The sequence below is a fragment of the Macaca thibetana genome, chromosome 12, assembly GCF_024542745.1.
Source record: "Macaca thibetana thibetana isolate TM-01 chromosome 12, ASM2454274v1, whole genome shotgun sequence".
NCBI classification, from domain to species: domain Eukaryota; kingdom Metazoa; phylum Chordata; class Mammalia; order Primates; family Cercopithecidae; genus Macaca; species Macaca thibetana.
Window position 1 is genome coordinate 123,782,552 of NC_065589.1, and position 144,179 is coordinate 123,926,730.

The 144,179-nt window shown below is 38.1% G+C and overlaps 1 protein-coding gene across 1 annotated transcript; it reads right to left on the reverse strand.

Moving 5' to 3' along the window:
* Positions 1-27,968: 27,968 nt before the first annotated feature.
* Positions 27,969-100,540, reverse strand: LOC126932408 (uncharacterized). Its single transcript, XM_050751206.1, has 4 exons — positions 100,412-100,540; positions 84,262-84,390; positions 67,147-67,497; positions 27,969-28,703 (listed from the first exon to the last, which is right to left on the reverse strand). The coding sequence occupies exons 1-4, from the start codon at positions 100,538-100,540 to the stop codon at positions 28,689-28,691; spliced, it is 624 nt and encodes a 207-aa protein (XP_050607163.1). The 3' UTR covers positions 27,969-28,688.
* Positions 100,541-144,179: the final 43,639 nt, after the last annotated feature.

Here is a 144,179-nt window from a genome sequence, read left to right on the forward strand (position 1 = left end):
ACGTTTTAGAAACAGTTTATAAGACTCTAAACTTAGAAACATATATTCTTTTTGATGCAGCAACTACAACTCTAGGAGCTGTCCTATAGAATTAAAAAGCATTCACAAAGGGACTGCCCATCAGTAGGGAATGTCTGGAATAAACTCTTGCATATCTATAGCATGGAATGCTAAAAAAAAAATCAACAAATGAATTGGAGTCATGTCAATGGACTTGGAAGATTTCTGCAAAATTTGTTTTCAGTCTGTATAAGATGTCTTTTGTGGAATAAACAAATTTTGAGCAGAATAAACATTTCTATGCATGTGTGTCTACAAAAGATAATATGAGTACAGAGAAAAATATAGACGAATATGGAGGTTATATGGAGACAAATATAGGTTCTATGGAGGCTATGAATTTGGGTTTACTAACAAGGAAGTGGTCTTTTAGTGGAGGAAAAAAAGGAGAATCGAATGAGGAGGCTGGTGTAAAGTATGGGGAAAAGATTAATCTTTTAATATAATAGAATATTGAATATAATAGAATATAATAGAATAAAATAATCTTTCCCATCTTAATATATGATCATGTTAATGTAGTCACATGAGGTGATATTTGTTACATAAAATATCATTATACCACAGTGTGTATAGTTACATAAAACTATATGCATGTGTATGTTCACACATACAGACATACATTTATTATGTAATTATATAGGATACATATATATGATTGCTCATGAATACAAACAAATGCCTCCAGCATGGGGGCCTTTCATGCATTCAGCAGGTCTGCATCTTCCATTGCCTTGTGGCTGATGTCATAGTGGCTTTTGCTGCACAGGTGGAGAGAGGTTAACCAGAAAGCCTACTTCTGCAGTCCACATGGCTTTTGTAAACTAGCTATGGGATTAATTAGAACAAGTGACACTGTTTATCTTTTCCATTTATTTTAGTTTGTGATTTTCCTAAGTGACTGCTCCAAGGCTGAGTCAATTACATTTCCCTTTCCCTTGGGTTTCCCCGAGAAAGAACCACTGCATCCATTTCGGAAATGCTAAGAAAGTAGAAATTATTTAGCTTGCCTGCCTTAGCGTTAGTTTTCTCATCTGTGAAATGAAGGTAATGATACCTATTTTGTCCCTGTCTCATAAGGCTAACATGGAAATTAATAAGATAATTAATTGGATACCAGCTCCTACTAAAGCTGTACCACGTATGTAAAGTTCCTTATTGTTCGTAAGTTTTCAACTCTGGACTGCATGTACCTTTCACTTTTGTAACGGTGGCTTCGAGGGTGTGCCTGATCTGTTGTAATTAAGCAGAAGGCAAAACACTGCAGTGACTAAGAGAAAATCAAAGTCCCTTTTATTCATAGATGGATAATCAACTATTTTGCAACAAAGCTTTTGGTACTTGGAAAATCAACTTAAATTCCAAGAATGACTTCGGTAGTCCCACCAAAAACAAAAAAATTCAGCTCCTCTCCTTCATCTTCACGGATGTAGGTTATAACTCCTAACCCTCATTTTCTGTTTCTTTTGTTGCTACCATCAACATTTCCCTCCCATCACCTCTGGATGCAGCCTGTTCACTGTGCTTGCATCAAAGCAATCCTGTTATAAACTCAGAAATACATTTCTGAAACACAAATCTAGTCCCTCAAAGAATTTTGCCCGGTTCTTCTTTGTTTTCCAGACAAAATCCACAGTCTTTTAAATGATGTCAAGTGATCCTCCATGCCCTGACTCCTCCCTACTTCTCAAAGCTCACACTGGCGTTCTGTTGACTGCTTCCTGGCCATTGTTCACTGACAACTGTAGAGAGGATGGGAAGGTGGCTTTCACTGCCGGGTCTGCATAGTATCCGCTGCCCAGTATGACCTCCACCTGCCCCACCCACAACAGTCGTCAGTGATGATGGAGCTGGGCCCCAGGCAGCAGCAGGAGCTGGGGTTTGGACCCCAGGGCTGCAGCAGTACTGGCACACCGCTGGGTGACTGGGAAGGAGGTTGGACTGAGCAAGGCTATGTGTAAATGGAAGAGCACTGTAGGGTTCTGGCCATTAAAATCCTGGAAAGGGAAGGATAAGCGTGGAGTCTAGTTGGAGGTAGGAAGAAAGAAAGTTTGTGATTTGGAAGAAAAGTGAGCCTGGAGGGATGCCCTCAGGATGACTGGGTAGAGTACATTTTAGCTGTCTCAAGTTTACCTTTTTTTTAAGACACAGTGTTGCTCCGTTACCCAGACTGGAGTGCAATGGGGCGATCTCAGCTCACTGCATCATCCACCTCCAGGGTTCAAGCGACTCTCCTGCCTCAGCCTCCTGAGTAGCTGGGATTACAGGCACGCCCCACCACGCCGGCTAATTTTTTTGTATTTTTACTAGAGACGGGGGTTTCACTATGTTGGTCAGGCCGGTCTCGAACTCCTGACCTGGTGAACTGCCCGCCTTGCCCTCCCAGAGTGTCAAGTTTACTTTTTGAAAGACACATCTTCCATTGTCCTTTTGTTTTCCTCAAAGCAAACAGCAGGCCTACCAGTCCCCTTCCCCTCCTCATCTCCCTAAAGGCTGTGCTTGGGCCTTAGAGTGTGCCTCACCTGGTGTTTATAGCCCATAAGTCTCAGCGGGGAGCAAAGCAACTCTTAACCCTGCATGCACCAGTGAGAATCAAAATGGAAATGGATGTTCATCTCACAAGGACGTGGATACATGTGTGGAAGTTAGAAAGCGTGGCTAAGCTGACATGGATAGAAGCTTCACAGCTGGCTCTTGGCCGGGACGGGTAGTAGAGCAGGCAGCCCCAATTGGTAGCTTCTGCAGATTTCTATGGTGTAGATATCCGTGGGCATACGGTAACATGGCCAATAACTATCAAGCCACCATTTTGTTTGTTTTTTAATGGCTTTCAGAAGTCACAATAACTTAAAATACAGCTCTCCTGACCCAGTACAAACCAGTAACAGCGCACCACCCAGCAAAAACAAGCAGCTTCTGGGACACACGCATGACTCTTCCAATAGTTAGGAACTTCCTCTTAGTTAGGAACTATGAGATTAAATGAACGGTTAAATAAGCACAGACCATAACTGGAGCCAACACTAACCCACATCTCTGGGAAGCATGCATGGAGTGTGTTCTAGAAGACAGCACACGTGACATTTTATGAGACTAAGTCCAGGCATACAAATCAATTTCCTACAGATGCTCAAAGGCACCCACGAACTTGCCGATGTCACTAGGCCTCCCTTCATCACTCCAGTTTTTTAAGGACTACTCGGCTGACTGGCCTTCTAATATAGAGGTAGCAACTACCTCATCTCTTGCAAACCTCATGACACTGAGATGTAGGAATCATTCTTCCCACTTTGTCAACAGGGAAACTGAAGCTCGAAGAGCTCAAGGAGCTTTCTGTGGCAACCTCGCTTACAGACAACTGGTGAGTAAATTAGGATATCCAGAAGCTCATATAGACTTCGTGGGAATGTTTCACTCTGTATGTCATATGCAATTTGATTAACTCTCAGATCTTGAAGTTAGCAACTGTTGTCCACTTTACAGTAATCTGTATGTAATCAATATTTTCTAAATAAATTAATTTTAGATAATTTTCCCAAGAGACCATTATAAATAACAGCCACTTGACAATAAAAATCGCCCCCCCACTGTCCTCCTGAGTGGATGGGAGGGACAGGTAGATTAGTTGACAATTGCTGCTCCTTTTAACACTGAAATCACTTGGAAAGCTTTGATTTTATTATATCTGCCACTTATTAAGCCCCTCCCCATGTACAAGCTGTTTTATATATCGAGCCTCACTTCATCTGCATCTTAAAAGTAACAAAGCCCTATTTCCACTGTACAGCTGAAAAAAAAATAAAAAAGAAGTTCTGGCAGTTAAGTGATTTGCCTAAATATGCACAAATTATAGGGGACAGAGTTGACACTCATGTCCAGTTCTGCCCAATGTCAATTTCCACACTTGTTCTCCTTGACGGCAGAACCTCCCTGCTCCCTTGTCCTCTATCACCCTACTCTCTGGCGCACCACTGGGGTCACCTCCTGTCTCACCCTGAGGGTAGCACATGTGGGCTGTTGTTAGAACTGAGGGAAAAACCCTTTCTTCCACCTGGGCTCTGGAGCTTTCGACATATTTAAATCGAAAATCCAAACATGTGCCACTCAGCACAACAGTCACCTCTACCAATCTGATTCCAAATGCAAAGCTGTTCAATAACGCTGATTAGAAAGTTCAGGGAGTTACGACATGCCATGACCCACTGGACCCGTGCTGCAGCCTTAATCATAATTGGAGCTTGTCTAGAATCCCTGCGTTCCTCGGTGCTAACATATAGGATTTTAATCACAAATTTGCAGCTCCATCTCATCATGAAGGGGAGAAATCCCTCACAATGTTGTTAATTGACCTTAATCTAATGTGATGTGTAATACACTCAGCTGGATCCTCAGGCACTCTAGAAATAGAACAGTAAAACACCTCTTAAATCTAAATTATATTTGAAATAGTAGATTAGATTATTCCCAGCATCTGCAAACAAACCATAGCCTGCTGAAATTTATCTTGCACTTTCCAAACAAGGCGAAGACTGCAGCCTGACATGCTGAATGCTTTATGAGTTCATCTGCGCTGAAAGTCAGGTGCTTGTCTTCCTAATCCACTAAATGGCTGCTGCCTGCAAGGGGATGAGTTCTCTGGTAGAAGAGTGCGGACCCCACACCTGTGCTGGCTCTGAGGTCAGGCTGACCTGTGAAGGACAAGGTTGTATGTCAGACAGACTGGGCTCATTACCACGTCAGTATTTACCAGCTCTGTGATCTTAGGCAAGTGATTTTAACATTTCTGAGCCACTGACTTCTCCTTGGTGGAGTTCTGAGGGACTGAGCATTGTAGAAAAATCTGCTTACAGCTGTAGGACATTCGTGGAAGTTGATGATATGACCGTGTAAAATCTACTCTTCTTCTATTTTTGTTTTTAATGAACACTTCATTTTAGATAATATAGATGAGCATACAGGTATGATAAATAATACAGAGACCTGTTTATTATAGATGAGCATACAGGTATGATAAATAATACAGACCTCTCATTTACCTGTTACCCAGTTTTCCTCAATAGTAGTATCTTACAAAATTGTATTACAGTATCACAACTAGGATATCATCAATGTTACAGTCAAGATAAAGAACAATTCTATTATCACCGGGATCCTCACATCGCTCTTTCAGAGAATCCCCTAGCCCCTCACTTCTGCCCTTCTTAATCACTGGCAGCTACTAATCTATTCTCAATTTCTGTAATTTCATCATTCAAAAGTTTTATAGAAACAGCACCATTCAGTATGCAAGCTTTGGGGATTGACTTTTTCACTCATCATAAGTCCCTGGAGATTGATCCACGTTGTTGCATGCACCCATTGCTTCACCGCTTTTCCTTGCTGAGTAGTATTTCACAGTCAGGATTTACTAGCTTGTTTAACCACTTACTGGCTTAAAGATAACTGGGCTGTTTCCAGTTTTTGACTTTTACAAGTGAAGTTGCTATGAACATTTGAGTACAGGTTTTTGTGAACAAATAGTTTAATTTTTACTGGATGAATGACCAAGAGCACAAGTGCTGGACCATTTGGTAGTTGCATGTTTGCTTGTATAAGAAACTGCCAAACTTTTCCCAAGTGACTGTGCCTTTTCATATACCTCACCGACAATATATCACTGATTCAGTCCTTCTACATGCACTCCACATGGCTGTTATCACTATTTAAAGAAAAAAAAGTAGCCATTCTGGTAAGTTTGTCATGATATCTCATTGTGGTTTTAGTATACATATCCCTAATGTCTAATGATGCTGTGCACCTTTCTATTTGCTTATCTACCATCTGTATATCCTCAAGTGAAATGTCTGTTCATGTCCTTTACTAATTTTCTAATTGAAATGTTTGTATTTTTCTTGTGGATTTTAAGACCTACATTCTATATTCTATACTGGTCCTTTGTTAGATATGTCATTTGCAAATCTTTTTCTCCAGTCTATAACTTGTCTTTGCATCTTCTTATTAGGGTTTTGCAGTGAGCTCAAGTTTTTAATTTGATGATTTCTAATTATAAATTTCCTTGAATGGGTTGTGAATTTAGTGTCAAACCTAAGAACTCTTTGCTCAACTCCATATTCTGAAAGTTTTCTCCTATGTGTTATCTATAAGTTATATAGCACTATATTTTGTATCTAAGTCCATGATTCATTTGGAGTTAACCTTTATATAATCTATGATATTTAGGTGAAGGTTCATTTGTAATCTAAGGATGTGTAATTGTTTTGGTACCATTTATTGAAAAAGCTACCCTTCTTCCATTGAATTGCTTTTGCACCTTTGTCAAAAATCAGTTGAGTGTATTTTTGTGGGTTTATATCTGGATCTTTATGTTGTTCCATTGATCTATGTCTATGTGAAACCAGCTCTATACAATTTGTAAAATTAATCAGGGAAGAAGGGAGCGGGGAAACAAAGGTAAACCAAGCTTGCAGCACACTCGGCATTGATCGCTAGGTCAGTTTGCTCCCCGATCTGCTTCCTATTGTCCTAGAACCACACAGACACGGCTGGGCATGGTGGCTCACACCTGTAATCCCAGCACTTTGGGAGGCTGAGGCGGGTCACCTGAAGTCAGGAGTTCAAGACCAGCCTGGCCAACATGGCGAAACCCTGTCTCTACTAAAAATAAAAAATAAAAAAAATAACTGAGCGTAAGGGTGGGCCCCTGTAATCCCAGCTACTCCAGAGGCTGAGGCAAGAGAATCGCTTGAACCTGGGAGCTGGGGGTTGCAGTGAGTGGAGATCGCGCCACTGCACTCCAGTCTGGGCAACAGAGCGGGACTCCATCTCAAAACAAAAAAGCAAACAAACAGAAAAAAAGAACCACCCAGACATGGTTAGATGATTATAGTTCCCCTTACCTGCTCTGTAGATAACAACTTGAACATTATGAAATGTTAAATTTTCCCTTTGAGCTATTCTTTCATCTTCTGCATACTAATGAAACTGCTGACTCAGTTGGTATGAAGAACCCCACTGTTATCAGCTGGTGTAAAGGACCCCACTTATACCAGCTGTCTGTGGGACCCTGTGAGAAGCTGACTCATCAAAGAAAGGGGTCATCACATCCTGATGATTTCATCCCCCTTATCCTGACCAATCAATGGTCTCAATTGTCCAGGCCCTCACCCTCCATGATCCCCTTGAAAACCCCAAGCCATAAGTCCTTGGGGAAGTGGATTTGAGAGTTTCAAATTCCAAAGGGCACCATCTCCTTGCTTGGTGCCCTGCACTCATTAAACTCTTCCTCTGCAGCAAACCCTGCTGTGTCAGGGTATTGGTCTGTTACTGCACAGTGGCATAAGAACATGATGCTCCTACAGTATATGTTTCCACCAGTAACACACCACTGATCACTGTGGCTTTGTGGCAGGCCTTAATACTGGGGAGAGTGATTCCTCCATTTAATTATTCTTTTACAAGAACTTTTTAGCTAAGAACTTTGCCTTTTCATACAAATTTTAGGATAAACTTATCTATGTCCACAAAAAACCTCCTTGGAATTCTAATACAAATTTAATAAAACATATGGATTAATTTAGAGAGAAGTGACAACTTTACTATGCTGTGTCTCCCAATCCATGAATATGTTATCTCTCTTTATCTACTTAGGTCTTCTTTTTTTAAATAACATCATAACAATTTTACATATATTAATTCTGTATAGGTTTTGTTAAGCACATATCTAAGTATGTCATTTTCACTGCAGCAATTGTAAATGGTTATCATGTGTTTAATTTTGGATTCTGCATGTTTATTTTTAGTTTAGTTTTATATGTAAGTAAAATTGATCATTTTGTGTTGATATATCCTGTAACTTTGCTGAAGTCACTTAATTAGTTCTAGTTGTTGTTTTGGAGGGTGGGGTTTTTATTATTATTATTATACTTTAAGTTCTAGGGTACATGTGCACAACGTGCAGGTTTGTTATATATGTATACATATGCCATGTTGGTAAGTGGTGGATTCTTTGGGGATTTTCTATATAGACAACCATGTCAACTGAAAATAGGAGCTGTTTCTTTTCTTGCTTTTCATTCTGTATCCCTATTATTTATTTTTCTTGCCCTATTCCAGTGGACAAAAGTTTTCACACTATGTTGAATAAGAGTGATGAGAACTAAGAATGATCCCCCCACCCCTCAATGATAGTCCCCCGTGGTGTGACGTTCCCCCCATGAGTCCGAGTGATCTCCTTGTTCAGGTTCCCACCTATGAGTGCGGTTTTCCAGCTGCATCCATGTCCCTACAAAGGACACAAACTCATCCTTTTTTATGGCTGCATAGTATTCCATGGTGTATATGTGCCACATTTTCTTAATCCAGTCTGTCACTGATGGACATTTGGGTTGATTCCAAGTCTTTGCTATTGTGAATAGTGCCGCAATGAACATACGTGTGCATATGTCTTTATAGCAGCATGATTTATAATCCTTTGGGTATATACCCAGTAATGGGATGGCTGGGTCATATGGTACATCTAGTTCTAGATCCTTGAGGAATCGCCATACTGTTTCCCATAATGGTTGAACTAGTTTACAATCCCACCAACAGTGTAAAAGTGTTCCTATTTCTCCACATCCTCTCCAGCACCTGTTGTTTCCTGACTTTTTAATGATCGCCATTCTAACTGGTGTGAGATGGTATCTCATTGTGGTTTTGATTTGCATTTCTCTGAAGGCCAGTGATGATGAGCATTTTTTCATGTGTCTGTTGGCTGTATGAATGTCTTCTTTTGAGAAATGTCTGTTCATATCCTTTGCCCACTTTTTGATGGGGTTGTTTGTTTTTTTCTTGTAAATTTGTTTGAGTTCTTTGTAGGTTCTGGATATTAGCCCTTTGTCAGATGAGTAGATTGCAAAAATTTTCTCCCATTCTGTAGGTTGCCTGTTCACTCTGATGGTAGTTTCTTTTGCTGTGCAGAAGCTCTTGAGTTTAATGAGATCCCATTTGTCAATTTTGACTTTTGCTGCCGTTGCTTTTTAAAGTATAATAAAAAAAAAAAGAATAAAAAATAGAATGTATAAAATTTAAATGTTTCATTAGAAAAGAAAAATAAGGTAAATATTAAGATACAAAAATTATTTTGCATATGATTTTAAACCAGATATTTTTCTTCTAAAATTTAAACATTTTCTATTAAAATGTAAATGTCAACATAAGTTGTAACTTAAAAAAAAAAAAAAAAGAGTGATGAGAACTGTCATCCTTTGATGGAGAAAGCATTCATTTTTTTCCATGTAAAGCTTGGTGCTCCTTCTTCATTTTGAATGGACCCGAAGCAATGCCCTAGCTAATCCAGGATACTGACTTGGTAAAATTCAGCTGTACCCACTCTCCTGCTGTTTCATTGAAATTTGTACATAGTAAATGTTTAAGGTTTCTCCCTCCATATACCACAGCTTTCAGATTACTAAAAGGAAAAGCTGAGTCTATTGGATCTTGTACTTAGATCATAAACAGAATCTCTTTTAAGGACTCCAGGAAATTGTATTAAATCTTCACAGTTGTTCTCTTCCCTGGTTAACATGGGAGGACCTCTCCTGGCTTGCCCAAGTATGAGGCTTTTTGTGGGTACTCTAAGACTTTGCTCTGATCTTATTGAGCCTTTGCTAGCTTTCGAAATGTGTTTGTCTTGCTTCTCTAGTGTATTTAATTGCGAAAAGTTTTAGATCTTTTCCTTTTCCTTGTGGGCATTTATATACATAATCCCTTCTGCAGGCTTTCTTTCTTCACATTCCCAGAGATTCATTTGGTATGTTGTATCTTTGTTCTCATTGGTTTCAAAGAACATCTTTATTTCTGCCTTCATTTTCGTTATGTACCCAGTAGTCATTCAGTAAGCAGGTTGTTCAGTCAGGAGTCTACTGAGGCGGTTTTGATTGTACTCCTAGATCACAAACAGAATCTCTTTTTAAGGACTCCAAAATTGTATATTAAATCTTCACAGTTGTTCTCTTCCCTGGTTAACATGAGAGGATGCCCAATATACTCTGAAAATATTGAAAAAATCATTTCATGTGTCTGTTGCTTATTTGTAAGTCTCTAAGGACTTGCTTTCAGGTTTATCCAAGTCTTCACTTATGAAACTTATGTTACTTAGCCCTTCTGGCTTGTAATTATGAGAAAAGTAAATTGCTATGAGTTCAATTGTGTTCCTTAAAATGATATGTTAAAGTCTCAGTCTCCAGTACCTCAAAATATGACCTTTATTTGGAAATACGGTCATTGCAAATTTACTAAGTAAAGATTAAGTCTTACTGGGGTAGGGTGAGCACTTAAACCAATATGATTGATGTGCTTATAAGAAGAAACACAGAGACACAGACTCACTGGGGACAATGTCGTGTGGCACTGGAGGCAAAAGCTGAAGTGCTGCAGCTGCAAGCCAAGGGATGCAAGGATTGCCCACAAACTGCCAGAGCCAAGAGGAGGCGCACAGTGAGTCCCCGCTCTAGGCATCACAGGGAGAATGGTGTCATGGAAACCTTTGTTTTGGGCTTCTGGCCTCCAGAACTGGGAAGCAATACATTTCTCTTGTTTTAATACACTCACTTTCTGGCACTTTTTCATGGCATCCCAAGCAAACTAGTGAAAAATTCTAACAAACTCATGGGAGGCCTCCATTGCACTTTACATACTGCTTCTAATGCCTACACTTTATCTCCTTAATCATCCTAAAAGCTTCTTGAGGAACATATAATGTGCTTCACAATATGCCTGTGGGTCCCAGAACATATAATGTGCTTCACATATGCCTGTGGGTCCTGGAAGAATGTGCGTTCAGCCAAGGACATGGGGTCTGGAGGAAAGAGAAGACAGCTCTGCCCATCTCCGCCCTGGAGAATGAGAGCCAGTCACCCAGGTGGAGCCTCCTTCCTCATCTCTGCAATCCACAGCCCACATCATTTCCTCAAGACCCTTCTTACCTTTTATTGATTTTCTTCTAGCTAAGAAAAATATTATTTTTAATCCTTTCTCACTTGCAGGTCTAATTTTGCATGCTCCAAACTAATTTGTGCTTTCTTTCCTGGATTCTTTTAAGCTGCATTAAAAAGAATTCTAATATTTTAAAAGTAGAAATACAAAAGAAGTCCACTTTGTTGATCTACTGTAAATACCAAATGACAAAAATCAAATGAGGTAGCTTTTTGAACATTATAAGTTGTTCAACAGCTGTTATCAATTATGGCCAGCCCAGAATACCTTCATCCCTTACATTCTCAACTGCAGGTCACAGGGCAGTGGGAATATGTCTTACATGATTAGAGATGCCAGAGTCTTAGAGACTCTCTAAATGCTAGCCAAACAAAAGTCTTCCTTTTTTTTTTTTTTAATTTTGAGACAGAGTCTTATTATGTCTCCCAGGCTGGAGAGCAGTGGCACAATGATAGCTCAGGCTCAAGCTATCCTCCTAACTCAATCTCCTGAGTACTGAGTAGATGAGACCACAGGCATGGGCCACCATGCTAGGCTAAGTTTTAATATTTGTAGAGCCGAGGTCTCAGTCCAGCATGGTCTCAAACTCCCAGGCTCAAGCAGTCCTCCGGCCTCAGCCTCCCAAAGTGCTAGGACTATAGGAGTGAGCCACTGGGCAAGCCAAAAGTATTTCTTAATATATAAGAATCTCCTGAGAAGGCTTTGTTCTCTTCAAATTTACATATGTATATGGTAACATTAAGAGAGTGGAGTAAGTTTATCCCCCTACTTAGGAACTTTCTAAGTAGACACTAAACTAAATGAAGACACTATAAAGCCTATACAGGAAGATTTCAGCGAAGATAACTTTCAGGTTTTTTTTTTTTTTTTTTCCCATTGAAATCCTGAAATTCAAAGACAAATTATATCAGCGTCAACTGGAAATTTTTTAAAAAGCAGTTTCTACAACCCTACCTGCCACCTTCTTCCATTCCATTCAGACTTGTTAAATAGGAATATTGTCATGGGATCTTCATTTTCAATGAATTCCCAGGTAACTCTACTACACAGGCATACTTAGGAGTGACTAACAAGGTCAATTTCAGATTCTCAAAGGTGGGAATCTTACATGTCAAGTGTTCTTATGGGTATTAAAGAAAAGCTTATTCAGGCTGGGTGCAGTGGTTCACACCTGTAATTCCAGCATTTGGGGAGGCCAAGGTGGGTGAATTACCTGAGGTCAGCAGTTCAGGACCAGCCTGGCTAACATGGTGAAACCTTGTCTCTACTAAAAAATACAAAAATTAGCTGGGCGTGGTGGCAGGTGCCTGTAGTCCCAGCTACTCAGGAGGCTAAGACAGGAGAATTGCTTGAACCTGGAAGGCAGAGGTTGCAGTGAGCCAAGATTGCACCATTGCACTCCAGCCTGGGTGACTAGAGTGAAACTCCATCTAAAAAAAAAGAAGAAGAAAAAGAAAGAAAAACTTATTCAGTGATCGTTGTTAAAGCACAGTAAGGAAGACTTTATTCAGGACCATTGGGACATATGGGGGCCACTGCAACGGGATCTTGCAATGACAGGGAAAGATCAGGTTCAATTCCAAATACAACACAGACAAGTGGAAATTTACAACCACTTGTCTATGTGTAGATAGACAGCAGTCAGATTGCAGTTCAGTGGATAGAAGATTACTAAAAGAGGTAAAGGGGATTTTGGCTAGACAGACATGAGAGCATTCTTGTTGAAAACAGGCCTGAGTGGTCATACATCACCTGGGGGATGGTGAACATTAGGAAATTGATCAAATATCAAGGATGGGAAGTCCTTGCTAAACTAACATAACACAGTTCTTTGCTGTTTTACAAGGAAGTGCACAGATGGGCATAGGAGAAGATTCAAGAGCCTGAGTCAAACTGGCCAAAAAATCTTTGTCGCGGGTAGGGACGAAATTCAGGGCGCATGGAAATCTGGGGTAGGTAGAAGGAGGACACTAGGATCTTAGTGAAGGGCCTCAAAACAGAATATTAAAAGAACCAAAAAAGTTTTTCCCTATTTTAGAGAATCATAATATCCAAAACACTCACCTGGTCTGACCATGCATTAGAGGAGGACCCTGTGCAGTGACTTCTGCCTTTTTTTGCTTTCTTTTCCAAAACTACCTCTAAAGGCAAAGCTGTAAAATTAGGGGTTTGAGGTCTGACCCTCTGCTGGAACTAATTTTCCTGGGCAAATATTCCCCAATAAATCACAAATAATTTATTAAGCCCAGAAGGAAGATAACTTAAGGAGATGAAAGTGTAAAGTTGAATTTATTATTGTAACAACAAAAAAAAATCTCATCTCTTTTTTTGTGAACACCATATTTTCTGTGTAAGAAAAAGACATATCGCATATGCATGGAAATCAATGCATCCATATTGTATTCAAACAGTGCCGATGGAACTAACAAATGCATAATCAGTCTAGCCCATTCTTTTGAAAATAAATTGATTTTTCAGCACTTTTCCCCAAACTCCAGTTGCTTTGAAAACAAAAATCATTTTCTTTCTTTCTGACACCAGTGCATTTTAAATGTGAGCATTTTCTCATCTAATGATTGTTTGTGTGGGTTTCTCCCACCGACTGGACATATCTAATTATCCAAATCGCTATTTAAATAGAATGCATTCTCGGTTATGTCTTTAAAGTGCAGCTTGAGGAGATGTAGTTTTCTGTGACCTTTAAACCACAGCCACCTTCCTCTGCTCGGCTCTGAATGAAATATGGCACCACAAGCAATCTCGGTTCCAGCACTTAGGGATTGTTATTGAAATCTGCATGTTTTAATTTTTTAATTGCCAAATGCGGCAGCTACATGGCCATAAAAGGTGATTGAAAGTGTTTGTACAAGATGTAAAACTGGTTGTTTTCCTCCTGTAATAGGATATGAACCCACATTTATCACTGCTGCTTCTTTTCTGTTGACATTTTTATGACAATGAATGGAGTTTGGGAGATTTTGCCCCACTTTGTTCAGCCTTGACTGGAGACCTTACTGGAGTGTTTGTCACTGATGTGTTACCCACTTTTTGAAAATCATCCTAGATGGAAGCATGATATAAAATCCTCTAGTGTGACTGTATGGTGAGGATCTGACTCAGTTGGCTATTCAGATATATTATATTTGTTAATGAATTTTGGACATATAGTTTTGCCAAAACCCACTATTTTGCTAAAGACTTGAATTACAATCATTTTTCTCTTCCTTGATGTGTAATTGGTCTAATAATTGCCCTTAAAAGTACTGCATTTGACATACTCTACATAAATAAGAGAATATGGGACTATCTAAGTATTGCTTTATGATACTGTAATTGGGATATTACTACATCGTCTTCATTTTGAACCAAAGGATCTGAATTGAATTTCGGTTTTGGGGTTGTGTAATTTTAAGGACTGAAATGTATAGCAATAATAACAACCTTCTGATTTTTTAAGCAGCTTCATCTGATGGCTTTCTTTTCCTTTCACTTTGATGCCAGCCTCACCAGCCTTCTTTTAGTTCTTTGCAAAAGTCAAATTACTCTGGCCATAGAAAAACCCTATGCAAATGTTGTTTCTTTTACTCTGAATGCCTACCCTACTCCTACAAACCACCTTCTACACTTAATTAATTTCTACTCAGCTATAGATTTAAATCACATGTGATTTTCTCAGGAAATCTTTCTCTTGTGTCCATAACCACATCGCTAAGTCTTCTCCATAAATAGCACTTGTCACAATTGCACATAGTCTGCATCAGGGTGAAAATTTGAGGCCAGGGTGAAAATAGAATGGCTGGAGCTAACCAGGAGGGACTTAAATGCATAAACTTTATTTGCCATTGGTGATTTTCAACAGAGATACGGCATGATCAGATTTATCTTTCAGAGGAATCACTTTGGCAGCAATAAATAGTATGAGATTTATTTAAGAAACACTAGAGTAAACTTGGGGATTAAGATTTGCTGTTGGACTTGATATGGCCAAAAAGGACAAGAAGTGTGAGGCAACCTGTGGTTTTCTGGCTGGGCGACTGGGTAAATGGTGAGGTGCTCAGACAAGAAGAAATGCAGATGAGGATGTATAGAAACAGGGAAATGACAGTTCTGTCTAAAGTAGGATGAGTCTGAGGTCTCTGCAAATTAGCCAAATGGATGTAAAGATCAGGTATAGACATGTAAAAGTCATCAACACAATTAATTGGTAGTCTAAATTGTGAGAGCTTTTGCACTTGACCAGAAAAAAGAAAAAAAAAGATGAACATTAAGACAGGCATGAATAGAGAGTAGAGAATCCATAAATAACAGAGGTAAAGAGAGAAAAGGGACTGTGGGATATAGGCTGAGACCTCCAGAAGGCATGTTGCCAAAGCTGTTAGATTAATGGATTTCCCAGAAAGATCAAGATCAAGGGAAAAACAGTAGTTCAGGGAGAAGACAGGTTCAGTGAAATAAATGATGCAACATATTTATTGGGCAAGGTCTAGTGTCAGTAGCAATGTAAGGTAAATATGGTTAACAATAATTTAGTGAATAGTTTTTAAAAGCTAGAAGAGAGGACTTTGAATGTTCATATCACAAAGAAATAGCAAATGTTCAAGGTAATGGCTATGCTAAATACCCTGATTTGATCATTACACATTGTGTATATAGATTGACATATCACTCTATATCTCATAAATATATGTAATTACTATGTGTCTCTTAAAAATAAAAGAAAAATATACACTTCTAAGAGTAGTGTTTGTGGATCGCTGAGAGGGAGAAGTCCAATGATGCAGAGATCAAGTTTCTTTGCTCTGGGTGTCCCAAGCACCAGTACGGTGGGTAGTGTAAGTTGTCCCATGATATGAGAAGCTCTGATGGGCATTTTTATTATTTTTTTAATTTTGGATATATGGGACAGATAGTTATTGTGCAAATCAAGAAACTGAGGCATAGGATATATGGGACAGATAGTTATTGTGCAAATCAAGAAATTGAGGCATAAAAACATGTAAGGAGTTTCTCCAGGATCACATGACAAGTAACTAGCAGAGGCCTCAACTTGGCTCTGTCATGGAACTCCAATGAGCAGCACATTCCCCCTTCTCCCTCAGTGACATGGCCATTCTAGTAACCACATGGAGCCCTGGAGACAGCCAATTGCCTTTCCACTCTCAGCAGATTTCACTGTCCTCTTGACTATGTTGGTACTTGGAAGTTGACTTGACACAGAATCAAGCCATAAATAAAGAGAAAACCTTCCAGTGAGATTTCGTGAATATCATTACAATGTCTTTCTAAGAATATTCTCCACATTGACAAATCCTTATCACCACTGCAGCTCCTCTCCTGCTGTAAATAGCTGATATTATTAGCATAAAAGTCAGGGAATGAAGATTTCCATAACTGCATTTCAAGGGATCTGTTAGAAACTTAACATCTTCATTAAGAGATCTGCCTTTTCAAGACGATCTCAACCACCAGTTCTTCAGCCCCTCTTAGAGTTTTAAATGTCCAGAGTGGTATTAGTTCCACGCTGCTACTTCGCTCACATCTAACATTTTACACAAAAAGACTGGATTTCACATAAATTCCTACAGCAGGGATACGGAAGACAAAGGAAAGCAAATGCAGGATGCAGATGGCATAATCTGTACAACAAACATCCATGACACATGTTTATCTATGTAACTAGCCTTCACATGTACCCCTGCACTTAAAATAAAAATATAAAAAAAAGAAAAATTGGCCGGGTGGGGTGGTTGCCGGCTGTAATCCCAGCACTTTGGGAGGCCAAGGCGGGTGGATCACCTGAGGTTGGGATTTTGAGATCAGCCTGACCAACATGGAGAAATCCATCTCCACTAAAAAAATACAATTAGCTGGGCGAGGTGGCTCATACGTGTAACCCCAGCTACTCAGGAGGCTGAGGCAGGAGAATCGCTTAAACCTGGGAGGTGGAGGTTGCAATGAGCCAAGATCACACCATAGCACTCCAGCCTGGGCAACAAGAGCAAAACTATCAAAAAGCAAAACAGAAAAGGAAAGAAAAAAGAAAAATTTACCGAAACTTTACTCATCATGACAAAACTCTGGAGATAATTTAAATGTCTTTTAATAACAGACTGATTGCATAAATTAAGCCACACACATAACAGTGTGCATATACTCACATCTGTCACATACACACAAGCATACACACTGGAATACAAAGAAACCATTAAAAATACCTATATCTTGTTAAGTTTTTAAAATGCAAATTGTAAAGCTCATGTAGAACTAATATTATTTTGTAAAATTATATACATATGTATATATGTAGCTCAAGATGTTTCTAAATAGAATCTCATGAAAATGTGAACTTTGATGAGCTCTGCATGATACAATTTGAGGCAATTTTTAGTTTTTTCACGGTATTTTTTGGTATAGTTTGAATTGTTTAGAAAAGTATATGCCATGTTTACAGAAACAATAAGATGATTTTTACCTAAAACATATTTTTAAAACAGACTTTGTGAGTGAGAAGCACTTTCAGAATGTTAGAGTAAGGACCGCCAAACATCTGATCATCCATGAAAGCAATAAAGACAGTGGCAACAATTGTCAATTAAAAAATCAACTTAAAAAATTATTGATTTATGTTGTTAACTTTGCAAGTAAAAAATTATATATATTATATATATAGTTATATATAGTATATAACTATATATAACTATATTCTATAGCTATATATATGGTATACAATATGCTTTCTTGACATATGTATACATTGTAGAATGGCAATACCAAGCTATTTTATAAATAAATCCTTCACATACTTCTCATTTTTTGTGTATAGTAACAACACTTAAAATCTACTGTCTTAGAAATTTTCAGATATACTCTATTTTGTTATGAACTGCGGTCACCATGATGTACAATAGATCTCTTGAAGTTAATCCCACTGTCTAAGTGAAATTTTGTACCCTTTGACCAACATCTACCTAGTTCCACTACCCCAGCCTATGGTAACTACTACTTTACTCTGTGCCTGAGTTTGAGTTTTTTTTTATTTTTTATTATTATTATACTTTAAGTTCTAGGGTGCATGTGCATAACATGCAGGTTTGTTACATATGTATACTTGTGCAATGTTGCTGTGCAGCACCCATCAACTCGTCAGCACCCATCAACTCGTCATTTACATCAGGTATATCTCCCAATGCAATCGCTCACCCCTCTACCCACTCCCCATGATAGGCCCCAGTGTGTGATGTTCCCCTTCCCGAGTCCAGGTGATCTCATTGTTCAGTTCCCACCTATGAGTGAGAACATGCGGTGTTTGGTTTTCTGTTCTTGTGATAGTTTGCTAAGAATGATGGTTTCCAGCTGCATCCATGTCCCTATAAAGGACACAAACTCATCCTTTTTTATGGCTGCATAGTATTCCATGGTATATATGTGCCACATTTTCTTAATCCAGTCTGTCACTGATGGACATTTGGGTTGATTCCAAGTCTTTGCTATTGTGAATAGTGCCGCAATAAACATACGTGTGCATGTGTCTTTATAACAGCATGATTTATAATCCTTTGGGTATATACCCAGTAATGGGATGGCTGGGTCATATGGTACATCTAGTTCTAGATCCTTGAGGAATCGCCATACTGTTTTCCATAATGGTTGAACTAGTTTACAATCCCACCAACAGTGTAAAAGTGTTCCTATTTCTCCACATCCTCTCCAGCACCTGTTGTTTCCTGACTTTTTAATGATCGCCATTCTAACTGGTGTGAGATGGTATCTCATTGTGGTTTTGATTTGCATTTCTCTGATGGCCAGTGATGATGAGCATTTTTTCATGTGTCTGTTGGCTGTATGAATGTCTTCTTTTGAGAAATGTCTGTTCATATCCTTTGCCCACTTTTTGATGGGGTTGTTTGTTTTTTTCTTGTAAATTTGTTTGAGTTCTTTGTAGGTTCTGGATATTAGCCCTTTGTCAGATGAGTAGATTGCAAAAATTTTCTCCCATTCTGTAGGTTGCCTGTTCACTCTGATGGTAGTTTCTTTTGCTGTGCAGAAGCTCTTGAGTTTAATGAGATCCCATTTGTCAATTTTGGCTTTTGCTGCCGTTGCTTTTGGTGTTTTAGACATGAAATCTTTGCCCATGCCTATGTCCTGAATGGTACTACCTAGGTTTTCTTCTAGGGTTTTTATGGTATTAGGTGTAACATTTAAGTCTCTAATCCATCTTGAATTGATTTTCGTATAAGGAGTAAGGAAAGGATCAAGTTTCAGCTTTCTACTTACGGTTGGCCAATTTTCTCAGCACCATTTATTAAATAGGGAATCCTTTCCCCATTTCTTGTTTCTCTCAGGTTTGTCAAAGATCAGATGGCTGTAGATGTGTGGTATTATTTCTGAGGACTCTGTTCTGTTCCATTGGTCTATACCTCTGTTTTGGTACCAGTACCATGCTGTTTTGGTTACTGTAGCCTTGTAGTATAGTTTGAAGTCAGGTAGCGTGATGCCTCCAGCTTTGTTCTTTTGACTTAGGATTGTCTTGGAGATGCGGGCTCTTCTTTGGTTCCATATGAACTTTAAAGCAGTTTTTTTTTTTTCCAATTCTGTGAAGAAACTCATTGGTAGCTTGATGGGGATGGCATTGAATTTATAAATTACCTTGGGCAGTATGGTCATTTTCACGATATTGATTCTTCCTATCCATGAGCATGGTATGTTCTTCCATTTGTTTGTGTCCACTTTTATTTCACTGAGCAGTGGTTTGTAGTTCTCCTTGAAGAGGTCCTTTACATCCCTTGTAAGTTGGATTCCTAGGTATTTGATTCTCTTTGAAGCAATTGTGAATGGAAGTTCATTCTGATTTGGCTCTCTGTTTGTCTGTTACTGGTGTATAAGAATGCTTGTGATTTTTGCACATTAATTTTGTATCCTGAGACTTTGCTGAAGTTGCTTATCAGCTTAAGGAGATTTTGGGCTGAGACAATGGGATTTTCTAAATATACAATCATGTCATCTGCAAAGAGGGACAATTCGACTTTTTCTTTTCCTAACTGAATACCCTTGATTTCTTTCTCTTGCCTGATTGCCCTAGCCAGAACTTCCAACACTATGTTGAATAGGAGTGGTGAGAGAGGGCGTCCCTGTCTTGTGCCAGTTTTCAAAGGGAATTTTCCAGTTTTTGCCCATTCAGTATGATATTGGCTGTGGGTTTGTCATAAATAGCTTTTATTATTTTGAGGTACGTTCCATCAATACCGAATTTATTAAGCGTTTTTAGCATGAAGGGCTGTTGAATATTGTCAAAAGCCTTTTCTGCATCTATTGAGATAATCATGTGGTTCTTGTCTTTGGTTCTGTTTAATATGCTGGATTATGTTTATTGATTTGCGAATGTTGAACCAGCCTTGCATCCTAGGGATGAAGCCCACTTGATCATGGTGGATAAGCTTTTGGATGTGCTGCTGAATCCGGTTTGCCAGTATTTTATTGAGGATTTTTGCATCGATGTTCATCAGGGATATTGGTCTAAAATTCTCTTTTTTGTGTGTGTCTCTGCCAGGCTTTGGTATCAGGATGATGTTGGCCTCATAAAATGAGCTAGGGAGGGTTCCCTCTTTTTCTATTGATTGGAATAGTTTCAGAAGGAATGGTACCAGCTCCTCCTTGTACCTCTGGTAGAATTCAGCTGTGAATCCATCTGGTCTTGGACTTTTTTTGGTTGGTAGGCTGTTAATTATTGCCTCAATTTCAGAGCCTGCTATTGGTCTATTCAGGGATTCAACTTCTTCCTGGTTTAGTCTTGGAAGAGTGTAAGTGTCCAGGAAATTATCCATTTCTTCTAGATTTTCCAGTTTATTTGCGTAGAGGTGTTTATAGTATTCTCTGATGGTAGTTTGTATTTCTGTGGGGTCGTTGGTGATATCCCCTTTATCATTTTTTATTGCATCTATTTGATTCTTCTCTCTTTTCTTCTTTATTACTCTTGCTAGCGGTCTGTCAATTTTGTTAATCTTTTCAAAAAACCAACTCCTGGATTCATTGATTTTTTGGAGGGTTTTTTGTGTCTCTATCTCCTTCAGTTCTGCTCTGATTTTAGTTATTTCTTGCTTTCTGCTAGCTTTCAAATGTGTTTGCTCTTGCTTCTCTAGTTCTTTTAATTGCGATGTTAGAGTGTCAATTTTAGATCTTTCCTGCTTTCTCTTGTGGGCATTTAGTGCTATAAATTTCCCTCTACACACTGCTTTAAATGTGTCCCAGAGATTCTGGTATGTTGTATCTTTGTTCTCATTGGTTTCAAAGAACATCTTTATTTCTGCCTTCATTTCGTTATGTACCCAGTAGTCATTCAGGAGCAGGTTGTTCAGTTTCCATGTAGTTGAGCGGTTTTGATTGAGTTTCTTAGTCCTGAGTTCTAGTTTGATTGCACTGTGGTCTGAGAGACAGTTTGTTATAATTTCTGTTCTTGTACATTTGCTGAGGAGTGCTTTACTTCCAATTATGTGGTCAATTTTGGAGTAAGTACGATGTGGTGCTGAGAAGAATGTATATTCTGTTGATTTGGGGTGGAGAGTTCTATAGATGTCTATTAGGTCTGCTTGCTGCAGAGATGAGTTCAATTCCTGGATATCCTTGTTAACTTTCTGTCTCGTTGATCTGTCTAATGTTGACAGTGGAGTGTTGAAGTCTCCCATTATTATTGTATGGGAGTCTAAGTCTCTTTGTAAGTCTCTAAGGACTTGCTTTATGAATCTGGGTGCTCCTGTATTGGGTGCATATATATTTAGGATAGTTAGCTCTTCCTGTTGAATTGATCCCTTGACCATTATGTAATGGCCTTCTTTGTCTCTTTTGATCTTTGATGGTTTAAAGTCTGTTTTATCAGAGACAAGTATTGCAACCCCTGATTTTTTTTGTTCTCCATTTGCTTGGTAAATCTTCCTCCATCCTTTTATTTTGAGCCTATGTAGGTCTCTGCATGTGAGATGGGTCTCCTGAATACAGCAGACTGATGGGTCTTGACTCTTTATCCAGTTAGCCAGTCTGTGTCTATTAATTGGAGGGTTTAGTCCATTTACATTTAACATTAATATTGTTATGTGTGAACTTGATCCTGCCATTATGATATTAACTAGTTATTTTGCTCGTTAGTTGATGCAGTTTCTTCCTATCCTCGATGGTCTTTACATTTTGGCATGTTTTTGCAATGGCTGGTACCGGTTGTTCCTTTCCATGTTGAGTGCTTCCTTCAGGGTCTCTTGTAAGGCAGGCCTAGTGGTGACAAAATCTCTAAGCATTTGCTTATCTGTAAAGGATTTTATTTCTCCTTCACTTATGAAACTTAGTTTGGCTGGATATGAAATTCTGGGTTTAAAATTATTTTCTTTAAGAATGTTGAATATTGGCCCCCACTCTCTTCTGGCTTGGAGAGTTTCTGCTGAGAGATCTGCTGTTAGTCTGATGGGCTTCCCTTTGTGGGTAACCCGACCTTTCTCTCTGGCTGCCCTTAAGATTTTTTCCTTCATTTCAACTTTGGTGAATCTGGTAATTATGTGTCTTGGAGTTGCTCTTCTCGAGGAGTATCTTTGTGGCATTCTCTGTATTTCCTGGATTTGAATGTTGGCCTGCCCTACTAGGTTGGGGAAGTTCTCCTGGATGATATCCTGAAGAGTGTTTTCCGACTTGGTTCCATTTTCCCCCTCACTTTCAGGCACCCCAATCAGACATAGATTTGGTCTTTTTATATAATCCCATACTTCTTGCAGGCTTTGTTCATTTCTTTTTCTTCTTTTTTCTTTTGGTTTCTCTTCTCACTTCATTTCGTTCATTTGATCCTCAATCGCTGATACTCTTTCTTCCAGTTGATCGAGTCGGTTACTGAAGCTTGTGCATTTGTCACGTATTTCTCGTGTCATGGTTTTCATCTCTTTCATTTCATTTATGACCTTCTCTGCATTAATTACTCTAGCCATCAATTCTTCCACTTTTTTTTCAAGATTTTTAGTTTCTTTGCGCTGGGTACGTAATTCCTCCTTTAACTCTGAGAAGTTTGATGTACTGAAGCCTTCTTCTCTCATCTCGTCAAAGTCATTCTCCGTCAAGCTTTGATCCGTTGCTGGCGATGAGCTGCGCTCCTTTGCCGGGGGAGATGCGCTCTTATTTTTTGAATTTCCAGCTTTTCTGCCCTGCTTTTTCCCCATCTTTGTGGTTTTATCTGCCTCTAGTCTTTGATGATGATGGTGACGTACTGATGGGGTTTTGGTGTAGGTGTCCTTCCTGTTTGATAGTTTTCCTTCTAACAGTCAGGACCCTCAGCTGTAGGTCTGTTGGAGATTGCTTGAGGTCCACTCCAGACCCTGTTGGCCTGTGTGTCAGCAGCAGAGGCTGCAGAAGATAGAATATTTCTGAACAGCAAGTGTACCTGTCTGATTCTTGCTTTGGAGGCTTCCTCTCAGGGGTGTACTCCACCCTGTGAGGTGTGGGGTGTCAGACTGCCCCTAGTGGGGGATGTCTCCCAGTTAGGCTACTCAGAGGTCAGGGACCCACTTGAGCAGGGAGTCTGTCCCTTCTCAGATCTCAACCTCCGTGTTGGGAGATCCACTGCTCTCTTCAAAGCTGTCAGACAGAGTTGTTTACATCTGCAGAGGTTTCTGCTGCTTTTGTTGTTGTTTACTGTGCCCTGTCCCCAGAGGTGGAGTCTACAGAGACAGGCAGGTTTCCTTGAGCTGCTGTGAGCTCCACCCAGTTCGAGCTTCCCAGCAGCTTTGTTTACCTACTTAAGCCTCAGCAATGGCGGGCGCCCCTCCTCCAGCCTCGCTGCTGCCTTGCCACGAGATCGCAGACTGCTGTGCTAGCAATGAGGAAGGCTCCGTGGTCGTGGGACCCTCCCGGCCAGGTGTGGGATATACTCTCCTGGTGTGCCTGTTTTATTAAAGTGCAGTATTGGGGTGGGAGTTACCCGATTTTCCAGGTGGTGTGTGTCTCAGTTCCCCTGGCTAGGAAAAGGGATTCCCTTCCCCCTTGCGCTTCCCTGGTGAGGCGATGCCTCGCCCTGCTTCAGCTCTGGCTAGTCGGGCTGCAGCAGCTGACCAGCACTGATTGTCTGGCACTCCCTAGTGAGATGAACCCCGTACCTCAGTTGAAAATGCTGAAATCACCGGTCTTCTGTGTCACTCGCGCTGGGAGTTGGAGACTGGAGCTGTTCCTATTTGGCCGTCTTGCTCCTCGAGTTTGAGTTTTTGACACTCCATATATAAATGAGATGGTGCAGTATTTGTCTTTCTGTGCTTGGCCTATTTCACTTAGTGTAATGTCCTCCCGTTTCATCCATGCTGTAGAAAATGTCAGGATTTCCTTCTTTTAAAAAGCTGAATTGCATTCCATTGTGTACATTTACCACATTTTCATTATCCATTCATCCGTTGACACTCAGGTTGGTTCCATACCTTGATTATTTTGAATGCTGCTGCAATGAATATGGGAGTGCAGATATCTCTTTAAAATACTGATTTCATATCTTTTCAAAATAAATCCCGTAGTGAGATTGCTGATTCATATAATAGTCCTATTTTTAATTCTTTGAGGAACCTCCATACTGCTTTCCAGAATGTCTGTGCTTGTTTGCCTTCCAACCAACGGTGTACAAAGCTTCCCTTTTTTCTACACCCTCTCAAACATTTGTTATCTTTTGTTTTATTTGTAACAGCCATTCTAAGACAAGTAAGATGAAATCTCATTATCTCATTATAATGTTAATTTTCATTTCCCTAGTTATTAGTAAGAAACATTTTTTTAGGCCGGGCATGGTGGCTCAAGCCTGTAATCCCAGCACTTTGGGAGGCCGAGACAGGCGGATCACGAGGTCAGGAGATCGAGACTATCCTGGCTAACATGGTGAAACCCCGTCTCTACTAAAAATACAAAAAACTAGCCGGGCGAGGTGGCGGCGCCTGTAGTCCCAGCTACTCGGGAGGCTGAGGCAGGAGAATGGCGTAAACCCGGGAGGCGGAGCTTGCAGTGAGCTGAGATCCGGCCACTGCACTCCAGCCTTGGTGACACAGCGAGACTCCGTCTCAAAAAAAAAAAAAAAAAAGAAACATTTTTTTTCACATACCTTTTGTCCATTGGTGTGCCTGTTTTAGAGAAATGTCTACACAGATCTTTTGTCCACTTTTTTAAACTGGGTTATTTGTTTTCCTACTATTGAGTTGTCAAAATTAACTTTTCAGAACTCTGCAAATTAACAAAAGACTTGAAACAACCTAAAGCGTGTTTATTCAAAACAAGTGGCTGAGTCTCAGTGAGCTTTATCATCTTTAAACTCATCTCATTCCCATCCTCCTCTGCTCAGCTCCCCAGTCACCTTGAAAACCAACAGCCTCTCAATTATGGTGAAAACTAGCAACCTGGTGGCCACTGTCATGGACAGAGGGAGGTGGAGCTCCAAAAAAGTTGTATTATTGGAAAATTGTCATTATTTGACCTATCTGGCAGCTCCTTGGAACCACCCAACACACACACATGCACAAGGTCGTGTTTATTTCATTTTACTTAGAACTGACTGTTGCTCAGTGACAACAGCTATTTCTCCACTGTGTGTGTGTGTATATATATATGTGTGTGTGTGTGTATATATACATATACACACACACACATATATGCAATAAGAGGCAATTATTTGACATGAGAGCTGCCTGAGTTGATGACAAAAATTGGATCAAACAAAAGCATGACTAAAAACTTAAAAGGCGAGCCAGAGAATGAGATATTCATAGGAAACTTTGGAAAGCTCCAACATATTTCTGAAGATCTAGGAGGCCGGGCACATGCATAGGTTGTTTGCGTGCCTGGGAGAAGGCCCTAAGTCTCACCAGAATGACTTTAAAGTTCTTTGCAAGTAGGAAGTGAATTCTAAGGCAGGGTTCTAAACCACCAGGGTGTTGCAGTTTGCCCCAATAGGTGCAAAAGGCTCTAAGCAAACGATGTGAGATTTATTGAGTCAAGCGAGACTTCTAACAAAATCTCTGTCCGGTAATTTGCTGTCCCCTAAGTTAACTGAGTAGAGACTAGAGTGGCCACCTATGAAAAAGAATACAGGCTTCACAGAATTGACTCAAAGGTCACTTTTTGAAAAAGCCAACAATAACAAAGCCTGGAGATAAGGAGGAAATCTGATTTCCAGGCTTGCCAAATTATATTATTTAAATGTCTATTTTTCAACAAAAATGATGAGACAGGCAAGAAACAGGAAATGCTGCTTTAAACACTAATATTGATATCAGGAGCAAGACAAGATTATCCACTCTCATCATTTCTATTCAACAAAAGACAATAAAATAAATACATGTTGGAAATGAGAATCAAAACTGTGTTTACTTGCAGAGAGGTCCATATATAAGACATGATCTTATATATACAGAAAATGTTACTGAGCACAAAACAACTTGTTAGAACTTAATAAATGAGTTCAGTAAGGTTGCAGGATAAAAGATCAATATACAAAAAACAATTGTATTTCCATACACAAGCAATAAACAACCAAAAATGAATTTTTAAAAATAGTTACATTTGCAATATATCTAAAAGGATGAAACAGTTGATAATACATTTCACAAGTACAAGACTTGTACAATGAAGACTACAAAATAGTGTTGAAATAAATAAGACCTAAATAACTGGAGACATCCCGTATTTATGGATCATAAGAATATTGTTAAGATGTCAATTATCCAAAACAAATCTACAGAGTCAACACGATCCTTATCAAAATCTCAGCTGATCTTCTTGTACAGAGTAACATATCTATATAGAAAAAAAATATGAAAATGCAATGGATCCAAAATAGCCAGAACAATCTTGAAAAAGAAGAATATATTTAGACAACCCACACAACCTGATTTTAAAAGTTAAAAAGCTGAAAAGCTACAGTAACTGAGAAAGTGTGGTGCTTGTATAAGGCTGTATAAATATAGTCAAATATAATTTGGAAGCCAGAAATAAACTATTATATAATGGTCAATGGATTTTAAACAAGGATATCAAGGCAATTAAATGGGGAAAAATAGTCTTTTTAAGAAATAGTGTTGAGACAAGTAGATATTTACTTAGAAATGAATGAAGCTGAACCCCCACTTAAGTCATATGCAGAAATAACTCAAAATGGCTCATAGATATAAATGTCAATGCAAATTTAAAGTTCAATCTTAGAAAAAACAAAAACATAGCTGTAAATCGTTATGACCTTGGATTGGGCAATAATTTCTTAATGAATGATAGATACCAAATGTCCAAGTGACCCAAAAGAAGTAGATCAATTAGGCTTTATGAAAATGTTTTTAAAAACTGTGCTGCACAATCAGGAAAGTAAAAAACAACCTACAAAAGGAGTGGAAATATATGCAAATCATACACTTGGTAAGGAAAAAGTATCAAGAAAAAAACAGGTTGCATTTCTATCTAGATGGATACTCCCAGCTGATGAACTCTTTAGCCAAAAGATAATTGCAAGTAACCCAGTTAAGTAATGAGTAAAGAATTTGAACAGACAAGCTCTTCAAAGAAGATATACAAGTGATCAGTGATTATAAAAATACATTGTCAATATCATTTTATTAGTCAGTAGGGATGTGCAAATCAAAATCACAGTGAGCTATCTCTTCACAATCACCACAGTAACTAAAACAAAAAAGATGACATTATATGACATGAAAGATGTGGAGAGATTGGAAGCCTCAAATATTGCTGTTGGAGTTGTAAAACTGTGCAGCCATTTTAGAAAGCAGATTAGTAATTTCTGAAAATGTCTAGAACAGGGTGTTATCATATGACCTACCAATTTCACTCCTAGACTTACACCTAAGAGAATTGAAAGTATATGTTTATACAAACTCTGTACACGAATATTCCTAACAGCATTATTCTTAACAGTTAAAAATAGAAAAACCCAAATGTCTATCAACTAATAAGTACTTAAATAAAATATGATCTATCCATACCATAGAATGTTATTTAGTAATAAAAAGGAATGAAGCACCTGATACATGCTGCAACATGAGCCAACATTGAAAATATTATGCTAAAGGACAGAAGCCACGTATTGGACATTAAATGTATGATCCCATTTATATTAAATGACCAGAATAGGCAAGTCTCTAGATACAGAATGTAGATCACTGGTTTCCAGGAGATGGAGGAAGGGGTAAGTTAGGAGTGACTGCCAACGTATACAGGTTTCTTTCTGGAATGATGAGAATGTTCTGAAATTTGATAGTGGTGATGGTTGTCCACTTCTGTGAATATACCAAAAACCATTGAATCACATATTTTAAAGGGGTGAACTTCAGGGTATATGATTTATATTTCAATAAAACTGTTATTGAGGAAAAAAAGATAGTGCGATGGGCACTCTCTGGATCAAGGAACAGAAGAGAGACACTGCAATCCTTGTTACAACAGAGTGACATGGAAACGGGCTGGTGATGGGAGTTTCCTTCAGAAGCTTTACCTCAAATCTGTCTGACATTAGGCAAGAATGATCCTTATCAGCTCAGAAATAGATTTTCCGTGATACATGTCTTACCTTTACCCTTTAGGTTTTTCTGGATGATAACATTTTACAGTAATCCACATGGTCCTCTTTTGCTGTCTGATCTCTCACATTCTTTCCTAAGTTATTGTTGGGGGGCCTGCAAAACACAAGCATTGAACGTGAAAGTTGTTCTTAAGCACAATCTTGATATTATACTTTTTTATCTGTAATTGCAAATTCAGCATAAATCTCTGTTTTATCACACTAATGATTATTATAATTTGCTCATTTTAAACCCCATTATTTTTCAATTAGAAACTCAAATGATTTTTCAAGTTCTCACATTCACCCTTAAATGGCAGAGGCACTCCACATAGATGATTTCAGTTACAATTTAAAGTATTGTGTAATGAGGATTTTTAAATGTTAATTAAAATATTGTGATAAGAGAACCAAACTTATTAACGATAAGATGATAAATATCCAATTATTTCTTGACAAAAATCTCTACCGGCTGCTTTTAGTATTTCACTAATGTGTGAAACAGAATAGAGGAGACATTTTTAAGACTATTTTAGAACTTTTGGTAATCTCCCTCTCTCCACCAAAAACTGACAGTTCATTCACAATCTGCTTGGTCCTGTTATTAGCAGGTTAAGCAGGGAAAGGACTTTGAGGCTGCAGGAACAATATATGTAAGGGGACTGAGCACAAGGATGAAAACAACTCCGGAGAATTCAGATTTATTCAGTATAATTGGGATCCAAGTTATATTTAAAAAGCACCATGTACCTTATTATTTATCTCATTTAACCCTTTAATAAAATTGTAAGCTTGACATTATACATGCACATTATACATTATACATGGCTCAACCTGAGAGATGGCTTGCACCAACTCACAAAGCCCTGAATGAGTAGAGCTGAGTCTCGAACTCATTCTCATCATTCCATGTCTTCTGTGCCATAAAGGAGAGTCTGTCTCTACCACGGCTTCCTCGCAATGTCATTGCTGTGAAGAAAAGGTCCTGAGCAGAGGGCATTGTAAAATGAACAGAGGATTGAAAAACAAGGAACACCAGATTGGATGAAGGATCTGTGTCTCACTCTTTCCTCATAGCTTCGTGGCTGATGCTGCTTTCCTGGGCTCACAGATCCCATCCTTATGGGAACCTGCTGAACTAAAGGGGTATTTCAGGTTGTGTTTCTGAATAGATGGACACCCCAGCAGGTGAACTCTTTGGCTAAAAGATAATTCAATGCAATGATTGATTACTACGCCATGACTGACTTGCTATTTGATGAATGATCAGACTGTCTTGTCGACCAGAGTTGAAATAGATGTTCACACAGAGGCAGCCCCAAACTTTCAAACTAAACCATCTCTTAGTTATAGTTTAGTATATGTCAAAATTTTTTAAACCAAAACTGAGGGACAGGAAAGAAGTATTTGTATGTGAGGATAAGACACCATTTATGTCACTGATCAGTCTTTCAAAGTAGAAATTAAAATATTCATGAGTACACTCTATGAGACTTTCCTAAAGGCTGCATACCCAGCAGTGAATTAGTGTTCTGTTAAATAAATAAAACATAAAAGGCCCAGTTCACCTGCACTATAGCCAGTTAGTAAAATTCAGAACATATGAGGGGGACAAAAAGAAGTAACAGACCAATACAAGTGAACAATTAAAGAAGTCGGGAAGTGTTAAGAATGGTGGACCAAGGTTCCACTATTTATGGCTTGTGAGACTTCAAACATGCTACTTAGCGTCTCTAACTCAGTTTTCCTGTCTACAAAATGGGGATGATACACTCAATTGCTTATTTTTTTATTACTATAAATGCTATAATGTATACAAAGCATCTCACACAGCTTTTGATAAATATTAAATGCTCGATAAAAGCTAATCATTATTTAGCAATTGAGAAATTATTTGTAATTACAGCTAAAATGTTTGTGATCTCAAATAAGTCGCTCATCCTTGGTTAGAATCTGGTTGATATAAATGTAAAAATCAATCTAGACAGAGCATCCTAAAATCTTCTGGCCTCAATTGAAAGAATCCAAAAGTTTGTGTTATTGCATATGTCACTTTGCCCGCCTGATTATCCATACCCTCATCAGGGCTTTGAACACATTTTCCCTTCTCAGTTCTTTTGGTATACTAGATTAGTCAAACATCTGCCCTTGTGTGCTGACGAGAGTAACTCGAGCTAGGACACAAATTACCTTGACACCCTGTTCCAGAGGTTGGAAATGCTCTTTTCATATATCTGCTAATAGCTGTCCTCCCCAGTAGCGCCCATGTGACCTTTAAATATCACAGAAGCTAAGTGGCAAAGGAGAATAATAATGCCATTTTAATTGATTGGTAAATTATTGAGCAGCGTTAGCTAATACTCCGTAACAACCTCTTTCCTCTCCCTTTCCCACTCCAACTTACTGGAACAAATCATTATGCTCTCTGGAGGTTCCTGCTTTTCTTACATGTAAATCTATGATCCATTTGACCCTGTCTGCTATGATGTAACATATAAGTTAGCTGAAAGAATGTGGAGATAAATGTAATGCAAAATAACTGTGGAAACTGTAAGCTAAAAATGTCCTTGTAGACTACATTTCACTGCAGTTCTAACCAGTCAGAGCAAAATGGAATCATACTTTGAATTTTTTATTGCTATTTTTTAAACAATGAGTTGAAACTTTCTTTGATCAGGATTCTTTGGAGTTTTGGAATGTCTAATGCTGGGAATGGTAACAAAACTTTGATACAGATCACAAGTGAGTGACTGTACAACCCTTGTCCCATTACATAGCAGTAGTAGTTTTGGAAACATTTGTTTATAGAAATCCAAATATCCATCCAGCCCCATCGATCTCTGCATTATCCTGTTTCTCCTCTGATGAGATCCTTCAAGGTAACATCTCTGCAAAATGCCCAAACCTGATAGTTCTGCCTTCCGTGAACACTCACATCCATCACCCCCAATAACACATGCATGGAACGGCTTAGCATGCCCCCAAATCCTCTCAGATTCCTTTGCCCTGTGTAGTGTGTTGTCTTCTCTTAAGATGCGATAATATATATGTTTTACTTCCTTACAAATTTAATTCTACCTTCATGTCTTCTGAAAAAAATTCTTGGGCCCCTTACTTTGTGTTTGGTCTTCCATGACACTCTGGGCTTCCCTCCTCATGTAACCATGGAGCTGTGACACTCATTTTTGTGTTTCCCTCTCCCATTTGTCTGTAGACTCATTTTGGGGATGGGAAGGATGAAAAGCACACTCATCCCTGTAGCCTCAGTTCCTTGCTCAGAGCCTTTGGTGTGTTAAGCATTCAGAATCATTTGTGGAAAGACTAGATGAATGAGCAAGTGAATTAATGAACAAATGATCCTTTTTCAGACTGTCAGGCTGTTCATCTTCCTAGATTTTCTTTACTTACTGCTACCATTAGATAGTATTTTAGAATTAAAAACCCTTCAACATCATCTGAAGAGGAAAGAAACTATGTTTCTTTACATCTGTCTGTCTAAAAGTCAAGCAAGAAAGTCCATGCAAAAAAGATGCGAGGAAAGCAGTGACCATGTGATAGCTTAGCCTGCAGAGTGTTAAAAATATATGTCCTCATAGACACACTTCCGGTGCTGATGTGTCTGTGTGACCTTCTTCCTGGCTTATGAAATTAGCTCATTTAACAAATAATTCAACCCCTACATCTTATACAAGCTCAGCATTAAGATGTTGTTGGGATTTAGAGCACGCTGGGAGCAACACCCAGGAGATGAGGTCTTTGGTAGGTTCAGAGGGTGCGCACATGCTCAGAAGTGAATTAAAATGCAAAACACCAGAGCAGCATCAATGCCATGGGGTCGAGATGGCAAAGCAGGAACAGAAGCAGAATAAAGAGTCTGGTAATGACTCGCTGTATAACACTGGACAAATTAGTCCCTCTGAGGCTCATCTGAAAATGGGAATAATGATACCTAATTCACAGCAAGCTGATGAGGATTCTTTAATCTGTGTGGCAGAATTGAAAATATGTTTGAAATTATTAGTGCAAGCAATATGACAGTTATTGAATGCTTTCTATCTGTCTGATGACAAGATAATCAAGAACCACTTAACTTCCCAATTCAGCTCAGGAACAGTTCTGCTATGTGACCACCATGTTTGGTCCAGTGTTTCTGACCTTGAGAAGTTGAAAGCCTTGCGAGGCAGGTATTGTCAACAAGATCGTACTTCTTCCTACAAAATGGGCAGGAGATTTGTGGAGGACTTTCTCCAACTGGTCACTCACACTTAAGAAATGGTGTTCTCGGCCGGGCGCGGTGGCTCAAGCCTGTAATCCCAGCACTTTGGGAGGCCGAGACGGGCGGATCACGAGGTCAGGAGATCGAGAGACCATCCCGGCTAACACGGTGAAACCCCGTCTCTACTAAAAAATACAAAAAAACTAGCCGGGCGAGGTGGCGGGCGCCTATAGTCCCAGCTACTCGGGAGGCTGAGGCAGGAGAATGGCGTAAACCCGGGAGGCGGAGCTTGCAGTGAGCTGAGATCCGGCCACTGCACTCCAGCCTGGGCGGCAGAGCGAGACTCCGTCTCAAAAAAAAAAAAAAAAAAAAAAAAGAAATGGTGTTCTCTCCTTGAAAGCAGACTGACTGACTTGTCTTGAATCTTTGAGATTTCCCTCTGAGTGTTTATCTGTGGGTGTGAAGAGGATTCCAGAAACAGCTCAGAAGTCCATCGCTGATCTCTAAGCTTCCAGAGAGTTAAGGCTTATTCTTCACTACTGAGCCCCAAGGGATAAGAGATCTGGGCTCTGATAGCCCCCATGGGCCATGTGTAAAGTGTAGAAAATCTTTTCAGCATATCTGTAAGAAACACAAATGGAAGAGAGACAAGTTCACCCTCTCATGGCCCAGTTACCAGGAAGCAATCAGAAGACCAAAATAAATAAATAATAAATACATAAAAATAAAAATAGAGTAAAGGAATAAAAAGTATCTCATCTAGCACTTGATTCTCCTTTTCAGCCCATATCCACCAGTGAGAACGATGACAGTCAACTCAGATAACCTGCAAGCTGCAGAGTCACCTGTCTGCTCTGCCTCTGTCAATTGCTTGCAGGCTGGCAATCTAGATGGCAGTTGATTATGTCTCCATTCCATATTTACAGCATCGAATGGGGAGGGAGAGTTGTGCAGAGAGATTTGACATGGGCTTGAGCAGTTAACAAAACTTCCAGCTTCACAGAACCTAAACCGTGGATCCCTCTAACGTCAGATGCAACAACTGACCCTGAATATTTGCGAAATGCCAGATACCAGTTCTGGCATTGGGATGCAGAGAGGCAGCACCATGGTTTGGTTAAAGGCTGAGACTCTGAAGCCAGTTTGCCTGGAAAGAGCCCTGTCTTGCCCATAGGCATGCTGTACGGGTTGGGCAACCCACTTCCACTCTATGCCTCAAATTCCTCATCTGTAAAATGAAGATAAGAAAAGTGCCGCCCACAGGTTTGTTGCAAGGATAAATGAATTCATACAAATTAGGGGCTTAGAGCAATGTTTCATAACTTCTCAGGAAGTCATAGCTGTTACAAAAATCAATGAAGAGAAAGATAGCCACAGTCCTTCTGCTTCCTCTAACCTCCACTGAGCTCCAGATACTGACTTGCCCATGGACCATCCCTCTTCTCCTCCCCTGATGTGCCATTTGGTGCCCCTCTGCCTATGTTTGCCTTCATTGGTGGCCTTGAATTCTGTGTGCTGGTGTAGCTGTCTCCACATCCTGCATCACCATCCTCCTCAACACCTGGTCCTGCAGTTGTCCTCCCAAACTCAGCTCCTTCCTCTCAGTCTACTCAGGTGTGATATTTCCAGGCTCTGATTCTGATGGCCTCTGTCTTCTTTTCTAGGACCTCAGATATATCACTTAACATAATATGACCTCCATTCTTTATCAATAATAGAGGATCTAGAAAAAAATTATATCTCAGATCATTTTCAACTTTAATTTCTTGTGTTTTATGACTATAATCTGTGAATCACAGAAAAATTACAGTTTCACCTAATGAATCTAAGATAAACACAGTAGACATTCCCTGAACATGGAAGTGAGGTTTGATATTATCAAGCTAAAGAGCTCTGGACCCAGGTCATGATGAAAGAGGTGTTTCTCCATGGCAAATCAAGGCTTCACTATGATGGGGTGAGCCCAACTCAGGGTCAAAGGAAAGCCAAGGCTGAAAAAAAGTGGCCTGGCCAGGTGGTCTTGACTTGGCCAAGAAAATGTAGGTTAACAATGAGTCAGATGCTTAGACAGTAAGCAACACAAGAGGCAACCTGTGAGCAAGTGCTCTAAGAAAAAAACCAGGGAACACTAGGGGAAAAAAAGGAAAATGAGAGGAGAGGAAAGGAGGGGAAAGGAGGGGAGGGGAGGGGAGGGCAGAGGAGGGGAAGGGAGGAAGGTGGGACAGAGGGAAGGAGGGAGGGAAGAAAGGAGGGACGGAGGGAAGAAAGGAGAGATGGAGGGAAGGAGGGATGGAGGAAGGAAGGAGAAAAGGAAGGAAGAAGGAAAATAAAAGAAAAGAAATAAGAAAAACACACCTGAGTACCTCTTTGAGTCAGTGGTTATTCATAGGCAAAGACTTTATTTTCAAAGAGATGAACAGAGTTAGGAAGTGCTGGTTTCATTCCCAGGATAAGAAAAATCACAATTCAGTTAGAAATCTGAAACACAAAGGTACTGAAAGACAAAATCTCCTTCCGGGTTTCACAGTATCCAGGTCCTGGTGCATGTGTGTGTTGGGATGGGAGCAGGGCACAGGCACAAACTCTTAAGCGGAGTCAAAGGAGATATAACTATATGTATTTATATATATATATTATTTACTAATAAAAGTACAGCTTCATCTGCCATGCAGTGCTACCTGTCTGTCACATACTTTCTCTCTGTCTCTCTGTCTCTGTCTCTGTCTCTCTCTCTCTATATATATATTTTTTTTTAAGATGAAATAATTTAGAAAACATTAAATAGAGTTGAGCCTGAATCAAGAACCCTGATGTTTTTTGATTCTTTCCCCTTTTAGCCTCAATACGATCATTTTATAAATCTCCACAGTGTTCGATGTTTTAATTTTCTTCCCTGTGTACAAGATAATTTGTTTTCAGTTGAAGTAACATCTGTTTCTGCAGATAATTAAGTTATTAGATGCCGATCAATTTAATAAAGCCACAAGGCTTTCCTGACCTCTTTATGCATAATCAATGAATTTAGATGCAAAATGTGAAAACCTTCCTTTTTAAAAAATGAACAAAGTCTTCCATTAACATAGTCATTTTGTAATTACGTGATGCTTGCAATCAGATGGCTATGCAAACACTACATTCTGGAAACAGAGATTATTCAATCCTTTCAGGGTAGCAAGAGAAAGGCCTGGGAAATGGTTGATCTTCCTTTTGTCCTTGAACCAACAGTTTCCACCTTTTATTACCTGAAGTATGTTTATTTTATACCTACTACAGTTAATGTTTCTATTCCACCTGGTATCATTTCTAGAGTGTTCTAGGCATTTTGCATACATTTTCTTCACTTAATCTTTTCAGTAATCTTGCAAGTAATTATTAATATTCCTATACTTTACAGATGGCTGAGAGAGGAGGTGACTCATGGGGTCTTCCAAGGTGGTGTCAGAATTTAAACTTCAACCCCTGGGCTCTGGCCTCCATCCTCAAACAATCTCATTCAATTATTTATTGCACCACTAATTGGACAAGTTTCTTCAGGGATATTACTTCTGTACTCAGCTTCTTATACGCTGGTCTGTGATAGGATTTGAAGAAGGAAGCAGCATTGATTCCCGTAGATTTCGAGACATTATTCAAGGTCCAGAATTCTCTGTTTCCGGAGTTTGGGCAGTTAGCAGATAGATCATCTTTAGTACATTTAGTGGGAGTAGATTCTCAAGATGACAGGGATGCCAGTGAAATAATTAATTAGGAATTAGATTAAACAGTGCGGGTAAGACTTGCACATGATCATCTTCTTGTCATTTGAGAAATTAGAAAATTTCTATTTTAAAGCCGAAATACAGTTTGCAACTTTAAACATAACTTGGGTGCCAAACATGGGAATGAACATACATTAGCACAAAAGCATATTTGTATTTTTGCTGTCAGATTGAAGATGTTTCTGTTTCATTTAAGATATTCTTTTTAAATTTATGGCATTAACAATGGTAATAGCAATAAAAGCCACAAAACACAGGATAATTGACAAGACAGAAGACACCTGGATGTGAGGTTACTTCACTTAATGTCCTTTGAGCTGCTTTCATCAAATGTGAAAATCAAAGTGCTGCCTGTCTCTCACATACAATTATTTTGTGGATCAATGAGAGCGTGTGTAATGCAGATACTCTGAAGAGTATAAACAGCCTGATCAGTATGAAGTATTATTCAGTAATAAATTGTTTTGTTAATTTTCATGTGATTTTAGATCTCCATCTAATGTGACTCATCACTTTCATGTGCTCATCCAAAATCAATCAATAATGATTTCCTTCGGTGAAGTTCATGGTAGATGAAGCTGTACTTTTATTAGGAAATATATTTTTTTGTCAAAACAGCAATGTAAATGAAACACTAACTCCTAACTTTGCTAGTTGCTCTTCCACACTCTACCACCACACCACATCTTTCAGAGGCAATATGACAGAGTGTGGCCACAGTACCATATTACCTTCTTTTTTATTTTATTCAACTATAGTATTAGAATATATGAGTCTTTGGAATCATAAGTAGTGCCTGGAATTTGACATGCAAATACATCTTACTTTAGGCATTTAATATAATGAAAATTTAACATATAATTTTAATACTAAATATTAGATACTGTTTTAAAGACTAATAATCTTCGCAGCGAATTCCTATGACCATGTAGTACTAAAGGTAAGTCCCCAATTAGCCCTGACATTTTTGTCTTATAAATTTGTAATTTTATTTTTGGTATTTCTAGGTTCCATAATATGACAGACATCTGTCTATATAAAGTTTATTTATTGTGTTTTGTTATAATGACTTTCATTTCTTTTGCATGTGAGATGACAAATTCCTTTTTGTGTTGGGTAGGGTACTGAAAAATTGGAATGAATCGTTAAGAAAAAAACATAAAACTTTTTTGGAGCTCTGTGACTCTTCTTGATAAACAGGAAGGATGGGTATAATTCCTGGATAAGTCTTCACTTAAAACCATCTGGATTTTAGCAATAAAACTTTGTGTCCCTTGCCCTGGTTCTCCATCTGGTTTAGCACTATTCTACTAACTCTTCAATCCTTTCATTATATTTTTAAACTCAGATATAACTTACATACAGAAAGCTCAAAATTCTTAAATGTGCAGCTGAATATGCTTGTACATATACACACATTTGTGTAACTGCTGCCCAAGTAACGGCATAGAAAACTGTCCCAGCCGCATTAAAAACTCCTTGAGCCTCTTCCAGTTGATGGTCCCCCAACAGGAAGTCAACATTCTGCCTCAAACACGATAGATTAGTTTTGCCTGATTTTGAACTTGATGTAAGTGGAACCATAACCGAGTCATATTGCTAAAGTTACACTAAAATAGGTCAGGATGCATTTGTCAGACCTCCAGTTGGTACTTCCAGCTTCTTCCATGGTCTGCTCATGTATAAGACATGTGCAGAAAATAGTTCTCACTTTATGCATGATTACATTTGAAAGATGATCAGACATACGCACTTTTCGACTCCACATCCCTTCCAGACACAGGTTAACTATTAACCGCCTTTCAAGGAGACTATGTAGAGGACACACATCAAAACAAAGTGCCCATAGGCAGGGGCCACTGGCCACATCGAATTCCCTCAGCAATCAGGATGTGGGATGCAGAAGTATTCATTGCTGTTGTCCCTGATGGTCACTTGTCCCTGATGGCCCCTGTTGCAGTCAGCAAGACGAACAGAGCCACTAGTCCTGTAGTAAGAGTGTCAGTGGGAAATAGGGGAACTTTCTCTTCAAGTATACATGAACTGTGGTGAGGTAAAAAAGAAGTGCTGAACAAACCTGCTGTAGAGATGTATAGAGATTAATCTGAGCAGTCCTGATCATGTATTATATGCATATAATTACAACTATTCTAGACAGAAATAGGCTGTGTGTCCCGACAAGGGCTCTGTCACTTAACATGCCTCAGCTCATCTTGACTCAGCTTGGATAGTTTCTGGCTCTACCAATGAACAGTCACTCAGGCCATATTTTTGGTAATTTTGGCTTCTGTTTAATCATGTCTTCTCTACTCATTGCCCATCATTATTTATTAGTGTGTAAGAACCCTAAAACCCACTGACATAAAACAATCATTTATGATTTTGTTTTATGATTTGGGGGGAGGGGTATCTTGGCTGTGATGCGTGGTTCTTCTGCGCCATGCAGCATTGACTTGGCTGCATTCGGCTACCCTAGGTTGTGAGGTCTAAGCAGTTTTGTCTCACACATCCAGTATCTCAGTACTTCTCCATATGTCCTCTTCTCCCTCACTCTCTTGGGCTTTCTCACATTATGGTGGTTACTGAGTACTTAGACCTTTTACTTGGCAGATTGCAACAAGAGCAGAAGCAGAAGATTCCAGGATTCCTCTTATTGTATTCATCAAAGTATGTGATAAGGCAAAGATAGTTACACGGGACAATGAGGAATAGATTCTATTTCTTTATGTGTCACACAAGCATTCACATACAAAGAAGGAAGAGTTGATGCATCTCTGGAGAACAAGGCACACTTCATTTTATTGCACTTCCTTTATTTCACTTCAAAGATATTGCATTTTATTTTTACAAATTGAGGGTTTGTGGCAACCCGGCATTGAGCAAGTCTACTGGCACCATTTTTCCAACAGCATGTGCTCATTTCCTGTCTCTGTGTCACATTTTGGTAGTTATCACACTATTTCAAACATTTTCATTATAATTATATCTGTTAGGGTGATCTGTGATCGGTGATCTTTAATGTTACTATTGTACTTGTTTTCGGGGACCGCAAACCACATCCATATGAGATGGCAAACCTAATCAATAACAGTTGTGTGTGTTCTGAGTGCTCCACCAACAGGCTCTTCTCTACCTATTCCCTGAGGCCTCCCTATTCCCTGAGACACAATAGTGTTGAAATTAGGCCAATAAATAACAACACAATGGCCTCTAAGTGTTCAAATGAAAGGAAGAGTCACATGTCTCTCACTTAAAATCAAAAGCTAGAAATGATTAAGCTTAGTCAGGGAGGCCTGTCAAAATCTGAGATAGGCTGAAATCTAAGTCTCTTGTGCCAAACAGTTTGATAAGCTGTGAATGCAAAGGAAAAGTTATTGAAGAAAAGTAAAAATGCTACTCTAGCGAACGTAAAAATAAGAAAGCAAAACAACCTCACTGGTGATATGGAGAAAGTTTTAATAGTCTGGAGAGATCAAAACAGCTACAGTCCCTTAAACCAAAACCTAATGTAGAACAAGGCCTTAACTCTTTTCTGTTCCATGAAGGTTGAGAGAGGTGAGGAAGCTGCAGAAGAAAAGTTTGAACCTAGTACAGGTTGGTTCATGAGGTTTAAGGGAAGAAACTGTCTTCAAAACACAAAAGTGCAACCGAAGCAGCAAGTACTGGTTCAGAAGCTGTAGCAAGTTATATAAGATCATTGATGAAAATGGCTACAGTAACAACAGATTTTCAATGTAGACAAAAGAGGCTTATCTTAGAAGAAGATGTCATCTTGTACTTTCATAGCCAGAGAGGAAAAGTCAATGTCTGGCTTCACACCTTCAAAGGACAGGCTGACTCTTTTGTTAGAGACTAAGGCAACTTAGTCATTTATCATTCTGAAAATCCTACATCCCTTAAGAATTATGTTAAAGCTACTCCATCTGTGCTCTAGAAATGAAACAACAGAGCCAGAGTCACAGCACATCTGTTTATAGGACTGTTTACTGTAATATTATAAGCTCTTTATTAAGACCTGCTACTCAGAAAAAAGTGATTCCTTTCAAAGATTACTGCTCATTGACAATGTCTCTGGTCACTCAAGAGTTCTGATGAAGATGTACAAAGAGATTAGTCTTGCTTTAATGCCTGCCAGCACAACATTCATTTTGCAGACTATGGATCAAGGAGTAACTTTGACTTTCAAGTCTTATTATTTAAAAAATAAATCTTCTAATGCCCTAGCTCTCATAGATAGTGATTTCTCTGTGGATCTGAGCAAAGCAAATTGAAAACCTTCTGGAAACAATTCAATATTCTTGATGTCATATAGAATATTTGTGATCCATGGGAAGAAGTCAAAATATCAAACTTAACAGGGGTTAGAAGAAGTTGGTTCCAAACCTCATGAATGACTTTGGGTGATTCAAGACTTCAATGACAGAAATAGCTCCAGATGTGGTAGGAATAGCAAGAGAACTAGAATTAGAAGTGGAGCCTGAACATGTGACTGGATTGTTGCAACCTTGTGATGAAATATTAATGGAAGAAGAGTTGTTTCTTGAAGATAAGCAAATAAAGTGATTTATTGAGACAGAATGTACACCTGGTGAAGATGCCATGAACACTGTTGAAATGGCAAAAAAGCATTTAGAATATCCCATAAACTTAGTTTATAAGGCAATGACAGGGTTTTAAAAGATTGAGTTTAATTTCAAAAGAGGTTTTACTGTGGATAAAATGCTATCAAAGTGCATCACATGCTACAGAGAAATCTTTGATAATAGGAAGAGTCAATTGATGCAACAAACTTTATTGTATTATTTTAAGAAATTGCCAAAGCCACCCCAACCTTCAGCCACCCCACCTTAATTACTTAGCAGCCATCAACATCTAGTCAAGACCCTCCATTAGCAAAAGGATTAAGACTTCTTAAAGACTCTAATGATCATTAGCATTTTTTACCAATAAAGTATTTTTAGTTGAGGAATGTACATTGTTTTTATAGATATAATGCTATTGCACACTTAATAGTCTACAGTATAATGTAAACATAACTTTTAGATGCACTGAAACAACAAAATTGTGTAACTTGCATTTTCGCAATATTTGTTTATTGTAGTGGTCTGGAACCAAACTCACAATATCCTCAAGTTATGCCTATAATTTAATCTATTCCTGAGTTTTCTGTGATGGGTTGCTTTTATCCCATCTCATAAACAGAGAGACTTCAGTTTAGCAAAAGACACCTTTAAAGAGAGAAAATTAAAAACTGTGTAACTGTATAACGAATGCCTCATTTGGGTTCATTAGTCAAGAGACAGCACGCACAGAGTAGGCTATTCAAGCCGTGTGCCTTGATCATTGCATTTTGCTGAGGGAAAAGACCACTTCCACAAATGCTGCTCTAATGAAGCAACCCAAGCCTGCCCTGTTCTTACCTCTGGGGCTACAGATGGTTGGTTGATAAGCAGCATCAAGTTCAGGAATAATTAATTCATATAAACTGATCAATGGCATATAAGGTGCTTATTTTTTTTGAAAGCTGATCCCACATAGGGGAGAAAGTAATTAACTTAATTATTACTCTGAGGAATTTGAACCAAAGATGTTAGCCTGTTTAGCTGATTAGGGAAAAAGTAAAAGCTAAAGAACACACATAGAGAAGTTGGAAAGTGTGGACCATGAGTAAGCTGTAGTCAGGCAGAGCCATGAATGTGTGTGTTGGAATTCTGAATAATCCATCACAACTTTACAGGGGAATGTGGGAATATTGAGTGGTAAAAATATGAGGGGACATGTGAGCAATGATGTAATTTTATTAGATTGGTGATAATTAAAAAGGGTTTAGCATTCTGTGAATTTATTAAATAAAATAAAATTATGTTAATTTATTTTTGAAATGAAATATCTATTTTGTGTACTTTCCTATATATTTGATACACCAATTTATAAAAATTAAAAACATGATGTGCTGTTTTTACATACAGGAACATGAATGAGGACTCTACACAGAGAGAGAAACATAAACCAAGGAACAGATATAAGTAGCAAAACCCTCACAGGAAATTTCAAAGATTTCATCATGAACAGAAATGAGAAGATACAATACAGTAGAATTTCACTTTTTTTAAAGAATAGGAATCTTAAGCTCTATGAAGCTCAGTTGAGAACAAGCACAAGTAATGAATATCATTATTCTCCAGATTTTTAATATCACATACCTATCAGTAAATATTCTGTGCATGTGCCCTCTGTATATTGATTTTGTAATTCATAAATCTTATACATACTACTGCTAATACACAATATAATTTTGGGCATGTTTTATGTCCATCATAAAACATATATAAAAATAGAAAGTCATAAAGAAACACATGAGTAGAAATTTTACCATTTTCTTTTAGCACCTCCGATCACCTTGAGCATGCCTCTTTGTAGAGTGGACTATGAAGTCAGCCTGAACAGAGTTTCTCTATGGTTCTATAAATTAATTTAAGGGCAGAATCCTTGTTATAAGAACTAACCTTTGGAACCACTCAGAGGAAGATAGTGTGAGTCTTTGACAAGCATCCATCCCTCCATTTTAATTCAGAACACCTCTTCCTTAGATTTACTTTTTGGTAGAAAGTTCATGGAGGAAATAAATCTTGATTTGAGTCTTGAGAGCCTCATTAAATTGTTAAAGGGAACAATATCAAACCAGCGATGGTTTGGATGTTTGTCCTCTCCAAACCTCATGTTAAAATCTGATCCCTACTGTTAAAGGTGGGGCCTAGTGAGAAGTGTTTGGGTCACTGGGGGAGATACTTCATAAATAGATTAATGCCTTTTCTCCAGGGTGAGTTAGCTCTCACTCTTAGTTCCCTCAAGAGATGGTTGTTAAACATAGCCAAGCACCTCCCCCTCCCACTCCTCCTGCTTCCTCTCTCCCCATGTGATCTCTACACACACCTGCTCCCTTCACCTTCCACCATGAACAGATGCAGCCTGAGACCCTCACCAGATGCAGATGCCCAATCTTAAACTTTTATCCATCAGAATTGTGAGCCAAATCTTTTTTTTCAGTAAATCACTAGCTTCATATATTCTTTTACAGCAACACAAAATAGTTCAGGTATAATACCAATTTGGAATATGAGTGGTGATGTAATTAGATTTCTTAACCTTGGTGATAATTAAAAAGTGTTTAGCTAGGCACAGTGGCAAATATCTGCAGTCCTAGGGATTCTGGAGGCTGGAGCGGGAGGATCACCTGAGTCCAGGAGTTAAAAGCCAGCCTGGGCAACATAGTGAGACCTGGTCTCAAAAATAATTAAATTTAATTTAAAAATAAATAAACTAAAAATTCAAAAATGTTTAGCTTCCTGTTGATTCACTGAGTGGAACATCGATGTTTTGTGCACTTGTCTATATATCTGATACATCAAAAGTGAAAATTTGAGAATGGAGAAGTTTGGAACATCTCAAGTCACAGATTCCATGGGGAAATAATGTTGAGAACATTTGTTAAAAACTATCATATATGCTTTCCTGGAAAGACTAGCAGGACAGCAAAATTATCGGGATAGTTGAAGAGTTAGTAATATAACAAATAAGTGGGCTTGAACGTTAGGATTTTCATTTATATAAAACAAACAGGAGATACAACTCACGCTACTACCACGTAAGTGAGTCTCATAGAGAATGTTTTAGAAGCTAGATGAATCCTTTCAATTAGTTGCCATCTCTATATCAGCAATGGCTGAATTATGCATGAAGGTAATAGTAACTGAAATGAAGACTCCACAGCTTGCTCAAAGAAAATAAAAAACATAGAGTTTCATAAAGATACAAACATATCTGCTCTTACTTAAATAATGCTGATAACATGCACATTTTACTTCAGTAATTAAATAGTATTTTAAGTCAGCAACTTAAAAAAAAAAAAAACACTACTTCTGGTTTCAGCTCTGACACACAAAATGCTTAAAAATCATCATACTCAATCCCAGCACTTTGGGAGGCCGAGGCAGGCGGATCACGAGGCCAGGAGTTCAAGACCAGCCTGACCAACACGGTGAAATTCCATCTCTACTAAAAATACAAAACTTAGCAAGGCCTGGTGGCACACCCCTGCAATCCCACTTACTCAGGAGGCTGAGGCAGGAGAATCGCTTGAATCCGGGAGACAGAGATTATAGTGAGCCGAGATCGTGACACTGTACTCCAGCCTGTGCGACAGAGTGAGACTCCATCTCAAAAAAAAAAAAAAATCATACTCATTCTTACAACAAGAAAAAGCAGAATAAACTGAATGTCAGTAACTTCTTGGACTGATTAGAGAACTGAAGTTTTAATACAAACTGTTGCCCTGAAATCTTGAGAAACAGGTGACTCTAGAGAGCCACAGCTGAGTTCTTTTTACCTAGAGCAGAAGCCGCTGAATACATTATCTGGGAAGAACACTTAAATGCTAACTTTTACAAATTTCTGGAGGTGGAGTGTCAAAAGGGAAAACAGCTATTTTCTTCATTTGCACAAAACACATCTGACAGGAAATTGGTGAGAGTTTCCCTCACATTAAGCAATTCCCCAACTTTCAGGGAACCAACGGGTGTCTTATAATTCAATTATGACACTAAACACCCAGAGTTAGCACAGACTCCACAGTTTAAGGGTTTAATCCCACAATATTGCCCCTGCTTCAGATGCCAGGTGCAAGTCCTAGGTTGTGACCTGTGCTTCTGACCAACCAGCTATAAACTGGGAGTTACTCTTCCCAGTTTTGGTAATTTACTAGAATAGCTCAAATATCTGAGCATGGCACTCTACTCACTATTACCAATTTATTATAAGAGAAACCACTACTCGGGAATAGGCAAACTGAAGAGATGCATGGGACACCGTAGGTGGGAGGGGCATGGAGCTTCCGTGCTGTCTCTAAGCATGACACCTAGCATCTGAATGCGTGTATTTGCCAACACAGATACCCTCTGAATCACATTACATCGTTTTAATGAAGACCTCATTATTTAAACATGGTTGATTACATCATTGGTCATTGGTGATTGGACCTAATCTCCTGCCCCTCTCCCTTCCATGGAATTCTGGAGGTGGGCCTAATTGATTCCTCTGGTCACCATCCACCATCCACCAAGAGTCACATATTAGCATAAATTCAGGTATTGTTGAAAAGGGATTATAATAAATAATGAAAGACATTCCTCTCACTCTATTATTTAGGAAATTCCAAGGGTTTTAGGAGCTCTGTGCTAGACACTAGGGGTGAAGATCAAATATGTTCTTCTTATATCAAAATTATCACAACTGTAAACTAATGTGAGAGACAGGAAATACTGAGGGCCTCTGCCCTAGAGTATCCCCTAAACTTTTGGGTTTTTACCTCTAGGAATCCTACCAGGTTCTCACAATGAGGATCAGAAAAATATTTCCTTATAGCTTTCTCAGGGGAAGGGAAAGAGAAACCACTGTGAAATGCTCAGAGTGGTGTACATAACCAAAGCCTGCATGCCAGAGGAAAATACTTTTACCAGAGCTTTATCCCATCTGGGAAAAGGTCATTTCTCCCACTCCACCCTCCTCTAGCCTTCTTGCCTCATCCATGATGGAGATAAGGTACCACTGGTGGGAGGAAACAAACTTGCGAGGTTCACAACCCAGAGACACAGGCTTACTAAAAGATGGAGATTTACTTTTTAATATTGTAGAACATTTCTGCTTTGATTATTTCCTTTCACCCTCTTGGTAAAAGAAAGTTTACACCTTAGAGTTAGGAGAATGTTGGAACACGCAATATCCAACATGGGACAAATGAAATCAAAAGCAATTTACTAGTCACATATACCCTCAGCCTAAGGAGCAGGACATTGTAAGACATGCAAGGTCATGTGGAGTTTGTACTCAGTAATATATTGAATAAGCAGGGTCTGTGGGTACCAGGTTTTGTACTATCAAGGCGGTTAGGTGCCCTCTCGTTCCCATGGAAAATGTGATTGGCTTGTTCAAATTATTCTGCAGGCTGGCAGGGAACTGAAGCCCAGGCAGGGATAGGCAAGCATTGTTACAAGAAAAACGTCAAACTGTTACATCCTCCCCAAAATGGGAAGAAACTGAGAGACCAAAGAATGACCCAGAGAACTCCCCAATGAAGAGTAGAGGAACTTATTAGAACTTATATACAGGGCATTCCTGGACAGCAGTAGGACAGTCAAGAGGTCCACACCATCTTCTGACTAGAAACTGCTTTTAAGCTAATTTACTAGCTCTTTGCCTACTGTGTTTAAGTGATGACGTTATTTTTCTTGGTAGGTTCTCAGAAACTCTCTGGGATGTTTGGGTTCTCAGGGACACCTGCTTTTTGGCTAAGCACCATAGCCTTGGCTCATTACCCAGCCTTCAGACTTAAGGTAGCCAAAATACACCCTTAAGTAACCTGGTGGGGAACTCGTCATACTGCAAGTGTCATGCTGTGTCACTCTGGTGAGGAGGGTTATTTGACTAGTGGACTTTACCCATAGGAGCACAAATGGTAAGGGGACTGTGATTAAAACATTCACAACATATCCAGTTTCAGGTGTTAGGTAGTACATGGTGTTAATTTTAGGCCATGTACCACAACTTCCCTCCCCACACCTTACTACCACACCAACAGGGATTCAGTATAATAGCAGTGAATCACAAGCAAAAGAGCTGCAAGAGACACACTCTCTCTGATGCAGGTGAGTGCTCAGGGAAGCCCACAGTCAAAACTGGAGGAAAAAAAGACTCTAGAGAAACTTGAAGCCTTTGACACTCATAGCTACAACAAACATCAAACCCAGCACAACTCCTAATCGGATTAAAATAAATTCTCACATTTTTCCCCAGTTGCTATTACCTGATGAACCATACCTGGTCTTCAACAAAAAAAATTAATAAGAATGTCAAAATATAAGAAAAAAAATTGTGATGAAATGAAGTAAGCAGCAGAGCCAGGCTCAGAGATGCCACAGACAATGAAATTATCAGAAAATAAATGTAAAACAACTGTAGTCAATATAGTAAGGGCTCCAGTGAAAAAAGCAGCAACAATCAACAACAGATGAATAATGTAAGGAGAGACACGGAAATTTTAAGAAAGGAAATACTAGAAATTAAAAGCACTGTAAAAAGTGAAGTATAGCTTTGAAGAATGAGCTCATCAATAGACTGGACACAGCTGAGGACAAACAAATGAAAAAGTCAATGAACTTGAAGATAAGTCAGTAGAATCTTCCCAACTTGAAATACAAACAGAAAAATATAATTTTAAAAAAATATAATACATCCAAAAGTGGGGCACTAATTTCAAAAGGCTTAACATAAATGTTATGAGACTATCAGAAGGAAAAGAAGAAATAAACGGAGTAGAGAAAACGTTTGTGGTAATCTAGGCTGATAATTGTCCAAAATTAATGGCAGACACTAAATCATAGATCCAGGAAACTCAATGAACAAGAAGCAGGAGAAAGAACACAAAAAAGTTATACCTAGAGATGCCATATTCAAACTACAGAGTCAACACAAAACCTTAAGAGAAGGGGGGGGGGAATTAAACACGTTACCTAGAGAGGAAAAGGGACAAGTATTGATGTGAACTCATCAGAATTCATGAAGGTGGGAATAAAATAGAGTAAACTATTTTAAAGTTTGGCAGGAATACAACCAGCATGCTAGGATTTATGAATTTCTGGAGGCTCAGTGAGGGCAACTTAGAGAGTTAAAACCTCCAGAGGTCCCCAGTCATAGGGAGGCCCCTACACTTTTGTGAGTTTTACCTCCAGGAGCTCTACCAGGTCTGCACAGGGAATATCAGAGAAAACTCTTCTCATCCCTCTGGAAGACAGGAGGGGAAAAGGAATGATTCTGAAATATACCAGAGCATTCTGTTTTCTTAAAGTATCCCCTCAGAAAAGAACTATTTCACCAGAGCCTAAACTTCTGGACTTTACCAGGGCCTAACTGACCTGGGAAAAGAAGACCAACTTCAACCCCCTCTAAGCCTTTTACATGGAAAAAGGGAAATACCCACTCCAGCCCACTCTAACCACCCTATCCCACCTAATGAGGGAGGGATGGTGACTAAGGAGCACATATGAAGTTCACATTTTAGTGGTACAGGCTACTAAAAGACTGAGATCACAGGACTATAGAATGTTTCCCTGCCCCCCACACTAGTACTCACACTAGTACTAGCTTATTTACAGCACTTCCTCTCACCCAGCACATCATGTCTGGATATCAAGAGAAAAGAGTCACACTAAAAGGCAAGAAACACACAGTTTGAAGAGACAAAGCAATGCATCAAAACCAGACCCAGATATGACAGCAGCATTGGAATTAACAGACCAGAATTGTAAAACACTGTGATTAATATGCTAAAGGGTCTAATGAATAAAGTAGACAATATGCAAGAGCATATGGGCAATGTAAACAGAGAGATGGAAAGACACAAGACACACATAGAACGAAATGTAAGATGGCAAAAGTAAATCCAACTATATTAATATTAACATTGAAAGTAAATAGATTAAGCAACCTAACTGAAAGTCAGTAATCGTTAGGCCAAATAAAAATCAAGATACAACTATATATTGTATACAAGAAACATACTTTGGACTCAAAGATAAATAGACAAAAAGTAAGAGGGTAAAGAAATATATGTCACATAAATAGCAACCACAAGAAGGCAGAAATGGTTATAGTATATATACTGTAATAATGACAGTAAGAAATAAATGTTAAAGTAAAAAAGAAGTATCAATAGAAATAAGCAGGGCATTTTATAATGATAAAAGGCTAAATGAGTTAGAAAAACATATTAATTATGAGTATATACGCACCTAAAAACAGAGCACCAAAATGTATGTAATGTAACTGACAGAATAAAAAACAGTTTAACAATTAAAGTTGGAGTCAATAATCTGGTTTTAATAATGACAAATCACATTTTCTTAGATATGAAAACACAGGTAGGCAGAAAATCAACATGAAAATAAAAGATTTTAATAATATTAGCCAAGTAGGCTTGACAAACATCAATAAACCCTCCATCTAACAACTACAGAATATACAATCTTCTCAAGTACACATGGAACATTCTCTAGGAAATGCCATATGCTAGCACATAGCACAAATATCAATAATTTAAAATGGAAACAATATAAAGTATGTTCTCTGACAATAATGGAACAAAATGAAAAATCAGTAACAGAAAGACATCTGGGACACTCACAAATATGTGGAATTGAACAGTACACTGCTAAGTAACAAATGGATCAAAGAAGACATCCAAAAGAAAGTTAGAAAATACTTTGAAATTACTTAAAATAAAGACACACCTCAGAATATTTATGAAAGGCAGCTGAAGCAGTGCTTTGAGAAAAATTTATAGCTATAAATGCTGACAGTAAAAAATAAAAGAAAAATCAAATCAATAACTTAACCTTCTACTTCAAGGAACTGAGAAAAAAACAAACAAACAAACAAAACATAACTGAACCCAAAGCAAGTGGAAATAAAGAAAGAATAAAGGTTAGGGAACAGAACTATGAAGCAGAATAGAAAAGCAGTAGAGAAAGTTAATGCAAGCAAACATGTTTCGTTGAAAATCTCAACAAAATGGACAGAATATCAAAAAATATTTTAGCTAGACTGACTGTAAAAAAGACTCAAATAAATAGAATCGGAAATGAGAGAACATTAATATAACCTTACAGAAATGAAAAGCATTTCAAGAAATGCTTGAAAATTTGTATGTTAATGACTAATTTGATAAAATGGACAATTTCCTAGAAAAACACAAATATCTAATAATAATAATGATGATCCAGAGAGAAAAGCCCAGGGCCAGAAAGCCTCACTGGTGAATTCTACAAAACATTTTTAAAAAAATTAATATACATAGTTTTTTCAAAATAATCATTTAAAAATAGAAAGGGTGTGACCACTATTCAGTTTATTCTACGAAGCTAATAGTACCTTGATACCAAAACCAAACCAATGTATCACAACATAAAAGACTGCAAATGATATTCCTTTTGCATATAGACATAAAAATCCTAAACAAAATATTAGCAAATATAATTTTGCAAGTTAGACAAACCTTGTGGAATTTATCTCAGAAATTCAAAGTGGCTTTAATAACCAAACATCAATTAATTTTATACAACATATCAATGGAATAAAAATTGAAAGTCACATAATCATCCCAGAGAACACAGAAAAAGCATTCACAAAATCCAACATCCTTTTATAATAAAATCCCTCAACAAATTAGAAATAGATGTGAACTTTCACAACTGGATTAAAAAATATAAACCCCCCCACCAAAAAAAAAAACCATTGCTCACATGATACTTAATGCTAAATGACTGGATGCTTTCTCCGTAAGATGAGAAACAAGATGTACAATTTCATTGTGTCCATTCAATACTGTAATAGAGATTCTAGCCAGGGTAATTAGATAAGAAAACAATGGGTGTTCAAATTAGAAAGAAAGAAAATTATTTCTACTTGCAGATGATGTGATATTGTATATAACAGTCTTAAAGAGTCTACTAAAAAGTGATTATAAAGAGTTAAAAGGTTGTAAGATATGAAAAAATAATAAATAAAAATCAACTATTTCTATGCATTAGTGATGAGGAATATGAAAATAAAATTAACAGAATAATTTCATTGACAACAGCATCAAAAATATTCAGAACCTAATTTAAAACCAGTGCAAATCTTATTTTTATTACTTATATTTCAGGAAGTAATGATACCAATTTACTATAGTGTATTACAGAATATGAACTCTATGAGTCCATCATTATAATCATGTCAAAACTAGATAAAGACAAATAAAACTGCAGAGATATAGCTCTCATAAACATTCATGTCAAAATCCACAACAAAAGAGTAACAAGTTTAATCTAACAATGAATAAATAAATGGTATTGTACACCATGACCAAGCAGGATTTATTCTGGGTATGCAAGGCTGGTTAAACTTTTAAAAATCAATATAATCCCTCACATCAATAAGCTAAAGAGGAAATATCATATAATTGCATCCATACATGCGAGAGAAAAAGCATTTCAAAAAATCTAACACCCATTCATAATAAAAATCTCTCAGTAAGGTAAAAATAGAGGAGAACTTCTTCAACTTGGTGAAGGACATCTGCAAAGAGCCTTCAGATAACATCATACCTAATGAAATAAAAGGCTTTTCCTATAATACTGGAATAAAGCAAGAATCTCTTTGCTCACTATTCCTATTCAAAGTTGCACTCAAATCTTTGATAGGGCAAGAATACAAGAAAATAAAATAAAAATTATGCAGATTGAACAGGAAGAAATACAACCATCTTTATTCTTAGATTACATAATTGTATATATAAAAACTTTGGAAGTAATAATATGTATAACAAGGTCACAAGATACAAGATTAATATACATATTCAATTTTTTTATATTTCACTGCTGAAAACTTAAAATTTGACATTTAAAAAATATTACTGGCCAGGTGTGGTGGTTCATGCCTGTAATCCCAACACTTTGGGAGGCCAAGGCGGGTGGATCACGAAGTGTAAAGTTTGAGACCAGCCTGGCCAATATGGTGAAACATCATCTCTACTAAAAATACAAAAATTAGCCAGGCGTGGTGGCGCACGCCTGTAGCCCCAGCTATTTGGGAGGCTGAGGCAGAAGAATCACTTGAACCCAGGAGGCAGATCTTGCAGTGAGCTGAGTTTGTGCCACTGCACTCCAGCCTGGGTGACACAGTGAGACTCCATCTCAATAATAATAATAATAATAATAATAAAATTAGTCACAATAACATTATAATAATAAAATAGATGTAAATATAACAATATATGAATAGGATCTATTAGTAGCAAATTACAAAACTCTGATGACAGAAATCAAAGATCTGAAGAAATGGAGATACCTTTTTTAAAAAATTTTTTTATTATACTTTAAGTTCTGGGACACGTGCAGAATGTGCAGGTTTGTTACATAGGTATACATGTGCCATGGTGCTTTGCCGCACCCATCAACCCGTCATCTATATTAGGTATTTCTCCTAATGCTCTCCCTCCCCTGGTCCCCCAACAGGCCCCAGTGTATGATGTTCCCCTCCCTGTGTCCATGTGTTCTCATTGCTCAACTTCCACTTATGAGTGAGAACATAGCGGAGTTTGGTTTTCTGTTCTTGTGTTAGTTTGCTGAGAATGATGATTTCCAGCTTCATCCATGTCCCTGCAAAGGACATGAACTTATCCTTTTTATGGCTGCATAGTATTCCATAGTGTATATGTGCCACATTTTCTTTATCCAGTCTATCATTTTTGGGCATTTGGGTTGGTTCCAAGTCTTTGCTATTGTGAGCAGTGCACAATAAACATATGTGTGCATGTGTCTTTACAGTAGAATGATTTATAATCCTTTGGGTATATACCCAGTAATTGGTTTGCTGGGTCAAATGGTATTTCTGGTTCTAGATCCTTGAGGAATCACTTTGTCACCCAAGTTGGAGTGCAATGGTGCCATCTTGGCTCACTGCAATCTCCACCTCCTGGGTTCAAGCAATTCTGCCTCAGCCAACCAAGTAGCTGGGATAACAGGTGCCCACCACCACGCCTGTCTAATTTTTTTGTATTTTTAACAGAGACAGGGTTTCACCGTGTTGTCCAGGCTTGAACTCCTGACCTTAGGTTATCCACTCACCTTGGCTTCCTGAAGTGCTGGGATTACAGGCGTGAGCCCCCGTGCCCAGCTGAAATAAAGATATCTTTTATGTTCATGGATCAGAATACTCAATACTATTTCAATTTTAATCTTCCCAAATTGATCTATAGAGTCAATGAAATATCAATAAAAATTCCAGCTGGCCATGTTGTAGATATTGATGAAATTACTCTGGAATTGTAATAGAACTCAAAGAACCTACAGTAGCCAATATATCGCTGAAGAAGGAGAACCAGGTTATAGGACTCACTATCCAAATTTAAGACTTTCTATAAAGCTACAGTGTTCAGCCAGCATGGTATTGGTAAAAGTATTAGACACGTAGATCAATGGAAAGAGACTGAGAACCCAGAAGTAGAGACACACAAATGTAGTCAATTCATCTTTGACAAATGACCAAAAGCAATTCAATAGATAGCCTTTTAAACAAATAGTACTAGAACAGTTGGACATCCAATTTAAAAAAAAAAAAAAGGAAAAGAAAAAGAAAACAAACGAACCTAGACACAGACCTTACAAATTACAACTTTAATAAAAATTAACTAAAAATGAATAACAGGATTAAGTGCAAAATGTAAAACTAAAAATATGTAGGAAAAAAATAGGGGAAAATCTATGTAGCCCTGCATTTGGTAATGAGATTTTCATGCAGTAACAAAATTACAATTTATGAAAGAAAAAACAATTACACACTTAAAACTAAAAACTTCTTCTCAAGAGTCACTGTTAAGAGACGGAAATGACAAGCCACAGACTAGGAGAAAATATTTGCAAAATACACACCTAATTAAAAACTCATTCCAAAATATACAAAGTCAAGTGGAAGAAAGCAAACAACTCACTTTTAAAATGGCCAAATATTTCAAAATACAGCTCAACAAAGAAGACAGGCAGATGCAAATAGTGTCTGAAAACATGTTCAATATTACTTGTATTAAAAATGAAAATTAAAATAACCATACAGTACCACTCCATACCTATTTGGCTAAAACCCAAAAGCCGACAGGATTAAACACTGGTGAGGAATCAAAGCAACTGGAATGTTAATTTATTGCTCTTGGGAATGCAAAATGACACAACCATTGTGGAATGGAGTTTGTTAGTTTACAAAACTAAACATCGTCTTACCATTTAGTCCAGCAATCAGGTTCCTAGGTATTTACCTATCTAATGAGTAAAGTCACGTCCACACAAAAACCTTAACACGAATATTTATAGCACCAGTATTTATAATCTGGAAGCAACTTCAGTAGGTGGCACATCCATGGAATGGAATATTTTTGGCCATAACATTAAGTGAATGATTAACTCACAAAATATGTGGATGAGTTTTAAATTTATATTAAATGTATATTGCTGAGCAAAGGAGGGAAACCAGTAAAAGTATTTATATGATTCCAGTTACATGATATTCTGGGAAAGGTAAATTATACAGATATAAAGAGGGTAAAATGGTCAGTGGTTACTAAGGGATTGGGTTTAGGGAGGGAGGGCTGAATAGGTGAAGCATAGGAATTTTAAGATGATTAACCTATTCTGTATACTACTATAAAGGCGGATAAATGGCATATTGCATTTGTCAAAACCAATAGAAGATTATAGCAGAAACAGTACACTTGAATTTTTAAAAATTCATTGAGTAGTTCAGAGGATTCCAGAAAGGAATGTAGAATATGACAAAAGAATCTAACAAAATATTACTAATGTATAAAACAAACTCACTAAAGCAAGTGAGAGGGAAAGGCGCTGACATAAGTAATTTCTGAAATGAGTGGAGTCTAGAAGTCGAAAAGTAAAAGAAATTGTACAAAAAATACTATACTCTAGTTGGAAAAGTTGTTTATTATGGAGATAAGGGATAATAGTTTTCATACCAATATACACATGTGTGTTGAAATCGAACAATTAAATGACTGAATCGTGGATGGCAGAAGCTGGGTTTCTCACTGTTGAAGTGGGAGGTTACAAATAAGGTAATAAAGCTAGAATGATATATGTGTGATGGATTATAGTTGGAGATATCAGTATAACTTTATTTTTAGCTTAATATATCCATAGTATATACATCGGTATGGATCTTTCCATATTCCTATATGCAACCCATTGTGTATATATGGATCTATATAATCTGTATATAAATGTCTATAAATATACAACCCACACATGTGTTAGTATACGTGCACATATTTCCTTGCTCTGTTGACTGAAAGGACCTAGAAATAAAAAGACATGCAATATTAAGGAGTATAGATAGTGTCAAGATCTCGGTTTCTAATCCCACTACCCGTAAAGGGAACCAGTTTCCTTAGAAAAACGGCTGATACTAGGACTGGGGCAGTGTCTTCGTCTGTTTTGTGGTGATAATCTGTTTTAGTCAGATGTGTGATAGAACATCTGAGACTGGGTAATTTACAAAAAGAGAAAATATGCTCAGGGTTTTAGAGGCTGTGATGTTCAAGACCAAGGCACCAGCATCTCGCATAGGCCTTCTACCTGTGTCCTCACCTGGGAGAAGAATGGAAGAGAGAGAAAGAGGGAGCACCCACACCCACTCTTTTTAATAGCACAATTAATCCATTCATGAGGGAGAAGCCTCATAACCTAAGCACCTCTCATTAGGCCCCACCTCCCAATACTGTTGAAATTAGGCATTAAGTTTCCAATGCAAGAATTTTGGAGAGAACAAAAATATTTAAACTATAGCAGGCAGGAAATATGCAAGATGAGCCTTCAGCATCTTAATGTGCCAGAAAGTAAAGAAACAGCAGACACAGAAAACACATCAAAGGGACAGAGAAGCTAACTGAAAAAGCACTCAGCCAATCTGAAATAATTTGAGCAACAAAATATTGTTGAATGATAACCTGAAGTATAAAATAAATATCTATGAGTTCATGCTGATAGAAATAAATGTGGGATAAAGCATAAACAGGAAAGAAGAGAAAATTTTCAAGTGAAGAAAAATTTCAGATAACTTCTGTAGTACTTTATCTTCAAGGAGGAGGAGCATAACTCCCCACTCCTTAACTGTGGACTGAACACAATGACTTCTTTCTAAAAGTACAGTTTTGAAAAAGAAGAAAAGAATAACTTTACATTGAAGAAATGTAGTTAACACTACCTCAGCCAAATAATCAAGGTCAAAATCAACACTGATAAGTCATATAGATAGTATGAACTCCTGATATGATGTCATGAAAACAGAGCTTTACCTTTCTGGTCTCCATCCTAAAACCCTGTAAGCCCAATCTAATCAGACAAATCTTAGTTGGGCAAGATTCTATCAACTATCTAATCTTATTATAATTCCTCAAAATTGTCAAGGTCATCAAATACAAGAAAAGTCCGAGAAACTGTCACAGCCTATGGAGCCTAAAAAGTCAAAGCCAAAACTACTAAACGCGATGTGGTGGTATTTTTTAGAGGATCCTAGAACAGAAATGGGACATTAGGTAAAATAAGGAATTCTGAATATAGCATGGACTTCAGTTAATAATAATTGGCTACATTCCTTATAAATGTGCCAATATAGGTTCATTAGCTATAATAAATACACCATATTAATGTAAGATGTTAGTAAAAGGGGAAACCAGTTGCGAGGTATATAAAAACTCTCTGTACTTTTTTTGCAATTTTTGTACTATCTTCATAAGAAATATTTAAAAATAAAATATTTATTCGAAGGAAAGAGAGAGAAGAGAGGAAGGGAGAAAGGGAAAAGGAAAGAAAGCAGTGGAAGGAAGGGAAGGAAGGGAAGGAAAAAGAAAAAAGATGGAAGAAAGGAAAGACGAAAGGGAGGGATGGAAGGAGGAAGGGGGAAGAGCAATCTTACCATGGCAAAAGACTTACATCTTAGACCGTGAAAATTTAGTCTAAAGGGATTTTAATGTTTTTAGCAGACACGATATAAGTTTACCAGTGAGTGGTTAGTGGAATAAACCTTACTCCTCCTTTCAATTATTTATGGAATGTTCCCTTTTCCAGTCTCTCAGAACCTCTTTGTCTTTACATGAATGAAAGATCAACAGCAGTTATCTAATTTAGACATTCTCTTGAGACCCTGGTGTGTACTTGATATTGGTCAAAAGGTCTGAACTCATGCAAAGCAAATATGGGTACTCTTACAATCTTTTTACCCATCATGAGTGTATTTACTTTGCCTTCAGTAATGTTCATTGTACTCTTTATAGTCCAAAGCTTATTCTTCTTGACAGGGAAGAAAAAAGCAAAATAGGAGTCAAGGAGTTTCATTGCACCAGTATACTGCAATAATGTTTAGTTAATGTTTTGTTTGTTTGTGTGTTTCTCTAAATGTACCTAAGAGGTACATGTATATGCATGTCCATGTATGTCCATGTATGGAAACATTCTTTTTCTGAAGCATTAAATTACCTTGATGTCTTAATCTCTTTGTGCTGCTATTAATATAAAGGAACATCTGAGACTTGGTAATTTATAAATAAAAAATGTTTGTTTTACTTATCATTGTGCTGGCTGGAAGACCAAGAATCTGATGAAAGCTACTTCCACTCATGGTGAAAGGCAAAGGCGAGCCCATATGTGCAGAGATCACACAGTGACAGAGGAAGTGAGATGAGAGGTGCCATGCTTTTTCTTAAGCAACCAGCTCTCCCAGGAACCAACACAGTGAGAACTCACTTGCCCCTCTTCATAGGGAGGGCATTAATCTGTTCATAAGGGCTCTATCTTCATAAGCCAAGGACCCCCAATCATACTTCACCTCCAACCTGGGGGATCAAATTTCAACATGAGGTTTGGATGGGACATATATTCAAACCATAGCACTTGGACATAAATCATTAGGCATTTCTTAAATGTACATGTTACCCATCTATATTTAGCATTGCACATCAAATATCTGGGTATGACCTTTTAAGAATTTGATCTTAGAGAGAGAAAATTCACTGCTTCATCATCACTATCACCATCATTGTCATCATCATTTCTCATTATATTACCATGAGGTAATTTCCAGAATCAAGTCATATTACATATCACCTAGTGAGTTATTTCTAAAGTCAGATCATAGAGTCAAAATGAGGTAGATTTCACCAACAATGCAGAGTATATATGGTTTTCTGTTCACTCTTTCTCGAAGTATCTGACAAACCAGATTTCCCCCTCAATATTAAAAAGAACTGATGCTATTGTGAATAAAGCCATTGACTTGTGAAGATAAACCAAATGTTTATTTAAATGCAAACTTTTTAGTAACCCTTGTACTATATGAAGTTGAAGTATTTAAATTAAATAAACTACCATGACATTCTTTTTCCCAATTTTCAGATAATAAAACTGTGACTTTGAGAGGTTATGGAACCTCAACCAATTAAATAAGGTTATATAACCATACATGCATGTGGATCTGTGTGTGTATATATGTCATTATATATTACACATACATAAGAATGCCTATTATATATATGTATAAAATACATACACACGTATATGGCTAAATAAGATTATATGCTAAGAAACTTCAAAAAGTTCATGAAAAATGCCTACTATGGGAAAATTGTACATGATTTTGTTTTTGAAATAAACAAAAATAAATTCATGCCAACTTGTAATAACATGTCTGAGCAGAATCTAATTTGAGGTACTAAGAAGGATAAGATACCAGATTGAAAAGCGTCCCTGTCAGAGCAATAAAAATCCTGCTAAAATTGAAGCAAGGGCAGATATCAAATTTATGATGAAGCCTGAGTGGAAGAATGATGAAATCACTGATGCTTTATGAAAAGTTTGTAGGAACAATAACGCATTTTACAAATGAGTAATTCATTTTAAGAAGGGACAAAAGAATGTTGAAGATGAGACACACAGCAACACATCATCCACATCAGTATGCAAGAAAAAATTAATTTTGTTCATGCCTGTATTAGGATTCTCTAGAGGAACAGAACTAATAGGATAGATGTATATATAAAGGGGAGTTTATTAAGGAGTATTGACCCACACAATCACAAGGTGCGGTCTCACAATAGACCGTCTGCAAGCTGAGAAGGAAGCCAGTCTGAGCCCCAAAACCTCGAAAGTAGGGAAGGTACAGTGTACCCTTCAGTCTGTGGTCAAAGGTCCAAGAGTCCCAAAGCTGAAGAACTGGGAGTCCAATGTTTGAGGGCAGGAAGCATCCAGCATGGGAGAAAGATACAGGCTGGAAGACTAAGCCAGTCTAGTATTTGCACATTCTTGTGCCTGCTTTTATTCTGGCTGCACTGGCCACTGATTAGATGGTGCCCACCCAGACTGAGGGTCTGCCTGCCTTTCCCAGTCCACTGACTCGAATGTTAATTTCCTTTGGCAACAACCTCCAGACACACCCAGGAATAATAGTTCGTATCCTTCAATCCAATCAAGTTGACACTTAATATTAACCATCAAAATGCCCTAACTGAGGAAGGCTGACAATAAACAGCATAAACAGACAACACTATACATATGTTAATTGGTTTGGTATTACACAATTCTGATTAAAAAATCATCATTGAACAAACTTTTCACTTGATGGGTACCAAAACTATTGCACCGGATCAGGTGCAGACCAGAGCAGAACTTTCAATGAAAATTTTAAACAAGTAAGATCAAGACACTGAAGCATTTCTTCAAAAAATTTTAACAGGAGATGAAACTTGGCTTTGCCAGTATTATCTTTTTTTTTTTTTTTTTTTTTTTTTTTGAGACAGAATCTCGCTCTGTTGCCCATGCTGGAGTGCAGTCTCCGCTCACTGCAAACTCAGGCCCCAGGTTCACGCCATTCTCCTGCCTCAGCCTCCCGAGTAGCTGGGACAATAGGCGCCCGCCACCACGCCCGGTTAGTTTTTTTTGTATTTTCAGTAGAGATGGGGTTTCACCGTGTTAGCCAGGATGGTGCCAGTGTGATCTTAAGTCAAGGCACAATCAAAGCAATGGCTACCAAGTGGTGGAAGTGGATTCGTCAAAAGCAAAGACATTGGCAGTAATTCCTCAAGATGCTCAAGGCATTTTGCTTGTTGAGTTTCTGGAGGGCCAAAGAATGATAACATCTGCTTATTATGCATGTTGTAAGAAAGTTAACCAAACCTTTAGCAGGAAAACTCCCGAGAAAGCTTCACCAGAGAGTCCTTCACCACGAAAACACGTCTGCTCCTCCTTCTCATGAAGCAAGGGCACATTTGTCGAAGTCTTAATAGAAAATCATGAGGCATCCATCCTACTGTCCTGATTTGGCTGCTTCTGACTTACTTTTGTTTCCTAATCTGAAAAAGCTATAAGGACACCCGTTTTATTTTTCAGTTATCTTAATATAAAAGTGACTGCACTGACATGGTTAAATTCCTAGGACTCTCAGCTCTTAAGGATGAACTAAATGGCTGATACCATGGCTTACACAAGTATCTTGAACTTGATAGATCTTATGTGGAGAAATAAAGTTTGTAATTTTATATTTTATTTTTCCCAAACTTTTTGAAATCCCTTTATATAAATATGTATAAACTTATACACACACACACACACACACACACACACACAATGTAAGTTGTCAAAGTTCCTGTTTCTGTATATGTGTGTGCATGTGTGTGTGTAAATTAAATTCAGGCTGTCTTACTCTGCTCTGCCACTCTGAAGTGTCAAACAATAAAATTTTTTAAATGATACAGTGAGTAGGTGAGTGAGGAACAGGCTATCATGGAGCCAGAAATGGTCCTGAGTACAGGGTGGGGACACGGAAAACATCTGGATTCTGGTCTCCTGAAGAGGCTGGCCCTGCCCTGAAGAATGCTGACGTGGTCACTCTGCTGACTAACGCCCAGAAATCAGTGCTCTTTGAATATGCCATGATTCTTCTGAAGGACTTCTCGGTTTATAAACCCCCTGAGAGGAGACAGATCCCTGCTTCCCTGCCTTTGAAGTCATCATTCCTGTTCAACTCACCACTAGGATCCGTGGGGTCTTTGAATCTTTAGTTTCTTTGTCTGTAGAATGAGAGATGAAGGAAATTCCTTAGAGAAGTATTTAAAGGAATAGTGCCAGGTGTGTAAGCTGCCTTGTGTGGCATCTGGCTCCTACAAAGCATTTCTTTTTGAAGAAATGCTTCAGGATCTTGATCTTGCTTAAAATTTTCATTGAAAGCTCTGCTCTGGTCTGCACCTGTTCCGGTGCAATAGTTTTGGTACCCATCAAGCAAAAAGTCTGTTCAATGTTAATTTTTTAATCAGAAAGGAGGAAAAAAGGATCTTTAAATATTCCGAGAGAAAGGGGATGCTGGAAATTGGGGTGAGCAGGAGGGCTTCTCAGAGGAGGCAAAATTGGAGGTAAGGCCTAAGAAAGGTGGCCCATGTTTGAGTGCTTTCAGGGGCATAACGGAAGGAAAGGCAGTGGCTCAGGCTGTAGGAGCAGAAAAAAGCTGGGGTCTTAAAAACCAAGAGATGACCCAGACTTCCTGCTCAGAAGTGTGTCTTGCTAGTATCGCTCCATCACTCCCACAGGGTAACAGCTGAGAAAGGAATGCAGGAAAGAATGTTGACCTGCTCAGCATCCCCTGATGAAGAAAGAAGAGACCTGTGCTATGAAGCCATGTTTCAAGGGGCAGGGCCCAAGGGACAATAATTTGGCGAAGCTGTTTTAAGAAAGTCACACATCTCTAAATGTGAAGAAAAAGAAAGCAAAGAGGAAGAGATCAGCTAGAAAGGAGATTAATTAGAGATGGAGGATGTTGAGAGAAAGATAAAACTGCAAGGGGCAAAGAATAGGGATGGGGGAATCCAGGGGTAACTTCATGACCAGAAAGAAAAATCATAGGCACTTCGTATTAAGGGACTCAGCCATGTGACTGAGACAGCAGCTCAGGAGTCTCCTCTAGGGAACAGCAGGGCTTTTATTAATTCAAAATCAGCCTGGAAAAAATGTCCTTAAGCTATAGTTTGGAGGCGTCAACATCTTAGCGACTCACTATAAGAGTTTTAAGACACACAGTTTTAAGTCCAGCACCCCTATTTGAAAACCTGTTACATAGTAGCTATATGAGCTAACTGTTACTTCCTTCCTGAGCCCCAATTTTCTTATTTTTTAAATGGAGATAATAACACCTACATCTCAGGGTTGTTAAAAGGATTAAAGAAGATGGGTGTAACAAGGGCAGAATGTCATCCAACTACTGAATGTTCAATGAATGACAACCTGTGAGTAGTTTTAGCATAATGGTCACTTATAATATCATTAGAATTAAAACTAGCATTGCTTTTCTGTTGTCCACATTTGTCTTTGTCTTCTATGTATTTAGGAAGTGTTTCTTAAAATAGTCATCTATTTGTTGTTTGGAACAAGAGTATGAAACACCAGAATTCAAGATTGCCATATAGCAGATTTCATTCTATTATACTAGGAGTCTCCACGTCTTTCTCTCTCCTTTCTCTCCCTCTCTCCTTTCAATGGTGAGAAAACTGGGGGTAAGGTAGACAAGTCAGGGCATCAAAGCAAGAAAAGCCAGATTTAGACCAGAAAACAAAACACATTCCAAACCAACTCTTCACCAACATCGAAAAACTCTTCTTCTCATTCTCACACAGAAAACTTTTTAAAGAATTTATTCCTTTGCTCTTGTCTCCAGATCTGAAGTTTCCATCAGAGTCCCATTGCCATTTTATTATAAAGTTCTGACACCAAGATATGGGATCATTTATGAGGCCATTTTATGGCTAAAAAAATGGCTAAAAAAATTAATCGCTCATTTTGATTTAGTCTTCTCTCCTGCCCAGTAATGACTTTGGATGCCATCCTATTGACCTTCTCTGCTTTTGTTCCCATCAAAATCGATACAGTATGCAAGGCCATAAATTTGCTTTGGCTGGCTTTCAGTTCATTGCAGGACCAAACGCTCCCCCTGCAAACCGGGTGATAATGAAGTTATGGGTGAGGCGGCCTCCTTTAATCAGCAATCATTACATTGGGGCCAGGCTTTAAAGTAAATGACAAATTGGCAGCCTCAGAGCCAGTGGGGTTTGGGGAGTTATTGATCAAGCAGCAGCCTTGGAAACTTAAAACTTTACCTGGAGCTTCATAGACAATGAGTAGCAGCTGCTAAGTAACAGGTTCAAACCATTTTCTTAATAAGGTTTATTTCCAGCGGCATCCAAGTGAATACCAGTAATTTGGTTCCTCATGGAAGTGGGTCGTATCCAGCTCCAAAAGTATGTGATACATAAAAAGGACCATACAGAGTGTACACATACATTTTGCAGATAATAAGACTGAACATCCACTTACCCTCCACCAACTTAAGAAATAGAATATTCTTGTGTCTCAAAGAATCCACACCCCTCACTCTTGGATGTAACCACAACTCTGATTTTTGTGATAATATTGTCTTTTCATTATATTTTATCACTTGTAGATATATTCATGAATAATATATTGCTTTATGTTGGGGTTTTTAAATTTAAATAAAAATGTAATTTGAGTTCATAAGTGATATCAATATTAGTCTTTTGTGACTTTCTACTTTTATTTGAAATATAAAAGACAATATTATCAGAAAAATCAGAGTTGTGGTTACATCCAAGAGTGAGGGGTGTGGATTCTTTGAGACACAAGAATATTCTATTTCTTAAGTTGGTGGAGGGTAAGTGGATGTTCAGTCTTATTATCTGCAAAATGTATGTGTATACTCTGTATGGTCCTTTTTATGTATCGCATACTTTTGGAGCTGGATACGACCCACTTCCATGAGGAACCAAATTACTGGTATTCACTTGGATGCCGCTGGAAATAAACCTTATTAAGAAAATGGTTTGAACCTGTTACTTAGCACCTGCTACTCACTAACATTATGCAAGTCACTGGCTCATTCACAGTAACTGTTTTGTAATAGTCCATTATTTGAATAAACCACAATTCATGTTTTCTTTCCACTGCTGAGAGACCTTTTCAGGTTTTGTGTTAGTTCTTTCTATTATTGTTTAAAAGCTACCATAAGCCTCTTTCTGCACATCTCTTAGATTGCACAGGCAAGAGTGTGAACGCATACATCGAAGAGCAGAGTTTCTGATTCTCAGGATACACTGAGCTTTACTGCATAATGCTGGTTTATACCAAGCTGGTTTATACCCATTTTCACTCTTATGAACAAGAGATTCCACTGCACCCTGATATCCAAAATGCTTAGTATTTTATGGATTTAAAAACATTTGGATAAATTTGGTGGATGTAAAATTATATCTAATTTTGGCTTTAGTTGGTTTTAATTAGAGTCTGAGAAAACTGAAGAGATTGAGCATCTTTTCGTTCATTTATGGGCCGTTTGTATTTTTTTCGTCTACACAGTATGTTTACATCTTTCCCCCATGTTTATACTAGGTTGTCTATTTCTCATTGATTTCTAGAAATCTGTAAATATATTTTGGATACTAAAACTTTGTCAGTAATACTGTGTCGGTTATATATATTGCAAATACCCTTTGTAGCTTGTCTTTTCACTTTTCATGCATGGTACCTTTTTAACAAACACAGAATTTTTTTTTTTTTTTTTTTTTTTTTTTTTTTTTTTTTTTTTTTGAGATGGAGTCTCACCCTGTCGCCCAGGCTGGAATGCAGTGGTGCGATCTCAGCTCACTGCAACCTCTGCCTCCTGGCTACAAGCGATTCTCCTGCCTCAGCCTCCCGAGTAGCTGGGATTACAGGCATGCGCCACCACACCCAGCTAACTTTTGTGCTTTTAGTAGAGACACGGTTTCGCCATGTTGGTCAGGCTGGTCTCAAACTCCTGACCTCGTGATCTGCCCGCCTTGGCCTCCCAAATCTGCTAGGATTACAGGTGTGAACCACCGTGCTGGCTTTTTTTTTTTTTTTTTTTTTTAGTTATTTTTTTGGTTATTCAAGGGTAATGTGATTTCAAGTTTAGTAACGAGGCCAAGACTTAAATATCAGTCCTAAAGTTTTGTTTGCCTTGTTAGTGGTCATTTTTTAAAAATTACATTAAATTTATCATCTTAACCATTAAGGATGCAATTCAGGAGTGTTACCTATACTCACATTATTGTGCAACTGATCTCTAGAAATATTTCCTCTAGCAATGCTGAATCTCTATATGGCCTAAGCCCTAATCCCCTCTACCCTCCCCAACTCAGCCCTTGGTAACCACCTATTTTCTGTCTCTATGATTTTTGACTACTTAAGATACTTCGTATGTGTAGAATCGTACAATGTCTGTCCTTTTGTGACTGGCTTGTTTTGCTTAGCTTAACGTCCTCGAGGCTGATGCATGTTCTAGCATGCGACAGAGTCTCCTTCCTTTTAAGGTTGCAGGAAACTCTTTCGTGTGTATGTACATTTCCTTTATCCATTCATCTCTCGATGAACATTTAGGTGGCTTCCATTTCTTGTCTGTTGTGACTAATGTTTTGAAGAACACAGGTGTGCAAACATTGCTTCCAGATCCTGCTTTAAATTATTTTATATATAAAATAATTTATATATAATGCCACAAGTACCATAATTACATATGGTGATTTTATTTTTAATTGTTTGAGGAACCTCAGTACTGTTTTCCATAATGGTGACGTCATGTATATTCTCATCAACAGTGTACAAGGTATTTTCTCATAGTTCTGGAGAACAGAAGTCAAATTTTAAGCTGTCAGCAGAACCATGCTTCCTCTATAACTTTGAGGAGAATCCTTCCTTGCCTATTCTTAGCATGTGGTAGTAGCTATAGAAACTTTGTATTTCTTTCTGGCCTGCACCTTCATTATTCCAAGACTGCAGCCACACTGGTCATCACGTGTTTTCCCTCCGCATATGTCTCTGTCTCATCTCCTCTTCCCATAAGGACACCAGAAATATTGGAAGAAAGCCCACCCTAAAGACAGCATCTTAACTGGATTATATCTGTAAAGACCCTGTTGCCAAACATGGTCACATTCATTCATAACAGGGAATAGGACTTCAATAGGTCATTCTGAAGAGCACAATTCAACCCACACCAGCAGCATTGTTTAAAATTACATTTTTTGTGGTATTCAGAAATGCAAGTGACTTCTGCATATCGATTTCAAATGCAGGAAACTTGCTCAATTCCCTTCAAATTCTAATGATTAATAGATGCTAAATAAAACATGCTATCACCTACAAATAATAATTTTTTCCCTCTTTTTCAAGTTTCGAAACTTTGCTGTTCCTTGACTCACTGTATTGTTTAAGAATTGTATTTTCAAAAGAAAAATAATAGTGAGGGTCTTTAACTTGTCCTTGATCATTAGGAAAATGGTTCCAACTATTAAGTACACTACCTGCTATAAGTTTTTGCCATTAAGTACACTACTTGCTATAAGTTTTTGTTTGTTTAGATATTAATCTGAGTAATTATTATTTATCTAATTAATTAGTAGTATTTATCTAATTATTAAGAAGGGTTTTTTTTTAATTCCTGGTTCATTAAAAGAATCATTTTTGGAAAATCATAAACAGGTATTATATTTTATGAAGCACTTTTTAAAATATGTTGAAATAAACATACAGTTTTCTCCTTTAATCGGTTAATACAGTAAATTATAATCATTTTGTTAATAATAATGAAGCAGGAAAAGTTCTCTTATCCCCCTCGCAGGACATGAGATGGGGGTGTGGCCCACTTCTTCAGTGCTCTGCTGCTCACATCTCTAGGGGAGCTTACAGACGGGCAGGCTGTGGGGCTCCGACCCCATGGCAGTGTCTAGGGGTAAATGTTCACAGCCGAAGCCCCAGTGGGCATGTGTTACAGTGTGCTCTTTTAGCTTAGCCTCTGTCAGCTTCAGTAGACCCCCGCCTTATGGCAAGGACAGAGGGCTTTCTGTATCCCGGGGTTCTTACCTTGGGGTACTGGAAGAATCGGATCACACGTGGTCTTGGAGAAGGAGTGCAAAGTTTTATTGAGTGGACGTAGCTCTCAGCATATGGGGGAGCCCGAAGGGAGACGGCTTTTTCCCTGGAGTCAGGCTGCTCCTTGGCCCGGGCTGTCCTCTGACTGCCCCAGCCAGACTCCTTCTGCTGGTCCGTGGCCTGTCCGCATCCCAGGCCCTGCTGATGTGCTCCTCTTGACATCCAGCCACCTGTGTGTTCCTCCACTGATGTGCTCCTCTCCACGTCCAGACGTCTATGTTTCTTCTGTGGTAGATCTGCTCCTCTAGAGGTCCAGCAGCTTGTGTGCTCGCCTGCTAGAGTCTGGGGGCGGTTTATAGGCACAGGATGGGGGCGTGGCAGGCCAGGGTGATCTTGGGAAATGCAGTATTTGGACAGGAAATGCCTCTCCTCACCCAGGTCCGTGGGGGTGGAGCCCTAGCCGGGGACCACGCCCTCCTCTCCCCAGCACTTCCCTTCCACACTTAGGCATCATTTGAAGGCACCACGCTCTTCCCTTGCCAGCACTCCGTATCAATAATTCCTGCTTCTCTGATTAAATGCAGCTTGGCCTAGCTGTCTCCTGATATTCTGTGGGCTTTTTTTGTTTTGGGTATTTTTGGTTGCTATGCAAAGCTAAAGTTATTGCCCTCTAAAGAGAGCTGCTCATGTTTCACAAATTTTCTTTGTGGTATTTTCATTTTCAAGTAGTGCAAGATAGTTTCTAATTTGCCTTTGATTCATGAGCTTTTTAGAAGCTTACTTTTTAATTTCAATTTTAAATATATGTATTTTTTATTTGTATTCTCTTTTAATTATGTAGTTTTAACTTAATTACATTGTAGTGAGAAAATGTGGTTTTTATAATGCAAATCTTCAAAATGTATTGAGAAAACACATGGAAACTTTGGAAAAATAATGTTTATAAAAATACATTTTCAAGTTATTGTGTAAAACATTTTATATACGTTTGCTAAAGGTTATTTTCCTACTCAAAACCTTAAACTTCCTTCTTTTTTTTGTTTTTTCTTTTTCTTTCCTGCTTTTTTTTTCTTTTAGTCACCCTGAGGAATAACTTACTGACGGATATTTGTTTAAAAATCATTATGTAAAATTTTCAATTATTTTTTGTAGCCTAACATATAATTAATATGTTATATATCCCAAGCCTTGCTTTTAGACATATCAAGGTCTGAATTGTTTTATCTTCCTGCTAAATTGAATGTATATATTTATAGACTTATTTACTTTAATTATATATTTTTAAAATATCTATCTTATCTAGCGATACAACTTTTCTTCTGATTGATATTTTCCTGGTATGCTTTCCTATCTTTTAACTTTTTACATCATTGTTTTTGTTTTGTCTTGAGAACAATAGATACCTTGTGTTGCTTTGATTTTTGTACATCCTGAAATGTAGTTGTATTTTAACTGAAAATTTGGTTTTACTTTTTTAAATTATTATTAGTATATTTGTATCTATCTCTAACATTAAGTGCTTCTTGTCAACCTAGCTCTAAAGTTTTCTTTACCTTTGATTTTCATTTTTGGATTGTTACAACCTTCTTTTTCTTTATCCTTATTATCATTATATTTTATTTTCTCTGCTTCTTTGGAAGTTACATGTTCTTTATTTTTCTTATAGTGGATAGCCTAATTTTTAAAAAGATATATAATACAGTATTAAATTAATCAAAATATTTTCTTTTCAATAGAGCCTTAAAATATTTTCATTTTCATTACTTTTTTTACTTCAAATTACATTATTTTCCATGTTTTTTTATTTTTAATGTTTATTCTGTCACATACATACACATTAGGAATTACCGTTTTTAATACATTAATGAATGCTTAGATTATATTCTGTATATGTTAATATATTTAACTACATATAATATATTAATGCCTTATATAATATATTGATGTCTATACCCATAATGTCTTTCAAATTCTATTTTAAACCTTTTGAGATTATTTTATTTCTGCCAAATATATGTCTTTTTAATTTTTCTTATAAAAATCTGTTGATAGTAAAGTTTTTTCTTCCCCAAAAGTATTATTTTCATTTTTATTCTAAAAAATCATGCAATACATGGAATTCTGGGATAGAACTTATTTAATTCCAGCACATTCGAGATAATATTTCCTTCTTCTCTGGCATTAATAGGTGTTTCTGAGATATCGGATCACTCTAAATAATGTTCTCTTGTGGTTGATGATGTGGCTATGAGTAGATAACTATGATACTATGATGTGGCTAGGAGTAGATTTTTTTAATTTTCCTTTTTCTGTTTGGAATTTATTGGGCTACCTGAAGTTGAGTTTAGTGGAATAAATAAAATGAGATATAGGGCACAATAGAACATTGCAAAATGAAAGAGATTTCATTATATACAGAGCAACATAAATGAAAATTGAAAAACAAGTTAAGAAAAAAAATCCTAAAATATGTAAGAATTTACCACCCAAAACAATATAAAATCATGAATAGTTGCAAGTAAAGATGTACAAAACCAACACTTAAGAATAGTCACCTCTGATGTTAGTAGAAAGGGGAATAGGAGTATGGAATAAAGATAAAGGGCAGACTCACACCAAATAAAGCAAACAAAAAATAAACAAATTAATAGAGGGGCTTTGTATTGACCAATATGAAAACATACACTTAGGTGAGAAGTATTACTTACTTAAACCTTTATATCTGAGGTCCAAAGTGTATGTATGTATAGGTATATATGTGTACCCCTTCAGTTTGTACATTTCTTAACCAAAATCTTTCATTTCAATGTACTTGAGTTTATTATTTTATGACTTACACTTTGTGTTTCTCAAGTTCTCTAAAAAGTCCTTCGTAAATTTTCGTTCAAAATGATATTCTCCTGTATTTTATTCTATTAAACATACACACATACGCACACGCGCACACACCACACACACACACCCCCCTATACCAATGCAAACTCATATGTATTTTTTATAATTAAGTCTCTAATCCACCTGGTGTACAACTTTGTATGTGGTATCAAGTGAGATCTTATTCAGGTTTTCCTCTGCCACCAACAGTAGGAACTTCCTAGTCAAGTCTCTTTTTTAAGGATCTGCTGTGCCTTTATATTTCTCCCCATGATGTCCTTTCAGCTTTGGGCTCTAGTTGAAAACTGTTCTACAGCAACTTACAACACATAGAAAGATGTTTCCTTCAGCCTGAATTATTTTTATGATAGCCATAATTGAAATGCAATAATAAAGAAAATAATCATACACCAGCCTTGAGCAACTTCTCAGTCAGGGTACAAGATTTTGGCATAATCAAGTCTATGCTATTTCACTAGTGTCCAGATAAAAATTGCAATAAAAATAATAGGCATAATGTCATAGAGACATAATGACAAACCAACAAGTTTTCCATCACAGCAGGAATATCCACCTCTGTTCCATTATCATTTTTATATCTTCAATGAATCTGTTCCCTCCATAAACCCAGATGATTCCTATTAGTTCCAGTATAGCTGCAATCGAAATGTCCCATTCAGTACAGTAGTGGCCAGCCAGATGAGTCACTAAATTCCAGCCTGAACCACACAGGTGACTTCTCTCTCTTTCTCCCTGTTTCTCTCTCTTTTTCTCCTTCCTCTCCTCCTCCCTCCTCTGGTAGATGGACTCCAGACATACTATCCCTTTGTCAGGATTACTGTACCTGTCTTCACATATCTAACACATTCATACATGGTCTCAGCTTTAAGATTTCCTTTGTCTGGTCTGTGGCAATCCTAAGTAAGTGCTCAATAAACTCCCTGTGCTTGCCCCATGAGAGCATTCATCAATGATATGTAAGTATTCCAGGGGACAGGGGCCCATTGCTTTACATTTGCCTGGCAGCATTTCTCTTTCCACTTCTAATATCAGACTCCTCCTCTCTGATCCTAGGCATGGCCCACGTCCCTGGGAACAGTAGAGACTAAGGCCTGGGTCTCAGTGGCATCAATCGGAGCCTTTCCCTGGGACTGATGTACAAGGGTATCTTCCTGTTGGCATCTTTAAATGAGAAGATAAAAATCCGGGTTATCGTTAGCCACATTCACTGGTCAAGAAAAAGGGCCTCTCTGCAGAACACGGCTGAGCAGAACCACACGGAAGTGGAAGAAGTAAGGAGGTTTCCAGAAGTCTGTGAGTACTTGGTTCCAATCTCTGGGCTTCTACTTCAGGCAATTCTTCCTTTGATCCTTCCCAAGTCCTATACATAGGAATTTCTGCTTTTGCTTGTGTTAAGGAATGGCTCTTTATCACGCATAATAGAGAGTTCTGACGAATATACCCGATTACTCATCTGTGTGTCTCTCAGCATTGCTCGGCAGGATAGCAGCATCGGCCTTGTCTGAGAATTTGCTAGACATCCAATTCCCAGGCCCATCCATAGACCCACTCAGCTCAAGACCTCTGGGTAGGACCTGAGATTCTGCATTTGAACATGTCTTTCAGGAGTTCTTATGCATTCTAATGTCTGAGAAGAACTCCACTAGTGTATAAAGTAAGAGAGGTCCAACCACAACGATCGGCCTGTCCAACTAGTTTACAAATTCCATAGAGACGTTTTGTCTCTTATTCAGTCTCGTACTCACCACCTAGAAAGTGCCTAGCGCACAAATTGGTATCGGAGCATATTGAACAAGAAACACAGAGAGAGAGAAAGCAGAGTAGGATGGCAAAGCTCCTGCATTCAGCATAGAGTCAGGTTTAAGCAAGGTATTTGGGGACATGGATCTGGGAATGAAAGGCTGAGACTTTGGGGTTGGAGACTGGGAAACGACACGGAATAAGAACAGGAATTCTGGGCAAGTTAACAGAGTTTGAGACTCACGAGTATGGAATGCAGCCCATCATCTTTCTCCTTGGAAGTCTGTTATTAATACATTTTTCCTCATTAAAAGGTAGACAAACAAGAGAAACCTCTTCCTACAGCCGCAATTCCTCTTTCATTGGCTCTCAGTGCCTGCACTGGGACCATCTTCACTGCTACCCTGGTTGGACTCATCCCCCCCCCCACCACATACGCAGCGTAGCAAAAGCACTGCATATCGAATTTGCTTTGCCAGATAAACGGGGTCTCTAGTCGGTACACAGACCTAAAAGTGTGGGTGAGAAGTTGGCATGTGAGGAATGGTGGGTGTCTTTTTTCTGGGGGCCACGGTGCCTGGTGTAGCAGAACCTGTCCTGGAGTCCCATGCAAATAAGGAGGGAAGCAGGTTACCAGCGCGCGGCACAGAACCCAAGTTAGAGCAGAAAGGGGCTTCTTCGTATAAAACATACTAACATATTATCAAGTCTAGTTATTTGTGTACTTTATATTTACCCTCTTTGGAATGTTAGCATAACAAAGGCAGAGATATTATTTACATTATTTATTCTATGTTCTTAAAACAGTATATGAACAGAGGAAATGTCCAAGAATATTGAATGAATAAAGGAATAAAACAGACATGGCAGAGAGGAAGACATTTTAGGCACAAAATGAGAGGCAATTAAGCCACATTTGAACCAAAAATGGCTTTTTTTTTTCTTTTTCTTTTTCTTTTTTTAATTTATTTATTATTATTAAACTTTAAGTTGTAGGGTACATGTGCATAACGTGCAGGTTTGTTACATATGTATACTTGTGCCATGTTGCTGTGCTGCACCCATCAACTCGTCATTTACATCAGGTATAACTCCCAATGCAATCCCTCCCCCCTCCCCCGTCCCCATGATAGGCCCCGGTGTGTGATGTTCCCCTTCCTGAGTCCGAGTGATCTCATTGTTCAGTTCCCACCTATGAGTGAGAACATGCGGTGTTTGGTTTTCTGTTCTTGTGATAGTTTGCTAAGAATGATGGATTCCAGCTGCATCCAAGTCCCTACAAAGGACTCAAACTCATCCTTTTTTATGGCTGCATAGTATTCCATGGTGTATATGTGCCACATTTTCTTAATCCAATCTGTCACTGATGGACATTTGGGTTGATTCCAAGTCTTTGCTATTGTGAATAGTGCCGCAATAAACATACGTGTGCATGTGTCTTTATAGCAGCATGATTTATAATCCTTTGGGTATATACCCAGTAATGGGATGGCTGGGTCATATGGTACATCTAGTTCTAGATCCTTGAGGAATCGCCATACTGTTTTCCATAATGGTTGAACTAGTTTACAATCCCACCAACAGTGTAAAAGTGTTCCTATTTCTCCACATCCTCTCCAGCACCTGTTGTTTCCTGACTTTTTAATGATCGCCATTCTAACTGGTGTGAGATGGTATCTCATTGTGGTTTTGATTTGCATTTCTCTGATGGCCAGTGATGATGAGCATTTTTTCATGTGTCTGTTGGCTGTATGAATGTCTTCTTTTGAGAAATGTCTGTTCATATCCTTTGCCCACTTTTGGATGGGGTTGTTTTTTTCTTGTAAATTTGTTTGAGTTCTTTGTAGGTTCTGGATATTAGCCCTTTGTCAGATGAGTAGATTGCAAAAATGTTCTCCCACTCTGTAGGTTGCCTGTTCACTCTGATGGTAGTTTCTTTTGCTGTGCAGAAGCTCTTTAGTTTAATGAGATCCCATTTGTCAATTTTGGCTTTTGCTGCTGTTGCTTTTGGTGTTTTAGACATGAAGTCTTTTGCCCATGCCTATGTCCTGAATGGTACTACCTAGGTTTTCCTCTAGGATTTTTATGGTATTAGGTCTAACATTTAAGTCTCGAATCCATCTTGAATTAATTTTCGTATAAGGAGTAAGGAAAGGATCCAGTTTCAGCTTTCTACTTATGGCTAGCCAATTTTCCCAGCACCATTTATTAAATAGGGAATCCTTTCCCCATTTCTTGTTTCTCTCAGGTTTGTCAAAGATCAGATGGCTGTAGATGTGTGGTATTATTTCTGAGGACTCTGTTCTGTTCCATTGGTCTATATCTCTGTTTTGGTACCAGTACCATGCTGTTTTGGTTACTGTAGCCTTGTAGTATAGTTTGAAGTCACGTAGCGTGATGCCTCCAGCTTTGTTCTTTTGACTTAGGATTGTCTTGGAGATGCGGGCTCTTTTTTGGTTCCATATGAACTTTAAAGCAGTTTTTTCCAATTCTGTGAAGAAACTCATTGGTAGCTTGATGGGGATGGCATTGAATCTATAAATTACCTTGGGCAGTATGGCCATTTTCACGATATTGATTCTTCCTATCCATGAGCATGGTATGTTCTTCCATTTGTTTGTGTCCTCTTTTATTTCACTGAGCAGTGGTTTGTAGTTCTCCTTGAAGAGGTCCTTTACATCCCTTGTAAGTTGGATTCCTAGGTATTTTATTCTCTTTGAAGCAATTGTGAATGGAAGTTCATTCCTGATTTGGCTCTGTGTTTGTCTGTTACTGGTGTATAAGAATGCTTGTGATTTTTGCACATTAATTTTGTATCCTGAGACTTTGCTGAAGTTGCTTATCAGCTTAAGGAGATTTTCGGCTGCGACAATGGGGTTTTCTAAATATACAATCATGTCATCTGCAAACAGGGACAATTTGACTTCTTCTTTTCCTAACTGAATACCCTTGATTTCTTTCTCTTGCCTAATTACCCTAGCCAGAACTTCCAACACTATGTTGAATAGGAGTGGTGAGAGAGGGCATCCCTGTCTTGTGCCAGTTTTCAAAGGGAATTTTTCCAGTTTTTGCCCATTCAGTATGATATTGGCTGTGGGTTTGTCATAAATAGCTCTTATTATTTTGAGGTACGTTCCATCAATACCGAATTTATTGAGCGTTTTTAGCATGAAGGGCTGTTGAATGTTGTCAAAAGCCTTTTCTGCATCTATTGAGATAATCATGTGGTTCTTGTCTTTGGTTCTGTTTATATGCTGGATTATGATTTGCGAATGTTGAACCAGCCTTGCATCCCAGGGATGAAGCCCACTTGATCATGGTGGACAAGCTTTTTGATGTGTTGCTGAATCCGGTTTGCCAGTATTTTATTGAGGATTTTTGCATCGATGTTCATCAGGGATATTGGTCTAAAATTCTCTTTTTTTGTTTTGTGTCTGCCAGGCTTTGGTATCAGGATGATGTTGGCCTCATAAAATGAGTTAGAGAGGATTCCCTCTTTTTCTATTGATTGGAATAGTTTCAGAAGGAATGGTACCAACTCCTCCTTGTACCTCTGGTAGAATTCAGCTGTGAATCCATCTGGTCCTGGACTTTTTTTCGTTGGTAGGCTATTAATTATTGCCTCAATTTCAGAGCCTACTATTGGTCTATTCAGGAATTCAACTTCTTCCTGGTTTAGTCTTGGAAGAGTGTAAGTGTCCAGGAAATTATCCATTTCTTCTAGATTTTCCAGTTTATTTGCGTAGAGGTGTTTATAGTATTCTCTGATGGTAGTTTGTATTTCTGTGGGGTCGGTGGTGATATCCCCTTTATCATTTTTTATTGCGTCTATTTGGTTCTTCTCTGTTTTCTTCTTTATTAGTCTGGCTAGCGGTCTGTCAATTTTGTTGATCTTTTCAAAAAACCAACTCCTGGATTCATTGATTTTTTGGAGGGTTTTTTGTGTCTCTATCTCCTTCAGTTCTGCTCTGATCTTAGTTATTTCTTGCCTTCTGCTAGCTTTCGAATGTGTTTGCTCTTGCTTCTCTAGTTCTTTAATTGCGATGTTAGAGTGTCAATTTTAGATCTTTCCTGCTTTCTCTTGTGGGCATTTAGTGCTATAAATTTCCCTCTACACACTGCTTTAAATGTGTCCCAGAGATTCTGGTATGTTGTATCTTTGTTCTCATTGGTTTCAAAGAACATCTTTATTTCTGCCTTCATTTCGTTATGTACCCAGTAGTCATTCAGGAGCAGGTTGTTCAGTTTCCATGTAGTTGAGCGGTTTGGATTGAGTTTCTTAGTCCTGAGTTCTAGTTTGATTGCACTGTGGTCTGAGAGACAGTTTGTTATAATTTCTGTTCTTGTACATTTGCTGAGGAGTGCTTTACTTCCAATTACGTGGTCAATTTTGGAGTAAGTACGATGTGGTGCTGAGAAGAATGTATATTCTGTTGATTTGGGGTGGAGAGTTCTATAGATGTCTATTAGGTCTGCTTGCTGCAGAGATGAGTTCAATTCCTGGATATCCTTGTTAACTTTCTGTCTCGTTGATCTGTCTAATGTTGACAGTGGAGTGTTGAAGTGTCCCATTATTATTGTATGGGAGTCTAAGTCTCTTTGTAAGTCTCTAAGGACTTGCTTGATGAATCTGGGTGCTCCTGTATTGGGTGCATATATATTTAGGATAGTTAGCTCTTCCTGTTGAATTGATCCCTTTACCATTATGTAATGGCCTTCTTTGTCTTTTTTGATCTTTGATGGTTTAAAGTCTGTTTTATCAGAGACTAGTATTGCAACCTCTGCTTTTTTTGTTCTCCATTTGCTTGGTAAATCTTCCTCCATCCCTTTATTTTGAGCCTATGTATGTCTCTGCGTGTGAGATGGGTCTCCTGAATACAGCAGACTGATGGGTCTTGACTCTTTATCCAGTTTGCCAGTCTGTGTCTTTTAATTGGAGCATTTAGTCCGTTTACATTTAAGGTTAATATTGTTATGTGTGAACTTGATGCTGTCATTACGATATTAACTGGTTATTTTGCTCGTTAGTTGATGCAGTTTCTTCCTAGCCTCGATGGTCTTTACATTTTGGTATGTTTTTGCAATGGCTGGTACCGGTTGTTCCTTTCCATGTTGAGTGCTTCCTTCAGGGTCTCTTGTAAGGCAGGCCTAGTGGTGACAAAGTCTCTAAGCATTTGCTTATCTGTAAAGGATTTTATTTCTCCTTCACTTATGAAACTTAGTTTGGCTGGATATGAAATTCTGGGTTGAAAATTCTTTTCTTTAAGAATGTTGAATATTGGCCCCCACTCTCTTCTGGCTTGTAGAGTTTCTGCCGAGAGATCTGCTGTTAGTCTGATGGGCTTCCCTTTGTGGGTAACCCGACCTTTCTCTCTGGCTGCCCTTAAGATTTTTTCCTTCATTTCAACTTTGGTGAATCTGGCAATTATGTGTCTTGGAGTTGCTCTTCTCGAGGAGTATCTTTGTGGCGTTCTCTGTATTTCCTGGATTTGAATGTTGGCTTGCCCTACTAGGTTGGGGAAGTTCTCCTGGATGATATCCTGAAGAGTGTTTTCCAACTTGTTTCCATTTTCCCCCTCACTTTCAGGCACCCCAATCAGATGTAGATTTGGTCTTTTTCCATAATCCCATACTTCTTGCAGGCTTTGTTCATTTCTTTTTCTTCTTTTTTCTTTTGGTTTCTCTTCTCGCTTCATTTCATTCATTTGATCCTCAATCGCTGATACTCTTTCTTCCAGTTGATCGAGTCGGTTACTGAAGCTTGTGCATTTGTCACGTATTTCTCGTGTCATGGTTTTCATCTCTTTCATTTCGTTTATGACCTTCTCTGCATTAATTACTCTAGCCATCAATTCTTCCACTTTTTTTTCAAGATTTTTAGTTTCTTTGCGCTGGGTACGTAATTCCTCCTTTAGCTCTGAGAAATTTGATGGACTGAAGCCTTCTTCTCTCATCTTGTCAAAGTCATTCTCCATCAAGCTTTGATCCGTTGCTGGCGATGAGCTGCTCTCCTTTGCCGGGGGAGATGCGCTCTCATTTTTTGAATTTCCAGCTTTTCTGCCCTGCTTTTTCCCCATCTTTGTGGTTTTATCTGCCTCTGGTCTTTGATGATGGTGATGTACTGATGGGGTTTTGGTGTAGGTGTCCTTCCTGTTTGATAGTTTTCCTTCTAACAGTCAGGACCCTCAGCTGTAGGTCTGTTGGAGATTGCTTGAGGTCCACTCCAGACCCTGTTTGCCTGGGTATCAGCAGCAGAGGCTGCAGAAGATAGAATATTTCTGAACAGTGAGTGTACCTGTCTGATTCTTGCTTTGGAAGCTTCCTCTCAGGGGTGTACTCCTCCCTGTGAGGTGTGGGGTGTCAGACTGCCCCTAGTGGGGGATGTCTCCCAGTTAGGCTACTCAGGGGTCAGGGACCCACTTGAGCAGGCAGTCTGTCCCTTCTCAGATCTCAACCTCCGTGTTGGGAGATCCACTGCACTCTTCAAAGCTGTCAGACAGAGTCGTTTGCGTCTGCAGAGGTGTCTGCTGCGTTTGTTTAGTTTACTGTGCCCTGTCCCCAGAGGTGGAGTCTACAGAGACAGGCAGGTTTCCTTGAGCTGCTGTGAGCTCCATCCAGTTCGAGCTTCCCGGCAGCTTTGTTTACTTACTTAAGCCTCAGCAATGGCGGGCGCCCCTCCCCCATCCTCTCTGCTGCCTTGCCGGTAGATCACAGACTGCTGTGCTAGCAATGAGGGAGGCTCCGTGGGTGTTGGACCCTCCCGGCCAGGTGTGGGATATGATCTCCTGGTGTGCCTGTTTGCTTAAAGTGCAGTATTGGGGTAGGAGTTACCCGATTTTCCAGGTGTTGTGTGTCTCAGTTCCCCTGGCTAGGAAAAGGGACTCCCTTCCCCCTTGCGCTTCCCAGGTGAGGCAATGCCTCACCCTGCTTCAGCTCTCGCTGGTCGGGCTGCAGCAGCTGACCAGCACCGATCGTCCGGCACTCCCCAGTGAGATGAACCCAGTACCTCAGTTGAAAATGCAGAAATCACCGGTCTTCTGTGTCGCTCGCGCTGGGAGTTGGAGACTGGAGCTGCTCCTATTCGGCCATCTTGCTCCGCCCCCTTTTTTTTTTTTTTTTTTTTTTGAGATAGAGCCTCACTCTGTTACACAGGCTTGAGCGTAGTGTTGCAATCTCGGCTCACTGCAACCTCCGTCTTCTGGGTTCAAAGGATTCTCTTGCCTCAGCCTCCCCCAGTAGCTGGGATTACAGATGTGTGCCACCACGCCCAGAGAATATTTTTTATTTTAATAGAGACGGTATTTCACCGTGTTGGCCAGGCTGGTTTTGAACTCCTGACCTCAAATGATCTGCCTGCCTCACCTTCCCAAAGTGCTGGGATTACAAGCATGAACCACCGAGCCCAGTCAATAATGGCTTTTTTAAGGAAGTGTTCTGCCTTGGAGAAGCCATGGAGAGGGATGGGCTAAAGAACCAAACCAGCAAGCATGCACATATTCAGCGTTAACTGTCCGTGAGCCCAGTATACTGGGCAAGCTGAGAAATAATTGTGTCATCCTTCCTTGATCTTGCCCACCAATTTCTTCCTCTCATCCTACTATGGTATCCACTCCTAGCACGTATGGGCTCCTATCACCCTCATTGCATCTATCGTCTGGCTTCACAGATCCTTCAGTCCAGGCCATGCAGACCCTCACACTCAGGTTTGCCTTCCTTTGGCACCGTCTCACACGCCTAACTCTTCCACCTACCACCACTATAAAAAATATGTGACCTCTCACAGTGCTGTATCCTCAGAGCTCAGAGAGGTGCTTCATAGACAAGGACACTGTGGAGGCAAAAGGGCGCAGTACAGTTTGAGATGCATCTCCAGCTCATAAAAAATTAGCATCTAATTGATAATTTATCTAAGGTCAGTTGCTTCCAGGGTTATTTAGAAAAATTATACTTAAGAGAACAGTAATTTAACCCAAAATGAATGCCTCAGCCGTGGAATCTTAAAGCAGTCACAGGCTGTTGAGACATTTTTGGAGTAGAGCTGTGTGATGGGGTGAGACAGGTGGTGCCCTGCAAATCACATCGGAAAAATGTGAGTTCTTGGCCACACCCCCCAGAAGTGTGATTTCCCTTTTGCTACAGTCATGGTTAGAACTTCAGCATCAACATAGTCCCAGGAAAACATGGACATACAATCTGTGGGTGTTTTCTCTAGGTGAAACACTGATCCACATAATGTTTATGTGAACATTAGCACTTACCTTTTCATTCGGGATAATCAGGGATATGCAGAAAAAGAGACACGAAATAAATACCACTCTAAGCATTATGCTGGAGCTGAAGCATGACATTCTGGTTTTCTTTTTTTTTTCTGAGACAGAGCCTTGCTCTGTCGCCCAGGCTGGGGTGCAGTGGGGCGATCTCAGCTCACTGCAAGCTCCACCTCCCGGGTTCACGCCATTCTCCTGCCTCAGCCTCCCGAGTAGCTGGGACTACAGGCGCCCGCCACCACGCCCGGCTACTGTTTTGTATTTTTAGTAGAGACGAGGTTTCACCGTGTTAGCCAGGGTGGTCTCGATCTCCTGACCTTGTGATCCACCCGCCTTGGCCTCCCAAAGTGCTGGGATTATAGGTGTGAGCCACCGTCCCCAGTCAACATTCTGGTTTTCAATAGCTCTCCATCTTAATCATTTCTATGAGGCACATGCCATCTCCTCCAGATCTTGGTTTCATCATGCACCATTGTTGACTTTACTGTCTGGTTAAATGTGCAACACTGTGTTTCCTCTCTCTGGAAGTTACCTGTCTTCCATGTCTTCCTCCAGACTTAGATTTTTCCATCTCTGATAGTTGCTTGATGGAATCAGTGTAAATTTTATAGATAAAGAAAGACACATGAGGTCATTCATGAAGCCTGGGCCCACCAAGGTTGCCTGAAAAAGGTTTGGGCATATTGCCTGGTGAGTTAATGTCAGGTTTTTCATTTGTGACTGTTAGCTTTGGTGAGGTCTAGAATATCAATATTACAAGCTATTTGAACTCAGTCATGGAAAGATATGCAATCAATAGTCCCCTTATCTTATTCCAAACAGATCTTAAAAAAAAAAAAAAGTCCAAAGAGTGACCTACTAGCATTATCTAATGAACGAAATATTCTCTTTTCCCTTTCACCTCTCCAAATATTAAATTGTCAATTTTATAATTTAACATTAAATGAGAGCCTACTACATGCCAGGTATAGCACTAAGCCCTGGAGATATACAGATAAACAAAATCCCTGCAGTCCTTAAGGAGAGCACAGTGAAATGGGAAAGACGTGTGTCAATAAAAATGTGCAAAAGAGAGTGGCAGGACAAGATGATGTAAACCCATTTCTCCCTGCTGTTTCTTACTAAGAAGTCAGAGGAGGAAGTGACTCCCTTTTCCTGCCAAGCTTGAGACTTCCATTACCCTCCAAAAGTACAAAGGTAGGCAGATGGAAATGGTAAGAGAGATTCAGCCACAGCAATCAGCCTGTCCAGAAAGCTTCTTATTCCACGGGCCTAAGACGGCTTCCCCCTCCAGGGTAGGTGGGCCAGCACGTTTCCCAGTTTACTTTATGAGGCCAGTATTATTCATATACCAAAGTCCCAAAAAGACAGTACAAAAACAAAACTACAAAGTATCCTGTCTCGTGAACATAGACACACAATTTCTCATTAAAGTATTAGCAGACTTGCTGATTCAAGCAGCAAAGAAAAAATTTTAAAAAATTATTAGCAAACAAATGTATGAATGTATACAAGTAATCAATTATACTCAATGTCCAAGTGGTATTTATTCTAAGTATGCAAGGCTAGCTCAACATTTTAAAATTAATGAATGTAATCCGATATATCACACACAAAGTTCAAAATAGATGAAAGGATGGAAAAGGATATACCAAATTAATTATAATAAAAGGAAATCTGGAGTGACTATATTAGTATCAGACAAAGTAGAAAGCAGGGCAAGAAATAATATAAGGAATGACCAGAGATGTTGCATAATGATAAAGTGGTAAATTATTCAAGAAGACATATCAATTACAAATTTATATACCCCTTAAACAGTTTCAAAATACATAAGGTAGAAACCTATCAGACATATCAAACTAAAAGGAGAAACAGAAAATTCACAATGACATTTAGAAACACTACAACCTTCTCTAAGCAATTGAAAACAACTAGACTGAAAATCGTTAAGAATATTTAATACCTGAATAACACTATCAATCAACATGTTTTAATTGACATGTGTGAACACTTCAACCAAAAACATCAGAATACACACTCTAAGTACACATGGAACATTCGCTATGACAGACCACATTCCTAGTCATAAAACAAAATGTACTAAACTTAAAAGGATCAAAGTGTGATCTTGAATCAAAATGAAATTAAAACTAAAAATTGATAACAAAATGTTATTCAGAAAACATTCAAATATTTAGAAGTTAAACACCATAATTCTCAAAAAATCTAAGGACGAAAGTGGAAATCACAATGGGTATTACATAATTTTTATATTGATTAAAATGAAAATGCAACATATCAAATCATGTGGGGCACAACTAAAGCAGGGCTTAGAAGAAAATGTATAGTGTAAAATTGTTATATTCAAAATGACAAGAAGTCTCAAATTAATAATTTAATCTTCAACCTTAATGAACTATGAAAGGAAGAGCAAATTAAATGTGAAGTGAAAAGAGGGAAATAATTAAAATTAAAGATGAAAATCAATAAAACAAGAATAGAAGAAACTATAGAGAAAGTAAACAAAATAAATTGCTAGTTCATTAAAAGATATATAAAATTGACGTCCTTCTAGCCAAATGGATGATGAAAAACCAGAACTGACACAATTTACCAAGAAATATAAGAAACCTTATGGACTATAAGAAAGATAATAAGGTAATATCAATAGTAATTTTATATCAGTGAATTTGATTTGATAACATAGATGAAATGGACAAATTACTTGAAATCAGCAAACTATCAAAACTCAAGAAGTACATATAATGAACAGTCCTATATCTATACAAGATACTGAATTTTTTCAACAGTCTTTTCACAAAGAAAAAAATCCAGGAATATATAAGAACAAGTCTACCAAACGTTTGAGCAGAAAAATCTACCAAATGTTGAAATCTACCAATGTTTAAGCAGAAAATTATATACAATTATAAAAATTATTTTGAAGAAAGTAGAATTAGAAGAAAGTCATCTTAATTTCATTTATGAAGCCAGCATCATACTAGTGACAATATCAGACAAAGACAGTAAAATAAATAAAATATACAGACCAATACAATTATTATTATATACATAAAAATCCTTAGCAAATAGAATTCAGCAACAAAAAGTATAAGGATAATGCAATGTGAGCAAATGAGATTTATCAAAGGCATGCAAGGTTGGTCCAATATTTTTAAAGTGAGCCAGTGTGGTCACAAATCAATTATCTCAGTTCTTACCTGAAAGAAAATTAGGAGAAGAATAGTAAAGCTGATCAATCAAAAAGAAGATGTTTCTTAATTTTTGAAAGATATCTTTTTATGTGAAATAAGACAACTTATTTGAAGATAAGAGCACAGATCAGTGAAATAGAAATATGGAAAACAACTGAGAAAATAAATGAATCAAAAAACTGATTCTCTCAAAAAAAATTAAGAAAATTAACAAACCACTAAAAAGGCTGACAAAAACAAAATGAGAAGGCATGGGTCACCAATATCAGGAAAGAAACAGAGGACAGCGCTACAAATCCTCTAGCAGTACTGACAATGAGAGAATGGTAGACACAAATTTATGCTCATAAATTTTACAACTTAGGATAAATGAATGAATTCCTTGAGAAACTTAACTAAGATAAAATATGTAATCTGAAGAGGCCTATAGCCAACAAAGAAATAAATATTTATAAATTAAAAGCCCTAGAAAATAATCTCCAAACACGCAAAAATTTACTAGAAAATTTTACCAAACATTTAAAGGCAAATTACACATGGTAACTTCCAGAAAATATAAAACTAAACAGTTCCCAGTTCATTTCATAAAGCCAGTATTATCCTGACACCAAAAGCCTAAAATGACATTACGTGAAAGGAAACTGTCAGCCACTATCTCTCATGAACTTAGTCACAGAAATCCTTAACAAAATTTAGCAAGTGAATTCACCAATATATTAAAAAAAAAAAAAAAAAAAAAAAACTCATGACCAAGTGGGATTTCTTTTTCAAGTGTACAAGTCTTCAACATTTGACCATCAATTAATGTGATTAACCATATCAACAAGCTAAAGAAGGAAAGTCATATCATCTTATCAATTGACACACAAAAAGCATGTTCTCCCATTCATGATAAAAACTCTCAAAAAATTAAGAATAGAAGGAAATTATCTCAACTTGATAAAGAACTTTCCAACGTGTTTCAGTCAGACCCTTTTTTAAGATACTATCCTCATTAGTGACTGCCTGTATATAATGTCCCGTTTTTCCTTGGATACTTCATAAAGGCCTTGCTCAAACACAACCTCCTCTAGTAAGCCTTCCGTGACCAGCACACCCTTATTTACTAGCCAGTTCTACATTTTAAAAAAATCATTATTTGTGTCACAAAAAAATCCATGTAAACCATGTAATATTGTTCATTGTTATTACATGTGTTAGATTTGTTCCATCAATAACAACAGAAGATTCTTAAGGGAAGGAATTTAGGACATAGTTTCTGTGTTATCCACTGGGCCTCTTATGAAAATAAACGAATTATAGATTCTGAGTAAATATAACTAAAAATATGGGAAGAGAGTGAATTGAGTAAGAATGAGAAAAAAGAGTAAATGAGTACTTGTCTGTGAGAAAAATGTATGTTCTACGTTACAATGTATAACATTTAGTAAATAATTTCCACAGCTTAATTTACTGCATATGTAAAATAAAGAGAAATGTATCTGTGCTGGTTATGCTAAGAGCTATTGGGCTGAACTAGGAATGAGATGCTCATAGAGAAGAATACATGAGCTGGCCTGGGAAGTCACTTCTAGACTGAGGGGAGGTAAGCATGAAGAACTCACAGGCACCACTGCTGGGCCCAAGGGTGAAGGACAGAGGTGGGGTGAATAGATGCAGGGATTTCGGGTGGAGGGCTTCTTCAGTGAGTATGACTATGAAAGTAAAGACAACTGGAGGCCAGGATGGAGAAGCAAGTCCATGGGTGGTATATGATTCAGAAATCTCCAGAGAAATAGAATCAATGGATGGATGGATGGATGGATAGATAGATAGATAGATAGATAGATAGATAGATAGATAGATAGATAGATAATACATAGATAGATGGATAGATAGATAGATATACAGATAATAGATGATAGACAGTGATGGAGATACATAATAGACTAGATAGATGGATACATTCAATAGATGGATAGAAACAGATAATATGTATAAATATAGATAGACAAAAATCAGAGGAATTTATTATGGGATTGGGTCACAAAATTATGGAAACCTAGAAGTTCCATGAAAATCAGAAATGCTGGTGGTGTAATTCATTCCAAATCTGAAGGCCTGAGAACAAGGGGAGCTGAATGGGACTCCCAGTCTGAGGCCAATAACCTGAGAACTAGGGGGACACTTGGTGCAAGTTTCAGAGTCCAGTGACCTGAGAATAGGGGCTTTAGTGTCCGAGGGTAGGAGACGGATGTTCAAACTCAAAAGGAGAAAGACAGAATTCACCCTTCCTCCTCCTTTTTGTTCTCTTCTGGCCCTCAAAGGACTGGATGGTGCCCACCCATGTTAGTGAGGGCAGATCTTTAGTCATTCTACAATTTGAACATTCATCTTTTCCAAAAACACCTTTACAAACACACCCAGAAATGATGTTTTGCCAGCTCTTCAAACATCTTTTAACCAAGTCAAATTGACACATAAAGTCACCCATCACAGTCAGAAAGTTCCAGAAAAGATGTGCAAGAGGCTGAAGAAGACAAAGGGGCAACTCTTGGAAGGTGTCCACAGAAGGCAAGAAGAAATGACTGTACACCTGGATCTGGCTGAGAGTCAGGGAAGGTTTTCCTGAGGAATTGGAGAAGTGTGGGTCAGTACACTTCAGTTTCAAGTGACAAAGATCCTACTCAAAGTGGCATAAGTGAAACAAGGAATTCATTGACTCTTCTAACTGAAAAGACTGGGGGAACAGTTTTCTTTATACTTTTATGGAGTGGAATTCACGTGATTTTTCTCTTCCTCTCCCCAGATCACTTGTTTTGACACTGTCTCTGCTTCTTCCTCTCTTCCTGACCTCGGTTACTTCTATTGTAAGCAGCATTTCTCCCTATGGCAGGGATAGTGGGGAAGGGAGAATAGCACTGGCTAGGCTATAAGCACCTGCAAGCTTCTGTCATCCCAGATTGGAGCCCATTGTAGAAAGCAAACTCCTTCTATCCTAAGGTCCATACTCAGATTCAGAAAAGAACCCTGATTATCCAAGTTTAGAGCACACATCCATTCCTGGATGAAACTGAGACTAGAGAGATACAGTGTTAATTAAAGGAGGAACAAGCCTAGGTCCTATGCCCACTAGTAGAAGAAGAGTGAGATCCTGGTATCAGCAGACCTATCAGAACCACATGAAGAAGAGAAGCTACAATTTCCCAGAGCATTTTGTTTTTACTGAAAGGAAGAGGAAAAGGCCTCTGGACAGAAAAAAATACAGTTGACCCTTGAACAACATGGATTTGAACTGTGCGGGTTCACTTATAAGCAGGTTTTCTTTCACCTCTGCCACCCTTTGGACAGCAAGTACAAGCCTCCTCTTCCTTCTGCTCAGCCCACTCAACAAGAAGATGGTGAAGATGAAGACTTCTATGATGATCCACTTCCACTTAATGAATAGTAAATATATTCTCTTCCTTATGATTTTTCTTAATAACATTTTTTTCTTTCTCTAACTTACTTTATTTTAAAAATATAGTATATAATACATATGACATACAAAGTATGTGTTAATGGACTTTTTAAGGCTTCTGGCAAAGGTAGGTCAATTTAACTATTGTAAGCAGTGAAGTTTGAGGGAGTCAAAAGTTATATGTGGATATTCAACTGCATGGGGGTCAGCACCCCTGATTCCCATGTTTTTCAAAGGTCAACTCTAGTCTACTCTCTCTCTAGGCATATACTTATAAATACAGTTTATTAGAAAATTAATACATTACTGCTTGAGCTGCCAACCCTCAGAAAGTGAAATAAACCTCCTGAGGAATTCCAGCTCTGATGTGGCTCCCTTACTGCTAAAGCACACTTGGCCCTTGGATTCCAGGAAATGCACTTGTGACTCCTATCTCCTGCCCTTGTTCCAGTCTTCCCTTCTTCACTTCCTTTGACCAGCCTCATGGGTTGGTGTGCCCCAGGCTTCCACACCGTACCCTCTTGCTGGAAAGCCTCCATCACTTTGTGGTTTCCATTTTCTCCTCCTACAGCATGAATTGAGAAATTATTCATTTTCTTATATGCAAATGCTACACAACATCTCTGACAATTCTTTCCGGAGGCATTTCAAATCCAGGTGTCCAATACCAAATGCATTTCCCTTTAAAACCTGATCCTTATTCACATCTTCTATGTCTTGGTTAATGGCACCCATTGTACAAACACAAATTTTGAAACTATTCTTGACTCCTCCTTCCCCTTCCATCTCCAAACAGTAAGTTACCAAGAAAAATTCACTGTATCTCCTAAATCGTTCTTAAATCTTTCTCCTTTTCTCCAACTTCATGATTACTTTCATAGTCAAGCCCCTCAAGCTCACTTCGTATTACTTATAGCCACTATTTATTGAAAGTTTACTGTTTGCTAGGCCAGCACTCAGCACTTCATATAGGTTTTCTCAAGTAATCTCTAAACCAATGTCAGACATTATGTTAGCGAGAGGCATAAAATAGCCCTCTTGCTTGCCTCTCCATTCATGCTCTTGCTCCTCCTGCCAGGCTGGAGTAGATGCTAATGTAATTTAGACAGTGGTACTCACAGAGCAGCAGCATTGCTCTTTCACAGTCCTGTGTAAATGTTTGTGTCCTTTTAGCAACAACGAGAGGGAGGGTGCTGTTGGAATTTTGTGGGCAAAGACCAGGAATTGAAATTCCTAGGACATGCAAAATAGTCTCGGATAATGAAGAATTGCCTTAAACACAATGATAATTGCATCTCTATTGGTAAAGCACTAAACTAGGACATTGATTGAACTGTATTCCCAAGCCAGCTCACTCATCATATGCTTCAAAGAAATATACTTGTGTGTAATCCCCCCTTCCACTCTTTCTGGGTGTGTATTTCTCTCCTTGTATACAAACGCAAGCATTCGGGTCATTACTGCGGGTCCATTCATTCATCCATTTATTCAGTGGCTAACTACTGAGCAACTGCTGCATGCCAAGTACTCTGCTAATGCTGGGTAATGAGCATCACTGACACAGTCTCTCCCATGTGGAGCCCAGAGTGTAACTGGAGAGAGAGAGGAAAATAAACAAACCAATAATCACAAAAGTAAATGGAATTACAACTGACATAAAAGCAATGGAAGGAAGGTGCATGGAACTAAAAGCAAAAATGAAAGGAATTGGAACGCTGTATCTGGACTGGGAGGTAAGAAAAGGTCTTGCAAAAGTAATAGTCTAGCTGAGATACGAAGTCTAGGTAGGAGTGAACTAGGTAGAGATCTGCTGAGAGTAGGGTGAAGAGGGGGGAGAGATTGTCAGAAAGCATAACAACAAATAAAATCATCCTGTGACAAGAGAGAGCATGTTGGATTCAGGGACCCTAAGGAGGGCCTTGTGGCTGGCACAAAGTCTCAACAAGTTGTGCAGAGCAGGTGGGCCCAGAAAGACAGGTAGGGGCCAAACCATGCATGGATTTGCAGATCATGCTGAGATCATGAAATCACAATCCAAGTGTTTTGAGAAGCTAATTAAATCTTTTTTTATTATTATTATACTTTAAGTTCCAGGGTACATGTGCACAACTTGCAAGTTTGTTACATATGTATACATGTGCCATGTTGGTGTGCTGCACCTATTAACTCGTCATTTACATTAGCTATATCTCCTAATGAAGCTAATTAAATCTTTCAAAAAGGATTGATGTGGTCATATTTGCATTTTGAGATAGGTCATTCATAGGTGGATTTGAATAAGGCAAGAATGGACACAGTAGATCAAACAGCCTGCAATTATATTGACCCTGTGAGCAGGGCGAGTGGTTTGATCACACTCACCAGAGGTGGTGGCAGAAAACATGGAAAAAAATAGAAGAATCTGAGGGTAGCTTAGAAAGGATAAATAAAAGGCCTCCTTCAGGCCTGAGATGAAACCTAGTGCTTGAACTCTGATTTCCAGAATTACTAATGAGGGTATCAGACCAGATATTAAACATGATAACTATTTTTCTATGTGATTAACCTGTCCATCACCCTTAACGCTATCTTTTTTTTTTTTAAAGAGGTCTCTCATTTACGGGAGTTGCATAGATGTAAAATTATTAGTAATAAATGAAGCCAAATTTAAACCTATTTCTGTTTTAACCCAAAGCCTAGACTCCTTAAAATAGTACCCTGCATTGTGTCTTCATGCAATGGCCATTTAACTGGGATTCTTGCCTCAAGTTCTACCATCTAATTTTGTGATTCACAAATAGTGTACCTCAGACCAGCAGCATCAGCATCACCTGGGAATTTGTCAGAAGCGCAAATTCTCCAGTCTCTTCCCAGTCCTAGAGAATCAGAAATGCCAGCATTGGAGTCAGCAATTGGTGTTTTAACAAGACCTCCAGGTGAATCTGATACATGCTGAAGTTTGAGAACCAATGATTTAACTCATTTTCCACACTCCTTCTGTAAGAAACACTTTGAAGTTTCTTCAGCCAAGAGTCATGCATAGTCAATGACCTCTGAAAAACAGATTCCCTCCCTAGATTTTATTCAGCTCTCTCAAGGATAATAATAGTCAGAGAGGTTAGTCACTTAACAATTCTCTTTTTCACTGTTATATTCCGAGCTCCTAGGACAGTTCCTGGAACGAAGAAGGCACTCTGTATCTGCTGGTTGAATAAATATGATGTATGTCTCTTTTGAATATAATTTTTCTTCACTTCTCATGCCCAGTCTTTCCATTTATTTTCAGCTGAGCCTATTTTCTCACAATTCTTATAAGAGTCAATCACTGGTACCAAAAGGAGGATAAACATCACAGTTCCCATTGCTCACTACTCCCCCTTCTCCTGACACGCCCTCCTGAGGGGGGAAGAGTCACTGCTGTAAAAGTCAGCTATTCCCTGTGCATTTTTTAAAACCCCATCATTTCCCGCAGCAAAATGTCAAGAGCTATTTGTCTGGGAACCCATAACTTGGTAGGTAATAAAATAAGCATAGATTTGAAAATCATGTCTTAGGACTAAAGGACTCCAAGGAATTTTAAATAAATGATTTATCTAAATGAGTGATTGTATTAATTGCTATATCTAGAATTTAGCTTATCTGTTAATACGCCCTGGTGAATTCAGTGATATGGCTCCTCTCCAAGGTGCCTGTGGCCATCACGATGCCATTCACACAGGACGAAATGTCCACCCCCAAGGCTAAGTGAGAAACATTATCTCAGCAAAGCTACATTCTAGCCTGGAAACATATGGGCAGAGAAGAAATTAACAATGGGAGCTGGAGGGGCAATAAACATATGACATTATCACTAAGAAAATCCATTTAGATATTTAAGTTACACACTCTAGTGTCAGCCTGTTTAAATGGACCTATTGATCTTTCAGTTTCAATAAAATTGCTCTCATTTCGATTATACTGTTTAACCTTGAAGAATTTTAGGAAACATCTTAGTGCCAGCACTTTCCTTTCTCCCTACATATTACATTTTAATCCTTTCTTACTTTCCAGCTCTCTCTCTTATTCTCTTTGCTCCTTCCTTCCTTCCCCACAACCCTAAAGCTTACGATATTATTTAAGGCATCCTGAGTATCTACCACATTACATGAATACAAAAATAAAGACTACACAGTATTCACTGCAATCTAGCTCTGTAATTTTAGCCAATTCTTCAGTTTTCTCACTAATAAAATATATATCATAATATTTTATGATACACATGTTATGTTTATTATGAAGAGAAAATGAACTAATATGTATACAAGTTCTAAGAAGAATTTAGAGCAAATAATACGCTCTATGTAAATGTTAGTTGTTATTTAAGAGCAGAGACAGAAAGAAGGGATATAGGGCATATATCATTTGTAGGATGGAGAAATGACGTGCTAGAAGACCATTTCTCAGTGACATGACTTGAAATGGGATCTTAAGAATTTGTGTGCCAGCGTACTCATTTATTAAATATACTGAGTTATTTTAATAGGCCAAGGCCTGTGCTAAGCACATGTGATGAGGAGATAACCAGTGTGTGTGTGCTCACGTATGTGTGTGTGTGTGTTGTTGTTGTCATAGTCCTTGGTTCTAGGAGGGACTCAGCTGTGTAGATCACACTTGGGACCTTACATATGTCTACAATCACTGGAGCCAGAGTCTTCTTCAGGCTTCTCCACTCATCCGTGTGGTACCTGAGCCAAAACAGCTGCGATGTCAGGGGCTGCTCAGGCATCTCTCTGCCCATGAGACCTCTCTGCATAGCTAGTTTGAGCTTCCTCATATCCTGGAGATCCTTGGGTGGGTGTACTACTTACACAGTGAATGTCTTCTTCCAGAGCGAGCATTTCCAGGAAAACAGACAGAAGTTGCCAATTCTCTTAAAGGTTAGGCCCGGAACTTGTAAGGATCCCTTCCACTGAAGTCATTGTTTGAAGCAATTGCTAGTCAAACAAGCTTCAGGAAACTGGAAGAATAAAGTCCACCTTTTGACTGGGGGATGTGCTTTTGTAGTCACCCAGTGGGTTCTTGCTGCTGCCTCCACAAAGTCCATTCACTGAGACCATGGCATTGCAGTAGGGAAAGTTTAATTGATGAGAGCCTGGCCCATGCAAGAGAACTGGAGGTAACACTCAAATCATTCTCTCAGGCTTGGAGCTTAGAGTTTTTATAGACAATGTGGTGGACAGGGAGCTAGGGAATGGGTGCTACTGATTGGTTGAGGATGAAATCATGGGGGTATCGAAAACTGGCCTGGTGTATTGACTTCATCTCTAGGTGGGACCACAGAACCAGCTGAGTCATGAGTCATGCGTCTGGGTGAAGTTAGTCTGAAATAATCTAAAAAAAAAAAAAATCTTAGTTTTCACAATAGTGATGCTATCTATAGGGCCAATTAGGAAAGTCACACATCTCGTGACCTCCGGCCACATGACTCCTGAATAGTAAGGGATTATATAAACTGACTACATTTGAGCAGAGTTCAGGCCCCTCTCATCATCCTAATCTTGGGGCCTTCCTTTAGTCTTACAAAGGTGGTTTTCAGTCCCTGAGCAAAGTTGGGGTTAGTTTTAGGGAAGGACTATTATCCTCCTTGCTTTCAAGTTAAACTGTAAACTAAATTTCTCCTGTGGTTAGCTTGGCCTATACCCAGGAATGACCAAGAACAGCTTTGAGGTCAGAAGCAAGATGAAGTCAATTATGTCAGATCTCCCTTACTGCTATAATTTTGAAAAAGCGGTTTCACTTTCGGGGAAGTACAGAATTGATGGTGGCCATTTTACATATAAGTCTTCAAAGTAATGGCTTACTATCCTCATTCTACAGAAAAAGAGGTTGAAGTTAAAGAGAAACCTGCCCGAAATCAAGCCATAAAGTAGCAGAATTGAGCTACAAGCCTAAGTTTTACCCCAAAACTTTATGCATACCCACGGTGATATTCCTTTCCTGGGATATGATGAAGGAATGAGAAGACTCCTGGGTTGAGATGTGATCCCAGCACCGCTCCTATGTTGCTGTGTGATGTTGGGTAAGTCTCATCCCACCTCTGGACCTCACTCTTCTCTTCTGTATTGTGAGGGGATTAGACTCAGTGATGCTGCAGGCAGTCTCAGCTCTAAAATTCTGCAGGTCTGACCATCTTTGCTTTGCCCCTTTGGCTATGGATTGACAGACTGTCTCCTTAGTTTACAGAGAAGCCTCGGCATGTCAACTTCATGCCCATGTGGGTTATGAACCTCTCTGATTCTCTTTCAAGGAGAACTTGCTGTTGAGACTTTCAGGGGTGCTGCCAGACACCTCAGGGTAAGACTCAGTTGCACAGAGCTGCTTAGACCAAGGTTCTGCACTTCAATCAAGGCATGAGTGTAAAGACCTGGCCATTTCAACTTAACAGAGGGATAGCTCTGATGGCTATTTTAACTCTAGAACTCTCCAGGGAGGTAACTGGTGTTGTCATTAGGTCTCACGCCTCAGCTTTGGTCTCTACCTAATCCTGCTTCCTCCTCCTCCCCAGGGGCACTCCCTAATAAATATCCTGTAAGGAAACTTCATCTCTGAGCCTGTTTCCCAAAAAACACAACTAAGATCAACTCGGCTAATCACTAAGATCCACCTCCTAACATAGGTTCCAACAAGCTGGCTTTTCTAAGAATAACTGATGGGAATATGGGAAAATACATATTTTCCAGTGTCCCCAATTTTATGTATGAAAAAAACTCAGTCTTAGGGATGAGAAAGGGCTTTCCCCGATAATAGAGCAAGAAATGACGGAGCCAAGGTTCACATTGTGTACACCTAACTGCAAGACCCATGCTCATCCCAATATTCACAGAGAAAATCTGAAATTTTCCAAGGTAGTTTTGATGTAATATAATTGGGTTTCTGCAGGAACTAAGTAAAATTTCATGTTTATACACTTTTAAGCAATTAGATTTAAATGCCTTTTCAAATCAGAGAAAGTTCTTTCATACTCCAGGTGTCTGAAAGTTTTCCGCAGAAAATGAAATAAACATAATTTACATGTGGGACCCACTGTTTATATTTTCCAACCAATTCTATATTTATTTGTAGTTTTCTCCATTTATGATTTCTTTTATATATATATATGAGTTCATATACATACATATTTCATATATATATATGATATATATATAAATATATATATATATATGATATATATAAAATCAATACATATGTTAATCAACTATTATCTGGTATTCCTTACTGGAGGAAAATGGTTTAGATCAGTGCTTCTCAAACATGACAACACTTTTTAATCTCCTAGGAAGCTTTTCAAAAACACAAATTCCAGAACTCTCTTCTCCCAAGCCAAGTAAATCAGAATCTCTGGAGAAGACACACAGGCATATTATGTTTTGAAATCTCCCCAGAAAATTCTGAAGTCAGGATTAGAAATAATGGGTTTTGTTGTTGCTGCCTAATATACATTCTATTAGCTTCTTTTAAAGCTGCATAATAGCTTATGTTAAGACTATAACATTGATCTGTCCACATTCACTCCTTTAAAAAATTTATTTTGCCTGAAGCAAACATTTCCTGAGTACCTACCATGTGCCAAGCCTTTAACTAAGGCTTGGGGGATTCAGTAATGAAAAATACAGCCTTTAATTTTGAGGAGTAGAGTTTATAGTGGGAGTGAGCCAGGTAAGAGACATGTAAAAAAGCAATTTGACTTCAGTAAATGACAAGTTTGTGCAACGAATTAACAAGGCCCAAGAATGGTAGGTTTTCTAACTCATAATACTGGCTTAGAGAGAGCATTCTTATGCAGGTTACCCTTGAAATTACCTAATAGAAAGCGTAGCAATTATTTCTGGGGACTGAATGACTGAATGGGTGACGTGTTTTTTGTTTGTTTGTTTGTTTTTGTTTTTGTTTGAGATGGAGTCTCACTCGGTTGCCCAGACTGGAGTGCAATGGTGTAATCTCGACTCACTGCAACCTCCACCTACCGGTTTCAAGTAATTCTCCTGCCTCAGTCTCCTGAGTAGCTGGGATTACAGGTGTGCACCATCACACACAGCTAATTTTTATATTTTTAGTAGAGACAGGTTTTCACCATGTTGGCCAGGCTGGTCTTGAACTCCTGACCTCGTGATCCACCTGCCTCAGCTTCCCAAAGTGCTGGGATTACAAGTGTGAGCCACTGTGCCTGGCCAGGTGAGGTGTTTTAGGCAAAGGGAACAGATTCAGAGGACAAAACACTGTGTTTTTGGAGGCAAGCAGGGTCAATTCAAGTACTTGAAAGACTGCCAAATTCTGAGATCATATCATGCAAATCAAAAGCAAAGTATTAGTTTATCATTCATGACAATTTATATCTACAGCTCCCACAAAATTACAGAAATAAGATATCTGCTGCTCTATATGAATTCAAATGTTTATTAAAATGTTTACATGGTGGGTAGTAAAAAACAGTTTTACAAAAATCAAATGCTAGGCAGTGGCACCAGTTTTGAACGATGTTTCTACCTCAAGGATGATGTTAGGGCTTTACATATATTATTTTACTCAATAATTCTGTAAGGAAAGCATTCTCATCCCTACTCTTCATGTGAGATAAATGAGGCTCAGAGAAAAGAAAGTACTTAAACAAGGTCATGCCTCTTAGGAGTGGTAAAACTAGGATTCAAGATCACAGTAAGAATCCAGAAAAGTAAAAAGTAGAAGTGCTTGCATTTTTCTATCCTCGGTCTTATTTTTACAATCATGAGCTTAGAATTCTGAAAAAGGCTAAATCAAAATAAGTGTAAAATAAAAGGTTACTCAACGGTATCTTGCAATGAAGATGTAAATGACCGTGTTACATGTTTATTGTGATAATTGTCATGAATAATGCAAATACAATACATCAGATTATCTGACTATAGTTGTGCACAATAGGTGGTAGCCATTGTTGTTGTTGTTGTTGTTAGTGCTACTAATAACTTGTAATCGTATCTTACAGAAAATTTTAGGTTAGATAGTGCTTTCAAGAAAGTCACCTTGTATTATATTACACCACCTCTATAAAACAGACTATCCTGATTTTACAGATAAAGAATCAAAAATATCTTCTGCTTAAGTAACTTTCAAAAGCTATAGAATTAGTGGGCAAAAAGATGAAATTCAAAACAGTATCATGCCTCTTTCTTACAACTATAATTCATCAGTTTTTATGAAGCCAACCCTCCCACCAGGAGCAAGGGAGGAAGACATGTAACCCAAACACACATGCAAGCACATATGTGCACACAACTGTTTCAAGGTTTCAGGGGATTACCAAGAAATATAGGATTTAAGGAGTCAAAATCTCACACAAAAAAAGAGAAATGTGCTGATGTGAGCCTAATGTTTCATCTGGCCTTTCCCCTCTAGGCATCCGCTGGTTACCAAACTACACAGGACTAGAGTCTAAAAAGTCAAACTAAAGCTGCTCCAAAGAATTCCAAAATCCAAACAAAATTTTTGACAATTACATGGGATTGGAGAGATAAAACTTAGAATTCAGGGTTCCCAAGGAAACAGGGGTACCAGAAAGGAGGGAGGAACACAGCAGGTAAGCTCAATACATGGCCCCAGTTTTCCCTGAGGGGCATTTGAGAAGATGAAACACTAAGCATAGCTTTGGAGAACCTCACAGTGTTATGTACGCAAAGAAATATGGGTCCCAATAAGGAGAGATCTTATGTAAACTCAAAGTTTGGGCTTTTGGAAGAGTTCACACTGGGAGTAGGTGCAAACCAGAAAGAGAACATGATTAAAATATAGAAACTCAATCTTTCTACAGCTGGATCCCAGAGAGCAGTGTTGGAATCTGCCCCTTCTCTAGCTGCCTAACAAAAATTAAATCAAATGAAGTCATCTGTAAAAGTATAGAACATCATCCAGCACCTCTATAACTTGTCCATATACAAAAGTTAGGACTCAATTATAAATTACCATTCCGAAACTGAAATAGTGCCAAGAGGAAAGAAAAAGAGGAAAGAGAAAGTAGCAATACACTCACAGATGATTCAGATATTGAAGTTCCCAGAAATGGATTCTAAAATTGCTATGACTTATATGTTCAAGAAAGTAGATGACAAGATATAACATTTTACCGCAAAGGGAAAAGCAATAAAAAAGAAGCAAATAGCAATTATAGAACCCATGGCTTTGGCTTCAGACGAAATTGGAGTAAAAGGAATCAGATTTGACCTCCCACTGGAAACAAATTTTAAAATGAATAAATATATAAGAAAATATATTTTCAAGACATTGGAGATCAATAAATGAAGAACAGTAATCCGTAAGAGTTACGAGTGAAAACAATGGAAGCCCTACAATTGTCCATATTATCTCGTTGAGAGAGATTCCAGGCTGTGGCTCAGGAAAGGGAAACTCAGGAGTCCAGGAGACTAGGGTTGAAAGTCCAGGGAGATCAAGTAGATGGAGTTTTTAGGGCAATGGACCAGGAAAGGTAGAACTGCACACAGAGAGAATTATAAATAGGACTCTGGGTATGTGCAGATGACACCTACCTTCAGTATTCAACAACATACTAATCAATGTATGCATGTGAGAAAACCTTGAAGTATCTGGGAAGGAATAACATGAAAGAATTAGAGAGAAAAGTTACTTAGAGTTCACACAAGTCCAGGGAATAGTGCCTGTTCCCACTGAACAGATTGGAAAAATCTACTGAGTCACAGGGCACTGCGTGCAAAGCAAGTTCACTTTGCACTGGCATTAATCCCAGGGACAGGCTCAAAACCCCTCACCCACTACACGTTGGGCTATGACAGTTTCTATCACTTGCACAAGTAGTGACACAGAACACTCGCATACAACTCTACATGAAGTAGGTTTATTACTTACAGATAGGCAGCAAGGGACAACAGAAGCCTAGAATTCATGACAAGCCAGTCTCCCAAGCTTCAGGAAAGCTACCCAGGACAGATGGAATCTATGCATACGTGTCCCACTTGCACTTCAGCTAAGGGGCCCTGGAAAGCAGCCCACCGTGGATTCTATACTCTGGGGATTATATGGATTGCTGGGCTAAAGCGCTGCAGGACATTCTGTTCTAGGAAGGACTTGGAGCAGCCCCTGGCCTGTTCTAGCCAATTCTACTATATGTCAGGATGCTGCATTCCCAGCACATGCTAGTTATTCTTGAGAACTATAAGCAAGAAAGGGGGAGAAGACAGAGTTGGCCCAAGACACCTGGAGAACTGTCCTGCCTTGGATGGAATACTCGGAAGACACTTGTCAAAGTTGTGAGGAAGAATTCACATGAATGGATCAACACACTGTAGCATGTCCCTATGATAAAATAATGCTCAGCACTGGAAAGCAGTGAACTATTGATTATGCAATAACAAAATAATCGTGCTAAGTGAAAGAAGCCAGTCAAAAAAAGAGTACGGACTAATTATATGTATAATTATTATGCATCATTTAAAAATACACTAGAACTCAAATTAGTTACCATTCCCACATGCAAATATTATTGCAACTCTTTGTAAGCTTTTTGCATATGCCAAAAGATAATTTACAAGTTAAACACCAGATTATTTTTTATTTGTTAAAAACTCTTCAAAAAACTGATTGTATAGAAACTAATAACATATAATGTTAGATGATTACAGTTATTAATATAGTTTTTCTCATTAGGATAAAAAAGTCTCTTTAAATCAAAAAAGAAGCATATAACTGCAATAGTAATTACATGTTAATTAATTTGCTACAAACTGACTATTAAAACATGGATTCATGTTGTGCTATTATATGGAATAGGAGCATATCAAAACCTTAGGTAATTAAAATTTACATTGATGAGATGTCCGTGCTAAGCTTAGTACAGCAATATCAGGCTTGTAATTGAAAAAACAATTATATGCATGGCTATATATGTATAGATTTATGATTATTATGTACATACATAATCCACAATAATCATAAATCTGGTGTCAGGGGAAAACTTAGGCTTTACATGTAATATAGAAAGATGAGATGTATCAGGAATGAGTGGACTTTTATAGAAACCTTAAAAGTCGTAAAAGTGCTTTCTGAGGCCTTTTGAGAATCAGTTGCTCCAGGGGAGGGCATGATGGTCAGAACTTTGGTAATTAAAGGGTAGAAAACATGCAGAATTGGATACACATTTTATAACTCTATTTTTATCTTTGAGACTTTTGCTAGCAATCATGTTTCAAGGTAGCCAAAGGGCTTTTGAATCACAATTTATATCCAAGTCAACAGGTTTATATTACCCCCAGTTGTAAATAGAAAATGATAAGCATTGAGTGTGTTCTAGTTCTGTAAAAATTAGCAATACTACATGTTTTTCTGCGTGTCCTTACTCCAAAAATAAAATTTACCAAGAAAGAAAGAAAAGTCTTCCCACCCCACCATCATGGACAACATGTTAACATAAAAATTAAATGAGGCAACATATCCTGAAGACATTTATGAACTTAAAGTGCTATGTGATTATGTGAATGTAATTAATAACCTATATCTTTTTCTATAGCTGGTAATATAATATTTTAGAGCAGGAGAAACTTAAGAAATGACCTTGTCAAACGCTGACATTGTACAAGACAGGCGATCGGTGCTTTGCTTGGTGAGTTTACCTGTCCGAGACTCCACAGCCTCTTTGTGGCAGAGAAAAGTCCAAACTCTTAGCCCCTAACTTTAACTCGTGTGTTGTCTCTCCTCCCACTCCACCGTCTGGTGCTGATTTGTAAGTGAAGTTCCTCGTAGATTCTCTGTAGATATTTATAACCACGCGGAGCTCAGGTCCTCACTCCTGAGCAGGTGTCGCTCGGCTGCTTGCCATGACTCCTCTCCTTGCACTCTGAAAACAAGGTCATTTTGTTCACAGGCCGAGTGCAGAGAACCTTACACAGATCAGGGGTTTTAAATATGACAAACAGGAGTGTCTAATGCTAAACGTTTCGGAATGCATTAAATGTTGCTGTTTTAGTAATCAAAACCGTTAATTGCAGTAAATAAATTTACCCATTCCCCACATAATCCAGGGTGATATGGAGTAATTAGTACTTCATTTCATTGCTTGGAATTGATATCAATTAATTTACTTGCCAGGTAATTTGTTAACCTGTTTAAGAATTTTTCCTTATAATTCTGTTAGTACCTTTGTCCAATAATGTTTAAAACATAATGTAATTAAATGATAACCAAAACGACTGAAAATCATATTTAGTGAGTACAGTGATTGACCATTATTTTTTTTTCAGTCAGTACAATAATTTTTTTTTTTTTTTGAGACAGTGTCTTGCTCTGTCACCCAGGTTGGAGCCAATGCGCCTGGCCCAGTGCAGTAATTAAATACACAATCTCTGTCATATGTCAGGTGGACTAGCCTGCCCTTTTTTTGAGGCCATCCTTGGTTTTCAGAATTAAGACAAAAAAAAATCTCTTGACCATTGACAGCAAGAGTGACAACCTTCTTCTCCCCAGTTACCAGCACATAAGCCCACTCAGTCCTTCCCTGGTTCTATTCCCATTACCTCCTCTTCATTCTGTTTTAGCCACCTCCACCTTATCCTTCTCTTCCCTCCCTCACTTATCTTACTTGCCCCTCAGATGGGTAGGTCCCTCTCTCTGTCCTCCCTCAGCCCTATTCTCCTTCTGTCATAATACTCTTCATCCTACATAAGAATCATTTATCTTCTGACCATCAACAGGTAGCCACTGTACTCAGGTTCCAAAATCTCTGCTGGAGATGTGTTCAGCACGACCAACACAGCCCTTGTCCTCACAGGACTTCGGGTAGAAACAAGGAGGGGACTTGAATCATTGATCATGTTTTAATCATCAGAAGCATGTAAAATACTATAAACTAGAAATACAGGGCAGTACCAAACTGCTATGACTGCTGTGCTGTCTTCAGTATCCCAATCATATCTACAATATAAGCAAATACACAAAATTATCAAATGTTTTGTTTTCTTCAAGCATTGTATATAAACAAGATACAAAAATATTCTTGGGACAACTGAACACACAAATGACTATTACCCTAGAGTTCCTTCCCCTAGGCTCATGTGGAAAATTGAAACAGAATTTTACTTCTCTACTTACCCTGAAACCCCACAACTTTCTCAGACTGTCACTAAAGTTGATGAATTTTGGTTCTCATTTAAGAGCTACTTAAATGTGTCTTTCCTGGAGCATGACGTTCTTGTCTTTCTCAAGGCTGTGCCTCCCTTCCTTCATGCACTCTGTCTTGAAGATGAGCAGGAAAAGTTCCTCAGCGCCATCTAAGGTAGCCATCATTTCTCCTTTGCCAAGGAAACCTTTCCTCAATCTGTTCATGCCTGAATACCAGGACCAACTCCCTACGAAGTAACTGTGGCCTCTTGGAGTGTTGTGCAATACAGATCAGTGTCTGCCAAACATGTATCAAAATGACTTGGAGATCATTTAAAAGTGCAGTTAGATTCAGTAGGTCTGGGGTGGAGTCTGAGATTATGCATTTCTAACAAAGTCCTGGGTGATGTCAATATTGCAGGTCTGTGGACCACATTGTGAGTAGCAAGGATGACAAAAACAGAGAGACTAATCTGCATGAAAAAATTTTGGATATTTATTGGTGTCATAATATCTACCAAATCAGGGTCAAATCTAGAGATATCTACAACTGTGACTCAACATAAAGGCAGATATTTTTGAGCAGGACCTTCAGAAGTTCTAAAAACTTATTCTATTACAAAGTTTCACAATATGCTCCTACTTCGGATCTTGTTTTTAACTCCATAGCAGCATATGTCACTAAAGAACTAATGGGGGCATTATCAAGAGAGAAGCCTGACCTCTGTCCCAGGTTAGCCCCCAAGGTCTTATCACAGCTTTTTCGTGTGAGCTCTCAGTAGCCTATGGCTGCGGCATCTGCCATAAGAACATGTTCCGTGTTAGGACCAGGTTTCCTTCTGCATCCTGTACCAGGGTTCTCATGGGATCACTCCCTAAATTCATCATCAGTGAATCTGATAAATACCAAGTGGCCAGAAAGATTGCAAACTACCTGCGTGAAAAGAGGTCAAAAGTTTCAGGGGAAGGAGGGTTCAGTTATCATCAGGCAGCTTTTTAAAAAGCTCATTAAAGCACAATCATACAGGGTTACAACAGTCTAATTCTAAAGAACAGAGGAAAAACTATTGACCAATAAACTTTGACTTAAAATCCTATCAATTAAATGGGGAATCCCTAGTGACAGCCCAATTCTAATTGAAGTTTGCTCAACAAAATCCTTATCTGGTCCTTATTCCCTTTATTACCTCATCAGTTTTCTTCCTTTTCATTTTGAATTCTATGAAGACAAAGACATGTTGAGCACCAGCTCACCACAGGACCTTCCTTCTGTGACAGACCCAGTGGACCCTGCCACATTTCTCTTATTCTGTTTGTTATGTTCCCTGCTTGCCCCTGGGACCCGTACACTATCCCCATCATGCTCTCCCCAAAATGCCCATTACAAATTTATGAAATAGGGGCCAGGACACAAGGGCTGCAAAAATGAGCCACAGTCACTAGTTTGCAAAGAAAAAAAAAATTGGTGTTGATGCCAACTAACCTTTCTCTTTACCTATGAGACAGGAAAATGGCCTTTTGTCCCCTTTTTTTCTTAGCTCAGGTACTTGGCTATTGTTTGCAGTCTCTATACTCGTTAAATAGAGATACCTACTAGAATTTTTCATCCTCCTTCAAAGTGTTATGAGGAACAGAGATAATAGCCTGGGAAGTCATTTGAAATGTTGAAAATCTTGATTCAACGTAAGACAGCTGTTTAAATCATAGTTTACAAATAAGAAAACAACAACGGAGCAGGTTTCCAGCATACTAAAAATAGTAAAGTTTAGTTTCCCTAGAAGAAGGTTCTACACAGTTTTTCCTTCAAGGAATATGTATAATTTTGATTGTGCTTTGGAATATCCTAGTCCCAAGCTTTTTAAAATCAGCTTTACTTAAGAGCATTTAGCTTTATGAGAACCTAGCATAACACGGACATGGTTTCTTTTATTTTTCAGAAGATGGTAGGCAGAGAGTATCCAAATTATTGCTCCATGCTGTGAGATCCCCGTTCCTAGAAAAGCCGAGGTCTGCCTTCCAATGTGCAATTGTAGCTTAATAGGAAAGTTATATCACTGTTGACAGTCTTGTCCTTCCTTAATAAATCTTAGGAGTTATCCCATAAGGAATATTCATTTTCCTTCGGCTATGAAGTGACCATTAAGATGCACCAGTAAAGAATCCATGGCTTTTAGTGTCTGGCCCTATTTCTTCTAGTTCAAGAATTTTAAGAAAAAATATTGCAATAAAAGGTATATTTTTATTAGCTATAAAGCAGATATATTTCTTGTTTCTCAAAAAAAAGTGTTATTCTGAAAATGTTCAAATAGCCAGGATTTACATTTTGCTAAGTTAGATTTTAAATAAAAGATTCCTGCTTAATTATAAAGAGAGAATATTTACTGACAGAAAATGCCCCTATAAATGGAAACATGTTTTCACGCTGTCCCCTGACACCCGTCGGGGGTGGTAAGAGAGTGGAGAGTGGAAATTGCTCAACACCAAAGGTGGAGCTTGGTCATCAAAGGGCAGGAAGAATTATGATGGCTGAAAATAGCAACAGAGGGGACCCGCAGCGAGGTCCAACCTTACCCTCCACCAATAAATAAATGTACCACAAATAAATAAATAAATAAGTGACCTTCTCTGTGATTGAGGGTTATTGACTATCTATTTTATTTTTTTCCTGCCACTTGTTAATACCTGTTTGCATAGAGGGATACTTGCATTTTATGCTATCAGGAATAGAAAGCAGTTCCCTTTGCAAATATTACAAGAGAAGGTTGACAAGCATATATGGGTATGGAGAGGCATTAAATCAACATTTATTGAGTACCTACCATGTGCTGGAATCTGAGCTAAGATGCTTTTGTATGTGTTTTTCTAGCTAAATAATTATATCCCCATCATTTAAAGATCTATGATACTAAGAAGTGAATTAATTTGCTCCAGATGAGATAGCTGACAAATATGAAAAACAGTCCCAATGTCCCATTGTGATGTTCAAGTCACATCACACTATGTTTTCTCACATATACAATAGACCAGCACTTTCCAATCACAAGTTTTGCAATGATGGAAATGTTCTGTATCTATGTTGCTCAAAATTGCACTAGCCTCATATGACTACTGAACCTTTGAAATTTGGCTACTGTGAGTGAGAAACTGAATTTTACATTTAATTGTATTTTAATTAATTTTAAAAAATGTCTGTCACCCAGGCTGGAGTGCAGTGCCATGATTATGGCTCACTGCAACCTTAAACTCTTGAGTTCAAATGATTCTTCTGCTTCAGCCTCCTAACTGTCTGGGACTATAGGCTTGTACCACCAGACTCCACTACTGTTTTTAATTTTGTAGAGATGAGGTCTTGCTATGTTTGGCCAGGCAGGTCTTGACCTCCTGGCCTCAAGTGATCCCACTGCTCAGCCTCCAAAACCCTAGGATTACAGGCATGAGCTACTGTACCCACCCTAAATTATATTTAAGCAAACACACATGGCTACTATATGAGATAACAAATGTCTAGCCAGAAATTTTGTTTTAGTAAGAATTGTAAAGGTTCTTTCAACTCCTATTTTTCTCTCCAGTCTGGCATCACTGTTTCTTCCCAACTCTTGTTTATCTCTGAAAATGCAATCCTTAGATATCAGCGATAAAGACATCTGAAAAGTGTATCTTCCATGAAAGCAATAAGAATAGCTCAATAAATTGCATGTAGGATCACTCAAAGAGATCTATTTCTAGATATTACAATTAAATTGTTGAAAGCCAAAGACCATCTTGAAGGCAGAAAGAGAGAAGTTATGTATCGTACGCAAGGGATGCTCATTAAGATTAACAGATTTCTCATCAGAAACCATGGAGGCCAGAGGGCAGCAGGATGGCATGTTCAAAGTGCTGAAATATAGACTGTCAATCAATAATTTTATAACCTGCAAAACTGTCCTTTAAAAATGAGAAAAAAAGTAAGATACTCCCAGTAAATAACAACTGAGACAATCTGTTGCCAATAGACTTACTCAAAAGAAATTTTAAAAGGAGCCCAAAAGAAGGCCGAAATGAAAGAACACTAGACTGTATCTCAAATCCACCTGAAGATTCAAAGAGTACTGGTAAAGTTAAATACAGAGGTAAATATAAAGCACAGTATACATGTATCTTTTTTTTCTACTATCTTATTTTTAAAACAACTTTCTAAAACAATAATTATGAATCATTACTGATGGATGCCCAGTATAGAAAGATGTAATATGTATAACAATACAACAAAGGAGAAAAGATTAAATGGAGGTAAGTAGGAGCAAAGCCAGTGCTTACTATGGAACCTAGATTGGCATTAATCTGATCCAGACAGTTATAAGCTATGACATTAATTGCAACTCTCAGGATAACCACTATGAAAATAACTCAAAAATACTTAGTTGAAGAAATGACAAGAGAAGTAAATCGCTACCATTGAAAAATTTGTTTAACATATAAAAGACAGCAACAGAGGAAGGTGGGGGAAATATGTAGAAAACAAATAGAAAATATGTAGAAATATGTAGAAAACAAATAGAAACATAATGGAAATAAATTTTACATTATCAGTAGTTATATCACAGGTAAATTTATTAAACATTCCTAACATGGCAGAGAATGGATAAAGAATTAAAACATGATCCAAATATATGCCATCTGCAAGAGTTGGCATATAGCATGATCCAACTACATGCCATCAGTCTGTATTTCAGCACTTTGAACATGCCATCCTGCTGCCCGCTGGCCTCCATGGTTTCTGATGAGAAATCTGTTAATCTTAATGAGCATCCCTTGCATACGATCCATAACTTCTCTCTTTCTGCCTTCAGGATGGTCTTTGGCTTTCAACAATTGAATTGTAATATCTAGAAATAGATATTACATTAGAATCAAAGACACAAATGAATTGAAAGTAAAAGAATGTAAAAAGAGACACTATGCAAATAGTTACCAAAAGCCAGATCAGCTATATTAATATCAGACAAAATAAACTATCATCTACTTTGTAGTAGATAGAATCATGGAAGAGAGAAATATTCAATTCAACAATAATGGTTGGAAATTTTAATATACCATCTTTAATGATGAGTAAGTCAACTAGACAGAAAATAAGAGAAAATCAAACACTTGAACAACAGTATAAACCAACGAAGCCTCACATATCTATAGAACATTCCATTCAACAGCAGCAGAATGAGGAGTATTCTTCTCCAGTGCATTCTTCGTATAGACCATATGCTCAGACATAAAATATATTTCAGCAAATTTAAAAGGCTTTAAATTACACAAATTATATTCTCTGAATATATACAATAAAACTAAAAGTAAATAACAGAAGCAAATTTTGGAAATTCATCAACATGGCAATTTCACTGCACACTCCCTAATAACAAATGCACAAAGAAGAAATCACAAAGACGTTTAGATAAATGCTTTGATAGAAAGAAAAGGGAAAGCACAATACATACAAATTTTTGAGATGCAATTTAAGGAATACATAAAGAAAAATATATGGCTATAAACACCTATATTAAAATAAGAATAATATCAGTAATCTAACCTTCTACCTTAAGATACTAGAAAAAGAAATGCAAATTAAGTACAAATCAGGCAAAATAAAGTAAATAATAAAGATTAAAACAGAAATAAATTAGAGGATATAATTGCAACAAAGAAAATCTATAAAACCAAAAGGCAGTTCTTTAAACATGTCAATAAAATAAGAGAAACTCTAGCTAGAGTGACCAACTTAAAAATGGAGAAGACTCAGATTATTAGGATGAAAAAAGAAGAGGGATATTATAATTCACCCTGCACAAATAAAGAGGATTATAATAGAGCAATTGCATGCAAGAAATTAGATAACCTAAATAAAATGAAAAATGTCTAAAAACATGTAAACTACCAAAATCAACCAAAAAAGAAATAAAAAGTACAAATAGATCAATAATAAGTATACTATTAATCAAGCACTTCTCAAAAAGAAAAGACAGGAACCAAGATTTCAACTGGTAAATTCTGCCCAGGATTTGAGAAGAATTAATACCAGTTCCACATCAACTCTGTCAAAACACAGAAATGTGAACAATTTTTACAACTCATTTTATGAGGACAATAATACCCCAAGACTAAAACCAGACAAATAACAAACAAGAAAATCACAGATTACTTTGCCTATGAATATAGATTTTTAAAACTCTTTAAAAAGTACTACCCCAAATCCATCAAAATACAAAAAGAATTATACATTATGACCAAGGAGGACTTATTTGAGGAATGCAAGGTTGGTTCAACATGCAAAAGTTAAACAATGCAACAAACTGTATTAATTGAACAAAGGATAAAAACTATATGAATCATTCCCATAGACACAGAACAAGCATTTAATAAAACACAACATTTTTTTCATGATTTCTTTTTAAAAATCAACAAACTGGGAATAGAAGAAAAATATCTTAATCTGTTAAAGGGCATCTATGAAAAACATACAGCTGGCATCATATTTAATGGTGAAAGACTAAATGTTTTACCTCTAACATAAGGAAATAAAGGGATAGCCCCTCATCCCACTTCCATTCAGCACTGCACTGGAGGTTCTATCCATGGCAATTAGGCAAGAAAAAGAAATAGAAGTCACCCAAAATGTAAATGAAGAATTAAACTATGTCTATTTACAGAAAACATGGTCTTCTTCTATCAGTTTTCCAACTGTCATGACAAAGTACCACAAACTGGTTGCCTTCAAATATATCATTTTATTGTCTTGCAGTGCTAGAGACTAAAGGTCCAAAATCATGGTGTCAGCAAGATGTGTTCTTTCTAAAGTTTTTGAGAAAAGAATCTGTTCCAGGCATCTATCCTTGGCTTTTAGATTATCATCTCCTCCTATGTATCTTTATATTGTCTTTCTCCCATGGTGACTCTGTGTCTAAATTGCTCAATTTTTATTAAGATACCAGTCATACTGAATTAGTGCCCACTGTAAAAACCTGATTTTAACTTGATTTCTCCAGCAAAAATCCTGTCTCCAAACCAGTCTGCATATGTCATTGCTAGGTGCTACAGTCTGCTCCCCTGAGATTATGGTGCACAATCTCCCTGCTCCACACCGAGGCGGATCTCCAGGCACTCAGAGCACCCACTCGCAAGGATCAGCAGCCTGAGTTGTCCCACCCTTCCTTTGCTGACATGCTCATGCAGGAGTCGGGGGCCCTCTCTGCTCCAGGCCCTGACAGACTTCTAGGCATTTGGAGCACTGACTCCCCTAGATCAGCAGCCTGGGCAGCCACACTTTTCCTATGCAGAGATAATGGTGCAGCAGGGTCCCCTCCACTCCACACCTGGGCAGATCTTCAGGCATTCAGAACACTCATTCACCTACATCAGCAGCCTGAGCCACCCCATGCTTCCTGTGCATAGATCATGGTGCAGGGAGGCCCTCTTCACTGTATGTCCAGGCCTATTTGCAAGCATTTTGAACACCCATTCACCTAAATGGGTGGCAGCCTGAATCAACCTAAGTTTCTTATGCAGAGATCTGGGTGCATGGGGTGCTCAGGGAGATCTCTGGTCATTCAGAACACCTGCTCATCTGGATCAGCAGCCTGAGCCACCTTACCCTTCCCTTGCAGAGGCTGTGATGCAGCAGGGCCTTCTCTGCTCCATGCCCAGACCAGACCTTCAGGGATTCAGAACACCAGCTTGCCTGGGTAACAGCCTGAGTCACCCTCACCTTTTCTGTGCAGAGATTTTGTTGCACCTGGGCCCTCTGCATTCCACATCCAGACAGATCTCCAAGCATCTGGAACACTCCCTCTCCTGTATTAGGTATTTAAGCCAACCCTTCTTCCTGTGCAGAGAACTTGGGACCAAAGAAGTTCCTCACCTTCGTGCCTAGGCACTCCTCTCGGCACTTGGTAACTGCCCACTGGATTATACCTTGGTGTTGCTGTTTGTGCCTGCCTAGTCTGACACCAGCCATCTTGGTCTTTCTCTCATCCCCCACAGACTGAGCAGCCTGGGCTCAAACCACTGTACTCTCCACAGATCTACCCATTGCTTGAGGCAACACAGAGTTTCTCTAAGTAAATAAAGATCAAGTATAGACAGAGCTACATTGGCTGAAGCCAGCTCTTACCCATAAGCACCATCTAATACCTTGTAGGTCAAGCCTCAAACGTAGTATAAAAATGGGCTGTAGAAGCAAAGCCAAAGACTCTATCTAACATTCTTTATAGTCACAGCCCCTAGAGAGGGGGAGAAAGATAAAGAATAAAATAATATTATATGGAAAAAAAGAATAAAAAAATTCTATCCACATGAAAATACAAAAATTAGAAGTGGCTGTATTTTCAGAAGAGAAAGCACCAGAGTGCAAATGTTACAGCACCAAGAAAAATCTGAATGTTATGACACTTCCAGAGGTTCACACCAGCTCTCCAGTAATGCCCCTTAAACAAAACGGAAACTCAGAAATGAAAGATAAAGAATTCAAAGCATGGATCAGAGAAGTTCAATGTGATCAAGACAAGTTGAAAATCAACACAAAGAAACCTCTAAAAGAATCCAGTAAATGAAGGAAGAGATAAACAACTTAAAAATAAATCAGTCAGAGCTTTTAGAATAGAAAAAGTCACTTAAGAAATTATAAAATACAATTAAAATATTTATCAATAGACTGGACTAGGCAATTCTGAAAGAATTTCAGAATTTGAAGAACAATCTTTTGAACTAACCCAATCAGACAAAAAATAAAGAAAAAAATTTTTAAAACTGAGCAAAGCATTTGAGAAATATAGGAGTATGTAAAGCAAGCAAATCTACAAATTATTGGCATCCCTGAGAGAGAAGAAGAAAAAGCAAACACCCTGAAAAACACATTTGAAAAAATAATTCAAGAAAATTTTACTAATCTTGCTAGAGAAGTAACAATCCAGATGTTAAAAATCCAGAGAACACCTGCTGGATGCTGTACAAAATGAACAACACCAGGATATATAGGCACCAGATTGTGCAAAGTCAGTGCTAAATAAAAAATTTTAGAGGCAGTCACAGAAAAATGTTAGATCATGTACAAAGGAACCCCATCTGGCTAACAGCAGACTTCTCAGCAGAAACCTTACAAGCCAGGAGAGATTGGGAGTCTATTTTTAGCATTCTTAATGAAAGAAAATTCTAAGCAAGAATTTCCCACCCCACCAAACTAAGCTTCATGTGAAGGAGAAATGAAATCTTTTCTAGACAAGCAATTACTAAGGGAATTTATTACCAGTAGACTAACTTTACAAGAGATCCTTAAGGGAGTTTGAAACATGAAAACAAGACTATCTGCTACTACAAAAACACATTTAAGTACATAGCCCAGAGATCCTATGAAACAACTATACACCTAACAGTTAACAACTTCACAGTTTGCCACTCTGTTCCCTTTCAGTGGGGCCTTTAGACCATTTACATTCAAGATTAATATTGATATCACATATTAAAAAAACAAGACCCAACCTTCTGCTGTCTTCAAGAGACTTATCTCACATGTAATGATACCCATAGGCTCAAATAAAGGGTTGAAGAAAGACTGATCATGCAAATGGAAAACAAAAAAAGAGGGGTAACTATTCTTAAATTACTTAAAATAGGCTTTAAACCAACAATGGAATAAAAGGACAATTAAAGGAATTACATACTGATGAAGGATACAATTCAACAAGAAGACTTAACTATTCTAAATATAAACACACCCAACACTGGAGCATTTAGAGTCATAAAACAAGTACTTCTAGACCTATAAAAAGATAGCCACACAACAATAGTTGAGGAACTCAATACTTCACTGACAGCATTAGACAGATCACAAAGGCAGAATACTAACAAAGAAATTCTGGACTTTAATTCAATACTTGATCAACTTGATTAATTGGACCAAAGAGATATCTACAGAACATTCCACCCATCAACCACAGAATATATATTCTACTTATCTGCTTCTGGAAATACCCTGAGATCAATCACATGCTCAGCCATGAAGCAAGTCTCAATAAAATTTAAAAAATCGAGATCATACCAAAAATACTCTTTGAATACAGTGGAACAAAAATAGAAGTCAATTTCAATAAGCTCTCCCAAACCACACAATTAAGTTGAAATTAAGAGAGTTGCTCCTGGATGACTTTTGGGTAAACAAAGGAATTAAGTCAAAAATAAGAAAAATTATCTGAAATAAATTTAAAAGCAGGTAGAACACTTCAAAATCTCTGAGATGCAGCAAAAGTGTGTTGTGTGGGGCGGAGCAAGATGGCCGAATAGGAACAGCTCCAGTCTCCAACTCCCAGCGCGAGCGACAAGGAGACCGGTGATTTCTGCATTTTCAACTGAGGTACTGGGTTCATCTCACTGGGGAGTGCCCGACGATCGGTGCTGGTCAGCTGCTGCGGCCCGACCAGTGAGAGCTGAAGCAGGGCGAGGCATCGCCTCACCTGGGAAGCGCAAGGGGGAAGGGAATCCCTTTTCCTAGCCAGGGGAACTGAGACACAACACCTGGAAAATCGGGTAACTCCCACCCCAATACTGCGCTTTAAGCAAACAGGCACACCAGGAGATCATATCCCACACCTGGCCGGGAGGGTCCCACACCCACGGAGCCTCCCTCATTGCTAGCACAGCAGTCTGTGATCTACCGGCAAGGCAGCAGCGAGGCTGGGGGAGGGGCGCCCGCCATTGCTGAGGCTTAAGTAGGTAAACAAAGCTGCTGGGAAGCTCGAATTGGGTGGAGCTCACAGCAGCTCAAGGAAACCTGCCTGTCTCTGTAGACTCCACCTCTGGGGACAGGGCACAGTAAACAATAACAAACACAGCAGAAACCTCTGCAGATGCAAACGACTCTGTCTGACAGCTTTGAAGAGAGCAGTGGATCTCCCAACGCGGAGGTTGAGATCTGAGAAGGGACAGACTGCCTGCTCAACTGGGTCCCTGACCCCTGAGTAGCCTAACTGGGAGACATCCCCCAGTAGGGGCAGTCTGACACCCCACACCTCACAGGGTGGAGTACACCCCTGAGAGGAAGCTTCCAAAGCAAGAATCAGACAGGTACACTCGCTGTTCAGCAATATGCTATCTTCTGCAGCCTCTGCTGCTGATACCCAGGCAAACAGGGTCTGGAGTGGACCTCAAGCAATCTCCAACAGACCTACAGCTGAGGGTCATGACTATTAGAAGGAAAACTATCAAACAGGAAGGACACCTACACCAAAACCTCATCAGTACAGCACCATCATCAAAGACCAGAGGCAGATAAAACCACAAAGATGGAGAAAAAGCAGGGCAGAAAAGCTGGAAATTCAAAAAATAAGAGCGCATCTTCCCCGGCAAAGGAGTGCAGCTCATCACCAGCAACGGATCAAAGCTGGACGGAGAATGACTTTGACGAGATGAGAGAAGAAGGCTTCAGTCCCTCAAATTTCTCAGAGCTAAAGGAGGAATTACATACCCAGCGCAAAGAAACTAAAAATCTTGAAAAAAAAAAGTGGAAGAATTGATGGCTAGAGTAATTAATGCAGAGAAGGTCATAAACGAAATGAAAGAGATGAAAACCATGACACGAGAAATACGTGACAAATGCACAAGCTTCAGTAACCGACTCGATCAACTGGAAGAAAGAGTATCAGCGATTGAGGATCAAATGAATGAAATGAAGCGAGAAGAGAAACCAAAAGAAAAAAGAAGAAAAAGAAATGAACAAACCCTGCAAGAAGTATGGGATTATGGAAAAAGACCAAATCTACGTCTGATTGGGGTGCCTGAAAGTAAGGGGGAAAATGGAACCAAGTTGGAAAACACTCTTCAGGATATCATCCAGGAGAACTTCCCCAACCTAGTAGGGCAGGCCAACATTCAAATCCAGGAAATACAGAGAACGCCACAAATATACTCCTCGAGAAGAGCAACTCCAAGACACATAATTGCCAGATTCACCAAAGTTGAAATGAAGGAAAAAATCTTAAGGGCAGCCAGAGAGAAAGGTCGGGTTACCCACAAAGGGAAGCCCATCAGACTAACAGCAGATCTCTCGGCAGAAACTCTCCAAGCCAGAAGAGAGTGGGGGCCAATATTCAACATTCTTAAAGAAAAGAATTTTAAACCCAGAATTTCATATCCAGCCAAACTAAGTTTCATAAGTGAAGGAGAAATAAAATCCTTTACAGATAAGCAAATGCTTAGGGATTTTGTCACTACTAGGCCTGCCTTACAAGAGACCCTGAAGGAAGCACTAAACATGGAAAGGAACAACCGGTACCAGCCATTGCAAAAACATGCCAAAATGTAAAGACCATCGAGGCTAGGAAGAAACTGCATCAACTAACGAGCAAAATAACCAGTTAATATCATAATGGCAGGATCAAGTTCACACATAACAATATTAACCTTAAATGTAAATGGACTAAATGCTCCAATTAAAAGACACAGACTGGCAAACTGGATAAAGAGTCAAGACCCATCAGTCTGCTCTATTCAGGAGACCCATCTCACACGCAGAGACATACATAGGCTCAAAATAAAGGGATGGAGGAAGATTTACCAAGCAAATGGAGAACAAAAAAAAGCAGGGGTTGCAATACTAGTCTCTGATAAAACAGACTTTAAACCATCAAAGATCAAAAGAGACAAAGAAGGCCATTACATAATGGTAAAGGGATCAATTCAACAGGAAGAGCTAACTATCCTAAATATATATGCACCCAATACAGGAGCACCCAGATTCATCAAGCAAGTCCTTAGAGACTTACAAAGAGACTTAGACTCCCATACAATAATAATGGGAGACTTCAACACTCCACTGTCAACATTAGACAGATCAACGAGACAGAAAGTTAACAAGGATATCCAGGAATTGAACTCATCTCTGCAGCAAGCAGACCTAATAGACATCTACAGAACTCTCCACCCCAAATCAACAGGATATACATTCTTCTCAGCACCACATCGTACTTACTCCAAAATTGACCACGTAATTGGAAGTAAAGCACTCCTAAGCAAATGTACAAGGACAGAAATTATAACAAACTGTCTCTCAGACCACAGTGCAATCAAACTAGAACTCAGGACTAAGAAACTCAATCAAAACCGCTCAACTACATGGAAACTGAACAACCTGCTCCTGAATGACTACTGGGTACATAACGAAATGAAGGCAGAAATAAAGATGTTCTTTGAAACCAATGAGAACAAAGATACAACATACCAGAATCTCTGGGACACATTTAAAGCAGTGTGTAGAGGGAAATTTATAGCACTAAACACCCACAAGAGAAAGCAGGAAAGATCTAAAATTGACACTCTAACATCGCAAGTAAAAGAACTAGAGAAGCAAGAGCAAACACATTCAAAAGCTAGCAGAAGGCAAGAAATAACTAAGATCAGAGCAGAACTGAAGGAGATAGAGACACAAAAAACCCTCCAAAACATCAATGAATCCAGAAATTGGTTTTTTGAAAAGATCAACAAAATTGACAGACCACTAGCAAGACTAATAAAGAAGAAAAGAAAGAAGAATCAAATAGATGCAATTAAAAATGATAAAGGGGATATCACCACCGACCCCACAGAAATACAAACTACCATCAGAGAATACTATAAACACCTCTGTGCAAATAAACTGGAAAATCTAGAAGAAATGGATAATTTCCTGGACACTTACACTCTTCCAAGACTAAACCAGGAAGAAGTTGAATCCCTGAATAGACCAATAGCAGGCTCTGAAATTGAGGCAATAATTAATAGCCTACCAACCAAAAAAAGTCCAGGACCAGATGGATTCACAGCTGAATTCTACCAGAGGTACAAGGAGGAGCTGGTACCATTCCTTCTGAAACTATTCCAATCAATAGAAAAAGAGGGAATCCTCCCTAACTCATTTTATGAGGCCAACATCATCCTGATACCAAAGCCTGGCAGAGACACAACAAAAAAAGAGAATTTTAGACCAATATCCCTGATGAACATCGATGCAAAAATCCTCAATAAAATACTGGCAAACCGGATTCAGCAACACATCAAAAAGCTTATCCACCATGATCAAGTGGGCTTCATCCCTGGGATGCAAGGCTGGTTCAACATTCGCAAATCAATAAACATAATCCAGCATATAAACAGAACCAAAGACAAGAACCACATGATTATCTCAATAGATGCAGAAAAGGCTTTTGACAAAATTCAACAGCCCTTCATGCTAAAAACGCTCAATAAATTCAGTATTGATGGAACGTACCTGAAAATAATAACAGCTATTTATGACAGACCCACAGCCAATATCATACTGAATGGGCAAAAACTGGAAAAATTCCCTTTGAAAACTGGCACAAGACAAGGATGCCCTCTCTCACCACTCCTATTCAACATAGTGTTGGAAGTTCTGGCTAGGGCAATAAGGGAAGAGAAAGAAATCAAGGGTATTCAGTTAGGAAAAGAAGAAGTCAAATTGTCCCTCTTTGCAGATGACATGATTGTATATTTAGAAAACCCCATTGTCTCAGCCCAAAATCTCCTTAAGCTGATAAGCAACTTCAGCAAAGTCTCAGGATACAAAATTAATGTGCAAAAATCACAAGCATTCTTATACACCAGTAACAGACAAACACAGAGCCAAATCATGAATGAACTTCCATTCACAATTGCTTCAAAGAGAATAAAATACCTAGGAATCCAACTTACAAGGGATGTAAAGGACCTCTTCAAGGAGAACTACAAACCACTGCTCAGTGAAATCAAAGAGGACACAAACAAATGGAAGAACATACCATGCTCATGGATAGGAAGAATCAATATCGTGAAAATGGCCATAATGCCCAAGGTAATTTAGAGATTCAATGCCATCCCCATCAAGCTGCCAATGAGTTTCTTCACAGAATTGGAAAAAACTGCTTTAAAGTTCATATGGAACCAAAGAAGAGCCCGCATCTCCAAGACAATCCTAAGTCAAAAGAACAAAGCTGGAGGCATCACACTACCTGACTTCAAACTATACTACAAGGCTACAGTAACCAAAACAGCATGGTACTGGTACCAAAACAGAGATATAGACCAATGGAACAGAACAGAGTCCTCAGAAATAATACCACACATCTACAGCCATCTGATCTTTGACAAACCTGAGAGAAACAAGAAATGGGGAAAGGATTCCCTATTTAATAAATGGTGCTGGGAAAATTGGCTAGCCATAAGTAGAAAGCTGAAACTGGATCCTTTCCTTACTCCTTATACGAAAATTAATTCAAGATGGATTAGAGACTTAAATGTTAGACCTAATACCATAAAAATCCTAGAGGAAAACCTAGGTAGTACCATTCAGGACATAGGCATGGGCAAAGACTTCATGTCTAAAACACCAAAAGCAATGGCAGCAAAAGCCAAAATTGACAAATGGGATCTCATTAAACTCAAGAGCTTCTGCACAGCAAAAGAAACTACCATCAGAGTGAACAGGCAACCTACAGAATGGGAGAAAATTTTTACACTCTACTCATCTGACAAAGGGCTAATATCCAGAACCTACAAAGAACTGAAACAAATTTACAAGAAAAAAAAAAAAAAAAAAAAAACCCCATCAAAAAGTGGGCAAAGGATATGAACAGACATTTCTCAAAAGAAGACATTTATGCAGCCAACAGACACATGAAAAAATGCTCATCATCACTGGCCATCAGAGAAATGCAAATCAAAACCACAATGAGATACCATCTCACACCAGTTAGAATGGCGATCATTAAAAAGTCAGGAAACAACAAGTGCTGGAGAGGATGTGGAGAAATAGGAACACTTTTACACTGTTGGTGGGATTGTAAACTAGTTCAACCATTATGGAAAACAGTATGGCGATTCCTCAAGGATGTAGAACTAGATGTACCATATGACCCGGCCATCCCATTACTGGGTATATACCCATAGGATTATAAATCATGCTGCTATAAAGACACATGCACACGTATGTTTATTGCAGCACTATTCACAATAGCAAAGACTTGGAATCAACCCAAATGTCCATCAGTGACAATTGGATTAAGAAAATGTGGCACATATACACCATGGAATACTATGCAGCCAAAAAAAAAGGATGAGTTTGTGTCCTTTGTAGGGACATGAATGCAGTTGGAAACCATCATTCTTAGCAAACTATCACAAGAACAGAAAACCAAACACTGCATGTTCTCACTCATACGTGGGAACTGAACAATGAGATCACTTGGACTCGGGAAGGGGAACATCACACACTGGGGCCTATCATAGGGAGGGGGGAGGGGTTGCATTGGGAGTTAAACTTGATGTAAATGACGAGTTGATGGGTGCTGACGAGTTGATGGGTGCAACACAGCAACATGGCACAAGTATACATATGTAACAAACCTGCATGTTATGCACATGTACCCTAGAACTTAAAGTATAATAATAATAATAATAATAAAAAGAGGAGAATTTATAGCACTAAATACCTATATCAATAAAATAGGAACATCCCAAATTAATGATCTAACATTAATGATCACATCTAGATGAACTAGAAAAATAATGACAAACTAACCCCAAAGCTAGCAGAAGAAAAGGCATATTAAAATCAGAGCACAACTAAATGAAGTTGAGATCCAAAAATCCATACAAAGTATCAAACCAAAAGGCGATTTCTTGAAAGGATACACAAAATTGATAGACTGCTAACTACATTAACAAAGATAAAAAGGGAGAAGATCCAAAAAAGAACTATCATAAACAACAAAGATGACATTAGAACCAACCCCACAGAAATACAAAAGATCCTTAGAGACTATTATGAACTCCTCCATGCATACAAACTAGAAAATCTAGAGGAAATTGATAAATTCATGGGACCACAAAACCTCCTGAGATTGAATCAGGAAGAAATTGATATCCTGAACAGACCAATATTTGGTTTAAAAATTGAATCAGTAATAGAAAACCGACCAACCAAAAAAAGTCTTGAACTAGATGAATTTACAGCTGAATTCTACCAGATGTGCAAAAAAGAACTGGTACCAATTCTGCTAAAACTATTCTAAAACTTTGAGACAGAGGGACTCCCCGCTAACTCATTCTTTGAAGCCAATATCATCCCGATACCAAAACCTGGCAAAAACGTAATGAATAAATAAAACTTCAGGCCAATATTTGTAATAAACATAGACACAAAAATCCTCAATAAAATATTAGCAAACTGAATTTAGCAGTACATCAAAAAACTTTTCCACCACAATCAAGTAGGCTTTATTGGTAAGATGCAAGGTTAGTTCAACACACACAAATCAATAAATGTAACTCACCACATAAGGACACTTAAAAATAAAAACCATATGATCATCTCAATAGGTGCAGAAAAAGCTTTCGATAAAATCCAACATCCCTTCATGATAAAAATACTCAACAAACTAGACATTGAAGGAACCTATCTCAAAATAATAAAAATCACCTATGACAAATCCACAACCAACATCATAGTGAATGGGCAAAAGCTGGAACCATTCACCTTAAGAACAGGAGCAAGTCAAGGATGTGCACTCTCACAACTCTTATTCAACATAGTACTGAAAGTCCTAGCCAGGGCAATGAGGCAAGAAGAAATAAAAGACATCCAAATAGAAAAAGAAGAAGTCAAATTATCTCCCTTTACCACTGATGATTCTATACTTAAAACATGCTAAAGACTCTGCCAAAAGGCTCCTGGAACTGATAAACAGCTTCAGTAAAATATTAGGATACAAAATCAATGCACAAACATCAGTAACATTTTTATACACCAATAACATTCCAGCTGAGAGTCAAATCAAGAACACAGTCCCATTTACAATAGCACCCATCCCCCCCAATAATACTTAGGAGTACATCTAACCAAAGAACTGAAAGTTCTCCACAAGGAGACCTACAAAACACTGCTTTAAAAAATTGTAGATAACACAAACAAATGGAAAAACATTCCATTCTCATGAATTGGAAGAATCAATATTGCTAAAATGGACACACTGCCCAAAGCAATCTATAAATTCAATGCTATTCTTATCACACTACAAACATCATTTTTCACAGAATACAAAAAAAAAAACTAGTCTAAAATTCAGATGGAATCAAAAAATAGCCCAAATACCAAAGCAATGCTAAGCAAAAAGAATAAAGCTGGAGCCATCATATTACCTGACTTCTAACTATACTATAAGAATATAATAACCAAACCAGCATGGTACTGATACAAAAGCATACACATAGACCAATGGAACAGGTTAGAGAACCAAGAAAGAAAACCATACACCTACAACCATCAGGTGTTTGACAAACTTGACAAAAATTAGCAATGGAGAAATTACTTCCTAGTAAGTAAATGGTGCTGGGATAACTGACTAGCCATAAACAGAAGACTGAAATTGGTCCCTTTCTTTCACCATATACAAAAATTAAATAAAATGAATTAAATATTTAAATGTAAGACCTCAAACTATAAAAATCCTAGATGAAAACCTAGGATACACCATTCTGGACACAGGCCTTATCAAAATATTTATGGGAAAGTCCTAAAAAGCAATTGCAACAAAAACACAAATTGACAAGTGGGATCTAGAACTTCTGCACAACAAAGAAACCATCAATGGAGTAAACATACAACCTACAGAACTGGAGAAAATATTCGCAAACGATGCATCTGACAAAGGCCTAATATACAGAATCCATAAGGAGCCTAATGCAACAAGCAAAAACAAATAACTTCATTAAAAATTAGGCAAAGAACATGAACAGACACTTATCAGAAGAAGACATTCAAGTAGCCAACAGACATGAAAAAATGTTCATCATCACTAATGAAATGTGAATCAAAACCACAATGAGATACCATCTTGTATCAACCAGGTGGAATGATTATTTTAAAAAGTCAATAAATAGGCCAGGCGTGGGGGCTCATGCCTGTAATCCCAGCACTTTGGAAGGCTGAGGAAGGCGGATCACTGGAGGTCAGGAGTTTGAGACAAGCCTGGCCAACATGATGAAACCTGTCTCTATTAAAAATGCAAAAAGTAGCTGGGCGTGGTGGCGGGTGCCTGTAATCCCAGCTACTTGAGAGACTGAGGCAGGAGAATCTCTTGAACCCAGACGGCAGAGGTTGCAGTGAGCCAAAATAGCACTATTGCACTCCAGCATAGGTGACAAGAGCGAGACTCCGTCTCAAAAAAAAAAAAAAAAAAAAAATCAATAAATAACAGATACTGGCAAGGCTGCGGAGAAAATGCAACATTTTACACTGTTGGTGGAATAAAAATTATTGCGGCAACTGCAGAAAGCAGTGTAGAAATTTCTCAAAGAACTCAGAACTACCTTTAGACCCAGCAATCCCATTATTGGGTACATACCTGAAAGAAAGTAAGTCTTTCTACCAAAAAGACACATGCACTCATATGTTCATTGCAGCACTAGTCACAATAGCAAAGGCATAAAATCAACACAGGATGCCCATCAACAGTGGATTGGATAAAGAAAATGTAGTACATATACACCATGGAATACTATACAGCCATAAAAGAGAATGAAATTATGACTTTTGGAGCAACAGGGATGCAACTACAGGTCATTGTCCTAAACAAATTAAACCCAGGAACAGAAAAACAAATACTGCATGTTCTCACTTATAAGTGGGAGCTATACATTGGGTACACATGGACATAAAGATGGGAACAATAAACACTGGGGACCACTAAGTGGAAGTTGAGGGGCAAGAGCCGACAAACTACCTATTGGGTATTATGCTCACTACCTGAGTGTCGGGATCACTCATACCCCAAACCTCTGTGTCACACAATATACCCAGGTAACAAACCTGCACGTGCACCCCCTGAGTCTAAAATTTAAAAAGGAAATGTATTTATATTTTACATTAAAATGAAAAAAGATCTGTACAGTAAAAACCACAAAGCTTTATTGAAGGAAATTAAAGAATTCCTAAATAAATAGGCTTCCATGTACATGTGTTGGATGAGTTCATATTATTAAGATGGTAATATTCTTCAAATTGATCAGCAAATTTGATTCAATTCTTACAAAAACACAAGATAGATTATTTGAGGAAATTGACAACATAACCCTAACATTTATATGGAAATGTAAAGGATTCAGAATAGACAAAATAGAATAATAATGTTGGAAGAATCACACTCAGATTTTAAAACTTATTGCACAGCTACAGTACAGTAATCAAGGCAGTGTTGTATTGGCATAAGGACAGGCATACAGATCAATGGATCAGAATTGAGAGTTCATAAAAAAAGAACAAATTCACATTTTTGGACACTTAAATTTTTACGAAGTTACCAAGATGATTCAATGACAAAATAATAATATTTTCACAAATGGTGCTGGGACAATTGGATATTCACAAGCAAAAACAATTAATACATTTGGACTCCTAAGTACTCCTACTCTACCATACACAAAAATTCACCAAAAATGAATTAAAGATCCAAATGTAAGAACTAAATGTAAGAAATGAGTCTATAAAACTCTTAGAATAAAACATAGCTATAAATCTGTATGACTTTGGAATGACAGTGATTTCTCATGTATGGCACCAAAAGCACAAGCAACAAGAGAAATAAATTGTCCCTTATCAAAATTTAAAATATTTTCCCTTTAATGGATACCATTAAGAAATTGAATAACGGCTAGTTGCGGTGGCTCACGCCTGTAATCCCAGCACTTTGGGAGGCCGAGGCAGGCAGATCATCTGAGGTCAGGAGTTCGAGACCAGCCTGGCCAACATGGCAAAACCCCGTCTCTACTAAAAATACAAAAAATTAGCCAGGCGTAGTGGTGGGCGCCTGTAATCCCAGCTACTCGGGAGGCTGAGGCAGGAGAACTGCTTGAACCAGGGAGGTGGAGGTTGCAGTTAGCCGAGGTCACACCATTGCACTCCAGCCTGGGTGACTCTGTTTCAAAAAAAAAATAGAAATTGAATGACAACCCACAAAATGGGAGAAAATGTTTACAAATCCTATATCTGATTAAAGACTTCTATCAAGAACATATAAATAACTCTCACAACTTGATGACAAAATGACAAATAACCAATTAAAAATAGGCCAAGAATATAAATAGAGATTTCTCCTAAGAAGATATACAAATGTTCAATATGTACATAAAAAATGGTCAACATCTAGACCCAAAGTAAATGCAGATAGAACCCTAATGCGATACCAATTTACACCTACTAGGATGGCTATAGTCAAAAAGACAGAAAATAAAATGTGTTTGTAAGGATGGGGAGAAAATTAGAACCCTCTTACACTGTCTATGGAAGTGGGAAATAGTGCAGCCAGTGTGGAAAACAATTTGAAAATTTTTCAAAAGTTTAAACAGAATCAATGTATGATTCAGAAATGTTATCCCTGGATACATACACAAGACAAATGAAAACATAGGTTCACACAAAAACATACACACAAATTTTCATTGTATCATTATTTATAATGGCCAAAAGTCAAATATAGACCAAATGTCCATTAATTGATGAATGAATATATGTGGCATATCCATTCGATGAAATATAATATTTCTTGGCAATAAAAAAAAAATGAACTAACTTATACATGCTAAAACATGGATGCACTTCAAAGCTACAGTGAAAGCCGCCAGGCACAAAAGGCCACAGATTGTATGATTCAATTCTTATGAAATGTTCAGAATAGGAAAATCCACAGAAATACAAGGGAGATTCATAGTTGCCAGAAGTTGAGGGGAAGAAGAAATAGGGAATAAATGCTAATGACTATGAGGTTTTATTTCAAGATAATAAAAATGTTCTAAAATTGATTGTGATGATGGCTGCAAAACTCTGAAATACTAAAAAATCATTGAACTGTATACTGTAAATGGGTGAAATGTATGGTATGTGAATTACATCTCAAACTATTATTGAAAAGAAAAAGAGAGATGGGTGGGGAGGAAGGAGTTTCCAAACATCTAAGGAAGATGTATCCAAATCTGGTACCTAGCCAGCATCTACATATAGAAGAGTAGAAGAAAAAGACTTGGAAATGTGTTTGACATGTGCCATGTCATCATTCACAGCCCAGCTGGTTGGAATGGTGTGATCAGTTCACTTCAGTAATTTCCCTTCTGTCCTCTTGTTCTGGGAGCGTTATCCCTTCTAGAACTGTGACTCCTGTCTTAAAACAATATTCTCTGAGGCTATTTCGTCTAGAAAATAGAACTAGAAATAGTCCCATATGCATTGGGTTGTTACAAGAATTATATCAAAAAAGGTAGAAGGTGTTTAGCACAATGACTCCCAGGTAGTAAAGGCTCGACAAAAGTTACCTATTTTAAATTCCTTAACTCCACCCCCACCGTTTGCCCCATTCTGGCATGCATTTTTATTGCGGGTCATTTTAATGACCTAGAGCCATTCATTTATTCTTCATACACTTGTTTTTGTTGTTTGTTTCTTTGATATGATTCATTTTTTCTTTTTTCATTTTAGCAAGACCCAAGTATCAAGTTCTGCACTCAATACTGAGATAATTGTGCTGCACAGTGATGAGTGCAATATGAAAGCTAAACACAGGATGCTTTGAAGAATAGAAGAATCCCATCTATTTTGTCCTGTCTCATCCTGAACCCCATAACCATGCTCAGAACTCAAAGAACACACAGCCTTTCTCAAGATTATGGCTGGATGGCCAATTTCTAATAAAGAAGTGAAAGCAGTTTGCCACATTAAAATCTTATCAAGTCCACTGGTACTCAATGCCTCCTGGAGAAACAGTATGAGTCAGATGTTACCAAAACACAAGGGAGACAATATCAAGGCTGTACACAACCTAAAAGGGATATTTTACATTGAACTAATCTTTTTTTTGATTTTATTTTATTATTATTATTTTTTTTTAGTTGGATTCTCGCTCTGTCACCTGGCTTGGAGTGCAGTGGTGCAGTCTCAGCTCACTGCATCCTCTGCCTCCTGGGTTCAAGCAATTCTCCTGCCTCAGCCTCCCGAGTAGCTGGGATTACAGGTGCCTGCCACTATGCCTGGCTAATTTTTTCATGTTTTTAATAGAGATAGAGTTTCACCATGTTGGCCAGGCTGGTCTCGAATTCCTGACCTCAAGTGATTCACTCACCTTGGCTTCCAAAAGTGCAGAGATTACAGGCGTGAGCCGCCATGCCAGGCCTGAACTAATCTTTATGTATACTCTGTAGATGCTTTTGGATTGCCATGTCCTATTTTTCAACTTTAAGTAAAAGGTTGCAGCAACAGCCACGGACAACTGCTGATGAAACGTAGGGAGACTCTCAGAGGGATATATTCATCATGCAAACCCCAGAAGTGGCCAGGAACTCCCATAGTTCTCTCTTTAGGCTGCAGCAGTAAGTGAGTAAGGGGAGATAGATGGACACTCTACTTTGCTTCAGGAAAGCCTCAGAAATTGTAACACTTCTCCAAAACTCTGATGCTATGATGTTGTGTGACCACAGAAATTTCTGTTAACAGATGACTGTTTATCTCAGATGATGAGTGCTCCATGTGGACAGAACTTATGGTTTAATTCTGTGGCTCCAGTCTTACCACTTTACCTGGCACCAGGCAACACTTGGTAACTGCTTATGGGTTTGTTGTCTGAATTAATATTGTATCAATGATGTGAGGCATTTGCCTTTCACACTGGGAGTCTGTGATTTCTATGACATTTCTAACTGAAAACACAACAGCTCTAATTGTTTACTTTTCATTTTAATAGTAATCTAAACAATATAACACAATAATTAGGATTATTTTACAGCCACCTAAAGATGGAATTCTGACTTGGGATTCCAGAGTCTGCCTTTGTTCCTAAGATTATACTTCTGCTGAGCTAAAGTGCATTGGCATCACTATGGGATAAACTGGCTGAAGTCAAGACTCCTGTGGGCATGAAGTTCTGAGCCCTGCCACCCGTACTATCCCCTCAGCATTTACTACAGTGCCTGGCACATAATAGTTTTTTAAATCAAGATTTAACGGTGAGCTCTTGATGAAACTAAACCTTTGCAGTTTAGTGACAATGTGTCAGCTTGGGTAGGCTAAACTACATCTGTCAGAATTTTCCTTGCATGGTTGCAGTTAGGGTGAACTGTAAGGGGGGTTCTTCTTAGATGTGGAGGACAGGAGGGAAGGAATAGCCAACTTGTACCCCACACCCATTGTGATTAATCCACTCACTCACCTCGTTAGTGAGGGGCTGCAGCAAGGCCTGCACCTGTCCCTTCGTCCTCTGGATCCTTCTTCAGATTCCTGACTCCTGGGCCATATGTTTGTGCCTAGCTCTCTGATAAAGGGTTTGAATTCCTACGGGGCACCCACCTGACCAATGTCACAGGCAAGAGGAGCTACTGTTTTAGTCCATACTTATGAGATTTTAGCCCATGCTGTGAGCTCCTGCCTTCCCATGATCTACTCCTCTAAACACCTCTCTTCTCTTTCTGTCTGCCTGTTGGGTGAACTTCAAGCTCCAGTGGCAGAAGCAAAAACAACAGCCTTACAGAGAAGGCACAACTGGTTCCCACAATTGTGTAAGCCAATTCTCTGCAATGAATCCCTTTATCTCTCCTGGTGGTGTTTCCCGGATTGAACTGATACAGAGGTTGATGCATTACTTTGCTCTTATGTCTGTTTTTCTCTCTCCACAGTTTTTCTGGTAGCACGTACAGTAATAAGTAAGCAATAAGGAGTTTTACGTTCCTGACTCCATAAATAAATGCATTAAAGCAAGCTTTAATAACACTATAATCCTAACCTTATCTCCAACTAGACCAAACAATTTTTACAGTGTTATTATGTGAGGTATGTAATACCTGTAAGGCCTGTTCAAGCGCTTGGCACACACATACCCTCCATAAGCACAGTAAAACAGAATCTGCCATTGGCAGAGAAGCCTGAGCATTTGGGATGCCTGAGGTCCAGCCAGCTCACCATCCTCGCTTGCAAGCATTATCCCTTGAAAATGGTGGTATGATTAGAAGCCATCTTGTGTAACAGACTTTCAGTTGTGCAGAGACCATAAATCTGACTTAAGCAAGGTTATTGTACAGTCACTGGGATTAAGAACCACAGGACTGAATGTTATCTCACCTCAAAGCACCAGCCTCTGAGCCCAGTGTACTTCTGGCTTTAAGCAAGGCCTACAGTGCTCATGCTAGCAATGACAAAGGAAAAACTCAATAGATTGCGGATAGCTGGATCCACTAAATGGGGACCCACTCTTCCAGAATATTTTGTGCTCTTGCTCTGGGTTGAAAACAATTTTGCTTTTCTACAAACCAATAGGAGGAAAGTATAAGCTCACATAATCTGGAAAGGAGGCAATGATCAAACACTGAGATTTGAACTTTAGCATTCATTAAAATTAGCATGCAAGAATTGCTTGCTGGAAGAATTTTGGTTAAGGACAAAGAATAATTATTCTTAATCAACCTCCACGTCTTGTCCCACTGGAAGGTCTTCGGGGCAATAGCATGCATGGAGAGGTCATCTCCTATGATAACAATGCCTTCTTCTGGAATTCCCCCTTAAGAACTTGCCTGAGCCTGTTTTACAGTTAACATTTTTTAGAAGTAGTAGCACTACACTCTAAAATAATGATAAAAAGTATAGTGTAATAAATATATTAAGCAATAACATAGCCATTTATTATCATTATCAAGTATTCTGCATTGTACATAGATGTATGTGCTACATCTTTATATGTCTGGCAATGCAGTGGGTCTGCTTACCCCAGCGTCATCACACATACATAAGTGTTGTACTATGACATTATGATGGCTGTGATGTCACTGAACAATAGGAATATTTAAGCTCCATTATAAGCTTATGGGACCACTGTAACATATATTCGTTCTTGACTAAAACATCATGCAGCACATGTCTATTATTACAGAAGTGGTTCCTGCCAGGGGCGGTAGCTCACACCTGCAATCCCAGCCCTTTGGGAGGCTGAGGTGGGAGGATCGCTTTGAACTCAGGAGTTTGAGTCCAGCCAGGGCAACATGGTGAAAACCCGTCTCTACAAAAATACAGAAATTAGCCAGGTGTGGTGGTGCATGCCTGTAGTCCTAGCTACTTGGGAGGCTGAGGTGGGAGGATTGCTTGAGTCCAGGAGGCAGATTGCAGTAAGCTGAGATTGCACTACTGCACTCCAGTCTGGATAACAGAGGAAGACCCTGTCTAAGAGTGAGATCCCATCTCAAAATAATAATAATGATAATAATTGAAAAATAAAAAGAAGTGGTTTCTATCAGCAAATAGTTTCAATAAGAACTTCATCTTTCTCTAGAACAGTAGTTCTCAATCTTTCTGACAAATTAAAATCACTTAGGGGGAGTACATTTCCAGTGATTCTGATTTAATTAGTCTAAGGTGGATCACTGGTCTTTAGGCCATTTTAAACATCCATCTTTTAGTAACCAATAGAATAATTAGAAAAAAAGTAAGAACATTAAAAATTTGGACACCACTATTAACCACTATTAACATTTATAAAACATTACACTCAATAAATGTAAGTTTATTTTAATAGCACCTGGAATCTTTAACAAGATAGATTACACTTTGGGCCATTAAAATAAATCTTAAGAAATTTTAAAAATTATAGTATTTTATCACATAAGCTTCAGCCACAACATAATTATATTAACATTCAGTGGTATTAGTATATTTGGGGGGCAGGGAAAGCCCAAATATTTGGAAATTAAGCAAAATACTTCAAAACAATAAACTGGATAAAAACAAATTGCAGATGCATTAGAAAATATTTTGAACTAAATTATATTTAAAAGAACATTTCAGAATGTTGAATTCAAAGAAGTGTTTGAGGAAATTTTATAGATGTAAATACTTATCATACAATAAAAGAAAGGTTTACATGCATTTTCACCCTAAGAAGTAGAAAGTGAAAAGTAAGTTAAACTCAAAATGGAAGAAAATAATAATAATAAGAGTAATAATCAATGATATAGGGAAAAGAGAAAAATTAATAGAGCCTAAAGTTGGTTCTTTAGAAAAATATTAATAAAATTGAAAACATTCAAGCAACAGCAGTTGTTATAAAAAAGAGTAAAAAAAACACTGTCAGAAATAAAGTAGACAATATCTCTATGTATCCTACAGACATTAAAATGATAATAAGTAATGATTCTGAACAACTTTTTGTAATCCGACAACTCAGATGATGGACATATTTGAAACACAAGTGATAAAACTGACTCAAAGAGAAATAGAAAACTCAAGTGGTCTCATATTTAGTAAAGAAAGTAGACTCAAAATTTAAAACCAGCTTTTCAAAAACAAAATACAAAATAATTATCCTGGCTAATGCTACTAAACTTTTAAGTGTGAAATAATACTAATCCTAAATGAACTCTACACATCTTTTCTTTCTGAAAAAAAATTTGAAGCAGCATAATCCTGATACCAAAACCTAAAAAAGTATTATCAGAAAAAAAATAATATGGACTAATACCTCTCTTTACCAAATTATTTACTAAATATCAGTATACACATTTAGCACTACAGACACTTCCTGATTTATGATGGTTAGAATTAACAATTTTTTTGATTATCAAATAAATTTGTGGCTTTTGGTTCTATCTGGATCAAACTCCATTGTAAGTCAAGGAGCATCTGTACATAAAAAATATACAATATATAACCAAGTAAGGCTTATTTCAGGTAGTCCAGACTGATTAAACATTTTTTAAAAATCAATGTTATTTCTCACATTTAAAGAAGAAGAAAAAATTGTCTCAATAGATGTAGAATATAAAGCTAACATAAAATTTAGCAATCCACTTGTCAGTGTTTATTGAAAAGAATTGAAATCAGAATCTGGAAGAGATATCTACACTCCCCTGCTTATTGCAGCATTATTCATAATAGCTGAGATGTAAAAGCAGCCTGAATGTCCATTGACACACAAATAAACAAAATGGGGCATTAACATACAGTAGAATACTGTTCAGCCTTAAACAAGAAGGACACTGAAATATGCATGGATGAATCTTGAGAACATTATGCTAAGTGAGATAAGCCAGTCACAGAAAAATAAGTACTGCATAATTCCACTTAATATGAGGTGTCTAAAATAGTCAAATTTATTGAATCGAAGAGTGGAATGATGACTGCTCAGTGCTGGAGAGAAAAATGGGAAATCATAAATCAACTGGCATAAAGTTTCAGTTAAGCAAAATGAGTAACTTCTAGAGCTCTGCTGTACAACATTGTGTTTGGAGAAAACAATATCGTAGTACACACTTAAAATATTGGCTCATAACGTAAATCTCATGTTAAGTATTATAACAATAAAATAGAAAAAGTATTTGATAAAAGTCAAAACCCATTTATGATAAAAACAGGAAACTCAGAATAAAAGGGAACTTTTTCAGCATGAAAATCTACAAAAATCCTACAACTACAATTACATTTAATGATACAATTTTTAGAAATTTCCCAAAAGATCAAAAATAAGGTGACGATATCTTCTCTCATACTTTGAATCAACATTGTAATGTACCTCCTAACAAGTTCAATAAGACAAAAAGATGTAAAAGGAATAAGTATTGAAAATGAAGAAGTAAAGCTGCTATTATATAGAGATGGCACTATTGTGCATGTAGAAATCCATATGGAATCTAAAACCAAAATGAAACAAACTTCTAAAATTAAGAGGTACATTTAAGCATGGAGAATACAGTATTTCTGTTTGTTAGCAAAAAAAAAAAAATAGAAATTTCAGTAGAAAATTATTCCATTTAAAATAGGATCAAAAGAAACTTGCCTCCATCTCACACCTATTGGAATGTCTACAATTAAAAAGAAGAAGAAGATCTGTTACTGAGAATGTGGAGAAATTGAAACCCTTATGCACTGTTGATAGAAGTGTAAAATGGTGGAGCAACTAGGGATCAGTATGGCAGTTCCTTGAAAAATTAAAAATAGGATTACCATATCATCCAGCAATTCCACTTCTGGGTATATAACCACAAGAATTGAAAGCAATGGTTCATATAGACATTTATATACTCATGTTCATAGCAGCATTATTCTCTATAGTCAAGGGATTGAAACAATCCAAATGTCTATCAACAAACAGATAAACAAAATGTGCTACACACATAAAATGGACTATTATTTAGTCTTAAAAAAGAAGGTAAATCTGACACATGCAGCAACATAGATAAACCATGGGACATTATGTTAAGTAAAATAAGCCAGATACTGTATAATTCCTCTTACATGAGCTTCCTAGAGTACTCAAATTTATAGATACAGAAAGAAACTAATGATTGCCAGAGGATGCGGGAAAGGGAAAATGGGGAGTTATTTTTTAATGAGTACAGACTTTCAGTTTTACAAGATGAAAAGAGTTCTGGAGATGGATGGTGATGATAGTTGCATAACAGTGTGAAAGTACTTAATGACATTGAACTGCAGATTTAAAAATGTGTAAGATTTTTATATCAGTACCATGCTATTTTGGTTACTATAGCTTTGTAGTATAGTTTGACATCAGGTAATGTGACACCTCTTGCTTCATTCTTTTTGCTTTGGATTGCTTTGGCTATTTGAACTCTTTTTTGGTTCCATCTACATTTTAGAATTTTTTTTTTCTAATTCCGTGAAAAATGACATTGGTATTTTGATAAGGATTGCATTGAATCTGTAGGTTACTTTGGCTAATATGGTGATATTAATAGTATTATTTTTTCTGATCTATGAGTATAATATCTTTTTTCATTTGTTTGTGTCATCTAAAATTTCTTTCATCAGTGTTTTGTAATTTTCCTTGTAGAGGTCTTTCATCTCCTTGGTTAAGTATATTCCTAGGTATTTTTTCTTATAGCTATTGTAGATGAAATTGCCTTCTTGATTTGGTTTTCAGCTTTATCATTATTGGTATATAGAAATGCTACTGACTTTTGTGCACTTATTTTATACCCTGAAACTTTATTGAATTAATTTATTAAATTCTATAGTTTTTTGAAGGAGTCTAGGGTAATCTAGATGTAAGATCTTGTCATCAGCAAACAAATGCAGAGAAAAGAGAACACTTACACACTGTTGCTGGGAATGTAAAGTAGTACAACTTCTATGGGAAATAGTAGAAAGATTTCTTAAAGAACTAAAAATAGGATTACTAGTCTATCCAGCAATTCCACTACTGGGTATCTACCCAAAGGAACAGAAATCAATGTAACAAAAAGATACTTGCACTCATGTGTTTATCACAGCTTTATTTACAAAAGCAAAAAAATTGAATCAACATAAGTGTTCATAACAGATGACTGGATTTTTAAAGTGTCGTGTGTGTGTGTGTGTGTGTGTGTATTACACACATACAGATATATACACACAAAGGAATACTATTCAGCCATAAAAAAGAGTGAAATTTTGTCTTTTGCAGCAATATGGATGGAAATGGAGGCCATTATTCTAAGTGAAATAACGCAGAAACAGAGTCAAACACCACACATCCTTACTTACAAATGGGGAGCTAAATAATGTGTATACATGGACATAGTGAGTGGAATAATAGACATTGGAGACTCTAAAGGGTAGGAGGGTGAGAGGGGGTGAGGGATGAGAAAGTACATAATGGGTACCTTGTACATTATTTGGGTGATGGTTACACTAAAAGCGCAGACTTTGCCATTACACAATATATTCATGTAACAAACTGCACTTGTACCTCTTAAATTTACACAGATAAAAAAAGTGCCTAAGATGACAACTTGTTATTTTTATTTTACCACAATTAAAATAATAAAACTACCTAATGTACTTAATAAATTTAACAAAAGATATGTAAAAGCTCAGTAATAGTAACTACGAAATACCACTTGAGATAAAATAGATTCAAATAAAAAAGAGACATCCCACATTCATGGACTAGAAAACTCAATTTTTAAAAAATACTCATTCTTTTTAAGTTAATCTATGCTAGGGATTGGCAAACTACGGCTCACAGATCAATTCTAGTCTGCCTCCTGTTATTATACAACCTAGAAGCTAATAATATTTTTACATTTTTAAATGGTTGAAAAGATAAAAGAATATCTAATGGAAACTGCATATGACCCATAAAACTTAAAATATTTACTACCATGTTCTCTTCAGAAAAAAAATTTGTCAATGCTTTTCTGTACTTAGAGTCTGAAACTCTAATCGAACTCTTCAATATAAATTAGTAGTCTATAATTTACAAGAAAACTTTTTTTGTAGAAATTGAGTAGATTCTAAAAAATATTTAGAAACAGAAAAGCCCCAGAATGCCCAAAATAATTTTTAAAAAGAAGATCACAGGCCTTACTACTGTCTTTCCAAACTTACAGAAGGCCAGGCATGGTGGCTCACACCTATAATCCCAGCACTTTGAGAGGCCGAGGCGTGGGGCGAATCACAAGGTCAGGAGTTTGAGACCAGCCTGGCTAACATGGTGAAACCCCGTCTCTACTAAAAATACAAAAAATTAGCTAGGTGTGGTGGTGCCCATCTGTAATCCCAGCTACTCGGGAGGCTGAGGCAGAGAATTGCTTGAACCTGGAGCCGGAGGTTGCAGTCAGCCAAGATCACGCCACTGCCCTCCAGCCTAGGTGACAGAGTGAGACTCCGTCTCAAAAAAAAAACTTATTGAAAAGTTACAGTAATGAAGACAATGTACTGCATAAGGACAAAGAAATAGGCCATGGAATAGAACAGAGTCTATTTCTGATACACGTGTTTTAGGTGTGGTTTTTTTTTTTTAAATTTATTTATTATTATTATACTTTAAGTTGTAGGGTACATGTGCATAACGTGCAGGTTTGTTACATATGTATACTTGTGCCATGTTGCTGTGCTGCACCCATCAACTCGTCATTTACATCAGGTATAACTCCCAATGCAATCCCTCCCCCCTCCCCCCTCCCCATGATAGGCCCCGGTGTGTGATGTTCCCCTTCCCGAGTCCAAGTGATCTCATTGTTCAGTTCCCACCTATGAGTGAGAACATGCGGTGTTTGGTTTTCTGTTCTTGTGATAGTTTGCTAAGAATGATGGTTTCCAGCTGCATCCAAGTCCCTACAAAGGACTCAAACTCATCCTTTTTTATGGCTGCATAGTATTCCATGGTGTATATGTGCCACATTTTCTTAATCCAATCTGTCACTGATGGACATTTGGGTTGATTCCAAGTCTTTGCTATTGTGAATAGTGCCACAATAAACATACGTGTGCATGTGTCTTTATAGCAGCATAATTTATAATCCTTTGGGTATATACCCAGTAATGGGATGGCTGGGTCATATGGTACATCTAGTTCTAGATCCTTGAGGAATCGCCATACTGTTTTCCATAATGGTTGAACTAGTTTACAATCCCACCAACAGTGTAAAAGTGTTCCTATTTCTCCACATCCTCTCCAGCACCTGTTGTTTCCTGACTTTTTAATGATTGCCATTCTAACTGGTGTGAGATGGTATCTCATTGTGGTTTTGATTTGCATTTCTCTGATGGCCAGTGATGATGAGCATTTTTTCATGTGTCTGTTGGCAGTATGAATGTCTTCTTTTGAGAAATGTCTGTTCATATCCTTTGCCCACTTTTTGATGGGGTTGTTTGTTTTTTCCTTGTAAATTTGTTTGAGTTCTTTGTAGGTTCTGGATATTAGCCCTTTGTCAGATGAGTAGATTGCAAAAATTTTGTCCCATTCTGTAGGTTGCCTGTTCACTCTGATGGTAGTGTCTTTTGCTGTGCAGAAGCTCTTTAGTTTAATGAGATCCCATTTGTCAATTTTGGCTTTTGCTGCCATTGCTTTTGGTGTTTTAGACATGAAATCTTTGCCCATGCCTATGTCCTGAATGGTACTACCTAGGTTTTCCTCTAGGATTTTTATGGTATTAGGTCTAACATTTAAGTCTCTATTCCATCTTGAATTAATTTTCGTATAAGGAGTAAGGAAAGGATCCAGTTTCAGCTTTCTACTTATGGCTAGCCAATTTTCCCAGCACCATTTATTAAATAGGGAATCCTTTCCCCATTTCTTGTTTCTCTCAGGTTTGTCAAAGATCAGATGGCTGTAGATGTGTGGTATTATTTCTGAGGACTCTGTTCTGTTCCATTGGTCTATATCTCTGTTTTGGTACCAGTACCATGCTGTTTTAGTTACTGTAGCCTTGTAGTATCGTTTGAAGTCAGGTAGCGTGATGCCTCCAGCTTTGTTCTTTTGACTTAGGATTGTCTTGGAGATGCGGGCTCTTTTTTGGTTCCATATGAACTTTAAAGCAGTTTTTTCCAATTCTGTGAAGAAAGTCATTGGTAGCCTGATGGGGATGGCATTGAATCTATAAATTATTTTTTAAGTGCTAAAATATCAATTGAGATTATTTCTTTCTTTGCTCTTAGAATGGCAAAGTAATTCAATGGTAATGAGATAACCTTTTTTTAAAAAATTATGCTAGAACAACTAGATAAACATATGTAAAAATAAGAACCTTTATTCTTCCATCACACCATACATAAAAATTAATTCAAAATGAGTCATATACTAAAGTAGAATTAAAAGTATAAAGCTCATTTAAGAAAGCAGAATAATATCTCATGACCTTGATGCAAATAAAGATTGCCTAAAATGACTCAAAGTGTATTAACTGTAAATAAAAAATAACTAATAAATTGGAATTCAACAAAATTAAAAACCTCAACAAAATTTAAAACTTCTGCTTATGAAAATACATGGTTCTGCAAGTGAAAAAGCAAGCCAGAGACTTAGAAAATATATTCATAATACATATCTGAAAAAAAGACTTATATTTGCAATAGAGAAATAATGTATAATAATCAGTAGTAAAAAGACAACCAATCTAATTTCAATATGAGCAAGAGATGTGAACACTTTACAAAGGAATACATAGGAATGGCCTGCAAAGCATATGAAAAAGAAGCTCATCATTGTTACCCACCAGGGAAATGCAAATTAGCCTTATAGTGAAAAATCACTACAAAATAACTAAAATTAAAAAGCCTGCTAAAACCTAACATGAACGAGTACATGGGACAATTAGAACTATCATAAATTGCCGCTGGTTGTATATAATGCTACAACCACTTTGGAAAAAATGTTAACAGTTTGAGGCAATGTCAGCCATTACAGAAATCCTGTTCTATGGCTCAACATTTCTACTTTTAGGTATTTACCCAAGAGAAATAAAAATAAATGCTAAGTATGTTTATTTTATGGCAGCTTCATTTATAGTAGCCAAAATCTGGAAAAAATTCAAGTGTACATCCACAGAATAATGAGTCAAAAACTCTCCTATTTTTATATAATGGAATGCTGCTCATCTATATATATATTTAGTTATATAGTTGAGTTCTCCAAGGGAGAACTCACAAGTATATAAATAAATCTCAAAAACAATATGTTGGGTGAAAGAAACCAGGCACGAACCACATACTATATAATTCAATCTCTAAAAATTCCAAGAGCTAACTTACCTTTGGTTATTACATATTGGGAAATTGTTTCCTGCAAGAGGTGAGAATTTACAGAGATGAGGTATGGGGAACATTTTTGGTTGATGGAAATATTCTATGCCTTGATAGTGGTGTTAGTTACATGGGGTATACATTACCAAAGTTTGTTGAATTATATACTTATAACTCATTTCAGCTATGCATTGCACCTATGCATTTCATCATTTGTATTGATAAAATGTGTTTAAATATTTTTGTGTATTTGTTTTCTAGTTTATTGACCCTGACTGATACATTCAGCCACAGGGTGCCAGGGGCAGAGAGTCTTATTCATTTTTGTTTACTCAGTGCTTGAATGGAAAAATGAATGAATGTCTGTAATGAAGAGGTAAGAAGGTAGAAGAGACCGAAACAGTGAAACTGTAATTCAGATAGACAACATGAATTAAATGTTGTACTACCTCTTTTTCTTGCAGATCCTCACTGCTCTTAGGACACAAACTTCTACAAGTCAACCAAATGTCTGTAACTGAACCCAAAATACAGTGTCATCAATTTTTGAAGTTATTTTAAATTAGAAGAAAAGCTGTATAAATGTCAAATATATGAATATACTATATCTATTAGTATTAATAACTGGCACATTCAAGTAGCAAAATTGAGTACTGTTATAAAATTTGACATTTTTTCCGTAAGCTATCATTTTCACTCAAGATGTATATGAAATGTGTGTGTGTGTGTGTATATATATATATGTGTGTGTGTGTGTATATATATATATATATATATATATATATATGAAGACATGGTGGTCACCTCCACCAGACATGTCTACCAGTGGCAAGTTTCTTCATTGTTCACCTTTTGTTCTCATTCCCCAATCTCAGAATTTTACTCCAGTTGTGTTCCCTATCTGGAAAGTTCTTTCTCCATCTCTCTCTACCATATCTAGATACCTTCTTTTAAAAAAGTCCTAATCCAGGTTCCACTAAACACCTTTGATTCCTCTCTCTCTCTCTCTTCTGCATCCCTGTGGCTCTCATGTGTTACCACATCTTTTCTCTACTTGCTCCATGTGAATTTGTCTGTGCTGCATTGCGTGCTGTAAACTCCTATGAGAACAGAGACACATCTCAGACTCAGCACCTGCTAGCAGCACTGAACCATGGTTGCCACATAGCAGATGCTAAAAAGCAGAAGTTGGTTTCATTAATGATAATTGTTGAGTGCATCCTGAACAAAACACTGATTTTTTTTTCTTGCTGAAGGAACTTGAGGATATTTGGAATCCAGATTCTCTAGACTCAGTCTACCTCCTTGTATCCACATACATTCTATTTCAGCATAGCGGCTGCAGCTTTCACACAGGCAGTGGCCACGGTGTGGAATTTCTCTATGCAGCAAGTATGTGGATGTGGAAAATCTGTAAAATACAGTATTATTATCACCAATGGCCACTTCTGGACTTTCTTGTTGCAGCAATTTGCTAATATGTCAGTGTGACTGAGGTGACTCATGAGGGGTTGGCTGGAAGGTCAAATACGAAAACTTTCCAACTATCTCCACAAAAGTGAAACAGGCCTGTGTCTCCCTGGGAAAAACATTTCCCCCAGTAATGGAGTGGAGATAGCTACAGAATATAACAGGGCTGCTTTTGCATAGGTCTAAAAGTTCTGGGTGCACTTTGGTCCCTGGCCAACAGTCTGAGGTAAAAAATGGCATGCCACCCAAGAAAGGCAAAATGACGATGCCTGATGGCTGGGAGCAAAGGGTCACCAGCCACATTTCAGAACAAGGGTGCTAGCTGTGGTTGTTAGCCCTGACTGCGCATAAGAATCAGAATCCCTAGGAGTGGAGCCCAGTATTAGCAATTTTCAGAACTCCTTGGGTGCTTTCAATGTGCAATCACATTTAAAAACCCCTGAGTAAAGAGATAGAAGGTAGTCCAGGGCTTTTGATACCTTAATTACCCAGAGAGAGCTTCAAAACTGCATGTGATGATTAATTTTGCGTATCATCTTGACTGGGCTAAGAGGTGCCCAGATATTTGGTCAAACATTATTCTGGGTGGGTCTGTGAGGGTGTTTCTAAAAGAGATGAACATGTGAACCAGTAGACTGGGTAAAGCAGATTGTCCTCTCCAGTGTGGGTGGCCTCACCCAATCCCTTGAAGGCCTGAATAGAACAAAAAGGCTGACAGCCCACTCCACCATGAGAGTACGAGGGAACTCCTCCTGTCTGTCTTCAGCTGGGACGTTGATCTTTTTCTACCTTTGGACTTGAACTGAAATAACTAATTGATTCATCTTGGATCTCAAGTCTGCTGGCCTTCAGACTGGAACTTACCCGACTGGCTGTCCTAGGTCTCTAGCTTGCCAACAAAAAACCTCAGGACTTTTTATTCTCCATAATCACATGAGCCAATTTCTTATAATAAATATATCTCCATCCCTCCACAGCCCCTGGAAAACCCTAACTAATATACTGCAGATGCTTTAATCCCATCTCTAAGATTCAGTTTCAACTGGGAAGGTATGGTCTAGGGCTTTTTAATTTTTTCTCAGGCAGTTCTAACACGGTCAGGCTTTAGCGTTTTGATACAGCTAAGTGATCTCAGACAAGTTACACAACCTTGTCTAAGGTAGTTACCACCTTGATATTTAAGATGAGAATAACTATACTCCCTTATGAAGTTATTTCTGAAATTTGAATCTTACATGGTACAGTACCTGGCACATAAATAATATGAGATAATACTCATTTTCACACGTTTGTGTGCAACCAATTTGTGTGCAAAACATTTTTTTCACAGTAAATACTCAATATTTATGTTGCTTTTTTTTATTATTATACTTTAAGTTCTAGGATACATGTGCACAACATGCAGGTTTGTTACATATGTATGCATGTGCCATGTTGGTGGGCGGCATCCATTAACTCATCATTTACTTAGGTATTTCTCCTAGTGTTATCCCTCCCCCTTCCCCCAACCCCATGACAGGTCCCGGTGTGTAATGTCTCCCACTGTGTGTCCAAGTGTTCTCATTGTTCAATTCCCACCTATGAGTGAGAACATGCGGTGTTTGGTTTTCTGTCCTTGCAATAGTTTGCTCAGAATGATGGTTTCCAGCTTCATCCATGTCCCTGCAAAGGACATGAACTTATCCTTTTTTATGTCTGCATAGTATTCCATGGTGTATATGTGCCACATTTTCTTAATCCAGTCTATCATTGATGGACATTTGGGTTGGTTCCAAGTCTTTGCTATTGTGAATAGTGCCACAATAAACATAGGTGTGCATATGTCTTTATAGCAGCATGATTTATAATCCTTTGGGTATATACCCAGTAAAGGGATGGCTGGGTCAAATGGTATTTTTAGTTGTGGATCCTTGAGGAATCACCACACTGTCTTCCACAATGGTCGAACTAGTTTACAGTCCCACCAACAGTGTAAAAGTGTTCCTATTTCTCCACATCCTCTCCAGCACCTGTTGTTTCCTGACTTTTGAATGATCACCATTCTAACTGGTGTGAGATGGTATCTCATTGTGGTTTGATTTGTATTTCTCTGATGACCAGTGATGATGAGCATTTTTTCATGTGTCTGTTGACTGCATAAATGTCTTCTTTTGAGAAGTGTCTGTTCATATCCTTTGCCCACTTTTTGATTGGGTTGTTTGATTTTTTTCTTGTGAATCTGTTTAAGTTCTTTGTAGATTCTGGATATTAGCCCTTTGTCAGATGGGTAGAGTGTAAAAATTTTCTCCCATTCTTTAGGTTGCCTGTTCCTTCTGATGGTAGTTTCTTTTGCTGTGCAGAAGCTCTTTAGTTTAATTAGATCCCATTTGTCAATTTTGGCTTTTGTTGCCATTGCTTTTGGTGTTTTAGTCATGAAGTCCTTGCCCATGCCCATGTCCTGAATGGTATTACCTAGGTTTTCTTCTAGGCTTTTTATGGTTTTAGGTCTAACATTTAAGTCTTTAATCCATCTTGAATTAATTTTTGTATAAGGTGTAAGGAAGGGATCCAGTTTCAGCTTTCTACTTATGGCTAGCCAGTTTTTCCAGCACCATTTATTAAATAGGGAATCCTTTCCCCATTTATCGTTTTTGTCAGATTTGTCAGAGATCAAATGGTAGTAGATGTGTGGTAGTAATTCTGAGGGCTCTGTTCTGTTTCATTGGTCTATATCTCTGTTTTGGTACCAGTACCATGCTGTTTTGGTTACTGTAGCCTTGTAGTATAGTTTGAAGTCAGGTAGCATTATGCCTCCAGCTTTGTTCTTTTGACTTAGGATTGTCTTGGCAATGCAGGCTCTTTTTTGGTTCCATATGAACTTTAAAATAGTTTTCTTCCAATTCTGTGAAGAAAGTCATTGGTAGCTTGATGGGGATGGCATTGAATCTATAAATTACCTTGGGCAGTATGGCCATTTTCACAATATTGATTGTTCCTATCCATGAGCATGGAATATTCTTCCATTTGTTTGTGTCCTCTTTTATGTCATTGAGCAGTGGTTTATAGTTCTCCTTGAAGAGGTCCTTTACATCTCTTGTAAGTTGGATTCCTGGGTATTTTATTCTCTTTGAAGCAATTGTGAACGGGAGTTCACTCATTATTTGGCTCTCTGTTTGTCTGTTATTGGTGTATAGGAGTGCTTGCAATTTTTGCATGTTGATTTTGTATCCTGAGATATTGCTGAAGTTACTTATCAGCTCTAGGAGATTTTGGGCTGAGATGATGGGGTTTTCTAAATATACAATCATGTCATCTGCAAACAGGGACAATTTGACTGCCTCTTTTCCTAATTGAATGCCCTTTATTTCTTTATCTTGCCTGGTTGCCCTGGTCAGAACTTCCAACATTATGTTGAACAGGAGTGGTGAGAGAGGGCATCCCTGTCTTGCGCCAGTTTTCAAAGGGAATGCTTCCAGTTTTTGCCCATTTGGTATGATATTGGCTGTGAGTTTGTCATAAACAGCTCTTATTACTTTGAGAGACATCCATCAATACCTAGTTTATTGAAGGTTTTTAGCATGAAGGGCTGTTGAATTTGTTAAAGGCCTTTTCTGCATCTATTGAGATAATCACGTGGTTTTTGTCTTTCGTTCTGTGTATATGCTGGATTACGTTTATTGATTTGCGTATGTTGAAGCACTCTTCCATCCCAGGAATGAAACCAACTTGATTGTGGTGGATATGCGTTTTGATGTGCTGCTGGATTTGGTTTGCTAGTATTTTATTGAGGATTTTTGTATCAATGTTCATCAGGGATATTGGTCTAAAATTCTCTTTTTCGTTGTTGTGTCTCTGCCAGGCTTTGGTATCAGGATGATGTTGGCCTCATAAAGTGAGTTAGGGAGGATTCCCTCTTTTTCTGTTGATTGGAATAGTTTCAGAAGGAATGGTACCAGCTCCTCTTCGTACCTCTGGTAGAATTCAGCTGTGAATCCATCTGGTCCTGGACTTTTTTTGGTTGGTAGGCTATAAATTATTGCCTCAATTTGGATTCAACTTCTTCCTGGTTTACTCTTGGGAGGGTTTATGTGTCCAGGAATTTATCCATTTCTTCTAGATTTTCTAGTTTTTTTGCAGAGAGGTGTTTATAGTATTCTCTGATGGTAGTTTGTATTTCTGTGGAATTGTTGGTGATATCCCCTTTATCATTTTTTATTGCATCTATTTGATTCTTCTCTCCTTTCTTCTTTATTAGTCTTGCTAGTGGTCTATAAATTTTGTTGATCTTTTCAAAAAACCAGCTCCTGGATTCATTGATTTTTTTTGAAGGTTTTTTGTGTCTCTATCTCCTTCAGTTCTGCTCTGATCTTAGTTATTTCTTGCCTTCTGCTAGCTTTTGAATGTGTTTGCTCTTGCATCTCTAGTTCTTTTAATTGTGATGTTTGGGTGTCAATTTTAGATCTTTCCCGCTTTCTCTTGGGAGCATTTAGTGCTATAAATTTCCTTCTACACACTTCTTTAAATGTGTCCCAGTGATTCTAGTATGTTGTCTCTTTGTTCTCATTGGTTTCAAAGAACATCTTTATTTCTACCTTCATTTCATTATGTACCCAGTAGTCATTCAGGAGCAGGTTTTTCAGTTTCCATGTAGTGGAGCAGTTTTGAGTGAGTTTCTTAATCTTGAGTTCTAATTTGATTGCACTGTGGTCTGAGAGACAGTTTGTTATAATTTATGTTCTTTTACATTTGCTGAGGAGTGCTTTTCTTCCAACTATATGGTCAATTTTGGAATAAGTGCGATGTGGTACTGAAAAGAATGTGTAATCTGATGATTTGGGGTGGAAAGTTCTGTATTTCTGTATTCTGCAGATGTCTTTTAGGTCTGCTTGGTGCTGAGCTGAGTTCAAGTCCTGGATATCTTTGTTAACTTTCTGTCTCATTGATCTGTCTAGTGTTGACGGTGGGGTGTTAAAGTCTCCCATTATTGTTGTATGGGAGTCTAAGTCTCTTTATAGGTCTCTAAGGACTTGGTTTATGAATCTGGGTGCTCCTGTATTGGGTGCATATATATTTATAATAGTTAACTCTTCTTGTTGAATTGATCCCTTTACCATTATGTAATGGCTTTCTTTGTCTTTTTTGATCTTTGTTGGTTTAAAGTCTGTTTTATCAGAGACTGGGATTGCAAGCCCTGCTTTTTTTGTTTTCCATTTGTTCAGTAGATCTTCCTCCATCCCTTTATTTTGAGCCTATGTGTGTCTCTGCACATGAGATGGGTCTCCTGAATACAGCACACTGATGGTTCTTGACTCTTTATCCAATTTGCCAGTCTGTGTCTTTTAATTGGAGCATTTAGCCCATTTACATTTAAGATTAATATTGTTATGTGTGAATTTGATCCTGTCATTATGATGTTAGCTGGTTATTTTGCTCGTTAGTTGATGCAGTTTCTTCCTAGCATTGATGGTCTTTACAATTTGTCACGTTTTTGCAGTGGCTGGTACTGATTGTTCCTTTCCATGTTTAGTGCTTCCTTCAGGAGCTCTTGTAAGGAAGGCCTGGTGGTGACAAAATCTCTCAGCATTTTCTTGTCTGTAAAGGATTTTATTTCTCCTTCACTTATGAAGCTTAGTTTGGCTGGATATGAAATTCTGGTTTGAAAATTCTTTTCTTTAGGAATGTTGAATATTGGCCCCCACTCTTTTCTGGCTCATAGAGTTTCTGCCAAAAAAATCCACTGTTAGTCTGATGGGCTTCCCTTTGTGGGTAACCCAACCTTTCTTTTCTGGCTGCCCTTAACATTTTTTCCTTTATTTCAACTTTAGTGAATCTGACAATTATGTTTCTTGGAGTTGCTCTTCTCCAGGAGTATCTTTGAAGTGTTCTCTGTATTTTCTGAATTTGAATGTTGGCCTGTCTTTCTAGGTTGGGGAAGTTCTCCTGAATAATATCCTGAAGGGTGTTTTCCAACTTGGTTCCATTCTCCTCATCACTTTCAGGTACACCAATCAGACGTAGATTTGGTCTTTTCACATAGTCCCATATTTCTTAGAGGCTTTGTTATTTCTTTTTACACTTTTTTCTCTAAACTTCTCTTCTTGCTTCATTTCATTCATTTGATCTTCAATCTCTGATACCCTTTCTTCCACTTGATCGAATCAGCTACTGAAGCTTGTGCATGTGTCACGTAGTTCTCGTGCCATGGTTTTATAAATTTCCTTCTACACACTTCTTTAAATGTGTCCCAGCAGACACATTTAATGTGTCACATAAATGACCCATCAGGTCATTTAAGGTCTTCTCCATGCTGTTTATTCTAGTTAGCCATTCTCTAATCTTCTTTCAAGGTTTTTAGCTTCTTTGCGATGGGTTCTAACATCCTCCTTTAGCTCTGAGAAGTTTGTTATTACTGATCTTCTGAGGCCTACTTCTGTCAGCTCGTCAAAGTCATTCTCCATCCACCTTTGTTCCATTGCTGGTGAGAAGCTGCGTTCCTTTGGAGGAGAAGAGGCGCTCTGATTTTTGGAATTTTCAGCTTTTCTGCTGTTTTCTCCCCATCTTTGTGGTTTTATCTACCTTTGGTCTTTGATGATGGTGACCTAGAGATGGCATTTTGGTGTGGATGTCCTTTATGTTTGTTAGTTTTCCTTCTAACAGTCAGGACCCTCAGCTGCAGGTCTGTTGGAGTTTGCTGGAGGTCCACTCCAGACCCTGTTTGCCTGGGTATCACTAGCTGAGGCTGCAGAACAGCAAATATTGCAGAACAGCAAACGTGCTTTGCTGCCTGATCCTTCCTCTGGAAGCTTCATCTCAGAGGGACACCCAGCTGTATGAGGTGTCAGTTGGCCCCTAATGGGTGGTGTCTCCCAGTTAGGCTACTTGGGGGTCAGGGACCCACTTGAGAAGGCAGTCCGTCCATTCTCAGATCTCAAACTCCATGCTGGGAGAACCACAACTCTCTTCAAAGCTGTCGGACAGGGATGTTTAAGTTTGCAGAAGTTTCTGCTGCCTTTAGTTCAGCTATGCCCTGCCCCCAGAGCTGGAGTCTACAGAGGCAGGCAGGCCTCCTTGAGCTGTGATGGACTCCACCCAGTTTGAGCTTCCTGGCCCCTTTGTTTACCTACTCAAGCCTTAGCAATGGCGGACTCCCCTCCCACAGCTTCGCTGCCACCTTGTAGTTTGATCTCAGACTGCTGTGCTAGCAATGAGCAAGGCTCTGTGGGCATGGGACCCTCTGAGCCAGGTGCGGGATATAATGTCCTGGTGTGCCGTTTGCTAAAACCATTGGAAAAGTGCAATATTAGGGTGGGAGTGTCCGGATTTTCCAGGTACCGTCTGTCACAGCTTCCTATGGCTAGGAAGGGAATTCCCTG

Coding starts and splice junctions, on each gene's coding strand:
- LOC126932408 (XM_050751206.1), bottom strand. CDS start 100,540: ATGATCAATGATTCAAGTCCCCTCCTTGTTTCTACCCGAAGTCCTGTG. Junction 84,391..100,411: donor ACAGTGGCTACCTGTTGATG/GTCAGAAGATAA, acceptor TTTAAAATGTAG/AACTGGCTAGTAAATAAGGG. Junction 67,498..84,261: donor GGCAGTCACTAATGAGGATA/GTATCTTAAAAA, acceptor AACCGCCCCCAG/ACTCTAGCAGGCGAGCACAC.